The 121,896-nt window shown below is 42.2% G+C and overlaps 3 protein-coding genes across 5 annotated transcripts; 1 reads left to right on the top strand and 2 right to left on the bottom strand.

Moving 5' to 3' along the window:
- Positions 1 to 55,112: 55,112 nt before the first annotated feature.
- Positions 55,113 to 68,044, bottom strand: MTG2 (mitochondrial ribosome associated GTPase 2). Of its 2 annotated transcripts, none has more exons than XM_070744492.1 (7): positions 67,782 to 68,044; positions 66,661 to 66,845; positions 65,193 to 65,340; positions 62,381 to 62,496; positions 61,996 to 62,214; positions 57,614 to 57,752; positions 55,113 to 55,821 (listed from the first exon to the last, which is right to left on the bottom strand). In XM_070744492.1, the coding sequence occupies exons 2-7, from the start codon at positions 66,838 to 66,840 to the stop codon at positions 55,427 to 55,429; spliced, it is 1,197 nt and encodes a 398-aa protein (XP_070600593.1). In that variant the 5' UTR covers positions 66,841 to 66,845; positions 67,782 to 68,044; the 3' UTR covers positions 55,113 to 55,426. The 2 variants fall into 2 exon arrangements, with proteins under 2 accessions (XP_070600593.1, XP_070600594.1); XM_070744493.1 differs by having other exon boundaries at positions 66,656 to 66,845; positions 67,782 to 67,942.
- An 8,348-nt stretch (positions 68,045 to 76,392) lies between these two features.
- On the bottom strand, positions 76,393 to 108,960 carry SS18L1 (SS18L1 subunit of BAF chromatin remodeling complex). 2 transcript variants are annotated; one of them, XM_070748784.1, is made up of 12 exons: positions 108,872 to 108,960; positions 108,503 to 108,677; positions 101,930 to 102,006; positions 98,905 to 98,989; positions 93,910 to 94,054; positions 91,357 to 91,554; positions 87,744 to 87,908; positions 84,779 to 84,880; positions 82,799 to 82,891; positions 81,493 to 81,612; positions 78,324 to 78,451; positions 76,874 to 76,973 (listed from the first exon to the last, which is right to left on the bottom strand). In XM_070748784.1, exons 2-12 carry the CDS (start codon positions 108,569 to 108,571, stop codon positions 76,947 to 76,949), a joined length of 1,209 nt encoding a protein of 402 aa, XP_070604885.1. In that variant the 5' UTR covers positions 108,572 to 108,677; positions 108,872 to 108,960; the 3' UTR covers positions 76,874 to 76,946. The 2 variants fall into 2 exon arrangements, with proteins under 2 accessions (XP_070604886.1, XP_070604885.1); XM_070748785.1 differs by lacking the exon at positions 82,799 to 82,891 and having other exon boundaries at positions 76,393 to 76,973; positions 108,503 to 108,957.
- A 551-nt stretch (positions 108,961 to 109,511) lies between these two features.
- On the top strand, positions 109,512 to 121,695 carry PSMA7 (proteasome 20S subunit alpha 7). Its single transcript, XM_070744494.1, has 7 exons — positions 109,512 to 109,877; positions 114,270 to 114,396; positions 115,426 to 115,550; positions 116,619 to 116,741; positions 118,048 to 118,167; positions 118,435 to 118,497; positions 120,926 to 121,695. Exons 1-7 carry the CDS (start codon positions 109,782 to 109,784, stop codon positions 121,019 to 121,021), a joined length of 750 nt encoding a protein of 249 aa, XP_070600595.1. The 5' UTR covers positions 109,512 to 109,781; the 3' UTR covers positions 121,022 to 121,695.
- Positions 121,696 to 121,896: the final 201 nt, after the last annotated feature.

The following is a 121,896-nucleotide window of genomic DNA, read 5'->3' on the forward strand; positions in this document are numbered from 1 at the left end:
TTCTTGTCAAGTGAGTTCTCTTGTGTGTATTTAAGTTTTGCCTGGGGGATTTAAGTTTGTTTGGTGGATTTATTTGTTTGAGCAACTTTCAATTGTTTTATGAACTATTGGCCCATTGTTTTGTGGACTAATCTTGGCCTGCTTGTCGCTGGGCTTATTTGGGACAGTTCTGAGTCTTGGTGAAGGGAATTGCTGGGGAACATTAATGAACTCACCAAACTACTGTTATGTGGGCTAACAAAGCCACAGAACCTGAAAACAGCTCCAAGCATAACCCCTAATTGAGAATCTTTCCCTTTATGGTCTCCTACTGTGTTGCTTCCAAATAATGCATAGAAGTCCTATACATTATTCTGAGCCAGATTGGTCCTCTACAAGTTCCTATCTTCTTCACAGCAGGTGGGACATTGGGCAAGGTTCAGTCAATCATTGGCTGTGCTCTGTGCACAATGCACATATACAAACTGAAATCAGGTATTGGTCCCATTAGACCTGCAGCATGCAATCAGTTAGAAATACCTTCACCATGATCTCTGTCCTACTTTGCAGAGAGTTAACTGGGAGATTTTCCTATCGCTGCACCAGTTTGGTCCTTAGAGAAGAGTGAATTCCAGAAATCTACACCTCAACACTAGACAACACAGTATCAACAGTAGAGACCTTCAAATTTCTAGGTTCTATCATATCTCAAGACCTAAAATGGACACATAACATCAAAAAAGTCATCAAGAAAGCACAACAAAGAATGTTCTTTCTGCGCCAACTCAGGAAGCTCAAACTGCCCAAGGAGCTGCTGATACAGTTCTACAGAGGAATCATTGAGTCTGTCATCTGCACCTCTATAATTGCCTGGTTTGGTTCTGCAACCCAACAAGACCGACACAGATTTCAGAGGAGAATCAGAACTGCAGAAAAAACAATTGCTGCCAACCTGCCTTCCATTGAGAACCTGTATACTGCAGGAGTCAAAAAGAGGGTGGTGAAAATATTTACTGACTCCTCACATCCTAAAGATAAACTGTTTCAAATCCTACCCTCAAAACGTCGCTAGAGAGCACTGCACACCAAGACACAAGAACAGTTTTTCCCAAGCGCCATCACTCTGCTAAACAGATAATTTCCCCAATAGTCAAACTATTTACTAAGCCTGCACTACTACTACTACTACTACTACTACTACTACTATTATTATTATTATTTATTAGACTTGTATGCCGCCCCTCTCCGGCGACTCTACTATTACTACTAGTTTTTTCCTATTATTCCTATCATCCATCTCCTCCCACTTATAACTGTATGACTGTAACTTGTTGCTTGTATCCTTAAGAATTTCTAGTGTGCCTTTCGTCCCCTGTCCAATTGTCTCTCCTTATCTCATATATCACATATCTTTTCTCCCTTTCATATATCTTCTCCTCTATTCTTATATCTTTTCTTTATATATAATACTTCATGTCTATTCTCTTCAATATGTATTGTGTATTGGACAAAATAAATAAATAAATAAAATAAATAAATAAATAAATATTAATATTGTTTCCTCATTGCTTATTTGACCCCTATGACAATCATTAAGTGTTGTACCTCATGATTCTTGACAAATGTATCTTTTTATTTTATGTACACTGAGAGCATATGCACCAAAGACAAATTTCTTGTGTATGCAATCACATTTGATTAGATTAGATTAGATTTATTGGATTTATATGCCGCCCCTCTCCGCAAACTCGGGGCGGCTCACAACAAAGTAAAAACAATACATAATAACAAATCCAATACCCACCAATCCAATTACAATGTTAAGCTAAAAAATTCATAAAAAACAACCCCAGAATATTAAAAAAAACAAGCACACAATCAATCTAACACCAAAACAACATGGGCAAGGGGGAGATGTTTCAGTTCCCCCATGCCTGACGGCAGAGGTGGGTTTTAAGGAGTTTGCGAAAGGCAAGGAGGGTGGGGGCAATTCTAATCTCAGGGGGGAGCTGGTTCCAGAGGGTCGGAGCCGCCACAGAGAAGGCTCTTCCCCTGAGTCCCACCAGACAACATTGTTTAGTCGACGGGACCCAGAGAAGGCAAACCGGTCGCTGGGATTCGTGCGGCAGAAGGCGGTCCCGGAGATATTCTGGTCCGGTGCCATGAAGGGCTTTATAGGTCATAACCAACACTTTGAATTGTGACCGGAAACTGATCGGCAACCAATGCAGACTGCCAATAAAGAATTCTATCTATCTATTCTAGCTCAAGTAGAAAATAATAAGAAAGGAGAACGCCGACACATCTGATTTTTGGTCCTTCAATGTTCCACTTCAGCGTGACCAGAAAGCTATCAAGCTCCCTTTTGTTCTCAGCTGAGGGATAACTTCCCTCAAATCACGGTCAATGTGACTTCCTTATCTTTGGGTTCCCCCACATCGTTCTTCTTTCCGCATCCTTCTGCCCCTTTGATTCCTAGTTTGTTCTGTCTCCTAATCTGTGATTACTTGCATTGTTTCATTGTTCCGAGTTCATTATGAGGGACGTCATTAGCTCCACGTAGGAGGAGAAAGGCCCTTGGCAGAGCATACTTTTGTCGGAGCTAAATTAAGGAAAGCGTTTTTTCCCACAGGGGACGGTCTTTGAAATCGAGAAGAGGTGATTATCTCTTCAGCTGCCAAGATCCACATGTCTTCATTGCTTAAGAGATTTCTCCTTAGAAGCTAAATGAGGAAAGAAGTATTGTCAAACTGAATGCTTGTTATTCCTGGAAAGTCTCCTATTATTCTCTTTCCTTTCCAATAAATAAATAAATGGCTTAGCTCTCGACAGGTTTAGGTCTTATCTTGCAGTAGCCAGAAATCAGCTGAGGTATTATTTTCTTTCTATATAATAGCTTTGGTTAGCTTTTGTGTCAAGCTTTATGTAGTTTTGATTGAATTCATTCATCAGAGGTATAATGAAAAAGATATGGGTTTGGGCATAACAAGAGCTATGAACTCAGACAATTGTGATTATTCTGTTCTGACCTAGGCTTCCCAAGAGCATGAAGCAGACTCCTCATTCTGATAAAACCTCTTTTATTTAGGTTAAAGGGAATTCCTCTCCAGCAAAATCCCAGCAAACAGTCTTTCATGAAATTTCACAACTACAGTGGTACCTCTATCTACGAACGCCTCTACTTACAAACTCTTCTCAAGAACCATTTTCCGCTTACAAACCCGAGCCTCCAAAACTGTAACCAGAAAAGGCAGGGAGAAGCCTCTGTAGGGCCTCTCTAGGAATCTCCTGGGAGGAAACAGGGCCTCCACCCTCCCTGTGATTTCCGCAATCGCATGCCTTATTTGCTTTTACATTGATTCCTGTTCTGTCTGGATCACTCCAGAAGCCAACACCAACCCAAAAAGAGAAGCCAGACACACTGGTAAAAGGCAAAGGCAGTTTTATAAAATTCAAGAAAAACACAGGTAACAGAAAATGTCCTTACAAACAGGAAAATGCTGTATCTTCAGATATATCCACGAAGGCAAAAGTCCATGCAGCAATACAGAATTCTTGCTGCCAAGCCAAGGCTGTAGATAGCAGACCTCCCACGGGTCTTCCAAAGCTGCTGGGCCACAAGCCAGGAACAGAGACACCGAGAAACAAGACAGGATAACGCAACTCCAAACTGATAACACTCCACATGGCTTCAAGTGCTTCCCACCTTTTAAACCCTGCTAAGGAGGACCACACCCAAACCCAGCTGTTCCTAATTCAGTGCTGATAATACTTCTTTAATTGCTCCTTTCTTTGATCTGACCGTCTCTGTCGCATGTCAATGACGGCTTGAGCTTCATCACCTAACGACTCCAAACTACTGGCTGGGCAGAGGCTCCCCCCAGGGCTCTCATGCTGTTCTCCTTCATCCCATTCCTGACTTTCCTCTCCCCCGTCTGACTGTTCAGCCCCCTCTTCGCTGTCATCCTCCTCCGGGCATGGAGCCAGCAGAGACACAGCTGGTCCCTAAGCAGCCTCAGGCTGAACCACAACAGATTCCTATGGGAAAAATTGCTTCTTCTTACAAATTTTTCTACTTAAGAATCTGGTCACGGAACAAATTAAGTTTGTAAGTAGAGGTACCACTGTACCGACCTTTATTAGGCTTGGAGAGTTTTGCCAGGCCAATATCTTTCAAATGCCATGCTGTAGCGGCAAATTCCTTGGCAAGAAATCAGGAACAGAACTTCACCCTAATGAACTGAACTAATTGCCTCCTGCAAAACTCTCCTCCCCTTTTTATCCTCTTTATTCCCTATGGGAGGAGCCATTCACCATCCACCTGTTCCTTTACTTCCAAGTTGGCCCTTGTTCCTTGGATGTTTTATTTATTTTATTTATTTATTTTCTCCAATACACAATACACATTGAAGAGAATAGACAAGTAGTAATATATATATAAATAAAATGATAGAAGAAAAGGTATAAAAATAGAGGAGAAGATATATGAAAGGAAGAAAAGATAAAGGGGATAAAGGAGAGACAATAGGACAGGGGACGGAAGGCACACGTGCACTTATGCACGCCCCTTACTGACCTCTTAGGAACCTGGAGAGGTCAATCGTGGATAGTCTAAGGGAAAAATGTTGAGGGTTAGGGGTTGACACTACTGAATCAGGTAATGAGTTCCATGCTTCAACAACTCCAATCAATAAATAAATAAACTCAATTGCTGAAGTCATATTTTTTACAGTCAAGTTTGGAGCGGTTAATATTAAGTTTGAATCTGTTGCGTGCTCTTGTGTTGTTGCGATTGACGCTGAAGTGGTCATTGACAGGTAGGACGTTGCAGCATATGATCTTGTGGGCAATACTTAGAACATGTTTTAGGCGTCGTAGTTCTAAGCTTTCTAGACTCAGGATAGTGAGTCTAGTTTCGTAGGGTATTCTGTTTCGAGTGGAGGAGTGAAGGGCTCTTCTGGTGAAGTATCTTTGGACATGTTCCCTTTTCCTGGCAGCTCTGTGAATACGCACATTGGGAACAGGCTGCAGCTGTTCTTCTGCCCCACTGATATCCAACTCTAAAGGCAGCTGATAACTGTTGGACAGCCCCAGCCCCATCTCTGCCTCTGATGCAGAGCACTCATCAGAATCTTCCACAGACTCCAGGACTGGCCCATGTTCCTCCTCAACCTCCTCACTGTCTGAGTCTACCACCAATTCTGCTGGCTGCTGGTGGGCCATGACATAGTCAATGAATAGGGTCCAATCTGGGTCGGTCATGGTTGTCTGACTCAACGACCATTCAGCAACAAAAGACCTAGGACCAAAATTAACCCAGGAAACAGTTTAATGTTTCCAAATGTAAAATAATGCATTTGGGGAAAAGGAATCCTCAATCTGAGTATTGCATTGGCAGTTCTGTGTTAGCAAAATCTTCAGAAGAGAAGGATTTAGGGGTAGTGATTTCTGACAGTCTCAAAATGGGTGAGCAGTGTGGTCGGGCAGTAGGAAAAGCAAGTAGGATGCTTGGCTGCATAGCTAGAGGTATAGCAAGCAGGGAGAGGGAGATTGTGATCCCCTTATATAGAGTGCTGGTGAGATCCCATTTGGAATACTGTGTTCAGTTCTGGAGATCTCACCTACAAAAAGATATTGACAAAATTGAACGGGTCCAAAGACGGGCTACAAGAATGGTGGAAGGTCTTAAGCATAAAACGTATCAGGAAAGACTTCATGAACTCAATCTGTATAGTCTGGAGGACAGAAGGAAAAGGGGGGACATGATTGAAACATTTAAATATGTTAAAGGGTTAAATAAGGTTCAGGAGGGAAGTGTTTTATAGGAAAGTGAACACAAGAACAAGGGGACACAATCTGAAGTTAGTTGGGGGAAAGATCAAAAGCAACGTGAGAAAATATTATTTCACTGAAAGAGTAGTAGATCCTTGGAACAAACTTCCAGCAGACGTGGTTGGTAAATCCACAGTAACTGAATTTAAACATGCCTGGGATAAACATATATCCATTGTAAGATAAAATACAGGAAATAGTATAAGGGCAGACTAGATGGACCATGAGGTCTTTTTCTGCCGTCAGTCTTCTATGTTTCTATGTTTCTATGAAAATAAAATTCAGGGCAACCAGAAACACACCAAAACCATCAGCAGGAGCTTCAATAGGGAATTTAGCATAAAAGCTCAGTCACACTTCCAAGTTTGCTTGCAAACCCAGGAACGCTTGACCTGTGTCACTACTCTTGTTGCCTTCCTGAATTAAAGTATTGTGATTGGCTCTGAGCCAGCTCCTGCTCCGAGGACTGTGGGGGTTGGTGTGGGAGAAGCCTCACATTATCAGAGGCCGGTTTTAGTGGCAACAGCTTCAGATAGTGAAGCTTCTGTGTCAGAGGAAGCTTCTGGAAGTGAAGCAGGATCGGATGATGAGGTAATTAGCTAATTACCCCATTAGTGAACCATCATCATCATTACATTTGGAAGAGGAGCTATTCATAGATGCTCGCAGATTCAGGTTTATGACAAGGAAGGAACAACTGCGCAAGTATTATAGGAAATAAGGGAGAACACCTGTGGCTGGGGCAATTAGGCTAATGGGGCTGCTGATAAATTGCCAGCGTTGTTGCCTCTCGGCATGGGAGTTTATCGGTTTGGTGAGAGAGAGACTTGTGGTTTGTTTGAGGATTTACAAAGATGTTTGTGAACTGCTTCAGGATTTTTCAAGGACTTTATGGAACAATTCACAGTTAAGTACAGCATGAGGACTCTTGAAGGGGGGGTGGCTGTGACGTCTTCACAGCTGACTTTTATCTGATTTGCTTTTGTTTTATGTGTTTTCACAGAATTCAAGGCTTGTGGTTTGTGGGAGAGCACTTTGGCTGATTAAAAGTGTGTTTGGACAGTGTTTTCCTTTTGATAAACCAACTTTGTTTACTTTACAACCGTGTGTGTTTGAATTTCTACTTTGGACTTAATTGGGGTCTCGTAACGTGAAGCCCGGCATAATATAAAGGATCCCTTTTTCTGGCAGCTGCTTCCATGTCTATTTTTTCTCAGCATTGGCGACTGCTTCCCAGCTGGGAATGAACCGTGGAAATTTCTTCCAACAGTCCTTCCAGAAATAAACAGTAACAATTATATGGATTTGGAATATGGAGTCTGGCTAATCGTCTCAAGATTTGTGCAATTCAGCTTGCTATAGGAAATGGGTTTTTAATATCATAATAGATGTGTTTGACAAACCTTACAGATTCTTAGCAACAGCTTACATTGGCTAGGAGACATTAATGCTCGTTTAGAGAAATGCAAAAAGTAGCTAACGTTGTTTGCTGAAATGCCAGGCCTTTTATACTGTTTATGAATTCAGCATTTGAGAATTAACTGTGGATTAACTAAATATAATCATAATTGTTCCCAGCACATAATTAGCAGCCTAAAAAGTCAAATGGAAGCTGCGATCCCCCCAAGCATACAGCCAACTTTATTCCACAGATTAAAGAAACGAGGGAGAAACTCTGCATGTAAAATTAGGCCATGAAATTTAAATCAGACACCTTCCAGAAACATTTATTCAAGTTTTTGTACAGGCACTGTATGACATTCAGGGTGCAGTGTTTATGTAGCTTCTTCCATTTAAGAAGGTCAGCGACTTTCACAAGTTCACAATTCCATGAAAAACAAATTAAAAGAAACACAAGCAGAGAAGCAGCAACATGTACCAATAGTTTCTGACAAGTTTAAGCAAATAAGCAAACTAATAAATTAGGGGGGGGAAACCCAATTAAAATGATGGAAATCGCACAACGTATTAATTTTCTACTTTCAGCCTAATGGTGTAACCTGCTGCAGTCTGAAACTACTTTTAGTTTATTTATTTATTTGTTTATTTGTTTGTTTGTTTTGTCAAATGCACAATAATACACAACGAAGGTTATAGAGGTTATACTGGAGTAAAATATATTAGAGAAAGAATAGAAGTGAAAATTTAGGAATAGCATATATCAATTAGAGAATAGAAGGATATTATGAGAGTAGTATAAGAAGAATAGAATAGAAGAATAGTAGATACGATATATGAGATATAGGAATCTTAATTGTTCCATTGCTAAAGTCCTATTGTGGAAATAGCAATAACAATAGCATTTAGACTTATGTACTGCTTCACGGCGTTTTACAGTCCTCTTTAAGTAGTTTACGGAATCAGCATATTGCCCCCAACAATCTGGGACCTCATTTTTTTAAAATAATATTTTTATTGGTTTTGCACATTTGTATATAACATAAAACAAACATAAAACAATGCACAGTGCATGTGCCCATTACCTGACTGACAATACCCACCACCACCACCACCAATTAGGGGGTTCAAATATTTACTAGTTTATGTTCTTTTATTTCCTTAGCTCTAATTTGCATTTGTTTACTATTCAAAGAGTGATTGGAATTTATTTTTCACATTTTCGTCACAAATTCTACTCAACATATAATCTTTCACCTTATTCCATCGTACCATCAGCTTCTCCAATTTGTTTTCATCAAAATTGTTTAATCTTATTTCCATGATTTCAAAACGAATGTGATCCATCATGTACCAGTACCTCAATCAATCTGGGTCCTCATTTTACCCACCTCGGAAGGATGGAAGGCTGAGTCCACCTTGAGCCTGGTGAGATTCGATCTGCCAAACTGCTGGAAGCTGGTGACCACACCCCTCTTAGAAGAGTGAAATATTTTGGGAAATATTAAAAAGGTAGGATAAAATATTTCCCCTATGAGAAATAAAATTCTAAGGGAGATAGAAGCTCAGAGCCCCAGCTCCCTGCCCCTAGCAGATACTAAACTGAGGCCAGCTTTTAGAAATGCAGATTTGGTAATCCATTAATCCTTGCAGCAAGGTCTGAACAAAGAGGCAGAGGATGGTGAGCCTTCCCCTTGCCCCTCGGCTCAGCAACAACCTCCCAACCCCCAGGTAGACCTAGAATCCCAGCCGCCAAGGCCTTTCCGTCTTCGGAGAGGGGCGGCATACAAATCTAATAAATTATTATTATTTCCCGTCTGGCGGGACCCAGGGGAAGAGCCTTCTCTGTGGCGGCCCCGCCCCTCTGGAGATTCGAACGGCCCTCACCCTTCTTGCCTTTTGCAAGACTTTGAAAACCTATCTATGTCGCCAGGCATGGGGTAATGGATGTATCCTTTGGCTAGTAAGATTTATGTATGCTTGTGATTGAGTAGTATTGCCTGTTTTTTAATTATAGGTGTTTATAGCCATAGTTTTAATTATTGGATTTGTTGTACATTGTTTATTGTTGCTGTGAGCCGCCCCGAGTTTTCGGAGAGGGGCGGCATACAAATCTAATAAATTATTATTAATTATTATTATTTTTCCCCAAAACACCACGAGCCCCTGACCGCGCATGCGTACATGTCATGGTTTTTTCCTCCCGTCAGGACCGGCGCGGTCTTCTTAAAAACCCGCGATGCACCGAGTCCACGAAAGGTGAACCGCGAAGTGGCGAGGGAACACTGGAGACCACACTCACCCACATCCACTTGGCCCACCAAGGTCAACCAAACCACTGATGCGGCCCCCAATGAAATTGAGTTCGATATCCCAGGAATAGACCAACTGGCATGTAAACAAAGTCTGACATTGTGAGCTAAAGAGAGTGACTGGTCTAAAGTCACCCAGCTCAAGTCACCCATCCTCAATCTGAGTATTGTATTGGCAGTTCTGTGCTAGCAACAACTTCAAAAGAGAAGGATTTAGGGGTAGTGATTTCTGACAGTCTCAAAATGGGTGAACAGTGCAGTCAGGTGGAAAGGAAAGCGGGTAGAATGCTTGGCTGCATAGCTAGAGGTATAACAAGCAGGAAGAGGAAGATTGTGATCCCGCTGTATAGAGAGCTGGTGAGATCCCATTTGGAATACTGTGTTCAGTTCTGGAGACCTCACCTACAAAAAGATATTGACAAAATTGAACGGGTCCAAAGACGGGCTACAAGAATGGTGGAAGGTCTTAAGCATAAAACGTATCAGAAAAGACTTCATGAACTCAATCTGCATAATCTGGACTACAGAAGGGAAAGGGGGGGACATGATCGAAACATTTAAATATGTTAAAGGGTTAAATAAGGTTCGGGAGGGAAGTGTTTTTAATAGGAAAGTGAACACAAGAACAAGGGGGCACCATCTGAGGTTAGTTGGGGGAAAGATCAGAAGCAACATGAGAAAATATTATTTTACTGAAAGAGTAGTAGATCCTTGGAACAAACTTCCAGCAGACGTGGTTGGTAAATCCACAGTAACTGAATTTAAACATGCCTGGGATAAACATATATCCATCCTAAGATAAAATACAGAAAATAGTATAAGGGCAGACTAGATGGACCATGAGGTCTTTTTCTCCCGTCACTCTTCTATGTTTCAGTTGGCTTTCATATCAAAGGTGGAACTAGAAATCACAGTCTCCTGGCGATTGAACCAAAGTCTTTTAACTAGCTTTCATGCCTAAGGTTGGACTAGAATTCATAATCTCTTGATTGATTGGGCCAAAGTCTCCCAAGATGGCCTTTGTATTGAAGGCAGAACTAGAACTCAGTCTTGTGGTGAATGGCCCAAAGTCACCCAGACAGCTTTTCTGCCTAAGACAGAACTGGAACTGGGATGGGATCAGGGGTGAAGTTCAAAAATTTACCCTACTAATTCTGTTGGTGTGGCTTGGTGGGCACAGCAGGGAAAAGATACTGCAAAATCTCCATTCCTACCCCACTCTGGGGGCAGCCAGAGGTGGTATTTGCTGGTTCTCTAGCCCAGTGTTTCCCAACCTTGGCAACTTGACGATATCTGGACTTCAACTCCCAGAATTCCCCAGCCAGCATTTTCTGGCTGGGGAATTCTGGGAGTTGAAGTCCAAATATCTTCAAGTTGCCAAGGTTGGGAAACACTGCTCTAGCCTAAGGTAGAGAAATCTCTCAAATCTGTAAAATTTCCTCTACTGGTTCTCCCGAACCTGTCAGAACCTGCTGAATTTCACCGCTGGGTGGGATTGATCATGTGATGGTTTAGTGTGGGTTGTAGGTAAACTGCTGTGGAAGAGGGCATCCAGATCCTTCCCTAGGAGCAATACTTGCTTGTGAGCCATCTGTATCCAGTTCTAGGATGAATGCAACCATAGTTATTCATGGCTCAGTCTTATTCCACTCAAACCAATTTTACTATTCTCAGTTACAGTAACAGGTTCAGTGGGGTTGGGGCCTTAGACTATTTGAATGCATACATCACATTTGCTGTTTAGTCAGCTATAGAAAAATAAATCACCATCTGTTTGAGGAAAGCATTATACATTCCGGAGTGTGAGACCTAAAAACCTTCCAAGTACTTCTCAAGCATTGCAAACGAAATTGGAGCGATTATTTTATGTATCGTGATGCATTTAACGGTTCTGCAAAATATCCCGCCACAGGAAAGTATTTTAAATTCCAGTGACCTCCCCCAGAGGCATCTGCAATGTTGGATTTTAAACGGTATGTTTCAGGGTATTCATCTTGGTCATGTTTTTAGAATATTCCAAATACTTTTTGAAAGCAATCCAGGAGATAACGTTGAGATCACGGATCAAGGTCAGATAATCACTTCCATTGGTAAAGTAATTTTTGAAAAAAAACTGTTCAGAGTTTTAAAGGACTGCTATCATAATCTGGAATTAAAACATGCTATGACTGCACGTAGTAGAGAAATACAGAAACTGCATTGATCTAGGGATGGCCGAGAGTTTTGCAGCCCCAAATAATAATAATAATAATAATAATAATAATAATAATAATAATAATAACAACAACAACAACAACAACAACAATAATGAGTTTGGCCTGGATAAATGTGCCACAGTGGCACTGAAAAAGGGGGAAATCACTGACAGTGAGGGCATTGAAATGCCAAATGGTCAAACCATCAAGTGCCACCAGCCAGAAGCCTACAGATACTTGGGCATCTTGCAACTGGATAATATCAAGCATGGCTATGTGAAAACTGTGATCAGCAAAGACTACATCCAGAGGACCAGAAAAATTTTGAAGAGCGAACTGAATGGTGGCAACACTATCAAGGCTATAAATACGTGGGCCATACCTGTCATTAGATACACAGCTGGCATAGTGAACTGGACTCAAGCAGAGCTGGACAACCTGGACAGGAAAACCAGAAAATTAATGACGATCCATCATGAACTACACCCACGCAGTGACGTTGACAGGCTGTATTTACCAAGGAAAATAGGCGGCAGAGGACTTTTGCAAGTGAAGCAGACAGTGGAAGAAGAGAAGCATGCATTAGCTGACTATGTGAAGGAGAGCAAAGAGTCAGCGTTGATGGAGGTCAACAATAGGAAGCTTCTCAAAGTGAAGCAAACTAAGGACCAGTACAGAAAAACTGTAACTCAACATCGGATGGACAGTTGGTGGAACAAAGCATTGAATGGCCAGTTCTTGGAGAAGATTGAAGGCAAAGTGGATAAAGAAAAGACCTGGTCATAGCTTGGGAAGTGCCTGACTGGTGATGAAATACGAAATCCAGCATAGTGATCTCGTTTGCTGTGTTGTATTGACATAATAATAATAATAATAATAATAATAATAATAATAATAATAATAATAATAATTTATTAGATTTGTATGCCGTCCCTCTCCAAGAACTCAGGGCAGCTCACAACAATAATAAACAATGTACAAATCCAACATTTAGAAACACAATTTAAAAACCCTTATAATAAAATAATCACACAAACCAATCAAACCATACATAAACCAAGTAGTTAGGGGAGGTGTCAATTTCCCCATGCCTGGTGGCAAAGGTGAGTTTTCAACAACTTACGAAAGGCAAGGAAGGTGGGGGCAGTTCTGATCTCCGGGGGAAGTTGGTTCCAGAGGGCCGGGGCCGCCACAGAGAAGGCTCTTCCCCTGGGTCCTGCCAGACGACATTGCTTAGTCGACGGGACCTGGAGAAGGCCCACTATGTGGGACCTAATTGGCCGCTGGGATTTGTGCGGCAGAAGGCGGTCCTGGAGGTTGATACCAGTATTAGATTCCAGTGGTGAAAATGGAGCTGTGCGCAAAGCTACAGCTGACCGACGGGCGGGCATGAACCTCGGAGCGAGATTTGCTTCCTGCACATGTGCAGGAAGTGAAATCTTGCCCAAGGACATGCACAAGAGTGAGATTTCGGCAATTTGGGCTGGTTTTTTGTTTCTGCGTATGCGCAAAACATTACTAAATTAATTAATTTTATTAAATTCAAATTTAATAAATCTCTAGCTTTTTTGGGGGGGATGGAGACACTTGAAAATTGTAGAGATAAAGAGAAAAAACAGAACATTGTTTGTTGCAAAAAAGCTAAGCTTTTTTTATTTAATAAAAATGACATTTTGCTGGTCTATTTATTTAAAATGAGATAAATGATCAGCTTGCTTGGAGAAAGGACATTTAATAGCAGGACTAAACTTTCTGATTTATATTATTCAAGAAACAAATGGATATGAATGGTCCCACAACAGTATGATTTTATGAATAAGATAATCAAAACATATTTTGTCCGTAGTATCTCAGCTGTTTCCTCTATAACCATTGATTTGGCAATTATATTATCTCATGCAAATATCCTAGCCTTCTTACTTGCACAAAATCTGTCCATATTTAGGGAAAAGATTGACTCATCTGGATTTAATAAACAGCCATATGTTGGAAGCAACGTCCATCTGGGTTCAATTCCATATGGAGAAAAAGATACTGGATTTGTGGAAGTTGCTTGGAAAGAAGGTTTATTGATGAATAGAATCACCTGCCTTGAAGATCTTGGGTGAAGAAAAAGGGAAGAGATGCTGAGATTACCTGGGTTTTATGTCCTTTCTTGGCTTTTGAATTTGAGCTTGTATTCTGATTGCTTGTCAGACTCCTCTGAGCCATACACGGGTAACTTTATAGGTTGTGTTTTGAGTCCCAAGCTTGGTTGAGCCTTGCTGGGTGATGTAATCTTCCCAGGTGCTATGTGGTGAGTTCTGTTACTAGATGGGTAGAGGGCAGGGGTGGGTTCTAAGTTACATCACTGGCAGTTTGCTTCCTCCCACACCCCAGGTGCAGGGACAAAAAATCCCCCCCCCCAAAAAACCAAGCCAAAAACAAAACGGTGACCACATGCAGTGCCAGAAACTCAGCTTCTACGCAAATGCAGAAGGAAAAAAAACCAGAATTGTTTTTAAAAAAACTTTTTTAAAAATCCAAATATATATTTTTTAAAAAATGGTAGCACCTACGGACCTGCATTGTGACATCATTGTGACGTCACCAGCAGGTCACTACTAGTTCAGGCAAATTGGTCCGAACCCACTTCTGGTACAGGGCTAATCCTGCCTTTGCTGGATCTTGGGTGAGGGCATTTGCTTATGAATAGACCTAGCTATCTCCTTATCTCTTAAGTGCAAATATCTGCTTAGGCTATTGAGGAGGGTGGAGGCTATTAACAGTGACTCTGCTTCCTGCCTTAAAAAAGATATTTCTCCATTTTTCATCCAGGGAAATGTAATATTCTGCCTTTTTAATATTTCCTAAAATATCTCATTTTTCTAGGAGACTGGTGGGTGCTAACTTTCTACACATATACCTATCAACGGCTGATCATACAATAACTTTAGATTGTTGTGTCCTTCCAAAGAATAAATCAGCATTAGTATTGGTATTATCCTGAAAAAGCCTATTCCTCCGCCATCATCCATAGCTTAATCATTTATTTATTTATTTATTTGTTTGTTTGTTTGTTTATTTATTTATTTATTTTTAGTCCAATACATAATACACATTGAAGAGAATAGATATTGAAGTAGACCCAGAGACAGGGTTAGGTGAGAATGGTACCTTTATTCAGCTCAGGAAAGGTAAGTGACTTTCAGCGAGTACCGTCTGCTCTACCTGGAAGAAACCGCTCCTTTTATACATTTGCGGTTCCCGCCAAAGCAAGAGCAGCCACGTCTGAGCCAATCAGGAGCGACTTCCTGATTTAGCTCAGACAGCGCTTCAACAAAGGAACAAACTATTTACAGAGATACAAGGTAGCCATTACAGGATACAACACCCCTCCCTCCTTAGTTTGGATACATCCATCACGAAAGCCATGTGATGAAGTCCTCCAATCTGCTGGGTCTCCGCGAGGCTCGCTCCGACCTGCGCAGTTCAGTTGCGTCCTCGCTACCGACCGTGGAGGTCGGTTCGCTGTTGCTCCCCCGGCGTGGCTGGGGCCTGGTTTGGGCTCCGGCCTGTTGATTCGGCCTGGCAGGCACAACGCTGACTTCGGAGGAGGAAGATGGTTCGGCATCGCTGGAGGATTCTCCCTGACCCGATAAGTCCATTTGAATGTCTATTAAATCGGGTTGCGTGTTAAAGTCTGTTGAAATGGGAGAGTCTGTATCAGCGGTTTGCTCCAGGGAGTTTTCTATGCGTTTCCGAATGTGGTCAATGTGCCGCTTCCACATTCGACCATCCTCCAGTTTTACAATATATGTTTTAGGAGCAGTTTGTTTAACAATAATTCCCTTCATCCAGTTTACACCCCCATCAAAAAATTTTACAAACACATTTTGTCCCAAATACATTTGTCTTTCAGGGTTTACATACATGGGGTTATTTGTACAAAACCTTGGGTGTAACCTATCCAGTGGGGACCTTAATTTCCTTCCCATTAGTAACTCAGCAGGGCTTACGTGCGTGTGAGAGTTTGGGGTAATGTGCTGGGTTAACAAGAACTGGTCCAAATTCTGTTGCACATCTCCAGGGCCTGACCTGCGCAATGCTTCTTTAGCCACGCGAACATAGCGTTCTGCCAAACCATTAGCCCAGGGCGAGTAAGGCGAGATGAGTGCATGTCTGACTCCTAGATTATCTAAGAACAATTCAAACTGTCTGGCCGTTAATTGTGGCCCATTGTCAGACACTAGGATATCAGGGCAACCATGGGTAGCAAACAGCCTGCGCAGCACCTTGATGGTGGCACTTGTGGTTATGTTGTTCATTACTATGATTTCCACCCATTTGGAAAATGCATCAACTACTATTAAGAAGTATTGTGACCCCACTGGCCCTGCAAAATCAATATGGACCCTGGACCAAGGCCCCGCAGGTTGCTCCCACTCTGCTGGAGTTGTTTTGGGGGGGTTAGGCCGTGATTCTTGGCATGGGTCACATTTGGCTACCCAGTTTTCAATATCAGCATCCAAACCTGGCCACCATAAGTGCCCTCTAGCTAGGCCCTTCATCCTGACAATCCCAGGATGGCCCACATGTAACATTTTTAGTACCTTTACCCTTAGGCTTTTAGGAATGATCACTCTATCCCCCCACAACAGACAACCTTTTACATATGACAATTCTAGTCTTTTGGTTTTGAAGTCACACAATTCAGGTTTCACAGAGTCATTTTGCCATCCCTTAAGTACACAATTTACCACCTGTTTTAGGATTGGATCTTGCTGCGTGTGTGCAGCCACCTCCCTTGCAGTAGTTAGTTGGTTGTCTTCGAGCTCTATCATTAAGACATCAGCAGATGGGGCAGGGTCCTCCACTAACTCTGCCATGGGGCACCTACTGAGGCCATCTGCGTGGTTGATGGTTTTACCCCCTTTATGGATGAGCTCGTACTGGTATCCTGAGAGGAAAAGGGCCCATCTGATTAATCTTGGGGACATAAATGGAGGAGTAGGCTTGTTGGGGGCTAAAAGACCTAATAAGGGCTTGTGGTCGGTAACCAATTCAAAACTTCTCCCAAAAAGGTAATTATGAAACTTCTTCACCCCTGCCACTAAAGCTAGAGCCTCCTTATCTAGTTGGCTATAATTCCTTTCAGTATTGGTCACCGTTCTGGAAAAGAAAGCAATTGGGGCCTCTGTTTTGTTAGGCAAAACGTGAGCCAAGACTCCTCCCACGCCGTAAGGGGAAGCGTCGCACGTAAGCCTGATAGGTAGCGAAGTACTATACTGGACTACCACACTTTTAGAAGTTAATAATTGTTTTATTTGTACAAAGGCTTCGTGTTCAGTTCTCCCCCATGTCCAAGGGGTTTCTTTCTGGAGCAAGCGGTGTAGAGGCTCTGCTGCTGTTGCCTTCTGTTTTAAAAAAACGGAGTAAAAATTAAGAAGGCCTAAAAAAGCTTGCAATTCAGTCTTATTTTGTGGCTCTGGGGCTTCTCTAATGGCTCTCAGTTTCTCAGTCGTGGGGTGGATACCTTCCTTATCGATTTTATAACCTAGGAATTCTACACTGTTGGTTCCCCAGACGCATTTATCAGGCTTAATTCTTAACCCTTTGTCCTGAAGTCTCTGAAGTACTTCCCTTATTCTTTTGTTGAGCTGTTCTTGGTTTTCCCCTGCAATTAAGATGTCATCAAAATAGGGAATGGCCCCCTTTATCCCAGATAACAAACGTTCCATTATGCTTTGGAATATCCCTGGGGCTATGCTTACTCCAAACTGTAATCTGGTACATTTAAAGGCACCCTTGTGGGTCACAATTGTTTGCGCGTTTGCAGTCGGTTCATCGACAGGTAACTGTTGATAAGCTTGCGCGAGATCGATCTTTGCAAACCTTTTCCCTTCCCCCAGGGAGTGCAGGAGTTGTTGTACCACCGGAATGGGGTAAGGGTGATGTTGGAGGGCTTTATTTAGCGTAGATTTATAGTCAGCGCAAACCCTTAAAGAGCCATCTGGTTTTAGCGGCGTGACTATGGGTGTTTCCCATGGCCCCTGCTCCACAGGAACTAAACTGCCTTGGCTTATGAGCTTATCCAGCTGCAGGTCAAGTTTGGGGAGGAGCGGGAGGGGTACCCTGCGAGGTTTGAGCCGGACAGGCGGGACCTTGGGGTCAATAGAAAACGAGATAGGGGGCCCTTTATACGATCCCAAGGTGGGGCTGAACACTTCAGGGAACTCCTGTAAGAAGTCAGGCATGCTATCAGAGTTAACAGTACAAATACCAGAAATTTCAATTCCCAAAGGTTCCATCCAAGCCAAACCCAGGAGAGAGTGCTTAGCCCCTGTAACAACAATCATAGGCAGGGTACATTTAACATTCTTAAACACGATAGGTACATTCACTTTGCCCAGAACAGAGATTATCCCCCCTTGAAAATCTCTAATTACCAATGAGGTTTGCAAAAGCTCAGATTTAGATAGGCTAGGCATGTACAATTTAAGTTTTTCCCATGGCATAATGGTGTACAGTGGTCCCCCGATTATTGCGAGGGTTCCGTTCCAGGACCCCTCGCAATGATCGGTTTTTCACGAAGTAGCGCTGCGGAAGTAAAAACACCATCTGCGTATGTGCAGATGGTGCTTTTACTTTCGCAGCAGCAGCGAGGAGCCGAAGATTGGGGTTTCCCCGCCGCCCACGCAAACTCCTCGCTGCTGCCGCGCCCGCGCTTGTCCGCCGCCTGCCTGCCCGCGCGCCCGCCCTTCGCCTGCCCACGCCGTTTGCTCGCGCCGCTTCCCAACTGAGTCCCGAAGTCAAAGGCGAACTTCCGCGTTTGGCTTCGGGACTCAGTTGGGAAGCCGCGCGGCTGTTTTAAAACGTCGCCACCGGCATGTCCCGAAGCCAAACGAACCCGGGTGGCCGGGCGAGCAGCGAGCGAACGGCGGGTGGCCGGGCGAAGGGCGGGCGATCGGCGAACGGCGGGCGAGCAGCGAGCGAACGGCGGGTGGCCGGGCAAAGGGCGGGCGAGCGGCGAACGAGCAGCGAGCGAATGGCGGGTGACCGGGCGAAGGGCGGGCGAGCGGGTGCTGGGGGGGCTTCTCGCCCTCCTGCCAGCAAGAGGGGGAAGACCCAGGGAAGCCGCCCAGCAGCTGATCTGCCCGGCGCCATCTACGCATGCGTGGCCATAGAAAAAAGGGCGCGCATGTGCAGATGGTGTTTGTACTTCCGGGTTGAAAAATCGCCATATAGCCGTTTCGCAATGATCGGGATCGCAATACCCGGGGGATCACTGTATTTAGACCCCGTGTCAAGCTCCATAGAACATGGCTTGTTGTTTAGCAGTAGTGAAACTACAATCTTGCCCCCATTTTTTGTTGCCGTGTTATTCACGAAAAATTGAGTGTTACCTCTTGAGTAGTCGCGGTTAGCGGTTGAGTAGTTCTTTCGGCCCGAAAAACGGAAAGGTCGGTTTTCCCGCGGTTGAGGTGTTTGATTCTGGGGTCGTTGATGGCGCGGAGTGGAGAAGGTTTCCTCCGGTGCAGATGCTCTGCAGGCTTCGGCGATGTGGCCGCGTCGGTTGCAGCGGCGGCATATGGCGTCCCGGAAGGGGCAACGTTGGCGCTGATGGTTTCCTCGGCAGCCGGCGCAGGGGGCGGCGGGATGAGGAAATCTGTGTTGTCTCGGCTGGTCTTGCAGCAGGAAACAGCTGTCCTCGTTGCGAGCTGGTGGGCTGAGGTCGTCTGGGTCCTCGGCGCGGGAAAACGTGGAGTCTATCTTGGCGATGACTTCTCGCCTTTCGTGTTCCTTCAGCTCTTTAGCAGCGGCGTCGGCGACCTCTGCGGTTTGTGCTAGCTTAATCACTGTTTGTAGGGTCGGTTCGTCTTCGGTGAGGAGTTTGTTCCTGACCGAGGTGTTTCTCATGCTGAAGACTAAGGCATCGGTGAGGTGAGCTTCCGGGTTGTCAAACTTGCATTTCGCAAGCACCGTTCGAAGTCGCGTTGCAAATTGGTTGATTGATTCCGCTTCGCGCTGAGCCATTCTGGAGAACTGGTGCCGGAAAACCATGGCTGGTTTTGTTGGCTTGAAATGGCTCGCGAGCTTGGCTTGTAGGACGTCCCAAGCGACGGATCTTGCTGGCAGCGGTTCAGTGAGAGTCTGGGCGAGGGCGCGGATTTCTGGACCGCAGTAGTTTAGGAAGATGGCCCGTCTCCGATCGGCGTCGGCGTCCCGTATTCCTGCTGCCTCGAGGAAGATCTCGAAGTTGGCTAAGTAGTCGTCCCAGGAAGTCTTCTCGGGATCGAAGAACTCAGGAGCCCGGCCGATTTGGAGGTTGTTCATGTTGCACGCGTAGTTTCTTTCGTCCGTCGTCGCCAGTGAAGTAGACCCAGAGACAGGGTTAGGTGAGAACGGTACCTTTATTCAGCTCAGGAAAGGTAAGTGACTTTCAGCGAGTACCGTCTGCTCTACCTGGAAGAAACCGCTCCTTTTATACATTTGCGGTTCCCGCCAAAGCAAGAGCAGCCGCGTCTGAGCCAATCAGGAGCGACTTCCTGATTTAGCTCAGACAGCGCTTCAACAAAGGAACAAACTATTTACAGAGATACAAGGTAGCCATTACAGGATACAACAGATATGTAGTAATATAACTAAAGAAACGAATAGAAGAAAAGATATAAAAATATAGGTGAACAAATTTGAAAGGAAGAAAAGATAAATGAGATAAGGAGAGACAATTGGACAGGGGACGGAAGGCACACTGGTGCACTTATGCACGCCCCTTACTGACCTCTAAGGAACCTGGAAAGGTCAATCGTGGAGAGTCTAAGGGAGAAATGTTGGGGGTTAGGGGTTGACACTACTGAGTCATGTTTAAATAAAATAATTATAATGGAGAACCCCATTAGAAATCGCTCTTAATTGAGTTGAAGGACCAAAAAAAGGGTGGGGGGGAATATGTGTGTAAGAGTGTTAGAAAAAGAAGGTAGAACAAGTTTTGTTAACACAAACATATTGAAGATCAACTCCAGTTTCCCAGGACACCACAAACACAATTTCCTTCTGATGAAAAAGTTGCCCTCCTGTTCTCAATTTTTACACTTCACCAAGACATTGCAAGTACAAGTAATCATATTGGAGACAAAATATACCTTAGGCTAAAACAGAGTTAGAAAACTCTAAGCCAGTGCTGGCGAACCTGTGGTATGGGTGCCACCGGTGGCACACAGATCCATATCTGTGGCACGCGAACCATTGCCCTAGTTCATCTCCAATGTGCATGTGTGTGCTGGCCAGCTGATTTTTAGCTTACATAGAAACATAGAAACATAGAAGACTGACGGCAGAAAAAGACCTCATGGTCCATCTAGTCTGCCCTTATACTATTTCCTGTATTTTATCTTGCAATGGATATATGTTTATCCCAGGCATGTTTAAATTCAGTTACTGTGGATTTACCAACCACGTCTGCTGGAAGTTTGTTCCAAGGATCTACTACTCTTTCAGTAAAATAATATTTTCTCATGTTGCTTTTGATCTTTCCCCCAACTAACTTCAGATTGTGTCCCCTTGTTCTTGTGTTCACTTTCCCATTAAAAACACTTCCCTCCTGGACCTTATTTAACCCTTTAACATATTTAAATGTTTCGATCATGTCCCCCCTTTCCCTTCTGTCCTCCAGACTATACAGATTGAGTTCATTAAGTCTTTCCTGATACATTTTATGCTTAAGACCTTCCACCATTCTTGTAGCCCGTCTTTGGACCCGTTCAATTTTGTCAATATCTATTTGTAGGTGAGGTCTCCAGAACTGAACACAGTATTCCAAATGTGGTCTCACCAGCGCTCTATATAAGGGGATCACAATCTCCCTCTTTCTGCTTGTTATACCTCTAGCTATGCAGCCAAGCATCCTACTTGCTTTTCCTACCGCCCGACCACACTGCTCACCCATTTTGAGACTGTCAGAAATCACTACCCCTAAATCCTTCTCTTCTGAAGTTTTTGCTAATACAGAACTGCCAATGCAATACTCAGATTGAGGATTCCTTTTCTCCAAGTGCATTATTTTACATTTGGAAACATTAAACTGCAGTTTCCATTGCTTTGACCATTTATCTAGTAAAGCTAAATCCTTTACCATATTACAGACCCCTCCAGGAATATCAACCCTATTGCACACTTTAGAGTCATCGGCAAATAGGCAAACCTTCCCTACCAAACCTTCTCCTATGTCACTCACAAACATATTAAAAAGAATAGGACCCAGAACAGACCCTTGTGGCACACCGCTTGTAACCTGTCTCTGCTCAGAATACTCGCCATTAACAATAACTCTCTGATGTCTACGCTTCAGCCAGCTTGAAATCCACTGAACTATCCAGGGATTAAGAGCAGAGGCTCTGTAGGCCATTTTTTGCTTGCAGAGAGTCTCCGGAAGGATGGGAGAGGGCATTTTTACCCTCCCCTAGCTCCAAGCAAGCCTTTGGAGCCTGGGGAGGGTGAAACACGAGCCTACTGGGCCCACCAGAAGTTGGGAAACAGTCCTCTTCTGGCCTCCAGAGGGCCTCCTGGGGGGGGGGCAGGAGAAGCTGTTTTTGCCCTCCCCAGGCATTGAATTATGAGTGTGGGCAATCAGGCATGTGCAATCGTGCACGTCCACACTCTTTCGGCACCCGAGGAAAAAAAGTTTCACCATCACTACTCTAAGAACTAGTGAACATATAAAGATTTTTTTTTTGGAAGACATGTTATTGTTGCCAGCCTAAAATGCTGACCAAGAAGAGGGAACTTCCATATTTACAGAATATCTGGCTTTAAACATCAATTGATTGATTGATTGATTGATTGATTGATTGATTTGTTTGTTTGTTTGTTTATTATTTACTTACTTACTTACTTACTTACTTACTTACTTACTTACTTACTTACTTACTTACTTACTTACTTACTTATTGTTAGAGTTGAAAGGGACCATGAAGGCCATCAAGTTCAACCCCCTGCCCAAGCAGGAACCCGTACACCAGTCAAGTGGCAGTTCAATCTTTTCTTTAAAATGTCCAGGTGCCCTGAAGAATAAAGTGATCCCCTCCTCTCTGTGACATCCCCTCGTATACTTGTAGACTGCTATCATGTCCGCTCTGGCCCTCCTTTTCTCTAGGCTATCCATGCCCAGTTCCCTCAGTCTTTCTTCCTAAGTCTGGGTTTTCAATCCCTTAATCATCTTGGTTGCTCTTTTTTGCACCTTCTCCAGAGTTTCAATGTCTCTTTTGAACTGTGGTGACCAGAACTGTATACAGTACTCCAGGTGTGGTCGGACCAGGGCGTAGTAGAGTGGTATTAAGACTTCCCTGGTCTTGGAGTGTATTCCCCTGTTGATGCAGCTTAGGATTGTGTTGGCTTTTTTAGCTGCTGCTGCACATTGTTGGCTCATGTTTAGTTGATTGTACAGCAAGACTCCGAGGTCTCTTTCGCAGTCGCTACTGCTAAGAGGGGTTTCTCCCAGGTTGTATGTGTGTCCAGGGTTTTTTCTGCCTAGGTGAAGGACTTTGCTCTTGTCCTTAACCCATAAGCACTCTCTTAAGATTGAACTGCTTTGCTTCATTCAAATTTTTAATGGTTTTCAACTTGCCAGTGAATTGGAGGGAGGCAAAGGGGAAATGGAACGTGGAGAATGTAATGCAGAAATCACGAGAGCGTGGAAGCCATCAAGGTCACCGCTACAGGTGCTTGAGAAAGAGATGGCCTGTTCCCATAACAAAAGAACGTCTCATAATTGGATGATGTGATCAACTAGGCATGGGGAAAGGGAGAAAGGAGGGTTTAACTGAGCAAGGATTTCTGTGGGGAAATCAGAGCTGGTTTTGTTTCTCCAGTACCAACATGGTATATCCAATAAAGTTTTATTTTGGGGGATTTAGATTGTGACCAGCATGGCTAAACACAGCAGTGTATGGAACACTGTTAACTTCCTGGTGGAAACTGACCAATGAGAGATTCAACCTGGAAATAAGGAGGAACTTTCTGACACAGAGTGATCAACTAATGGGACAACTTGCTTGCAGAGGTTGAGAGCTCCAACATTTGAGACTTTCATAAGAAAATTGGACTGCCATTTGTCTGAAATGGTATAGAGACTCCTGCTTGAGCAGGGGGTTGGACTAGATGACCTACAAGGTGTTGTGATTCAGCCTGAGGCTCCTCAGGGACCGGCTGGAGCTCTGCCGGATCCATGCCCAGAGGAGGAGGACAGTGACCAGGAGGGGGAGGACCAGGCAGACGGGGGAGAGGAACGTCAGGAAGAGGAGGAGGGAGAGGAGCCTGAGACCCCCGGGGGGGCCTCTCCCCAGCTAGTAGCCTGGATTCATTGGATGAAGACGCACAGGCTATAATAGACATGAGGCAGAGACGTGCAGCTCAAAGAAGGGGCCAATTAGAAAGGTATTTCCATCCCTGAATTGGCAACAGCTGGGTTTGGGTGTGGTTCTCCTCAGCAGGGTTGAAAAGGCAGGCCCGCCCTTACAGTCTTGTGGAGAGTCATCAACTGGGAGTCCTGTGACCTTGCTTCGATTCTTGGCGTCTCTGATCTTGGCTTGTGGCCTAGAAGTCTGAAAGACTTGGGGGAGGCGTGGGTTTTATTATCTCCACTGTTGTTTTTGCCAGCAAGAATCCTGTTTTATTGCCTGGCCTTCGTGAAACCTCTGTGAAGCTTCATAGTGTTCCTGTCTGTAAGAACAGTTTTTGTTACCTGTGTTTGCTTTCCAGTATATAAACTGCCTTTGCTTTTTACCAGTGTGTCTGGATACTCTTTTTGGTTGGTGTTGGCGTCTGGGGGGACCCAGACAGAACACAAGGTCTTCTTCCAACTCTGTTATTCTGTATTCTGATACATACTGAATTCAAGTGTTTGGGGCTGCAAAATTTTTTACTACCACAATGTGCGTGGCTTATTTTCTGGGAGGGGCTTGCCAGCCATGTGACCAGGTAGGAGTGGCTTGGTGATCATGCGAGGGGGTGGCTTAAAGGTCATGTGACTCGCTTAAAGTTGGACAAATTGACATCACTCACGCCAAAGGTTTGGGTTAGGGTTAGGGTGCCTGGCCTCTCCTCGCCTCAAAGAGATACAGTTCCCCTATCTATTTACTATTATAGAACATCCATAATCTACTATTAAATTCCATGTATACATGCGATATATGTGTACATACATATTACACACAGGCACACAAAAATATACATTATCTACTATATAAAGTTTATGTGTATGTACACACACACACACAAACGCACAGGTCTTCTAAAATTATACACATTCAACCTCATTTATTGCAATAGGAAAAACATACCGAGAGCCCAGGTGGGAAAAGAAGAAAAGAAATCATTTTTTTCCTACCAGTTCTGCGTACCTGACCGTACCCATAGGAGCCCATCACTGCTCCTATCTAATGCATAGCCCTTCTACTTTGCATAACATTGTTTCAGCTCAAGAGGAGAAATTTCTGTCCAATAGCATCCTGGGTCACTGTAATAAATTCTCTTGATGCTTGTAATTCCTCTAAATGAGTGATGGAACCTTTAAAATGGCCCTCCTGAATGGGGATTCGGGATGAACTGTTTTGAAACAGCTGCGATTTGCGGTTAACATTTTGCAATTTTTTTCCTTTAAAAAAAAAAAAAGAATGGTCATACGGAAATATTGACCTTTAAACGTTTTCATTTAAATGAGGCTGCTTTTGACTGCTGGCAACTTTGCTGCCTTTTTCATTATATGCATTTGAGTACAGTACTGGACATAAAACAGAGCTATGTAGACAGAATAGAGTAGAGTAGAGTAGAGTAGAGTAGAGTAGAGTAGAGTAGAGTAGAGTAGAGTAGAGTAGAGTAGAATAGAATTTTATTGGCTAAGTGTGATTGGACACACAGGAATTTGTCTTGGTGCATATGCTCTCAGCGTACATAAAAGAAAAAGATACATTTGTCAAGAATCATTTGTCAAGGTTGTGTTTTGAGTCCCAAGCTTGTTTGAGCCTTGCTGGGTGATGTAATCTTCCCTGTGCTATGTGGTGAGTTCTGTTACTAGATGGGTAGAGGGCAGGGGGGCGTTCTAACTTACATCACTGGCAGTTTGCTTCCTCCCGCAGGTGCAGGGACAACCCCCCCCCAAAAAAACCAAGCCAAAAACAAAATGGTGACCACATGCAGTGCCAGAAACTGAGCTTCTGCGCAAGTGCAGAAGGAAAAAAACCCAGAAAAAATTTTTAAAAAACTTTTTTTAAAATCCAAATATATATATATATATATTTAAATGGTAGCACCTACGGACCTGCATCGTGACATCATTGTGACGTCACCAGCAGGTCACTACTAGTTTGGGCAAATTGGTCCGAACCCACTTCTGGTACAGGGCTATTCCTACCTTTGCTGGATCTTGGGTGAGGGCATTTGCTTATGAATAGATCTAGCTATCTCCTTATCTCTTAAGTGCAGATATCTGCTTAGGCTATTGAGGAGGGTGGAGGCTATTAAGAGTGACTCTGCTTCCTGCCTTAAAAAACATATTTCTCCTACATGTGGTACAACACTTAATGATTGTCATAGGGGTCAAATAAGCAATGAAGAAACAATCAATATTAATAAAAATCTTAGGATACAAGCAACAAGTTACAGTCATATAGTCCTAAGTGGGAGGGAAAGGATGATAGGAGCGATGAGAAAAACTAGTAGATTAGAAGTGCAGATTTAGTAGAAAGTCCCACAGTGTTGAGGGAATAATTTGTTTAGTAGAGTGATGGCGTTCGGGGAAAAACTGTTCTTGTGTCTAGTTGTCTTGGTGTGCAGTGCTCTGTAGTGACTTTTTGAGGGTAGGAGTTGAAACAGTTTATGTCCAGGAGGCAAGGGGTCAGTAAATAAAGATGCAGTTTCATTGAGGACTACACATTGAGTGCGGTTGGTCAGCCAGTTGCAAATCCATCTTGTAGTGATGCTGTCTAACCCACATTTTTCTACTTTATCTAGTAGTAGGTTATGGTCTACTTTATCAAATGCCTTAGTGAAGTTACTAAATTAAAACTTTACCAAATTAATTTCAAATGTAATAAATTCAAAGCTTTTGGGGGGGGATGGAAAAACTTGAAAATTGCAGAGATAAAGAGAAAAAACAGAACACTGTTACAAAAAAGCTAAGCCTTTTCTATTTCATAAAAATGACATTTTGCTGGTCTGTTTTTTTTAAAATGAGATAAATGATCAGCCTGCTTGGAGAAAGGACATTCAATAGTAGGACTGAACTTTCTGATTTATATTATTCAAGAAACAAATGGAAAGGAATGGTCCCCAAACAGTATGATTTTATGAATAAGATAATACCAAACATTGCCAAGAGCATCATCCACGTTTCTACGAAGTGGAGGGAAATCTACCTATGGGTTGCTAGGAATCGAAAGCAACTTGATGGCACATAATGAACCAATTCATCAATCTTGTCATTAAAATTTTTATAAATTCATCCATTATAAAAAAAAACCCGGCAGATTTCTTTATTTGTTAAGTTCTGCCTGGGGTAGGTGTTGCTAAGAATGGATGCTTTTCCTAATAGAATTCTCCTTCAATGCCTCGGAGCTCAAGCAATAACTTTGCTTTACATTAACCATGTACACAAAGCATTTGCATTCAGGAGGCATTGCCTTGGCACCAGCGAACCAAACAATCTTTGAAATATTAATTCCGAGGCAGGGATTCTCCTATCTCTCAGAAAGAATCATTTGCACACCCTGACGTCTCACAGTTGTATGCTTTTGCACTACACAAAGACTGAAATCTCAAACTGCAGGACATGCCAGATATATGAAGACTAAGGAAACAGTATGAAAGAATGTAAGGGCTAAATCTGGGCTAGCAATTTCCATAACCGGTATTCTCTGTGTTTCCTCCTTTATTTATTCATCCTGGTATGTGTGCATGTATGCATGAGTGGTGGGATTTTTTAAAAAATTACTACCGGTTCTGTGGGTGTGGCATGGCTTTGTGAGCATGGCAGGGGAAGGATACTGCAAAATCCCCATTCCCTCCCCACTCCAGAGAAAGGATACTGTAATAGTCTCCAGGTCCTGTCAACTAGTCAATGTTCCCTCCTCGCCTTCCGTAACAGTCTGAAGACTCATTTATGCCGTCAGGCCTGGGGCCATTAGAACTTGCCCCCTGGCCAATGAATGTGTTGAAACAATGTGGGGTGAATGGAATGATTGTTTTTAATGGGTCTTTGGAGGGGCGGTTTAGCTCTTTAAATTCATTAATTGAATTTAAAGTGTCGTGCACTATATATTTTATTTGTAGTGAGCCACCCCGAGTTCTCGGAGAGGGGCAGCATAGAAGTCCAATTAATAATAATAACAACAACAACAACAACAACTCAATGTCGTATGGACAGTTGGCGGAACAAAGCATTGCATGGCCAATTCTTGGAGAAGATTGAAGGCAAAGTGGATAAAGAAAAAACCTGGTCATGGCTTACAAGTGGAACACTCAAAAAGGAGACAGAAGGACTATTACTGGCGGCACAAGAACAGGCCATCAGAACAAATGCTGTCAAAGCCAGAATTGAAAAATCAACAGACGATCCAAAGTGCAGATTCTGTAAAGAAATAGATGAAACAATCGATCACATACTCAGCTGCTGCAAAAAGATCGCACAGACTGACTACAAGCATAGACATGATGCTGTGGCACAGATGATCCACTGGAACTTGTGCCGAAACTACCATTTACCAGTGGCAAAGAACTGGTGGGATCATAAGCCCGAAAAAGTGGTCGAAAATGAGCAAGCAAAACTACTGTGGGACTTCCGACTTCAGACTGACCGAATTCTGAAGCATAACACACCAGACATCCTGATTGTGGAGAAAAAGAAAGTATGGATCATCGACATCGCAATCCCAGGAGACAGCAGAATTGAGGAGAAGCAGCTAGAGAAATTAGTGAAATACGAAGATCTAAAAATCGAGCTGCAACGACTCTGGCATAAGCCAGTGAAAGTGGTCCCAGTGGTACTTGGCACGCTGGGCGCAGTGCGAAAGGATCTCAGTGGACATTTGAAAACCATCGGAATTGACAAAATCTCCATCTGTCAATTGCAAAAGGCCGCTTTACTGGGATCGGCAAACATAATTCGCCGCTACATCACGCAGTCCTAGGTGCTTGGGAAGCGCCCGACTGGTGATGAAATATGAAATCCAGCATTTTAATTAATTTTAATTTTAATTAATTGGATTATTTATGATTTGTTGCACTTGTTGTGAGCTGCCCCGAGTCTTCGGAGAGGGGCGGCGTACAAATCCAAATAATAAATAAATAATAAATAAATAAATAGTGATCTCGTTTGGTGTGTTGTATTGACATAATAATAATAATAATAATAATAATAATAATAATAATAATAATAATAATAATAATAATAATAATATCATCTAAATTCCCATTCCACTCTAGGGGAAGGATACTGCAAAATCCCCATTCCCTCCCAATCACCCTGGACTCTGGAGGCCGAGAATAGATGGGGGTGGGGCCAATCAGAGGTGGTATTTACCGGTTCTCCGAATTACTCGAAATTTCCACTACCAGTTCTCCAGAACTGGTCAGAAGCTGCTGAATACCACCTCTGGTATGCATGTATTCATGTATCCATTGGTTCATTCATATTTGTCATGCTGCTTCCATAAATAATAAATTAATATTTAAAAAATAAAGAGTGCCAAATCCCAAAACAATTGGAGCACCCCTTGAACACCATAGGCATTGGCAAATTCACTACCAGTCAATTGCAGAAAGCAGCTTTATTTAGAACAGCTTACATCCTGCAATAATGTCTGTAACACCATTAAATATCCACATCTGTCTATCCCGGGTCATCGGGAAGGACTCGCTAGGCGGCTAAACATGCCAAATCCAGTTTGAACATCTCTCTGTGTGTGATGAACCATAAATAAAAATTAATTAATTAAAATATAAATAAATAATAATGGCCAATGAACCAATCAAGGTGAGCTTCCATTCACGCAGGGCAAAGGTAGGTAATTCATGTCCTTCTGCTGGACTGCTTTTTGGAAAGACCTTCTAACCCATGGGTCCCAAACCTTTTAATCTCAGAGACCACTACATTCAGAATTGTAAATCTTGCTAATACGAATTCAGTGTGCCATTTGCAGAAGCCCTCTTTTCTCTCCCCATTCTTTCTCTCATCTCTCTCCCTGTCTCTGTCTCTCTCTCTAATATCTCTCTCTTTCTCTCCCCTTCTCTTTCTCTCTCCCCTTCTATCTTTCTCATCGCTCTCCCTCCTCTCATCTCTCCCCCTCTCTGTCTCTCTCATCTCTTTCTCTGTCTCTCTCTCTCTCATCTCTCTCTGATATCTTTCTCTCTTTCTCTCTCTCCCCTTCTCTTTTTTCTCTCCCCCACTCTCTCATCTCCCCCATCTATCTCTCTCTCTCATTTCTTTCTCTCTCTCTCTCTGATATCTCTCTTCCTCTCTCTCCTTCTCTTTCTCTCTTGTTTCTTTCTGTCATCTCTCTCTCCCCCCTCTCTCATCTCTTTCTCTCTCTCTGATATCTCTCTTTCTCTCTCTCCTTCTCTTTCTCTCTCTCTCCTTCTATCTTTCTTTCTGTCATCTCTCTCTCCCCCCTCTCTCTCATCTCTTTCTCTCTCTCTGATATCTCTTTCTCTCTCTCTTTCTCTTTCTTTCTCTCATTTCTTTCTCTCTCTCTGATATCTCTCTTTCGCTCTCTTTCTCTCTCTCTCCTTCTATCTTTCTTTCTGTCATCTCTCTCTCCCCCTCTCTCTCATCTCTTTCTCTCTCTCTGATATCTCTTTCTCTCTCTCCTTCTCTTTCTCTCTTTCTCTCATCTCTTTCTCTCTCTCTGATATCTCTCTTTCTCTCTCTCCTTCTCTCTCTCTCCTATCTTTCTTTCTGTCATCTCTCTCTCCCCCTCTCTCTCATCTCTTTCTCTCTGTCTGATATCTCTCTTTCTCTCTCTCCTTCTATCTTTCTTTCTGTCATCTCTCTCTCCCCCTCTCTCATCTCTTTCTCTCTCTGATATCTCTCCTTCTCTCTCTCTCCTTCTATCTTTCTTTCTGTCATCTCTCTCTCTCCCCTCTCTCTCATCTCTTTCTCTCTCTCTGATATCTCTTTCTCTCTCTCATTCTCTTTCTTTCTTTCTCTCATCTCTTTCTCTCTCCTTCTCTCTCTCCTTCTCTCTCTCTCTCTCCTTCTATCTTTCTTTCTGTCATCTCTCTCTCCCCCTCTCTCTCATCTCTTTCTTTCTCTCTGATATCTTTCTTTCTCTCTCTCCTTCTATCTTTCTTTCTGTCATCTCTCTCTCCCCCCTCTTTCTCATCTTCCCCCTCTCTCATCTCTTTCTCTATCCCCCTCTTTCTTTGCCTACGGAGAAGGGTGGCATAGAAATCCAAGCAAATAAACAAATAAATAATATTTGAATGAATGAATGAATGAACATATGCATGCGTATAGAGGCAGCCAAATAAATCTACTTTAGATACTCTCAGTGCTTATATTATTATTGAAAAATAAGTGTTAGCTGTTTCAGAGTCAACATTCTTTTTTTAAAAAACTGGCTTTTGAATTTTATTGGTACTGCATTTCAATTTTATAACTGTAGATATCTCAATAAGTTAACTTCGAAAGGAAGAAAGACCTCTTTTCCTTCTGGGCATAGTGTAGAAAGCGAATTTTCAATTGAGCTTCATAAGTAGCAACAGGAAATTGAATCAGAAACCTGATTCTGTTAAGGAGATTGCCCTGCACTCTTCAGTCCGAAGGTGAAAATAAATAATATTCACACTTCTATAAGTTGAGAAGGGATAAATATAGAATAACTAAAAGCAACCATAGCTGACGCAAAGAATTTTGAATTCCAGATTGTACAGGAGGGAAGAAGTGTGATGCTTTCATCCCAAGTAACAGAACTGATTAGAACTTAAACATTCCCATAATTTAAGTCCAGCCTCTACACCTGATTTCGAGGGACCAGTTCCTGCCTTCTTATCTGGCATGAGAAGAATTGGTCTAACATTGCTGGGAAATAGCTCAGCAGACAAGACAGGGCTCCCGTTTAGCCTTAAGGAGATCAATGTTTTATTTAGGGCAACTTTTATCCACTTTGGCTTCCCATATCAATATGACTCTACCTACCTACCCATCCATTATCTATGTATTTTATTTATTTGTTTATTTATTGGATTTGTATGCTGCCCCTCTCCGAGGGCTCAGGGCAGCTCATAACATGTGTAAACAACATAATAAATACAGTGTTCCCTCAATTTTTGCGGGTTCGAACTTCGTGAAAAGTCTGTACCACGGTTTTTCAAAAATATTAATTAAAAAATACTTTGGGTTTTTTCCCTATACCATGGTTTTTCCCACCCGATGACGTCATATGTCATCGCCAAATTTTCGTCTGCCTTTAATAAATATTTTTTTTAAATAAATAAACAGGGTGAGTAATAATCTGAATGGTTGCTAAGGGAATGGAAAATTGCAATTAGGGGTTTAAAGTGTTAAGGCTTGTGATACTGTTCATAGCCAAAAATAGTGTATTTACTTCCGCATCTCTACTTCGCGGAAATTCGACTTTCACGGGTGGTCTCAGAACGCATCCCCCGCGAAAAGCGAGGGAACACTGTAGATCTATAAATCCAATTAAGATGGCTAAAAAAGAATTTTAAAAAACTCTGATATAATTTAAAAAACATTCATCACCATTCACTCAACTGAACGTACTAAACACTTGTTGGTCATAAATAGGTCTTTAAACTTTTACGGAAGGCGAGGAGAGTGGGGGCAGTGCGAATCTCCGGGGGGAGCTGATTCCAGAGGGCCGGGGCCCCTACAGAGAAGGCTCTTCCCCTAGGCCTCACCAAATGACGTTGTCTAGTTGACGGGACCTGAGAAGGCCAACTCTATGGGACCTGACTGGGTGTGGGACCTACTCCAGTGTGAGGTGCATATATCTATTCTGCACATGGATATTTGCTCTATAACAAATACTGTATCACCTTTGCAGAATCCAATAAACTATCTTCGGGGGGATGGGAAAACTTATGGTAAGTCCAAGATTTCTGATGGTAGAAACCTTACTGGAAAAGCCAGAGAGTGAATGCCTCCATTATTTATTATTATTATTATTATTATTATTATTATTATTATTATTAATTTATTTGATTTGATTTGATCTGATTTGATTTGTATGCCGCCCCTCTCCATAGACTCGGTGCAGCTAACAACAATAATAAGACAATATAAACAAATCTAATATTTAAGTTAATTTAAAAAACCCTAATTTAAGAAACCAATCATACATACAGACATACCAGGGTGGCGCAGCAGGTAGAGTGCTGTACTGCAGGCCACTGAAGCTGACTTGTAGATCTGTAGGTCAGCGGTTCAAATCTCATCACCGGCTCAAGGTTGACTCAGCCTTCCATCCTTCCGAGGTGGGTAAAATGAGGACCCGGATTATGGGGGCAATAGCCTACCTCTATTTAAAAAAAATGCTATTGCTAACATGTTGTAAGCCGCCCTGAGTCTAAGGAGAAGAGCGGCATAAAAATTAAATAAATGAATGAATGAATGAATGAATGAATGAATGAATAAATAAATTTTATTTATTTATTTATTTAGATTTGTATGCCGCCCCTCTCCGCAGACTCGGGGCGGCTCACAGCAAGATACAGCAATCATGACAAATCCAAATAAATTTAAAATATTTAAAAAGGTTTAAAAAGAACCCCATTTACTAAACAAACACACACACAAACATACCATGCATAAATTGTACATGCCCGGGGGAGGTGTTTCAGTTCCCCCATGCCTGACGGCAAAGGTGTGTTTTAAGGAGTTTATGGAAGGCAGGGAGAGTAGGGGCAGTTCTAATCTCTGGGGGGAGTTGGTTCCAGAGAGTCGGGGCCGACACAGAGAAGGCTCTTCCCCTGGGCCCCGCCAACTGACATTGTTTAGTTGATGGGACCCGGAGAAGGCCCACTCTGTGGGACCTAATCGGTCGCTGGGATTCGTGCGGCAGAAGGCGGTCTCGGAGATATTCTGGTCCAGTGCCATAAAGGGCTTTAAAGGTCATAACCAACACTTTGAATTGTGACCGGAAATTGATCGGCAGCCAATGCAGACTGCGGAGTGATGGCGAAACATGGGCATACCTAGGTAAGCCAAGGGGGAAGGGAATATCTCAGTTCCCTCATGCCTGACGACAGAGGTGGGTTTTAAGGAGCTTACAAAAGGCCAGGAGGGTGGGAGCAACTCTGATATCTGGGGGGAGTTGGTTCCAGATGGTCGGGGCCGCCACAGAGAAGGCTCTTCCCCTGGGTCCCGCCAAACGACATTGTTTAGTCGACGGGACCCAGAAAAGGCCAACTCTGTGAGACCTAACTGGTCGCTGGGATTTGTGCGGCAGAAGACGGCACCAGAGATATTCTGGCCCGATGCCATGAAGGGCTTTATAGGTCATAACCAACTCTTTGAATTGTGACCGGAAACCAATGCAGACTGCGGAGTGTTGGTGTGACATGGGCATATTTAGAAAAGCCCATGATTGCTCTCGCAGCTGCATTCTGCACGATCTGAAGTTTCCGAACACTTTTCAAAGGTAGCCCCATGTAGAGAGCTGATATAATTTTTAAAAAATTCATCACCATTCACTCAACTGAACATACTAAACACTCGTTGGTCAGGGGGCTAAGATCTAATGGCAGCATAAATAGGTCTTTAGACTTCTACGGAAGGCGAGGAGGGTGGGGGCAGTGCGAATCTCCGGGGGGAGCTGATTCCAGATCAGCAGAGACCTTTGTACAAAAGAAGGAACATAAAATTATACACCAGTTGTGACTGATTATTGCTATCCTTCCACTCAGAGAGTAAAAAACAAAACAAAACACATCATTGACAAAATGGTGACAATGCATAACCCATTTTTTAGATATGCCATATACAAATGGCATATCTAAAGAAAGAATTGTCTCCTTTGCTAAGAGCAGATAGAATAGGGACTCAGCACGAAAGAACATATTGGGAGCAATTCAGGGGGAAAAATCTTCCTGTGTATTCTTTGTAAGAAAATGAAGGCATATTTAAGACGGCATAGCTTGTTGTCTTGATCCCAGATAGGTTCCTACAGAGATAAAACACCCCACAGTGAAGCCAAACCAAAAAGTTGTTTAGCATCCAAGGGAGTACACTGAATTGTGTTGATTACAGCTGGTAATCAACAGTGTTGGATATCTTACAAAGAACCAAGCAAGTTATATGATAAGTACTGAACTACATCCCAGCTAATGCTTTGGTTTACAAAGGATAGGAAAATTAAAATCACCCTTCTGTCAAGCTCTCCTGGTGACCACATAGACACATCCATTTATGTTGCTGACAACAGGATGCTAGTGGTTTTCTTGCTTATCAATTAACTGAAGCTGAATAAACTACATCATGGATCAGTGAAATGTATGAAGAGGAAATTAATGCTTGCATCTAGGTTGCCGTGACTTTTGAACGAGCTGTGTAAATTTTCTACACAGTAAAATATTAATTATGGGATAAGGATGTTCTCTTTAAGGGGAGGGGGGGAGGAAGGAGGGGGTAAGAAGAAGAGGAAGGGGAAAGAAGGAGGAGGAGAAGAAGGAAGAAGGGGAGGAAGAGGGAGAGGAAGGAGGAGGGGGAGGAAGTGGAAGAAGAAGGAGGCGGAGGAAGAGAAGAAGGAGGAGGAGGAGGAGAAAGAAAGAACAGAGAGAAGAGATAAAGAGAGGGAGAAATATTGGGAAAGGGAAAAAGGGAGAGACAGAGACATAGAGAAAGAGGAAGGTAGGAAGAGGAAGGAAGAATTGAGTGAGGTCCACAATGGACTGTTTAAGGGTAAGGCTATCTAAAAGGAAGATGAAGAGGAAGAAGGAGAAGGAGGAGGAGGAGGAGGAGGAGGAGAAGAAGAAGAAGAAGAAGAAGAAGAAGAAGAAAAGAAGAGGAAGAGGAAGAAAAAGAAGGAGGAGGAGGAGGAGGAGGAGAAGAAGAAGAAGAAGAGGAAGAAGAAGAAGAAGAAGAAGAAGAAGAAGAAGAAGAAGAAGAAGAAGAAGAAGAAGAAGAAGAAGTAGAGGAAGACAAGGGGGACAGGAAGGGGAAGGAAGGGTAATTGAGATAGTGAGAAGGACAAGAAGGAAGAGAAGGAAAAGGGGAAGAAGAAAAATAATAGAAAAAGGAAGAAGGAGGAGGAGGAAGTGGAAGAAGGAGGCAGAGGAGGAGGAGGCAGAGGAGGAGGAGGAGGAGGAGGAGGAGGAGAAGAAGAAGAAGAAGAAGAAAAGAAGAGGAAGAGGAAGAAAAAGAAGGAGGAGGAGGAGAAGAAGAAGAAGAGGAAGAAGAAGAAGAAGAAGAAGAAGAAGAAGAAGAAGAAGAAGAAGAAGAAGAAGAAGAAGAAGAAGAAGAAGAAGAGGAAGACAAGGGGGACAGGAAGGGGAAGGAAGGGTAATTGAGATAGTGAGAAGGACAAGAAGGAAGAGAAGGAAAAGGGGAAGAAGAAAAATAATAGAAAAAGGAAGAAGGAGGAGGAGGAAGTGGAAGAAGGAGGCAGAGGAGGAGGAGGCAGAGGAGGAGGAGGAGGGAAGAAGAAGAAGAAGAAGAAGAAGAAGAAGAAGAAGAAGAAGAAGAAGAAGAAGAAGAAGAAGAAGAAGAAGAAGAAGAAACACCATGGAGAGTTATCATGGGAAGATCTGGGTCTCATGGAGACAGCTCGGAGACTGGGCATGGTTTAGGTTCACTGTTCTACATACTGTATATATGTGTGTGTGTGTGAATATTACTTCTGTGCTTCTGGATTCTGAGTTTTAGTTCTGGCTTCTGCTGTATAGTATTGTTTATAAAGAAGTTTCTTATATAAATGAGTCCTGCAGAATTATTTACTTGTGTGCTGGTTTGATGGCTGCAAACTCTGACACACTTCCTCATACAATCCAATCATTTTGATTCTCTGCAATTGCCTTTGTTTTAATGTTCTGAACCTTTGTGGCTGAATATGCCGATGACAAACTGGAGACTAAATGGGCAGAATGACTTCACAGCCTTTTGTCTGTTACAGTGGTTAAAAATACCAGGATATGAAAAGATCCTGATTGGTGAAAATGTCTATAACAGTGATGGCGAACCTTTTTTTGTTCGCATGCCAAAAGGGGGGGGGAGCATGGGAGGGTTGTGTGTGTGTCCACACTCATGATTCCATGCACCCCCCCAACACATATGTGCCTGACCCCTCCTGTTCCTGTCACGTGATGTCACGTTTTTCTCTCTTCCCAGAGAGAGCGTTTCTAGGAGCCTGAGAAGAGCGAAAACGGCGTTCCCTAACCCCACCAGAGGCCCTAAATATTCTTCTGGTTGGACCGGAAGGCCCATTTTTTTAATTTCCACAACCTCCAGAATTTTTCTGTTTTTCTAGGGGCCTATGGAAGGTGAAAACAGCCTCCTCCCCTCAGAGGCCCACCGGAGGTCAGAAACGGCCCATTTCAAGTTGGGAAATAATAATAATAATAATAATAATAATAATAATAATAATAATAATAATAATAATACTCAGCTGCACAGACTGACTACAAGCATAGACATGATGCTGTGGCACAGATGATCCACTGGAACTTGTGCCGGAACTACCATTTACCAGTGGCAAAGAACTGGTGGGATCATAAGCCCGAAAAAGCAAAACTACTGTGGGACTTCCGACTTCAGACTGACTGAATTCGGAAGCATAACACACCAGACATCCTGATTGTACAGAAAAAGAAAGTATGGATCATCGACATCGCAATCCCAGGGGACAGCAGAATTGAGGAGAAGCAGCTAGAGTAATGAGTGAAATACGAAGATCTAAAAATCGAGCTGCAACGACTCTGGCATAAGCCAGTAAAAGTGGTCCCTGGCACCCTGGGCGCAGTGCCAAAGGATCTCAGCAGACATTTGAAAACCATCGGAATTGACAACACACACCCATGTGCCAAACCTGAGCTCACCTGCCCACCCATATGGCTCCACATACTTGTGGCATGGGTGCCATAGGTTCGCCATCACGGGTCTATAAGATAGAAAGCTGTCATCATCTCCCTGTTGCCGGAATATTGAGTTAGAGTGGCATACTAAAAGTAGTCCTTGACTTGCAACCAATCATTTAGGGACATTTCAAAGTTGCAATGACACTGAGAAAAGTGACTTATCACCGTTTTTCACACTTAAGCATCCTCTTGCAGCATCCTCATGGTCATGACATCAAATTCAGATGCTTGGCAACGGACTCATATCTATGATAGTGACCCTCTTTTGCGACCTTTTGACAAGCAAAGTCAATGGGGCAGCCAGATTCTCTTAACAACTGTGTTACTAACTTAACAGCTGCAGTGGTTAGCTTTTTTTGAAAAAAATATCTTTATTAGTTATTTACATTTAAAACAGACAAAGAACATAGACAAACATACAAACAAAAGACATTACATAATAAAGCATAGTGCTTTATACAATAATTTACATTGGTATCAGAACTTAACATAAAGGCCAGCTGTTTGGCTGGACCTTGTTATTTACAGCTCCTTTATTTACACCCATTTCATTTTCTGATTTCATTATAAATTAATCTTCTTAATTACCTTGTTTCTATCTCTCTAGACTTCTTTCATTGGGTTATATTTAACTGCGAATTAGTGATTTGATAAGAGTCGATGGTTACGTTTCGTAACAGTTTCTTTGTTTCTCTATTTTCCCCATTTTCTTTTTAATACCTATGCAATGTCAAAGTTTTAAGTATTTTTTTTTAAAAAAAGTTTATTGAGTTTTACAAATAAAAAAGGGAGGGGAAATGGGGTGAAAGGGTCCAAGGGATCAAAGGGATGTAAAACGGTAAAGAAATGGTTACATCGTAATACAAAAAGTTTTAAAGTATACAGAGAATTGACAATATCTTTGAGTACTTGTTTTGTAACCAATATTACATTTCATATTATAGGGAGACTATATAAAATACATAGTATGTATGTATGTATAATATACATAGTCCATAATAATGGGTAATTGAAACATCCTTATAAGTGATCCGAAAGGGGGAAGAAATTGGAAGTAAGAAAGGAAGGATAGGTAAGAAGGAGGCACGCGAGATGAGAGTGATCTGCAGATTCACAGACATTTTCAGGATATGCGACATATTAATAGAATAGAGTAGTAGCTGTATATGATAAAAGAATGTAAAACTTTGGTATAGAGTTGAAACAATCATAAATGATTGTGTTGAAAAGGTGTGGTTTAGTTCTTATTTCAAGTTAGTATAGAGAAAGAAGAAGAAAAATTAAGTAGCAAGGATTTTGTCTTCAGAGTCAAATTAATTATTGTCGGTATTTGGATTCCTTATATTAGTGTCTAATATTTTCATTTAGAGCGTTCGAAGATGCAGTGAATTTGCTGATTTTAAGTGATAGAAAATTGGTATTTTTTTGCTGCAGTCCATTGATACCATTTATCCCAAATCTTATAAAAATCAGGTTCTTTTTTATTTTGAATTTCCATAGTAATTTTGGTCATCTCGGCACATTCCATAATTTTAAAAATAACTGTTATAATCGAGGGAGTTGTTTCCTGCTTCCAGGCTTGAGCATATTAAATTCTGGCAGCCCCTAATATCTGTAAAGTGAGATATTTTTCTTGACGTGTAAGTTTTTGTCGGAATATCCCTAAAAGGAATAGCTCAGGTTTAAATGCTAGGTCTATCAATATGGTCAATTAGAATTTTGATATCTTTCCAGAATTTTTTAAGATAGGTACAGGTCCATCATAGATACAGGTCCAACAGATGCAAACTCAAATTTAGTGTCGTAGGGGAGGGGTCTCCTGCTTCCAATTTTGAACATATATAAGTCTAGCTGCCGTTGTTAAGTATATTATTAGATATCTACCTTCTTTGGTGGTTTTGTGTCTAATTATCCCCAAGAGGAAGAATTCTGGTCTTAGTGGGATTTTTTAATCTGTTATTTGTTCAAGGATGTCCTTAGCTTTCCTCCAAAATTTCTTAGCCACTGGGCACGTCCATCACATGTGGAAATATGTTCCTGGTTTCTCTTTGCACTTCCAGCACTTCGGTGATAATCTGGGGTACACTTTAGCTAATCGGGCCGGCGGTAGATGCCACCTTGTAAAACATTTTATACAAATTTTCCCTGTATGGTACAGAAAGCATTAATTTATAGTTGGACGTCCATAACTTTCCCCACTCATCTAGATTTATTATGTATCCAAAGTTTTGGGCCCATGCTACCATGCTGTCCTTAACGTCTTCGTCCACTAATTCCTGTTGCAAGAGATATTTATATATTTTACAGATGGTTAGCTTAACAACTGTTCTGTCGAGCTCTCTGGTAGAATCCTCCCAAAAATGCACAGATACAATTTCAGACACACACACGTTTGAAAATTCAAAACAATGTTCTTTATACCGAAAATGCAAATAAATGAAGCACTCTTTTTGTATAGCAAAGAGCACTTGTCTCCAAACAAATTGGTAATTTGTACAAGTCCCTTATCAGTTCTGTGATACTTAGCTTACAGCTGTGAGGCAATTCACAGTCCTTCTTCTTTCACAAAGTGAAACACACTTTGCTCTGGGTTAGTTTCAAAGCGGGGGGAAATCAGCACACAAAGATCAAAGTCAGTAAAGCAGTCACGAAACACAAGGATCAGATAATCCTCCACAATGGCCAAACCCACAGGCTGCTATTTATAGCAGCCTCACCCAACCACAGGTGGCCTCATTTTCTTTGATAATAATCTCTCAGTTGTTGTTGCCTATGCATCGCTCTCCGCATGCGTGGCTGTATCATTAACTCTTGTTCTGAATCCAAGGAGGAGCTAGATAATTGATCTGCTTCTGAGCTGTCTGCCACACTCTCCTCCTCCCTGTCACTCATGTCTTCTTGGTCAGAGGAGCCTTCATCAGCAGATTCCACCGGGGGCAAAACAGGCCTGCAGCATGTGGATGTCTCCCCCACATCCACAGTCCTTGGGGCAGGAGCTGGGCCAGAGCTAACCACAACAACAACAGTGGCGAGAACGGTCATAAAATGGGGCAAAACTCACTTAACAACTGTTTCACTCAGCAACAGAAATGTTGGGTTCAATTGTAGTTGTAAGTTGAGGACTACTTGTGGCAGGTTACGAGGATCAAATTCTGCATGTCTCATTCCTTGATATTCCTCACTCTTTCCATTCTAGCTTTTTTTACCATTCTTGCAAGTTCTAGAATTAAACAAAAGTGAGGACGGGTAAAATGTGTGGGTTGTTACTCTCAATTCTGCAGCTCAGCTGTGATCATAGGTCAGTGTACTTATGGCGAATGGTTTCTGATTTGTTTTTGCTATGATAAATGCCGAGAAGGACCTAAACAATACCTTTAAGTTGCCCGTTGTAGCCCCAAATAAGCAAAGCAAACATCACAGCAGCCACATTGCAAGGATTAACATTTTCTTCCCACTCAGTCCATTGTGTAGCAACTTGTCAACACACTTGTGTCAAAGAGCCAAATGACAAATTAAAATGCCCTTAGATGGCATGAGGATATGTGATATAATCTCTGGGCTAAACAAAAGAAAAGGAAGTGTTTTCAAGTGCTTTGTTTTATTATAACTGAAGCATTAAAAAAAAATAGAATAAGCAATGGTCTATTAGCAGCCCTCTATTAATCAGCTTAGCCTGCTAGAAACGCATTATTGAGTTGGAGCGAATTTGCTCAAGAGCTACAATAGGCAAACGAGTCACATGAAATCAACACTGGTGCGACAGGTGGCATGCAGAGACATATGGGAGGGCATGTGAGTCTTTTATTTATTTATTTATTTATTGCTGCCCCTCTCCGTGAACTCGGGGTGGCTAACAGTGGTAAAAACAACATGTGACAATCCAAGTTTCCATGTTTCAGTTCCAGCACTCATGTACGCGCTGGCCAGATGATTTTTTGCCTTGGGAAAGACCGTTTCACCTTTGGGATGGTTCAGGGAAGCATCCTTGAAGTCCCGGAAGCAAAAAAAAAAAAAATCCCTCAACTGACTGTTGTGATTCAGCCTGAGGCTCCTCAGGGAACGGCTGGAACTCTGCCGGATCCATGCTCAGAGGGGGAGGACGATGAACAGGAGGGGGAGGACCAGGCAGAAGAGGAAGAGGAGGAGGGAGAGCAGCCTGAGACCCCCGGGGGGGGGCTCTCCCCAGCGAGTAGCCTGGATTCATTAGATGAAGACGCCCAGGCTATCATAGATATGAGGCAGAGACGGGCAGCCCAAAGAAGGGGCCAATTAGCAAGGTATTTCCATCCCTGAATTGGTAACAGCTGGGTTTGGGTGTGGTTCTCCTCAGCAGGGTTGAAAAGGCAGGCCCGCCCTTACTGTATTGTGGAGAGTTATCAATTGGGAGTCCTGTGACCTTGCTTCAATTCTTGGCGTCTCTGATCCTGGCTTGTGGCTTCGAAGGCTGAAGACTTGGGGGAGGCGTGGGTTTTATTACCTCCAGTGTTGTTTTTGCCAGCAAGAATCCTGTTTTATTGCCTGGCCGTCGTGAAACCTCTGTGAAGCTTCATAACGTTCCTGTCTGTAAGAACAGTTTTTGTTACCTGTGTTTGCTTTCAAATATATAAACTGCCTTTGCTTTTTACCAGTGTGTCTGGATACTCTTTTTAGTTGGTGTTGGCGTCTGGGGGGACCCAGACAGAACAACTGACAAACCGGAAGTTGGGAAAAACACACTTCCATTTTGCCATTGTGCTGTTTTTTGCACACCGGAAGGTTCAGGGAAGCTTCCTGAAGCCCCGGAGTGCAAAAAACAGCACAACGGCAAAGCGGAAGTCCATTTTTCTGAACTTCCGGTTTGCCCATTTGGGCATTTTTCCCACCTACCAGCAGTGATGGGCTCCTACCAGTGCAGTCTAGAGTGCCACGGCAGTAGGAACCCACTGATGCAATTTTCAGCGATTTTTTCCCCAGCATCTCGTTGTGGAAGAAGCTTTTTATTCTTTGGATGAAGAATAAAGGTCAGCGTTAAGACAAGGGGCAGGAGGGCATGTTTCTTCCGACACAGAGAAGCTGGAAAAAAATAACAGAAAATTGCGTCATCACTGGGTTTGTACTGCTGGGGCATCTGGATGACACCGGTAGGAACACATTATTGCCTTCAGAAAGGCCTGTGCGCATGCGTGGCGGGCAGCGTGCGTGCACCCATGCTAGCACACCCACACATCCCTCCTTTCGGCATGCAAACCATAAAAGGTTTGCCATCGCTGCTCTATATGTTTCGCAATCACTTGCATTGTCTGTTTTGCAATATCAGAAAATCAGGGAAACAAACAACGGATTCAGTGAGTGTGGCAGTGAGTTTATTGGCAGTTCTGTGTTAGCAAAAGCTTCAGAAGAGAAGGATTTAGGGGTAGTGATTTCTGACAGTCTCAAAATGGGTGAACAGTGCGGTCAAGCAGTAGGGAAAGCAAGTAGAATGCTTGGCTGCATAGCTAGAGGTATAACAAGCAGGGAGAGGGAGATTGTGACCCTGCTGTATAGAGCGCTGGTGAGACCACATTTGGAATACTGTGTTCAGTTCTGGAGACCTCACCTACAAAAAGATATTGATAAAATTGAACGGGTCCAAAGACAAGCTACAACAACAACAACAATAATTAGATTTGCATGCTGCCCCTCTCCGAAGACTGATGATAGAAGGTCTAAAGCATAAAATTTATCAGGAAAGACTTCATGAACTCAATCTGTATAGTCTGGAGGACAGAAGGAAAAGGAGGGACATGATCGAAACATTTAAATATGTTAAAGGGTTAAATAAGGCTCAGGAGGGAAGTGTTTTTAATAGAAAAGTGAACACAGGAACAAGGGGGCACAATCTGAGGTTAATTGGGGGAAAGATCAGAAGCAACGTAAGAAAATATGATTTTACCGAAAGAGTAGTAGATGCTTGGAACAAACTTCCAGCAGACGTGGTTGGTAAATCCACTGCCTTGGGATAAGCATAGATCCATCCTAAGATGAAATACAGGAAATTGTATAAGGGCAGACTAGATGGACCATGAGGTCTTTTTCTGCTGTCAATCTTCTATGTTTCTATATGGAACAGCGGTGGGTTCCTCCGTTTCGTCCTGGTTCTTTGAACCAATAGTGCCGCCAGCGGAAGACTCCACCCACCCACTGAGGATGCTTCTGCAGGAAAATGGGTCTCGCAGAAGCATCATGCGCACGCAAGCGCATGCACATACCAATAGCAACAGGTTTTAGAACCTACTACTGGTGTGGAATCTTTAATAATGTATAACAACTAAGAGGGGAGCCTCAATCTAGGAAGCAGTATGAAAATAACAACTTGCATACAAATATTCCAAGTGTTTATGTCAAAAGAAAATCTGCGTAGATGTTTTATAAAATTCAATATGCGAAAGTATCATTGGCAATCAACCCAGGGGCCGGTTCATACAGAGCCTAACAAATGTCTCTGCATATTTGTCACACTCCAGTTGCTTACATGAACTATTTTCTCTGCCGTCGTTCAGAACTACCAATTAATATAAACAAACCAATGAATTGTTCTTTCCCAATCAAAGGAGAGAGGTTGCCATCATGAATAGAAGAAAACAGATGCTACTATGTGGTTTTAAAAAAATGCATAGTTCTTGACATATGATTGTAATGGAGCCTGCTTTTTATGGTTGTAAGTTGTAACATTGGTAAATGGGGAGGGACCTTGGAGGTCTTTAAGTCCAACCTTAAAGAACAAGGGGACACAATCTGAGGTTAGTTGGGGGAAAGATCAAAAGGAACGTGAGAAAATATTATTTTACTGAAAGAGTAGTAGATCCTTGGAACAAACTTCCAGCAGACATGGTTGGTAAATCCACAGTAACTGAATTTAAACATGCCTGGGATAAACATATATCCATTGTAAGATAAAATACAGGAAATAGTCTAAGGGCAGACTAGATGGACCATGAGGTCTTTTTCTGCCGTCAGTCTTCTATGTTTCTATGTTTCTAACCTTCTGCTTAAGCAGGAAATCTTACACTTCTTCTTTAAAACTTCTAGTGTTGGAACATTCACAACCTCTGGAGGCAAGCTGTTCCACTGATTAATTGTACCAACTCTCATGAAATGTCTCCTTAGTTCTAAGTCACTTCTCTCCTTGATTAGTTTCCACCCATTGCTTCCTATTCTACCCTTAGGTGCTTTGGAGAATAGGTTGACTCCCTCTTCTTTGTGGCAACCCCTCAGATATTAGAACACTGCTATTATGTCTCCCCTTGTCCTTCTTTTCAGTAAATTAGCCATGCCCAGTTCTTGCAACTGTTCTTCATGTTTTAGCCTCTAGTCCCCGAAATCATCTTTGTCGCTCTTCTCTGCACTTTTTCTAGAGTCTCTCCCTGAGTCAGTCAGAATCAAACTCCTGGCAGTTGGCAGAGTCATGCTGCAACACTGCATTCTAACCACCGCACTATCACAATTCTAAATGGCTGGAAGTGCAGCCTGTTGCTTGAATGCCCCCTAATTCAATCATGTGACTTCAGGAGAAGGGTGTCGAATGATCACTAAGTGACTAGTCATAAGTCGAGGATTACAGTGATCCCTCGATTATCGCGGGGGTTACGTTCCAAGATCTCCCGCGATAATCGATTTTCCGCGGTATAGTGGTGCGGAAGTAAAAACACCATCTGTGCATGGGCGCCCTTTTTCCATGGCCGCGCATGCGCAGATGGTGGAGGCGGGGAGCGACGAAAGTGCGGAAGCCGACAAAGATTGCTTTGAATGTCGGCTGCCCCCGCCCCCCCCAGCACCCGCTCACCCGCCCGCCCGCCTGCTTGCTCGCCGCTTGCCCGTTCGCTCGCTCGCCCAGCCGCTCGCTTCGCTCACCACTCGCCCGTTCGCTTGCCCGGCCACCCGCCGTTCGCTCGAGAGCAAGAGGGGGAGAGATAGAGAAAGAGAGAGAATGAAAGAAAGAGATGAGAGAGGGAGGAAGAGAGTGTGAGAGAGGAAGAAGCAAGATAGAGAAAGAGAGAGAGAAAGAAAGATGAGAAAGGAAGGAAGAGAGTGAGAGAGAGGAAGAAAGAGAGAGAGAGAAGAGTGGAAGGAAGAGAGAGAGAAATGATAGAAAAAAGGGGAGAAAAAAGAGAAATGAGAAAATGATTGAAGCAGAGAATGACAGGAGAGAAAGAGAAAGAGACAGAGAAGTGACTCTTGGTGATGACGTATGACGTCATCGGGTGGGGAAAACCGTGGTATAGCAAAAAAAACCGTGGAGTATTTTTTAATTAATATTTTTTGAAAAACCATGGTATAACGTTTCGCGAAGTTTGAAGCCGCGAAAATCGAGGGATCACTGTACTTGTACAAATTCTATTACCAAGCCTAGCTTCCAGGAATGAAAATTATTGTTGCATTAATCTGTAGGAAGTTAGCACCCACCCCTCTCCTAGGAAGATGAGATATTTTAGGAAATATTAAAAGGGCAGAACATTTCCCCTAAAAGGGAGGAAGAAATTCATCCCCCACACCTTTGTCAACGGGCCATTAAGGCCTGGACCAGTCTATTTTACAAAACAAAGATCTACCACCTTCAGGCAGAGTCATAGTAGGAATTGCCCGAACCCCTTTCATTACATCACCCAGCAAAGCTCAACCAAGCCTGGGACTCAAAAGACAACCTACATGGCATTGGGCTAGAATACATCCGGAACCGCCTTCTACTGCATGAATCCAAGCGGCCGATAAGGTCCCACAGAGTTGGCCTTCTCCGGGTCCCGTCGACCAATGTCGTTTGGCGGGCCCCAGAGGAAGAGCCTTCTCTGTGGCGGCCCCGGCCCTCTGGAATCAACTTGTCTTTCGCAAATTACTCATGACCCACCTTTGTCACCAGGCATGGGGGAGTTAGGATATTCCTTCCCCTAGGCCATTACAAGTTATATATGGTATGTTTGTGTGTATGTTTGGTTTTTATAATAAGGGTTTTTAGTTGTTTTATTAAATCGGATTGTTACATGTTGTTTTTTATCATTGCTGTGAGCCGCCCCAAGTCTGCGGAGAGGGGCGGCATACAAATCCAATAAATAAATAAAATAAAAATAAACCTAGAGTTACCCTTATATGGCTCTATGGAAGTCTGACAATCAATCAGAATACAAGCTCAAATTCAAAGCCCAGCAGAGCGTATAAAAATCGGGTGGCACAGTGGTTAGAGTGCAGCACTTCAGGCTATTTCAGCTAATTAAAGTAGTTAGCTAGCTGTAGTTCAGCAGTTCAAATCATACCACTGGCTCAGGAATGACTCAGCCTTCCATCCTTCTGAGGTGAGCAAAATGAGGACCCAGATTGTTGGGGGCAATATGCTGATTCTGTAAACCACTTAGAGAGGGCTGTAAAAACACAATAAAGTGGTATATACCGTAAGTCTAAATGCTATTGCTATGTGCTTTTTTGGCCAGGACCTCAAACTATATGGTCCTATCCATCATTAAAATCATCTTTCCAATCAGCCACCATATTTCCAAGGTCTTTCTCCCCACTTGGAACTGACCCCAAAAAGACTTTTCTTCCAACAGATCCTGAACCCTAGAGTAATAATTCTGATTCTGACATTACAAAAGCAGTAACTCATAATTTCCCCACAAGAGGGGAAAATCCATCTGGCATGTAAAACATTACTATTATCTGCTTGTAGTCACTTCAAACTCAGTAAAACATATTTTGGCAAAACCTTCAGAAGTTATCTTTTTACAATAACCCTTTATATATTGTATATATGAACGTGGTCAAAATTCAGACGCTTGCAAATGGCCTGTGTTTATAAGGGTTACAATCTTCTGACAAGCAAAGCGAAAGGGGAAGACAAATTCATTTAGCAGTTGTGTTTCTAACTGGAACAATTGCAGTGTTTCACTTAACAACTGTGACAACAAAGGTTGTAAAATGGGACAAAACTCAATTAACGACTGTGTTGCTTAGCAACAGACGTTTTGAGCTCTATTGTGATTTTATGTCAAGTACCTTTTTTCCATTTGTTATTATTGAAAGAGTGATTGGAGTTTATTTTTCACATTTTCGTCACAGATTCTACTCAGCGTATAGCCTTTCACCTTATTCCATCGTGCCATCAGCTTCTCCAATTTATTTTCATCAAAGTTGTTTAATCTTATTTTCATGATTTCAAAATGAATGTGATCCACCATGTACCAGTACCAGTTCTGTAGTGTCCATTTTATACTCTTTCCAACCCAATACCACGACCGCTTGAGCACTTTCCAGTGCTGCAGTTTTTATTTCTTTAAAATCTCTTAGTTCTCTTTGTTTAATTAATATCGCTATTTCTTTTGTAATTATCCAATTAATATTTAGCATTTTATTTATTTCGTTCTGCACTTCCTTCCAAAATTTCTGAACTTCAACACACTCCCAGAACATATGCATGAAAATTCCTTTCTTTTGGCAACCATGCCAACAATTACCTTTCCCTTTCCCCTGGAAGTGTGCAAGTTGTGCTGGTGTATAATACCATTTATGTAAAATTTTTCTTCTCATCTCTTTAACTCTTGTATTCTTAATCTTATATATATATTCTACTATTTCTTTCATTTCACTTTCGTCTATTTGAAATCATTTTGCCAGCATATAAACTAGTAAATATTTGAACTCTCCGCAATTGGTGGTGGTGGTGATGGTTATTGTCAGTCGGGCGATGGGCACGTTTTATGTTTGTTTTATGTAACCTTATGTGCAAAACCAATAAAATATATATATTTTTTAAAAGTACCTTTTTCCCCTCTTGTCTCTCAAAGGCCTTTTTTTAAACTCATTTGTTACATGGTGCATCAATGTGTATGGCACATTCCACTTGGACACTTGCAAATTGCTATGAGGGGATAATAGGTCTTAGCCAGGCAGTTTATATATTTTAAAAAGCTCTTTGTTTTGAAATTTAGTTACTGATTTTTGTGAAACTGGGACCTGGGAGTGAGGAAATTGTGAGCAGGTTTTAGGTGTGATTTGAAGAAAGATGAAAATGCTTTGGCTTTCCAGAATTCTCTCCCTTAAGCTCTTCCATGATTGGGAGTTAAAAGGAAGTAAGAAAATTAAGCAAGAATTTCCTGGAGGACATCAAGACCTTGGTTGCAGGGTCTGTCTTCTCCACCTCTAAAATGCAACACCTGTACCTGCCTTTGATGACTGCCCAGAAATTACAAGTGGCACAAAATGTGGTAATGAGATTTTTAAACTGCATAGAGTCTGGGGATATTATAAATAATGATCCTAAAACTTAATGCCAGTCATCTATTTAATTATGGGCTAATTTTGACCTCTTGGCTCCACATCTGCTTTCAGAATGTAGGCAGAATTGCCAGGTTTTTTATTTTTTTTCTGAAAAATATGCCTTGCCTTCATGTTTTTCTTCATGTGTATAAAGGTAGATTTGTGAAACATTAGATCTATTCAACTCTGAATAAGGAATAAAATCTCACCAGGAAAAAAATAATAGGCTAAAAATGATATACGCAAAGGACTAGATATATGCAACGAATAGACAAGAATATAATTGGTATATGATTTGTTAATCATTCTACAGCTTTGCTCTTCTAAGAAGAAATTTCCTAACAGTGAGGACAATTAACAGTGAGGACAATTAACTCCAAAAAATTGTGGGTGCTTCATCAATGGAGGCTTTTAAGAAGAGACTGTACAGCTACTTGTCTGGAATGGTACATGATTTAAAATAGGTGGTTGTCCAGTGACAAAGACCCCATAATGGCTATTCTACTGGTTAATCGTTCTGCCAAGAAATTTCTCCTTAGTTCTAAGCTGCTTCTCTTCTTGATTTTTCTCCCCATCTATTGCTTGTTTTGCCTTCTGGTGCATTGGCAAATAAATTGATCCTTCTTTGTGGTAGCCCCTCAGATACAGGAATATTGCTATAATGTCACCCCTAGCTCCTCTTCTCCTCTGGTGTAGGGGCATATCATGTCCTTTTACAGCAGCTCGTGTTAGGACAGCTTTTAGTTCACCTTTGGGCCCACCTGTCATTCAGTTCTCACCTGTGGCTCCTAGTATCTGTAGCACGCGCAGTGGTCACACCCCAAGCAACAGCCTTGACAGGCTGGCCAAACCAGGTTAAGAGCAGCCATTGGAGAGACAAGAAAATATTGGAAAAAAATAAATAATTGGTTGTGTCAAATAACAAATACAAAAATAGAATATACGCCAGAGTTTTGTCTACTGGGTATTATGAGGGGTACCTATTCTACAAATGTAAAATATTTAAGCTTGCATATTACAACAGCTGCAAGGATTGTATTTGCACAGAACTGGAAAAATCTGCAAATACCTGAAGACAATGAAATCATCAAGAAAATATACGACTGTGCAGAGATGGACAGATTGACAATGGAGCTTAATAATCGAAAAGAATCAGATTATTATGAAACCTGGACAAAATGGTACCAATGGACAAAAAAAAGAAACTTAAAAGAAGCATTGCAATAAAATATTAAGAAATTTAAAAGCAATTAAAAGACAATATTGATAGGAATGTATATAGATTCATCTGTAAATATGATCATGTACTTTTTTAAAAAAATGGAAAAACTTAATAAATATATATATTTTTTAAAAAGAGTAGCCATTGGGTCACTGACCTTCAGCGAGATAGGGACTTGTCTATCCCGAGCATGTGAAGATAGATTCTGCAGGACTGAGCGGATGAAATCTACTAGATTAGGACAATGGTCAGGAAGGCGGTCTCTGCGAGCGATGTGTACGCTAAGCGCATGGCAAGGCACGAATGACACCCTGATCAACCACTGCGCCCAGCCCATCTCTAATTGTCTTGACTCTTGTCCTGCTATTGGAGCAAGATGGGATCTGGGAAGAGAGACTGAGGCTGACTATGCGCACCTCTCCCTCACTTTAATCCAAGTCATGTGTAAGTCTTGACATCCCCCCAATTCCTGTTAAGTCCTGTGGCAGTGGGTGAGTTTTTAGGCCTTACAAGCCACCGGGGGACACATTGTGGACAGCCCACTTGTTAGATGTCCTCTTCGAACATGATGGACAAACATCATCAGTTCCTTTTGTCCCTAAACTAGTCATATCCAGCGTCTTACAGATAGTGCTTGACTTACGACCATTCATAGTTATGAATGGCCTCCCAAGAAGTACTTACAAGTTTCCAAAGTTCTAACAGCAACCAACTGGCAATAACACAACTGCATTTTGGGTGCTTATCCCAGTCATATGACCAGTGATGGGCTGCTGCTCCCACGGGGGACGGGGGGACGACGACAACACTGGGGATTGTAAGTTTATGCACTATTTATTGAATACTTAATAGTTTTTTATTGTCCTTCTTTCTCTAGTACCTTAGTATGATCCTTAATTACTTTTAAAATAGGAAATAATTATAGTATGTTTTCACTCATAAATGCTTTAATCATTTTAATCATTATCTAGAACTGAACTTTTGTAGCAATTAAATAAAATTGAGCTACTTGCCAATCTGTTATCATACTGAACCTTGAGGGTTCAGTACAAAATCTTTCAACGTTACTGTGCTTCTCAACAAATAATGCTGTCTATCATTTGTCCTTTTTGTGGTTATAATGTGACTTAATCAACTGAAAAAGAGTCCAAGCACCTCTTTGAAAACTTATCTTGGTTGGTAAGCCACTCCTACCTGGTCACATGGCCGGCAAGCCACTAATACCCAGTCACATGACCATCAAGCCACACCCACACAATAAGCCATGCTCAGTGTGTAGTAAGAACTTTTGCAGCCCTTCACTGCATATGACATTTTACAACACTTTTGACAAAAAACAGCATTTCTGGTTTTCAGCAAAACCAGTCCATAGCAAACAATTGGTTCCTTTAACAACTGCAGTAGTTGTTTTAGGACCACTGTATTCGCTGAACTACTGCCACAAAAAAGGTTATAAAATTGAGTTGGGCATATATTGGACAGCTTTATAACTGTCATGACTTATAACCATAATGCACATGCTCTACGTTAAGTTGAAAACTACCTGTAGTCTGTTCTACTTTGCTGAGTGACACAACCTTAGAAATACATCTGTTGGCCTATTAAAATAACAGTAATTTATAGATAATGTAATAGCTGGTTTGTCAATGTTGCTCACAGCAGGTGCAGGAAAAACTAGTAAGTATTGGAACCATGATATTGAATTATTGTATGGGAGCCAGCCATCTTCCTCCACCTGCTATTTTAATTAACAATGATTAATCAAACTTTCCACTCTGACATTTTCCATTAAGGAAAGCAGCAGAATCAATAAAAACACGTTCCTCACAAAATAAAGGAACAGTCCAGTGAATAGCAAAAAGCACCTTTTATTCTATCCATACTGCACAGTATTTTGTCGTCTTCCAACCGACAACTAAGCAATTTAACTGACAGTATGAAGCCTTTTTTGTTTTTCAAAAAGTATTACTAAAATGCAGTTGATCACACCTTCCATTTCTGTCCCCCAACTATTGACCCTGGAAGTGACTTTCCTTTGCTTTTCGCTGGATGAATATCTTTTTGTAGATATGCTCCTGTTCTGCCCCAGCTACAGACCAGAACAAACGTAAAACACAGTTTGTTCAAACCTATGTTTACTCAATTAACGACTAATAATAATCCTGCTTAGTAGCTGACATGCACAAACACAAGTTAAAGCAGTATTTTCTTGAAAAACCAGCTGTTAATTAAACGGCATTAACAGCTAGCATAAGTCCATAAAGTCATAAATTAAGTCCAAGCAATTAGTCCTGGAAATCTCAAGGGTTAGCAAAATCCCTAGAAGCAGTCCACAGGAAGGATACCAAAACAGATAAGCTGAGCAGATGTTTTTCAGAACATGAAGGCACATAAATGAACAAACATTTCCTGCAGAGTTTTTGCTATCATCATCATGATTTAAATAGGCCAGGGGAGCGGCCAATTAGCCCCAAGCTTTACTCCCGAGACCTCCTCCTGAGGAACCATTCCTGCCTTTTAGCAGCTCTGTGTGCCCGTGCATTAAGAAGAGGAGGAACCTCTTCTTCTTCATCACCGAGGCGAAGTGCTGGAGGTTCTGAAGGTCCTGGCTATACCTGTTTCTGGCACCGAGTGCTCACCAGCCTCTTCACTGTCCAACCTGGATGCCAGCTGTCCAGGCCACTGGAGCATCACATTGTCCTCTTCTTGGGCGGTATCTGCTATCAGCTGCACGGGCTGCTGGCGGGCCACAACAGCTCCATAGCCGTTGAGAAGAGTGGCAAAATCTCCTCAGACAAATCTGATCAAGGATGTATTAGTGTGAGTGCCTATTAGGTTGGGCTATCTGGGTGTTCTTTTTGTGACCAGATGCCTTCCTGCATGATAGACTCTTAAATGTTATTGTTGGGTGAATGTAGTTTGTCCAGAAACCATCTCTCTAATTACTCTAACCAAAACAGGAATCAATCCATGATTCTGATTTCTGTCTATATTTACAGCTACTGCTAGATATGGAAGCCAAGACTAGAGGAACCTTCCCCAATACCAAGTGCCATTTGTAGACCTATCCGTAGCAGAAAACCTTAGCATTGGTACCTATGTCCGTATCACCAGTTGCTTCACCTGCATTAGGCTAACTCACTGCTGATTGCCAGCAGTTTGATCCTGACTGGCTCAAGGTTGACTCAGCCTTCCATCCTTCCGAGCTGGGTAAAATGAGGCGGCAGATTGTTGGAGGCAATAGGCTGATTTTAGGCTGTAAAGCACTGTGAAGCAGTATAGAAGTGCTATTGCTATTGAATCCATGCATACATGAAAAATTCAATTGGTGCATTAATGCAGGTATCAACCTACTGGCAGGTAGGAACCACTGAAACTATATGCCATGTTACAGGCGCTATGTTGTTTGACAAGAGGCTTCTGAACATAATTCAAAGTGCTGGTCATCACTTGCTCATATTCATCTTGGAAGTCCTGAGGTGCTTCCGCTTCAAAACGATTAGCCTGTGACATCAACATTGAGACTCTTTTATATCCATTAATGTGCCCACCAATGTGGTACCTATTTATCCACTTGCGATTACTCAGTTTTAAATTGTACTTTGGCAGGAGCTGGAATGGATGACAGCTCACTCTTTTACACAGCATTTGGGTCTTGAAAACTGGCTCGTCAGTGTCCTAACATGATGCTCTTGATCATTAATTACAAACCCTCAAAGGCACTTTTTCAATAAGTAACTGGACTTTGTTTTTACTTGAAGACGTTTTGCTTCTTCGGTTCTGACTGAATGGTGGAAGATGGAAGGATTTATATTCCTTGCAGTCAAATGGCTGTTAGCCTGTTTTCTGACGCTTGTTGAGGCCACTTGGGGGGTTATTGGTGCCCTCAGTCACCTGAATAATGCAAATGAGTGTGGAGCTTTCTGGGAACTGCCGAAAGGACTATATGGTAAACAGGAGGGCTGCTCAATCTTAATATAATTGCCCTTTTTGACCTCTTTTTCAAACCAGTGGCCCTTCTATCCAGAATGTGGATTCTGCAGTCTTCAAAAGTTATTTTTATCTTTCAGATGCAGATGGACTGCTGAATCTTATCCTTATACAGTGGTACCTCGACATACGAGTTTAATTAGTTCCAGACCCGAGCTCGTAAGTCGATCAACTCGCATTTCGAAGGAATGCCTTTAGACTTTGTTTTTCGCGCCGAGATAACTAGAAGCAAGGATTCTTGCGCCACCTAGCGGAAGCTCAGCTCGTATCCCGAATTTGAGCTTGGGTGTCGAACAGAAATTTTGCTCGCGTCATGGCTCGTAACTTGGAATACTCGCATGTGGAGCAGCTCGTATCTAGAGGTACTACTTTATGTTTGTTCTATGTGCCATGCATTTGTGAAGTGGTTGTTCTGTTTCTCCAACGTACAGAACTGTATACATCTCACTGCATTGTACTGAATATATCAAATTGCTCAATTTGTGTCTGGGTGTCTTATCCTGGGGTGGAAAAGCTTCTGCCTTAGTGTATTTCTGAGTTTCAGGTGTGTATGCATATTGTGTTGATTGTCACCTGTACCAAGTTGGCACGCAGGTAGGTTCAGGAGAGCCTGACCCTAAGAGGAGTGATTCATCCAATGCAGACGTTGAGATATGGGACAACTCCCTTGGAGTTCCAATTCCGTATGTAGCCCCTTGAGAAAATTAAAGGCCCATCTTTGATTTACACTATACCTTGGGAAGGATCATTATGGGTTTTGAGAGCAATTCTAGCGGAACTTCTATGGTGCTATATTGGATGTTTATAAGAATTTGTAAACTGCTTGGAGTCCAGGTGGAATTGATAGTACAGAAATGCTACAAGAAATAAATATATTTTTATTAAATTATTGAATGCTTCTTTGATTAAATTATGCCATGCAGGTCTCAATAGAAAATTTCATTTTCTGTTGCATGGTGGACTCGTCTTTTGTTTAATTTATTGCTTGTGCAGATTGACCATTCTTTCTTATCTGCTTCTGCAGCACTCTGCTGGTTGGGCTCTGTGTATCTCCTTATAGCATTGAAGAATAAAATCCCATTTTATTCTGCTTTTAGAGACTGCCCCTCCTGTCCACACTCAAATTCCAAATACCCTTGCTATCTCAATGTAATAATGGAAGAGTTCTGTTACTACCATTTCATTGGCTTGCGAGCCTGTTCTTCTTCTGATTTCAGATAATCATCATAGAGTTCTCTCAGATGCACCAACAATTCCTCCAGATTTTCTCCTGTCAGAGCAGAGAGCGGGATGACTTTCTGCTTCACTTGCTCCTTAAGGAGAGGCAAGTTGTTTTTGGATTCCGGAAGGTCAAACTTATTTGCAACAATGACATGAGGCATCTTTGACAAGCCAACTTTATACTGATCCAGTTCATACTTCAAGGCTTCCAAATGAGCCCAGGGCTCAGCCAGAGAGAGATCCAACACAAAGAGGAGAAAACAGCAGCGTTCTATATGTCTCAGAAAGGCCAAGCCAAGTCCCCGATTCTGATGGGCTCCTTTTATTATTCCAGGGATATCTACAACTGCAAAATAAGACAATAACAAATCAATAACATTCTGGTTGTTGGAGAATGATACAGAGGAAAACTGAAGGAGGGGGGGAATCAGCATCTGGATAGCTGGAGCAGTTTTTCAGGGCATGAAAATTATTAAAAATTAAAAAAAATCCCAGAATCCTTATTCAAGAGGCAAAAATTCACAGAATTCTTGCTTGAGGCAAAAACTTCTTGTTGCTCGAAGCTCTGTTGGCCCCGCCACAGAAGTCCATCAAAGTCTTCCAGAACTCTAGGATTCCATGGAATATTGTTTGAAATCTTAGAGGACTGTGGGGCAGCTGCAGTGGTGGGATTTTTTTTTTACTACCAATTCTGTGGGTGTGGTTTAGTGGGCATGGCATGGCCTGGCGGGTGTGGCAGGGGAAGGTTACTGCAAAATCCCTGTTTCCTCCTGATCAGTTGACACTCGGGACACAGAGAATAGATGGGGTGGGACCAGTCAAAGGTGGTATTTACTGGTTCTATGAACTATTCAAAATTTCCACTATCGGTTCTCCAGAACTGGTCAGACCCTGCTGAATCCCATCTCTAGGCAGCTGGATACCCTAATGTTCAGGACCCCTTGATTAGTTTACAGTTGACATATAATGAGAGACACTTAAAAACAGACTTTCAATTTTTGCAAGATCCAATCTAGGTCGGTCACAGAGACCACAGGTGCTGCCAAGCTCTAGCCTCCTAAGTACAGTGGTACCTCGTGATATGAACCCCTCATGATACGAACATTTTGAGATACGAACCCGGGGTTCGGAAACTTTTTGCCTCTTCTTACGAACTTTTTTTGACTTACGAACCCACCGCAGATCGCAAAATGGTGCTCCGTTGGGCGCCGCCGCCTGGCTGTCACCTTTTGAAATACCCGGGGGGCTTCTCGGCATCCTCCCGAACCCGAACCTTTGCTGAACTTTTCGGGTTTGGGTTCAGGAGGCCGCCGAGAAGCGCCCAGCTGTTTCAGAAGGTTACAGCCGGGCGGAGCGCCATTTTGCGATTCCCCCCCCCCTTGCACGCATTAATCGCTTTTACATTGTTTCCTATGGGAAACATTGTTTCGACTTACGAAGTTTTCGCCTTACGAAACTCCTTCCGGAACCAATTAAGTTCGTAAGACGAGGTATTACTGTACTTGATAAGCTGCTGGCAGCACAAGTAAACAGCCAAATACTTAATAGCCAGCTATCAAAACCCCAATCAACATCTAAAAAGCCACACACAGCAGGCACCGATACCACACATAGGACAGCCCGAAGCACACACTCTGCTAGAGAAAAGTTTCCTGAGGATGGACTGCAGCACGAGTCCGAAAACTCGGAAGATTAAACCTCTGGTCCCAGTGACCAACCCAGATTGGATCCTGCAATATTATCCTTGGACACATATCTTTGCCTTCATCTGTGACTTTCAATTTTTTTTAACAGGTGCTTCATTCTTTTCTTTTACATTTTTTAAAATTCTTTTTTAATCTTCGGTCATGAAAAAAGGTGATCTGCAGTTAAGCTTTCTTCCCCACCCCCCCTTAGCACAAACCTTAGCTCTTACAAAGTGGTATTGCTGTCGCAAAAGGCTTTTCCTCCCCACTCCAGAACAGGGGTCTCCAACCTTGGCAACTTTAAGACTTCTGGAGTTCAAAGCTGGCTGAGGAGTTCTGAGAGTTGATGTCCACAAGTCTTAAAGTTGCCCAGGTTGAAGAACTCTGCTCCAGAAGGAAATAAAACCTTGAAGGTCTTTTTTTATTCTTAAAGAAGGAAATGTAAAGGTGTACCTGCAACCTGCTCGTAATCTTCGTAGTGAACAATGCCTACATGAGGATTCAGGGTTGTGAATGGGTAAGGAGCCACGGCAGGTTTTGCTCTGGAGATTGCCCGCAAGAGGGACGATTTCCCAGCATTGGGGAATCCAATCTAGGATAAACAACACATTTTGAAAGGTAGATAGTTTCTGCCTTCAACATTACTTTTAATTCTTTCATATTTCTTTCTTATTTTAACTAGATTTGATTCAATGATCTAGTTAACCTAGGTCAGGGATATCAAACTCACGACTGGATGCGTCATGCACTGGCCTCGGCCACCCCCCAGTTTAGCGAAAGGTAAAAATTGTGATACCTGACAGGCTTCCTTAGAAAGCATGAAGCAGAGTCTTAGTCCCAGAAAAACCTCTTTTATTTACATGACTGTGAATTCCTTTCATTCACAGCGCGTAAGTCTTTCAGGAGAATATCTCAGTTGGAACTCAGCCAGAGAACTTGTTTCATAATGCAGAGTCTATTAGAATCACAAACAGAACTTTCCACTCTTGAAACAACCAAATGAACTACAGTGATACCTCGTCTTACGAACCCCTCGTCATATGAACTTTTCGAGATACGAACCCGGGGTTTAAGATTTCTTTGCCTTGTCTTAAGAACCATTTCTGTCTTACGAACCCATTTCTGTCTTACTGCCGCAGGGATTCCCCTGCCTTGTGACTGCCACTGCTGGGATTTCCCATTCGTTTCCCACCCCCACCGGGATTCCTCACCTCCCGACTGCCAGCCGAAGCACCTGGGATTTTCCCTTGGCTTTCCAGTGGCTGGTTGAGATGCCCCCCTTCCTCCTCCTCCTGCCCGGCGGGAGGCGAAGTGCTGGGGGGGGGTTTTCAGGCCGGCCCTCCTGCCCCCCAAGCCGAAAACGCAAAGCGGCTGCGAAAGCGCTTTCTCCGAGCGCTTTGGGAACCCTCGCCCTGCTACTCTCGCAGCCCCTTCACTGGGAGCACTTTTGTCCAGGGCTGTCAGCGAAGGGGATGCAGGAGAGGTGGAGCGGCCGTTCCCAAAGTGCTCGGAGAAAGCGATCTCATAGCTGCTTCGCTGGGAGCGTTTTCTCCAAGCGCTTTGAGAACGCCCGCCTGCCTCTCCTGCAGCCCCTTCGCTGACAGACCGCTTTCTCCAAGCGCTTCCGGAACGCCCACCCCGCCTCTCCCGCAGCCCCTTTGCTGACAGCCCTGGATGAAAGCGCTCCCAGCAAAGGGGCTGCAGGACAGACGGGGAGACGTTCCGAAAACGCTCAGAAAAAACACTCTCACAGCCACTTCGCTGGGAGCACTTTCTCCAAGCGCTTTGGGAATGCCCGCTCAGCCCCTCTCGCAGCCGCTCCGCTGGGAGCGCTTTCGTCCAGGGCTGTCAGCGAAGGGGCTGCAGGAGAGGGGGGTCAGGCGTTCCCAAAGCGTTCGGAGAAAGTGCTCTTGCAGCCGCTTCGCTGGGAGCACTTTTGCCGAGTGCTTCCGGAACACCCACCTCACCTCTCCTGCAGCCCCTTTGCTGGGAGCGCTTTCATCCAGGGCTGTCAGCGAAGGGGCTACAGGAGAGGCGGGGCGGACGTTACGGAAGCACTCGGCGAAAACGCTCCCAGCAAAGCGGCTGCGAAAGTGCTTTCTCCAAGCAGTTTGGAAACGCCTGCCCCACCTCTCCTGCAGCCCCTTCGCAGCGTGGCAGCGATTTCCCTTTGAGAAGCAGCAGCAGCATCGGAAATGTCATGTCCAACCCCCCCATCGCCCCCGAACAAGGATCCGAATGGGCAGTAATGGGCAAAAGGGGTGAGTTTTGGGCTTGCACACATTATTCGCTTTTCCATTGATTCCTATGGGAAACATTGTTTCATCTTACAAACTTTTCACCTTACAAACCTCCTCCGGGAACCAATTAGGTTTGTAAGATGAGGTATTACTGTAATTGCTTCCTGCAAGAGCCCATGTCCTCTTCCATTCTTTCATTTCCTACGGGAGGGGTCAATCATCTCCAAAATGTGGCCTTACTCCCAGGTCACTAATTGTTCTTGTCTTCTGGGAGCTCTGCGCATGCCCACACTGGGAAAAGGCTCCAGCTATTCCTCTGTCTCGCTGATGTCTGACTCTGGAGGCAGCTGAGAACTGCCAGATGGTCTTGGCTCCCTCTGCCCCCAACACAGAGCATTCGTCCGAGCCTTTCCTAGACTGCAGAACTAACCCTCCCCAACCTCATTGTCTAAATCTGCTGCCAGCTCTGCTGGCCACTGGAGGGCCACAATACGTAACATGACGATGACAACATGACAACACAAGTTTGATACCCCTGACCTAGGTGGACTAGATTAAATTCACCCAAATAACATTTAAATAAACAAACATTTAGAAACTTCATTCCTTCAGCCATTTGCTTTACAGGCTGAAAAGCATAATACTATTCATTTAGTAAGTGTTCAAAATTACAATGGCACTGGAAAAAGTGACATGACCATTTTTTCCATATGCCCATGGTGACGTGATCAAAATTTGGGTGCTTGGCAACTGACATATATTGACGAAGGTTGCAGTGTCCTGGGGTCACGTGACATCGTTTGCAACTTTCCCAGTCAAATGGGGGAGGCCAGATTCACTTAACAACCACATGATTTACTTAACAACTGTTGTGATTCACTTCACGATTATGGTAAAAATGACATTAAAAATGTCATAAAATGGAGCTCAATGCACTTAACATCTGCCTTGCTTAACAACATAAATTTTAGTCTCAGTGGTGGTCATAAGTCGAGGACTAACAATGCCACCTGCCTTCCCACTCCCAAGTTACCTGGCTGTTGTGAGTCTGATCATCAATTATCTCTAAGCCAAGAATTTCAAAACAATACTCAACAAGCAGATGCTATGAATTATAGTGGGGGGAAAGGTATTTAGTCAGATACCAATTGTGCAAGTCCTCCCACTTAAAAAGATGAGAGGCCTGAAATTGACATCATAGGTAGGCCTCAACAATAAGAGACAGCATGAGAAAACACATCCAAAAAAATCACATTGTCTGATTTTTAATGAATTTATTTGCAAATTATGGCGGAATATAAGTATTTGCTCAATAATAAAAGTTCACCTCAATATTTTGTTATATATCCTTTGTTGGCAATGACAGAGGTCAAATGTTTTCTGTAAGTCTTCACAAGATTGGCACACAGTATTGCTGGTATGTTGGCCCTTTCCTCCATGCAGATCTCCAAAGGTTTTCTATAGGTTTGAGATCTGGACACTGGCTAGGCCACTCCAGGACCTCAAAATGCTTCTTAGGAAGCCATTCCTTCGTTGCCCTGGTGGAGTGCTTTGGATCATTGTCATGCTGAAAGACCCAGCCACGTTTCATCTTCAGTGTCCTTGCTGATGGAAGGAGGTTTGCACTCAAAATCTCACAATACATGGCCCCATTCATTCTTTCATGTACACGGATCAGTTGTCCTGGTCCCTTTGCAGAGAAACAGCACCAAAACATGATGTGGCCACCCTCATGCTTCACATTAGGTATGGTGGTCTTTGGATGCAACTCGGCATTCTTTCTCCTCCAAACATGATTTGTGTTTCTACCAAACAGTTCTACTTTGGCTTCATCTGACTATATGAGATTCTCCCAATACTCTTCTGGATCATCCAAATGCTCTCTAGCAAACTTTAGACGGGCCTGGACATGTACTGGCTTAAGCAGGGGGACACGTCTGGCACTGCAAGATCTGAGTCTCTGGCGGCATAGTGTGTTACTGATGGTAGCCTTTGTTACGTTGGTCCCAGCTCTCTGCAGGTCATTCACTAGGTTCCCCCGTGTCATTCTGGGGGTTTTGCTCACCGTTCTTGTGATCATTTTGACCCCAGGGAATGAGGTGTGACATGGAGCTTCAGATCAAGGGAGATTATCAGTGGTCTTGTATGTCTTCCATTTTCTAATTATTGCTCCCACAGTTGATTTCTTCACACCAAACTGCTTGCCTATTGCAGATTCAGTCTTCCCAGCCTGGTGCAGGGCTACAATTTTGTTTCTGGTGTCCTTTGACAGCTCTTTGGTCTTCACCATAGTGGAATTTGGAGTGTGACTGAGGTTGTGCACAGGTGTCTTTTACACTGATAACATGTTCAAACAGGTGCCATTACTACAGGTAATGAGGAGAACAGAGGGGCCTCTTAAAAAAGAAGTTACAGGTCTGTGAGAGCCAGAAATCTTGCTTGTTTGTAGGTGACCAAATACTTATTTTTCACCATAATTTGCAAATACGTTTATTAAACCTGCCTGTGTATCTCCCATGTTCCAATATTCCTGATTTAACACAAAGGTTTGTTTGTTCAGAGTTAACTATCCTACTGAAAAGCAAGCCCACTTACCATCCCTGCATGGCCCACAGTTTTGAGCTCCAAGTGAAGGGATCTTTCCTGGCCCAGTTCTCCTGAAGTCGCAGTTGTTGGTGCTCGGTTGTCATTAGCCAGAAAGAAATGGTTGCCTTTGCCCCCAGCTCCACCATAGACTGCAACGTATTCTTCCCCGGGATGGTTGAGATCAGCTACAACCTTAGTGCCTTCCTTAATCATGGTACCAATAGGTATCTACAAAACAAAGATAAATTTAAGTAAAATGGAGCTAAGAATTTACACTCCTTGCCTGTTTGCTCCTATCTGTGAGCAAACAGCTACTCAGCAGTCTTCCAAATGTGGGACATTACAGATTCAGCTTTTATAAACTCAACATTTTGTCCACCTAACAACTATTTACCTTAATATAAAGGGGCCTGCCAGCTGCTCCATAACAGTTTTTGCTTCCTCCCTTTTCCCCATTGAAGCCCATATAAAATGGGTGGATATCGGCCAAGGATTTGATTTGCCGATCCACTGTAAAAAAATAAAATAATATAATTCAACACGCTAAGAAATTATTTTTTTAAAAGAAAAAAACCTGTGTGGATTAATTATGAATAAGCAGACTGTTTCCTGGATAGCACATCACAAATGCCAAATCTTAAATTTTTATTTTATACCAAATGCTGATTATATCACCTGTTTCTTACCTTCTGGTATACCAGCTGTTTTTTTCCCCTAAATGAGAGAAGTGCTCATAAAAACTTTGGCAACGATAACTTTAAGATCACCAACTTCAAAATATTAAATTACTGTACTTAGGCAGACAAACAGCAATTCATATTTTATTGTATTCACTAGCAATTATCATTATTTTCAACAATAGTATAATTCAATTAATAAATTCATGATCCTATAGTTTCAGCAGTTAAATTCTCAACATTAATTCTTGTTTATGTGCGAATTAAACCAATTGTTTAATTCATATGTTAAGACATTGATGTGTTATTTTACCTCATTTATTTACTTTTTTATAAATATATAGCGGGCTTGTAGGCCATTTTGACCAGAACAGACTGTAAGTAGTTTTATTTGAATTACTTAAGTGTGTGTGTGTGTGTGTGTGTGTGTGTGTGTGTGTGTGTGTGTGTACACACCCCCTGTTTTCCCAAAATAAGATATCCACTGATAATAAACCTAATCTGTATTTTGAGAGCATGGCAATTAGGCCAAGCACTTATTCCAGGGTTCAAAGAAATATAAGACAGGGTTTTCTTTTCGGGAAACATGGTGTGTGTGCGTGTGTGTGTATGTAACATATTTTGTTGATAATGAAAAGGGAGACTACAAAAAATTAGACAAAAAAATTGTGTGTGTGTGTGTGAGAGAGAAAGAGAGAACACACTCGTCCAAATGACAAGATGAACTAATTTTAACAAATTAACAAATAAATATATACAACTATTTTAGGCACCAACATTTGCTGGACACTGCCTGGAGCATGAGACTGGCAGGAGGATGAGGAGCAGCGGCACGTTCGTGCAGGCAGGCTTTCCAGGCCCAAAATAGGGGGGTGGGGGGCTTGCACGAGTGGTGCATATGTGGGAAAGCGTATGAGCGCAGGGCCAGTCATGTGTGCATACACAGGTGGGGAAATCATGCACTCATGGACAGATGGGGTGCACAATCAATCAATCAATCAATCAATCAATCAAACAAACATTGCATTTTGAGTGCTGGTACACACACGATATTGCAGGTGCACACACACACAGTTTTGGCACACAACCAGAAAAAGGCTTGCCATCACTGTTTTATACCAAACAAACAAGGAAATTCAGGGAATTGAGTGTTGATTTTATTAGCTGAATTTAGCAAGAAAGTACAAAATGCAAGATAAATTATAAAGGAGGCCAATTTTTAAAAATCTAATAAATTATTATTATTTTCAAAATCTGAAAAAAGCTCTTAGATGCTTACAAACGGGAACAAGATAGATCAAAGCACTTATCTATTAAAGCACGTTTTGCACAATATAGTGCCTTTGGACAGTTCAATATTTTATTCCTATAAAGAGGTATCTGATTTAGAAAAGTATTTTTGATTCAATACATTCAAAATGTATAAAATTGATGCTGGCCTGCACTCGAGATGTGGATGGAGGATTTGTAGGAGGCTGTGGGCATAGAGACTACTGGTCCTTAGAGAGCTGAGGATCGGACACGATTGAATGGCTGATGACGATAATGCACTTGAGAATGAATGTTCTGAGTCCACCGACATGCATGCTGCTTAATGTTCCCCAATTTATTCCTCCTGTTAAATGTTATCCTGAACCTGGCTTCATGGTGGTTAGAGTACTCATTCACAAATATCAATTGCAAAAAAAATATTTCCCCTAATTAGTAAAACTGACAAGGCTATCAAAGGATCACATTCTAAGATTTTGGGAAGCAACCCACTTGATTGTTGCTATTTTCATTGCTGGTTTTCTTAGCAAAAAAAAAAAAAAAGGGGGGGGGAGCCTATCTATATAAGTAAATGTTGCCACCATAACAAATTCTTCTCTTTGGTCAATCAGAACAACAGGCATATTTTTCAATGACTCATCCAGCTTGGTCTCCAAAATTATTTTGATAATCAAAAGGAGTTTGGAAGGCAGTAAACTTTCAGTAATATATTTGTTCAGGCTAGGAAGAAAGATATTTACTCCGTCCAGTTATGTGTTTTCTTTTTTCTCTCTTCTTGGCTTTCTATTTTCAAAATTGTCCACCTCTTTTGCTTTAACGTAATCAAAACTAGTCATTTGAAATAAATACTTGGACAGACTGAATTATTGGGAATTTGAAATGTATTTCAGAATATTGTCAAGATATGGTATAACCATATGGATTGACAATGAAGGTATATGTGGTGTTATGTAAGTTTTTCAAGGTGGAGAAAAATTAAAAAAAAACTTTAAAAAAAAAGAAGAAGTAGCACTAGATCAGAGCTGTCAAACTACCAGCCTGTGGGCCAGATGAGGTACACTCTCTGCACTAGATCAAATGCATAGGAAGTATTTATCTCACACACACACACCCCGGGGACAAAAATATTGATAAATTCTGTCATTCAAACTCAAATAACTAAAGGACAAATTAGCAGAGAATTCAGTCATGCTGCTTCCCCTCCTCCTAAGAATGGCTTAAAACTGAAAAGGTCTGTACAAGGGATAGTAATCTCCTTACCTTTAAATATAACATGCCCCCCATCTCCTCCATCTCCACCACTGGGACCTCCAAATTCTTTCCTAGGTTCACTGAGAAAACAGGCAATACCATTTCCTCCTTTCCCTCCTATCACACGAACCTTTCGATGATCGACAAAATATCGTTTCTGTAATGGGGAGACATATTATTGAGAGGTGCTAATCACTTGTGAAATTTAAAGTTTCAAAAGCCTTCAAATCTGAACATGCTCATTTATGTTCAATTCTCGAGGAAACATGTAGGGCAACTTGTATTGAAGATTGATCTGATGAATAATGCGATTGATAAAAAATGTTTAAAATTGGGAGAAAAACCTACTGTGGTGGCCTGCAATCTAGAAATAGCTTGGCCTTTTTCCTGAATTCTACCAATCATTTAGTTAAGAATACAAACTGTTATCACCTTTAATTTTTCTGAATTCATGAGTACAGCTTGCTTTTTCTCCAACACAATGTCCCTACCAACATCCCCCACAAAGGATGTGTGCAGCTTCAATTGTGGTCATAAGTTGAGGACTATTTATATATCTTTTCTCAAGTTTGCATAGCATCACCAAGTGGTGAAATGGAAAATTGCTGCAGTATTCAGTACTATAATATTTAGACTCACAAAACATCTCTTTTGTATGCCTGCTGTTGCTAAAATTATAAAATCAACTATTTGAAATCTCTCATATAAACCAAAGTTCAATAAGAGAAAGAGGGGTTTATTCAGTAACAATTAACATAACCTTGGGACTCAGAAGAGAGGTCTACATTTATAGTCAGTCTAATAGCACGCTGCAGCTCACAAACGCATGCTTTTTAATAACGTGTTAGTTGGAAAAAGGGCTACTACAGACTAATACAGCTCTATGATATTCCAAAAGAAACAAACCAATGATATAATCTAGCTACAAGAAAGTCAGCCCTAATAAAATATAAAATAAAAGTTTGGTGCTGATTTTTTACAATTCATTTCTTTACATTTGAATTCAAAAGCTAGGATATCGTAGAACATCATCAAAAGATGTTAAACGAATGTCAGATGGATGAATTAAGGCCAGCCACCATTACCCTATTTGTTATCTCATAATATTGCAAAATTGATAGGGAAAACAGTGTACATTGTGTTCCAAAGGAAAAAAATAGGATGCAAATTCAACAAATATATACAATAACCATTTTCATTCAAAGGAAAATCCCAAATTCAGTAATTATGTATGTAGAGAATTGAAGCCTTAAGTCTATTTTTTCTATACAATTCTACACCTTAAACACAGAACATTTGCGTATAAGGGATATTGAAAACATGTGTCAGGATTCTCATCTAAATGCTTAAATCTTAATTTATTTTTATTTTTTCATGTATTTGTGCTTTATGTAAAAGAAATAAAAGTTTAAAAAGTAGTTAAGAAAAATTACACAGATTACATATTTGTAATTAATCCGAGTATTGTTTACTTTACCAGCTTCTTCTCAGATAGATTTCCTTTACACTTTTTTTGCGATTTTGAATACGGAGAGTTTGTTGTGCTAAGGCTCCTGTGCCAGTTTTTAATCTGCTTTTGTAGTAAGCAACTATGTATTTGGGAATAAACTGGCCTCCACTGACTTTCCAAACAAGCTATGACCATTGTTTGTAGCATATTGCCTAGAAGGAAAAGAAAAAAGTAAGAGGCTTGTAAGATGGTAACCAAGATAAATTGTGCACCCAATCACACTTGGCCCATTCCATTCCATCCTACCCCACCCCATCTCATTCCATCTCTCCTATTCTAAGATATGCCAAAAAATATTTTGTACCACATCTGGAACAAAAATGAACTACTTCTTAGAAAGATCAGTTGCTTCCATTTTTTATTTTCAATGGTTATAAAAAGCATTAGAAAAAGCTTTCAGAACAGCTTTCTCAAAAACATTGTTATTGTTCTGCAACTCTACACAGAAAGGTAAAATAGGCCTGTTATATGTAAAATACATATTTTTTAAAAAACTCCTTTCCTCCAGCTCCAACAACTGTTTAGTATGAACTGTACTAAGCATCCTTAAGTCTTGCAGAAGTAGCAAAAGACTCGCTCCAATATTGTTAACCTACATGGGGGGTGGGGGCATGAAATACAATCTGCAACTGAGAAATGAAGATAAATTCACAGATTTCAAGTTTGTCGGCTCAAAAGAAGCAGGGCTATCCCTCACTTTGTGGTGGTGGTGATTAAGTAAATCCATTTTCTTTTCTCTCATTAATCCGCGTGGAAGAGCTCCAAGTTCCTCGGATGGAGATTATTTCAGGCATGTTTACACACCTGCAAAGTAGACCGGTGTTTCTCAATCTCAACGACTTGAGAACTGAATGGACTTCCAACTTCCCAAGAATTGTAAGGCTGAGTTTCACACAGTTGGATGTAGGGCAAGCCTCCCAATCCCCTCAAAGAGGGAATAAAAGGGAGGCAGACGAACACGTCTGACGGCTTCTCACCTCCACACGTGCTACCTCGTCTCCCATCCCGAGATTTCCCCATGGCACTCAAAATGAAAACTGGGAGCCTGCCTGCCTGCCCGCTCCTCCCGCGGCTCTCCTTTGGCTTACTGGAGTTTCTCTGCTTTTATAGCGCCTCGGTTTCGTCCCCGCTCCCCTCCTCCATAGAACAACGGACGCGGGTAAACACTAAGTTGTCGACGTAGGGAAACTTTCCCGCTTCAATCACACGCGGCCCTTTCCTGAGGAGAATTCTTGTCCCACAGTTCGGTGTCGCGCGCCATGACGTCAAAAGTTACGCGTCCAAGAAGGGGAGGCCATTAAAGAGAATCTGAGCGGCCGCCTTCAGCAGGGGGTGGAGCGGAGGTTTCTGCGCAGGCGCAGATCTAAAGCACAGGTAGAAGTGGGGAAGGGGGAAAGCTGTGGAGTGGGTATGATACGCGTGCGTAGACGCGGATTGTTGCTAGAGTGGTTTTCAACGGTCACGCCGCGTCACGCCGCTCCCTTTACCCCGTCTTCTCTTCACCCCGCCCCCCGCTTCTCTGGGGATTGGAATGAAAGAAGCAGGCGCGGCGTTGTGAGTGGATAAGAAAAGCACCCGGGGTGGGACTTAGCAGAAGCGGGGAGGAGCTTTGTAAAGGCGGAAGTCAGGTAGAAAAGGAAGCTACGCAGACATTGACAGAACTTGATAGCATTTTCTATGAATTCTGCCAGGGTTTCTGAGCCTTGGCAACGGTAAGATATGTGGACTTCAACTCCCAGAATACCCTAGGAAATATTGAATTCTGGGAGTTGAAGTCCACATAGTTTAAAGATGCCAGGGTTTCTTTCTTACTGACCCCATGTATACTGTATAAGCAATGTTATATCTGTGTACATCACCAATAAGATGAAAACAAAATGGCGATGCATGCACAGTGCTAGAAATTCGGCTTCTGCGCATGCACAGAAGAAAAATAAATAAAAAAAATAATTTTAAAAAAACCTACGATGGTGGCTCCTATAGCCCACCACTGACTGATCCGGTTCGGTGGCATCATCACGACATCAGCAGTGTGTCTGCTGGTATCTGAAAAAGCTCAATTACTCCCACACTGCACTGGACTAAGTTAATAGACCTTGAAAAGAACAATAGTATACAATAATTAGCAGGATACTAGTATGGAAAAGATGGTCAGTTTCTCAAGGCTTGGTAATTATCAATAATTAGTATGGCCAGTGGTGGGCTACTAGCCGGAATGCTAAATTGTGCTTGCTGTGTGGAGGTAGCAAAATTGCGCACGGAGTTGCAGGTGCGCCCATGTTTCGCCATGCGCAGAAGAAAAAAAATCACCGAAACACAGGCGCACCTGTGGCTCCGTGCAAGATTTTGCTACTTCCACAGGCGCAGAAGCAAAATCGCGCTGGACCCGCAAGCACTTATGAGCCGCCGTGGCAAGCCCAATTTAGTGTTCCGGCTAGTAGCCCACCACTGAGTATGGCTTACTAAGCCATACTAATTATCAGTCTGCTTTCATTTCTCCTAATGGAACTGGAATCCATTTGGAGAACTGGAACTTTGGAATCAACTCCCTCCAGAGATTCGCACCACCCCCACCGTGCAGGCCTTTCATAAGGTTTTAAAAACTCTCCTTTGCGGGCAGGCCTGGGGCCGTTGAGCACTGGAATCCTGCTCCAGCCGATGAGTGTATGATTGTGATTGTTACTGTTATTCTATCCCAAATTTCAGTACCTAAGAACCTATGATTACAACAGTTGTGAGCCACCCTGAGTCTGCAGAGAGGGGCAGCATACAAATCTAATAAATTATTATTATTATTATTAAGTTAAGTTTTTTAAGATTAAGTTCAAGTTCAAGTTAGTTTAAGTTTAGGTTTAAGTTGAGTTAGAGTTAGAGTTGTAAAGTAAAGTAAAATAAAATAAAAATAGATGCAACGACCAGGTGGTTTATAGGAAAAGGACCTATATCCAGGGGTAAAGTACCACCGATTCAGGCATACCGGTAGCAGCGGCCGCCAGTGGTTCAGAGAATCGGTAGTGGCGGTGTTACAAGGCTCTGTCCACCTGCCCGGACGTTGCCCTTTTCTTGTTTTTAACCCTCTGCACATGTGTAAAGCTTTTTGCACATGCGCAGAGGGTGAAAAAGTGTGCATGTCGGTGGCATACACGAAGCAAAGCAGGCGCTTCCGAACCGGTAGGGAAGGCAAGTAGATTTCACTACTGCCTACATCTAAATTTAAATTGAGGACAATCATGCACCCAGCCCAGTAATTAATTAAGACCCAATTAACCCATTATAGTAATGGCTTAGGATTCCCTCACTCAACTCTGCTTAGATCAGTTTTCTCAACCTTGCCAACTTTAAAAATGTGTGGATTTAAACTCCCAGAATTCTTCTGCGGCATTCTGGGAGTTGAAGTCTTAAAAGTTGCCAAAGCTGAAAATCACTTAGTTGCTACTCTTGCAAAATTGTTTATGTTCTCCACGTCTTTCTTTTGGATGTGCCTTAAGACTTTTTTTTCTGCTGGCACAATTTTTGGTTGATTTTGGTCATTCTTCATTGAGTCCTTTGCAAAGTTTTTATACCAAAAGGCAACATGTGAAAACATCACTTAAATAACCCAGATAAACGCCCTTCAGATTCTGTGTTTTTCAAATTTGCAACTTTTCAGATTTGCAGACTTCATCTCTTGGGAGTTGAAGTCTACACATCTTAAAGTTGCCAAGGCTTTTATTTTTTTTAAATGCTTTAGGCCAAGTGCAACCCCAGGTTCCATGCAGGAATCTTATAAAAGCATCCAAAATAGCTGTCTAACCTCCATTTCAAAGAACCTTATCTTTCCCTAAATATATGACTAGTAATTCTGTCACCCTACAGAGATGTTGAAAATTGCGGTAATACAATTTTTTCTGCTCCAGATGGCATTTCTGAAAGTTATTCTGCTTAAAATAGAAATGGTTGAAGCCTGACCTTGATAATTACAATTTTACATCTTGAAAAGTGACATTGATGCTTTTTTTTCTCATGCAATGATCTTTACTTGAAATATTTCCGCTTATAAATAGAACGTAGTTTATGTATCATTTTCATTAAATCTGCAATTAAAAAAACAAAACCAAGACAGACTTCAAATATGATTACACCAGTCCTTTTAAAAGTCTTTCTGTCATACGAAAAAGTGCCACGGCTTGGCTTCACAATCCAGTCTTTTAAACCTAAAGTGTATTTTTAACATTCTGTATTACAAAACAGAAAATATGGTACAAGTAATGAAACTGTTAAAATGCTGGCATTGCCTCGTTTTTCACATCAATACATAAAAATCACCACACGTTATCTTGTTATTAACAGTTAGAAATATTAACACTAAATATCAAGTATAAATCAGGAAATAATGTACAAACTATTTCCAAAGCGCGTTTTTCAAATACAATTTATATACAACATTCAAGAAATTCTTAATGTAAGACATTTCCAACAGATGCCATGTTGCTGTTTGTAGGTGTTTTAAATGCTGCTGTGGCTTTTTCCAAAGTGGTTTTCAGCAATGCTAGAAAAAAAAACCAACATCCATAGAAGAAACAAATATTAAAGCTGGTTTAAAAACAAACAATGTAGGTTGTTTCTTTTTGGATATCCACAATTCCAACATAAAAGCAGTTATTTTCCTTCTAATCCTCTGGTGGTGTTTAAGAAACATTGTGCACAGCAGTGTTTCTCAAATTGCACTTCAAGATGTATGGATTTCAACTCCCATAATTCCCCAACCAACAGGGCTGACTGAGGAATTATGGGAGTTGAAGTCCATACATCTCCCCTCAAGTGATATCAAATGATAATTTGGAGTTTCAACTTAAAGCAGGATTGCACAAGAAATAAATAAAAATGAGGTCCAGATAGCTGTGAGGGAAGAAGAAATATTTATTCCTAAAAGCAGTGGTTCTCAACCTTTCTAATGCCGCAACCCCTTAATACAGTTCCTCGTGTTGTGGTGACCCCCAACCATAAGTCTAGCGCCAATTCCCCCAACAGAGCTTTAAGCTGATTGGCAGGAAGGTTAGAGGCACACTCCCACTGTAAACATCTGATTGGTCAGATTGTAAAAATATGTTCCAAGATGCCAGAATAGAAGCTTTAGTTCCTAACACCATGGGAAATTTGTCTTTTTCCATGGCCTTAGGCGACCTCTGTGAAATGGTCATTTGACCCCAAAGGGGTCCCGACCCCCAAGTTGAGAACCACTGCTTAAAAGCAAAGAGTTTGTCTTTAAGGGAAGCTGAAGAGAAATGGGGTAGAGTTTTACAGGGGAGCTTGTCTCCGAGTCTTCGGAGTGGGACAGCATACAAGTCTAATAAATTATTATTATTATTATTATTGTCCTAGGTGTGGACGTATGTGTGCTGATTCTAGGATGACCCTTAAAGAGCATCGGTGTGTACATATGCCATTGTCAGGCCAAAGCCCTTATTTTTATTGAAACTTCTGGACTGCCACATATAACTGCTTCAGAATGTTTCTTCCTGGGGGAACTTGGAGGGCGGGGGCGGCTGCATGCCATGACACATTCCTTTTAGGTTCTCAAGGTCAGCCTTTGTTCAGCATCTGGCCGGAAGCTGCTGTATGGTTCATGTGATGGGCTTGTGGGAGGAGATGCAAGGATATGAACTCTAACCCAGGTGGAGATACCCTCGCAACTTTAGATTCGGGTTTCTCCAGTTGTGCTAACATGACCCTGTTAATAATTTGGAACTTTGAAGAAGGTGAAGCCTTGGACTCTAATTTATTTCTTGGATGCTATTTGGAATGCTGTCAGTCATCTATGATATTTATTTTTGTGGAAATGCAGGGATGCCTAATTTAATTAACACCCTCTTTGTGTTTACAGTCCTTAACCTTTGATATGCGGATTAGGTCTGGGTAACTATTTCGTGGGGTTGATTTTTCCCCTCTCCTATTTGCTATTTTTAGTTAGTTTCAGCTTGACCGCCACTTATCTAGTGGAGACACTGATTCTCAGTTTGTTGTGGGTTCTGTTACTATTTTAAGGGAGGGTGGAAACAGTGTAAAGAATAAAATATATTTTGATCCAAACTTCTCAAACACTACTCAAATCTTGGCTGATCTCGAATAAAACAAAGCAGACTTGGGCTTGGATAATATGTGGATGGGAGACAATCAGGAAATCCCAAGATGACCCCCTAGATTAGAAAGTCGGTGAAACCATCCTGAAAAAAGACAATGAAGAATATCCCATATAGTTGCCAAGGAAACATCATGGGATTTAGCTTTGTTTTGACTAAACAATGGTGCAATTTTCACTCCCTCCCCCAGCACAAAGAGCCAAAATGTCAGAAGAAGCTGCAGATTATATAACCCAGATTTATCATATGAAAGAGATGAGGGGATAGGGGAAGATGATAGGGGAAAGAAACTTTTAAATTAGAAGTGCATTAATAGATAAACACATAAAGATAAATAAATAATAAATAACAAATTAAAGGAATGTATATGGACTAAAATTTGAAAAAAATGTAAGATTGTGTAAAAGAACTCAGGGTTGCTGGAATACCATCCCAGAAAAATGGATAAAGGACAGCAAAGGAAAGAGAGGAATTATAGGGAAAAAGAAAAAGAGAGGAGGAGGAAAGAGAAGAGAGTGAGGAAAGAAGGTAGGGGAAGTAGGGAAGAGGAGAAGGAGAGAGGGAGGTGAAGTAGGTTAGAAAGGGGAAGAGAAGAAAGAAGGAAGGACTGTATGAGATGGGAAGGGAGGATAAAGCAATAAAATAAATATTGAATATATCTGTACAGATTTTGTAAAAAGAACGAAACGAGAAATGAGATGATGAATATGTGAAAATGTATAGTAATAAAAATGAAAAACTTGAAAAAAATAAAAATAAAATAAAAGTAAAAAAACAAAGAAATAACTGCAGGTTAGTACATTCATAGTACACTTTTTTCAACAACTTTTCTCAATGCCTTTTCTCAAGCTCAATGTACATTTCTCTATGGAGATTCTCAGTTACCCAGGTTAAAAGTGCTTGGGAATGAAAGGAATGTAAATCCTTCCATTCTCCACCATTCAGTCAGAACTGAGGAAGCTCCTCAGATGAGAAGTGAAACATCTTCAAGCAAAACAAGAAAAGGCCATTTGTCTTTTGAAAGAAAGCATATTTCGGGGCAATATGCTGCTCAAAAAAAATAAAGGGAACACTTAAACCGCGCAATATAACTCCAAGAAAATCAAACTTCTGTGAAATCAAACTGTCCACTTAGGAAGCAACACTGATGGACAACCAACTTCACGTGCTGTTGTATGTTTCACATACAAAGTATTCAATGAGAATATTTCATTCATTCAGGTCTAAGAGGTGTTCTTTGAGTGTTCCCTTTATTTTTTTGAGCAGTATACATTTCTTGTAAGATCTGCCAATGTTTCTGCAGATCAATGTTGACTTGCCATTGATTTGTTAGGAGCTATAAGGCCATTATACATCCCACCTCCGGGTCTATTCCAATGTCAATTTAAGAATGGGCTTTTAGATGTCTTTTTAAGTATTGGACTTTTTTACATTGTTCATTATTGTTGTGAGCGGCTCCGAGTCTTCGGAGAGGGGCGGCATACAAATCTAATAAAGTATTATTATTATTATTATTATTATTATTATTATTATTATTATTATTATTATTATCCAGCAATCAAATGATCAAATAATCAGGTAGTCCTTGACTTACAAGTTCATTTAGCAACCATCCAAAATTACAACAGCACTGAAAAAAACAGTCAGGACTGTTTGTCGCACTTAATGACGATTGCAGCATTCCCCATGGTCACACGGTCAAAATTTGGATGCTTGGAAACTGATTCATATTTAGGATGGTTGCAGTATCCTTTGGGTCACGCGACCTTCCGTCAAGCAAACTCAGTGGGGAAGCCAGATTCACTGAACAACCACGTCACTAACTGCAGCGGTTCACTTAAAACAACTTTGGCAAAAAAAGTTCGTAAATCATTACAAAATTCTCCGCACCAATTCCCATAAATTGGTGCAAAATCCTCACTTTTCAACAGATACTTTGGGCTCCACTGTGGTTGTAAGTCAAGAGCTACCTATTAATTTATCCAGAATGGTATACAGCAGTGATGGCAATCCTTTTTTTCCCTCAAGTGCCGAAAGAGTGTGCACATGCGCTATCGTGCACAAGCAAGTGCCCACACCCATAATTCAGTTTCTGGGGAGGTTGAAAACAGCTTCCCTTGGCCCTTGGGGGGGGGGGGGCTTTTGGAGGTTGGAAACGGTCTGTTTCCCAACTTCTCCTGGGCCCAGTAGGCTTGCATTTCCCCCTCCCCAGGTTCCAAAGGTTTCCCTGGAGTTAGAGGAGGGTAAAAACGCCCTCCCCATCCCCCCGGAGGTTCTCTAGAAGCCAAAAATGTCCTCCCAGAACCAAAAATCAGCTAGCAAACACATGCACATTGGAGCTGAGCTAGGGCTCGTGTGCCAGCAGATATGGCTCTGCGTGCCACCTGTGCCATAGGTTCGGCATCACTGGTATACAAATCTTCAGATCGTGCAGAATGCAGCTGCGAGAGCAATCATGGGCTTTCCTAAATATGCCCATGTTACTCCAACACTCCGCAGTCTGCATTGGTTGCCGATCAGTTTCTGGTCACAATTCAAAGTGTTGGTTATGATCTATGAAGCCCTTCATGGCATCGGACCAGGATATCTGTGACACCGCCTTCTGCCGCACGAATCCCAGCAGCCAGTTAGGTCCCACAGAGTTAGCCTTCTCCGGCTCCCGTCGACTAAACAGTGTCGGCTGGCGGGATCCAGGGGAAGAGCCTTCTCTGTGGCAGCCCCGACCCTCTGGAACCAGCTCCCCCCAGAGATTAGGACTGCCCCCACCCTCTTTGCCTTTTGTGAACTTCTTAAAACCCACCTCTGCTGTCAGGCATGGGGGAATTGAGACATCTCCCCCTTGCCTATGTATGATATGTTTGTGTGTATGTTTTTTATATACTGGGCTTTTTAGGCTTGTTATTTTAGATTTTAATATTAGATTTGTTACTATATATTGTTGTTATGATTGCTGTGAGCCACCCCGACTCTGCGGAGAGAGGTGGCATATATATAAATAAATAAATAAATAAATAAATAAATAAATAAATAAATAAATAAATAAATAAATAAATAAATAAATAAATAAATAAATAAATAAACAAACAAACAAACAAACAAACAAACAAACAAACAAACAAATAATACAGTCTCCTACTTGGGCAGGTAGCTGGATTAGAAGACCTCCAGGTCCCTCCCAACCCTATTATTTTCTGTTCTAACAAATTGAGGATGAGTTGGTCCTAGGCAAAATTATGGTCGCACAAAGAGAATGTGGAGCAAATGAAAATGTATATCCCTGCATCCCAATAGCAATTAGTACTTAAGACTTACACACTGCTTCACCGTGCTTTACCACCTTCTCTAAGTGGTTTACAGAGTCAGCCTGTTTTCCCCAACAATCTGGATCCTCATTTTACCCACTTCAGAAGGATGGAAGGCTGAGTCAACCTTGAGCCTGGTGAGATTCGATCTGTTGGCAGCCGGCAATCGGTAGAAGTAGCCTGCAGTACCCAATTCTAACCACTGCGCCACCGCGGCTCGGTAGCTTTGGTCTTGATCGTAGCTCAATTAAATACTATCCAGAATACCTCGAGCCCAATTAGAATCGAATGAAGACCAATGCATGTCTAAGGAAGGAAGGAAACGCTTCCTGTTTGGGATATTCCAATGCCAAACCAGTTGTGTGAACAGAAAACAAGAGATATATTCAGTTATGTGCTTGTCACGAAACCCGCAAGCCGCTTGGTAGTCAATCAGATCCGAAGGATGCTAGGTTGTCGATGAACTTGTGGCGGGGGAAAAACCGCTTCGTTTCTCAAACGGGTTTCACACGACAAAAGAGGAATTGGGAAGAAGTGGCGGAAGAACCTCTCCAAAGGATTGTTAACAGCAGCACCAAAATGTACCACACCGTTCAAACGTCGCCTGGTTGCCAGTACTGCAATGCACCGTGTTCATATCCAGCATGAAATGAATACTATTTCACATACAAACGCTTCTTTGTGCTACAGCGGTATCCCACATCTTACAATCCATCAATCATCAATCGTTTAAAAGGAAGAAGGGGGGGGGGGGAAAGACTTGCCCATACATCCAAGTTCCAAAAAAATGGATATAAATATTGAAACAAATTTGACACGGACGCTTGTCGTTTTATTGCTGATAGTTTCCATACTGCCCCTGTAAAACAACGGAAGAGTGAACAAGAGAGAGAGAAATGAATGTAAATAATTCGTTTCTGCCCACAGTGTAAAGTACACCCTCCTTATTATAGAGTTTATTTATTTATTTCATTTTATTAGAAACATAGAAGACTGACGGCAGAAAAAGACCTCATGGTCCATCTAGTCTGCCCTTATACTATTTCCTATATTTTATCTTAGGATGGATATATGTTTATCCCAGGCATGTTTAAATTCAGTTACTGTGGATTGAACAACCACGTCTGCTGGAAGTTTGTTCCAAGCATCTACTACTCTTTCAGTCAAATAATATTTTCTCACGTTGCTTCTGATCTTTCCCCCAACTAACCTCAGATTGTGACCCCTTGGTTCTTCTGTTCACTTTCCTATTAAAAACACTTCCCTCCTGAACCTTATTTAGCCCTTTAACATATTTAAATGTTTCGATCATGTCCCCCTTTCCCTTCTGTCCTCCAGACTATACACATTGAGTTCATTAAGTCTTTCCTGATAGGTTTTATGCTTAAGACCTTCCACCATTCTTGTAGCCCGTCTTTGGATCTGTTCAATTTTGTCAATATCTTTTTGTAGGTGAGGTCTCCAGAACTGAACACAGTATTCCAAATGTGGTCTCACCAGCGCTCTATATAGTGGGATCACAATCTCCCTCTTCCTGCTTGTTATACTTCTAGCTATGCAGTATTATTATTAATTATTTTTACTATTTATTTATTTATTTATTCAACTTCTATTCCGCCCAATCCTGAAGCTTACAACAATAATAAAAACACAATATAAATAGATACAACACAATAAAAAAAGAAGTCGAACAATATCTAAAACGAAAACATTATCTGAAACAAAAACCCCATAAAAAGTTGTTTAAAAAGGCAGCCACAGTCATACACATGCACACCATTCATAGAGTTGGCCATCAAGGAAGTAAATTTGTTGCCCCCCAGGCCTGCCGAAAAAAGCCAGGTCTTCATAGCCTTACGAAAGCCAGCAGGGTGGGAGCAGCACGGACATCAGGCGGTAGTTGGTTCCATAGAGCCGGGGCTGCTACAGAGAAGGCTCTCCCCCGTGGTCCCATCAACCTGCATTGCTTAGTCAACGGGGCCTAACCGGTCGCTGGGGTGCATAAGGCAGAAGACGGTCCCGTAGGTAATCTGGTCTTATACCCCGCTGCATTTTATAGCCCGAAAAATACAGTAGTTGAAGCAAATTGGTCTTATTTCCCAACTATTTCTGTAAAGCTCTCATACCTGGAACTTCTCAATACTCTACGATTCTCATTCTGTCCAGCCTAACGTTTCTCAACGTCCGTTCAATCCCTTTCCCAGTTTACCTGTTCATAGGCATAAGACCTCTGTTGCTGCGCAGATGGCCCGGTTTGGGTTGCTCTGTAGCTTCCATATTGTTGCCCCTGTCCTTGTTGGTAGCTAGAATACTGGGAAGAGGTTCCTTGGGCAGGTCCTGGAAAACACACACACACACACACACACAAACAGAAGACTTGAGAAGAGTTCAAAAGACAGGTATCAAATCCCAACTTGCATGTTCTTGGGTTTCCTGGTTTGGCGTGAACGGTTTTCTTTTCGTATTTATTTATTTATTTATTTTATTTATTTTATTTATTTATTTGATTTTATGCCGTCCTTCTCCTTACACTCAAGGCGGCTTACAACATGTTAGCAATAGAACTTTTTAACAGAGCCAGGCATATTGCCCCCACAATCCGGGTCCTCATTTTACCCACCTCGGAAGGATGGAAGGCTGAGTCAACCTTGAGCCGGTGATGAGATTTGAACCGCTGACCTTCAAGCTCTACAGTCAGGTTCAGTGGCCTGCAGTACAGCACTCTACCTGCTGCGCCACCCTGGCTTTAGCAGGTCAGGAGGTTTAGCAGAAACAACGGCCTGCAATTTTTCTTCCTCCTTTGAAACAGGTCGAGTGTATGGTCAGACAGTGGAGAGTTGACGAAGAGCACCCCGTTTTAGTTGAAGCTGTTGAGTGGCTCGCCCAGCTGCTGCCACAACCACGGGAGGAGAAGGCAGAAGGGCAGGTGGGCAGGAGAGGAGGGAGAGCTGGCGGAGGGGTAATAGCAGTGGGTGGACCGAGGGTGAGTGATGTCAAGTTGGCCACCTTTAAGCCAGTCACATGACCTTTAAGCCACCCCCCGGTCACATGATCATCAAGCCACTCCCACCTGGTCACATGGCCGGCAAGCCACACCCACAAAATAAGCCATGCCCACAGTGTGGTAGTAAAACTTTTTGCAGTCCTTCACTGCTACACACCAAACCGCCAAGAAACAAAACCCCATTTGAATCTGATTACAGTGGTCCCTTGACTTTCACGGGTCCAACATTCGCGGAAAGGCTATACCACGGGTTTTTAAAAAATATTAATTTAAAAAAATACTCCGCCCTAACTCGCCCGAAGGGGGAGGAGCTGAGGGCATTGTTGGGTTAGGGGGCCGTGCGCTAATCACGGGGATGGCTTGCGGTGGGCCCGTCACAACCCTCCGGTAGCCTCCGTCCGCAGCTCAGTGTCACCTCAAGAACCAAGGGGTGTGGCTGCCTCTTTTTCTACTGCCGCCGCTTACCGCCACCCGCCGCTGCCTCTTCTTCCCCCACCCACCTAAGCCGTCTTCCTTAGTGGTAGCGTCCAACCTCCCAGCTGACCGACCTGGAATCCCGGCTTCAAGTCCTGGCCTGGATCCCTCTGGCCTTGAGCTTCCCCTTCCCCTGCCCTGACCCTGAGCACCAGTACTGCCGCCGCTGCCATAGGAGACGCTGGCAGCGAGTGCAGCAAAGCCCCCAGCTTGCTACCCCATTGCCCCTGCGGGTTCTGGAGGTAAGTAAAACCAGGAATGGCGGAGGGAGGGGGAGGAAGGAAGGAAGGAAGGGAGCATCTCTGCTTCGCGAAAATTTGACTTTTGTGGGTGGTCTTGGAATGTATCCCGCGCAAAAGTCAAGGGAACACTCTATTACTATTGCTATTAGTCTTCTCTTATCACCCATCACCTCCCACTTATGACTGTAACTTGTTGCTTGTATCCTTACGATTTACTGAATATTAATACTGATTGTTTCCAGATATTTACTGATCCCTCAGATCCTGGACACAAACTGTTTCAACTCCTACCTTCAAAACGTCGCTACAGAGCACTGCACACCAAGACAACTAGACACAAGAACAGTTTTTTTCCCCGAACACCATCACTCTACTAAACAAATAATTCACTCAACACTGTCAGACTTTCCACTAAATCTGCACTTGTATTCTACTAGTTTTTCTCATCATTCCTATCACCCATTTCCTCCCATGTTGACTATATGACTATAACTTGTTGCTTATATCCTAAGATTTTTATTAATATTGCTTCTTCATTGCTTATTTGACCCCTATGACAATCATTAAGTGTCGTACCATATGATTCTTGACAAATGTATATTTTATTTTATGTATGCTGAGAGCATATGCACCAAGACAAATTCCTTGTGTGTCCAATCACACTTGGCCAATAAAATTCTATTCTATTCTATTGCTTATTTGTACCTTATGACAATCATTAAGTGTTGCACCTCATTGTTCTTGACAAATATATATTTTCTTTTATGTACACCTTGTGTACACATTGTGTACCTTATGTACACTGAGAGCATATGCACCAAAGACAAATTCCTTGTGAGTCTAATCACACTTGATCAATAAAGAATTATATTCTACTCTACTCTATTCTTCCTCAGCACAATCTGGTGTGAAGAAACAAGAGTTCTGGGGATAGACCTTTTTAAGAATTTCTCCCAGTCTTCCTGAGAAACTGGTCAGAATTGACATCCTGGGCATAGAAAGTTTAGAACAAAGACGCCTTAAACAAGATCTAAGTATTGCCCACAAGATCATATGCTGCAACGTCCTGCCTGTCGGCGACTACTTCAGTTTCAACCACAACAACACAAGAGCAGACAACAGATTTAAACTTAATATTGACCGCTCCAAACTTGACTGTAAAAAATATGACTTCAGTAACCGAGTTGTCGAAACGTGGAACTCATTACCGGACTCCATAGTGTCATCCCCAAACCCACAACAATTTACCCTATGGTTGACCTATCCAGATTCCCAAGAGGTCAGTAAGGGGCGAGTACAAGTGCATTAGAGTGCCTTCCGTCCCCTGTCCTATTGCTCTCCTATACCTCCTATACCTTTCTTCTATTCCTATATCTCTTCTTCTATTCTTTCATTTATATGTTCTATTACTATACCTTCTTTTCTATTATTTCTTAGATATATTTTACTATCTCCTCTATAACCTTCATCATGTATTGTACTATGTGTATATAGATATATACCCACTAAAACGCTCATTGTGTATTGGACTAACTAACTAACTAACTAACTAACTAACTAACTAACTAACTAACTAAATAAATAAATAAATAAATAAATAAATAAATAAATAAATAACATTTCCTGGCCACAAAATGCACAATTGGGGATGTCCTCACCATATCCTTGCTGTTGTCCTGGATAACTTTGTTGATTTGAGTATTGCTGTTGGGAATATGTTTGCTGCTGAGTAGCTCCTTGCTGGTATCCGGCTTGTTGCTGGCTGTATTGGGAATTCCCTAAGGACAACAGAACACCATAATGGGTTGGCAGGAGGATAATATACACAAGGAAGGTCAGCATATATATATTCTGTTTCTCTACTGTAACACGGGAACACAGCAACCATCCACACGCAATCTGAGTATATAGCACACAAGCCAACCAAAGCCCTTAAAAACATCCTAAGCAAACCAAAAGACCCAGAATTAAAAACAGGCATCATCTACAACATGCAAAAGAGGGCCGTGAAAATATTTACGGACCCCTCGCATCCTGGACATAATTTCATCAATGACTTGGACAAGGGGACAGATGGGGAACTCATCAGATTTGCAGATGACACCACCAAACTGGTAGGAATATCTAACTTTCCAGAAGATAGGCTCAAGATACAGAAGGATCTTGACAGACTTGAACATTGGGCACCATCTAACAAAATAAAATTCAATGGTGAAAAAAGTAAGATTCTACATTTAGGCAAGGAAAACATAATGCACAGGTACAATATATGTGGCACATTGCTCAACAGTACTAACTGTGAGAGGGATCTTGGAGTCATAGTGGACAACCATTTAAATATGAGCCAGAAGTGTGCAGCTACTGCCAAAAAAGCCAACACAGTTCTAGGCTGCATTAACGGAAGGATAGAATCAAGATCACATGAAGTGTGAATACCACTTTATAAGGCCTTGGTAAGGCTACACTTGGAATACTGCAACCAGTTTTAGTTGCCACAATGCAAAAAGGATGTTGAGACTCTAGAAAGAGTGCAGAGAAGAGCAACAAAAATGATTAGGAGACTGGGGACTAAAATATATGAAGAATGGTTGCAGGAACTAGGTATGGCTAGTTTAATGAAAAGAAGGACCGAGGAGACATGATAGTAGTGTTCCAATATCTCAGGGGATGCCACAAAGAAGAAGGAGTCAACCTATTCTCCAAAGCACCTGAGGATAGAACAAAAAGCAATGGGTGGACACTAAGCAAGGAGAGAAGTAACTTAGAACTAAGGAGAAATTTCCTGACAGTTAGAACAATTAATCAGTGGAACAGCTTGCCTCCAGAAGTTGTGAATGCTCCAACACTGGAAGTTTTTAAGCCTACCCCTACAACATGCAGAAACCATACTTCATTACGGCAATTTAAAGTCGTAATTGCATTTTGGAAAATTGATTTGATTTGCAAGATCGCTGATCCCCCTACCTCCTTCGTAGTAGTGCTGCGTGGAATCCTCAAATGACCGATCATAGCTTTGCTCAGAATAAGATGACTGCTGATACGCATAATCACCATGGCCTATTTTCAGATAACAAAAAAAAAAAAAATCCAGTTATGTTGGAAACAGAATTTGAAGAAAAATATTTCTGTGCATTACAAGGAAGCGGCATACAACATAGGGTAAAAGGGACCCTTTATTAGTCTCTTGATTTATTTTGCATCAAACCATTTACTATTTGCCTGAAAGCATTTTAAGGTTTGGAGTTTGTTGCTACAAGTCTTAGAGAATCTTTGCACTTGTTTACAAATTGCAATTTTTCCACAGAAAAAGGAGAAGTGAATACATTTCTCCTGTTTTACAGGATCACATTACTGAAGGATCATTGGATAAAACTATCCTTGATTCAGGGGTGAAATACAGCAGGTGACAGGTTCTGGAGAGGTTGCATTTTGCCGGTTCTTTGAACTACTCAAAATTTCCACTCCTGGTTCTCCAGAACCTATCAGAACCTGCTGAATTTGACCCCTGGTCTGCAGCAAGCTAGAATTTTGTGGAAACTGTAATGTCAGAGTGTAAATTCCCTCCTTTGCATAACAGAATAACAGAATTGGAAGGGACCTTTTGAGGTCTTATAGTCCAACCCCCTGCTCAGGTAGGAAACCATGTGCCATTCTAGACAAATGGCTGTCCGATCTCTTGTTAAAAACTCGCAGTGTTGGAGCACTCACAACTTCTGGAGGCAAGCTGTTCCACTGGTTAATTGTTCTAACTCTCAGGAAATGTCTCCTTCGTTCTAAGTTGCTTCTCTCCTTAATACGTTTCCATGCTTGCATGTGAGGTCAAGGTTTAAATAAAAAGGAACAAAACTGGTATCCTGAAATGCAACATATAGCCTGTTGCCTGCCCCCACACATTCCTATGAATTCCAGTACCTAAAATCCCCCCAGCTAGCAGAGAGAGTGGATAATTTCAACAATTACAGAAGTTACAAAGGGAATTAAAATCAGTGTATATTCCAGTTATAGTTTGAACATAGCAGAAAAGAATCATTTTCATTCAGTGGATATTTTAATCGGTTCCAGCAAAATTTTAAAACTTGGTCTGATGGGTAATCATTTGCTAGCTACAAGTCCATCTATTCTCCTGAAATTGCTGAGTAAAGCTGCAATAATTTTAACCTGTTCACAATGATGGTGTCCTCTAAATGAGCCGATGCAGGTAATTTAAATTACAGCATGGAGATGGTGGGCCAGATTATTCTATCCCTCATGCTAGTCTCCTCTAAATTGTCTGAAGTGGTGAAGGGTTTCCTGCCTAAGCAGGTGGTTGGATTAGAAGATCTCCAAGGTCCCTTCCAACTCTGTTCTGTTTTCTGTTCTGTTCTGTTCTATTCTATTCTTCTATTCTATTCTTCTATTCTATTCTATTCTATTCTAAATACTAATTTTAATTCTATTTCTATTCTATTCTATTATTCTATTCTATTATTATTCTATTCTATTATAATTCTAATGTGTTCTGTTCTATTCTATTATTCTATTCTATTATAACTCTATTCTATTCTATTCTAATTCTAATGTGTTCTGTTCTATTCTATTCTAAATTCTAATTTTAATTCTAATTCTATTCTATTCTTCTATTCTATTATAACTCTATTCTATTCTAATTCTAATGTGTTCTGTTCTATTCTATTCTAAATTCTAATTTTAATTCTATTCTGTTCTTCTATTCTATTATAATTCTATTCTGTTCTAATTCTAATGTGTTCTGTTCTATTCTATTCTAAATTCTAATTTTAATTCTAATTCTATTTTATTATAATTCTATTCTATTCTATTCTTATTCTAATTCATTCCATTTCTATTCCTATTCCTATTTCATTTTCAGCCCACAACCTCTAGTTTATCATTTTATTTTATGTTTTAAGCCTCTTGCAATTCAGTGACCCTGTTCAGCACCATTACCGTCAGGATAATATTGCTGGTTCATGGGTTCTGAGGATCCTTGCCCATGACTGTATTGCTCACTGTAATATTCCTCCTGACCCATGTACTGCTGAGAAGACCCTGAAAGACACAGAAAATATTAACAGCCTCTGCGGCATTGAAAACTCCTACATTGGGATTACAGTTGAAAAGATGTTATTATAACAAACTCAAACTCAACCCAGACAAGACGGAGTGGCTGTGGGTTTTGCCTCCCAAGGACAATTCTATCTGTCCGTCCATTACCCTGGGGGGGGGAATTATTGACCCCCTCAGAGAGGGTCCACAACTTGGCCGTCCTCCTCGATCCACAGCTCACATTAGAGAAACACCTTTCAGCTGTGGCGAGGGGGGCGTTTGCCCAGGTTCGCCTGGTGCGCCAGTTGCGGCCCTATTTGGACCGGGAGTCATTGCTCACAGTCACTCATGCCCTCATCACCTCGAGGCTCGACTACTGTAATGCTCTCTACATGGGGCTACCTTTGAAAAGTGTTCGGAAACTTCAGATCGTGCAGAATGCAGCTGCGAGAGCAATTATGGGCGACTCTAAGTATGCCCATATCACTCCAACACTCCGCAGTCTGCATTGGTTGCCGATCAGTTTCCGGTCACAATTCAAAGTGTTGGTTATGACCTACAAAGCCCTTCATGGCACCGGACCAGAATATCTTCGGGACCGCCTCCTGCCGCACGAATCCCAGCGACCAGTTAGGTCCCACAGAGTCGGCCTTCTCCGGGTCCCGTCAACCAAACAATGCCGTCTGGCGGGACCCAGGGGAAGAGCCTTCTCTGTGGGGGCCCCGACCCTCTGGAACCAGCTCCCCCCTGAGATTAGGATTGCCCCCACCCTCCCTGCCTTTCGTAAACTCCTTAAGACCCACCTCTGCCGTCAGGCATGGGGGAACTAAACATCTCCCCCTGCCCATGTTGTTTTGCCATTGATTGATTGACTGTGTGGGATTGTTTTATGAATTTATTAATTTTAAACTGTAATTAGATTGGTGGGCATTGGATTTGTTATTATGTACTGTTTTTATTATTGTTGTGAGCCGCCCCGAGTTTGCGGAGAGGGGCGGCATATAAATCCAATAAATCTAATCTAATCTAATCTAATCTAATCTAATCGTAGTCTATTTTAGAGGCAACTGAAGAAGAGTAATTACTGTATTTTTCATAGTATAAGATGCACCTTTTTCCTCCCTAAAAGAGGCTGATCATTTAGGTGCGTCTTATACTCTGAATGTAGTCCCACCCCCCACCCCCAGCCCTAACTGGCTGCTAATGATCTTCCCAGTTCTTATATTACAGGTTCTTTCATTGTTTCTCTCTGCAAGGAATGTTTTCAAGTCTTTGCAGGTTTTTTCATTGCTTCTAATTTGCTCCAACCAGGGGCTAACAATGTTCCCAGCTCTTACTGGCTTGCAAGCTCTTTCATTGTTACTCTCTGCAAAGAATGTTTTCCAAGCCCTAAGTCTTTGCAGGTTTTTTTCCATCGTTCTACTGGCTCTGAATGTTTCTTTCCAGGTGCTAATGATATTTCCAGCTCTTACTGGCTTGCAAGCTCTTTCATTGTTACTCTGTCCGAACAATTTTTTTTAAGTCCTAACCTAGGAATAAAATAATGCACTGAAGGTGACCAGACTAAGGACGCTAGTCAGATGAATACATGGCAAGCAGATTCCTTTTCCTATTTTCTTCCCCAAAAACTAAGGTGCAGCTTATACTCCAGTGCTTCTTATACTCTGAAAAATACAGTAACGCAGATCATGGAACTTGGTGAGAAATTAGGAATAAAGTGTTGAAAAGGGGGTTAATGTTTTTAAAAATATTAAATTTATTTACTTATTTATTTTTTTATTTATTGGATTTGTATGCCGCCCCTCTCCGTGGACTCGGGGCGGCTAACAACAGTGACAAAAACAGAATGTAAAAATCCAATACTAAAATATTTAAAAACCCTTGTTATAAAACCAATCATACATACAAACATACCATGCATAAATTGTAGAAGCCTAGGGGAAAGATTATCTTAGTTCCCCCATGCCAGACCCACATAAATATCTGTCATCTTTAGATGAGATTAAGTTTACAAAGTATTATTTTTCAAATTTATTGGACATTCAGAAGGGTGCATTGTTTTCTTCCTTCCCTTCAACAATGTCTCATTCTCAACAAATGCCCGGACAAAGTCCCTGCAATTTTGTTGGAAAGATTTTTCAGAAGTGGTTTGGCAACAAGAATGATCAAGGGAATGGAGCCCCTCCCTTACGAAACCAGGTTGCAATAGCCTTGGTCTCTTCAGCCTTGAAAGATGGCGTTTAAGGGATGACTTGATCGAAGTGTATAAAATCATGCATGGGATAGAAAAGGTGGATAGAGAAAAATTATTTATCTATCACACAATACTAGGACAAGGGGGCTAAAGCTCATAGGTAAGAAAGTAAGGAAAAATAAAGGGAACTATTTCTTCATCCAGAGGGCCGTTGGTTGATGGAATTCCCTTCCAGAAGAGGCCGTGACAGCTGTCAGCCTGGATAGCTTCAAGGGAGGATGAGACAGATTCATGGATGTCAAGTGTATTGGTGGTTATTGAAACAGATGTCCATGTGCCGCCTCTATGTTGGTCGAGGCAGGCAGGACTCCCTTGAGTACCATTTGTTGGGGGTCAAGGGAAAGGGAGGGTCTTGTCTTCTCTTTCTGCTCAAGATCCCCATGGACAATTGGTGGGCCACTGTGTGACACAGAATGCTGGACTTGATGGGCTTTGGTCCGATTCAGCCTGGCTCTTCTTATGTTCTTATGTTTGCTACTGCAGTGGCCCCCAACCTTTTGGACTGGGGAGAAAGGTTTTTCCATGAACTAGAGGTGGGCATGGTTTGGCATGCTGCCTACATCCTGCAGATGAACCTTTTATCCATCTGAAACCCCCCCTTTTTACACTCACCTTGCTGTGAAGCTCGATAAGAGCCCATTGGCCGCTGCCCCATGAGGCTGTTCCCTTGATTGCTCTGGCTCATCATGGCAATGGAAGACTGCCCTTGGTAATGTTGGCTTCCTGCTTGCGGCGAGTTGTAATGTGATGTTGCTGCTTGCTGGTGGATCATGGAAACTGCGACACAAAAGAAAAATGCAAGCTGGGTTCCCACGACATGCTTAACTGGGCTGCTGAATTAACTCAGTTTCTGCCTTTGCACAAAGTCCTACACCATTAACCCTACTAATTAACTAAGACTGTTTTGGGTTGACCAAACATGCTAAACTCCAGAAAAAGGCAACAATAGAATTAACAAGTAGGATGCTTGGCTGCATAGGTAGAGGTATAACAAGCAGGAAGAGGGAGGTTATGATCCCGCTATATAGAGTGCTGGTGTTCAGTTCTGGAGACCTCACCTACAAAAAGATATTGACAAAATTGAACGGGTCCAAAGACGGGCTACAAGAATGGTGGAAGGTCTTAAGCATAAAATATATCAGGAAAGACTTAATGAACTCAATCTGTATAGTCTGGAGGACAGAAGGAAAAGGGGGGACATGATCGAAACATTTAAATACGTTAAAGGGTTAAATAAGGTTCAGGAGGGAAGTGTTTTTAATAGGAAAGTGAACACAAGAACAAGGGGACACAATCTGAAGTTAGTTGGGGGAAAGATCAAAGGCAACATGAGAAAATATTATTTTACTGAAAGAGTAGTAGATCCTTGGAACAAACTTTCAGCAGATGTGGTAGATAAATCCACAGTAACTGACTTTAAACATGCCTGGGATAAACATATATCCACCCTAAGATAAAATACAGAAAATAGTATAAGGGCAAACTAGATGGACCATGAGGTCTTTTTCTGTCGTCAGATTTCTATGTTTCTATATTTCTAACATTAACACCCTAGAGCAGTGATGGTGAGCCGCCCCGAGTCTTCGTAGAGGAGCGGCATACAAATCTAATTAATTAATTGATTGATTAATTGATTAATTAATATAGCACAGGTGCCACAGGTGGCATGCGGAGCCGTATCTGCTGGCACATGAGTCGTTGCCCTAGTTCAGCTCCAGCATGCATGAGTGGACTGATCAGCTGGTTTTTGGCTCATGTGGAAGCTGTGGGAGGATGTTTTTGGCCTCTGGAGGGGTGGGAGAGGCCGTTTTCACCCTCCCCAGGCTCTAGGGAAGACTCTGGAGCCTAGGGAGGGCAAAAAATGGACCCGCCAGATCCACATAAAGTTGGGAAATGGGGGAGTGGGGGGGATCATGTGGACATGCATGGAGGGTGGGGCGGAATTGAATTATGGGCGTGGGCACTTGAGTGCGTGCAATGGCGTGGGTGCACACGTGCTTTCAGCACCTATGGAAAAAAAGGTTTGCCATCCCTGCCCTAAAGCTCTCTCACAGTTACTACAGCTGAGCCAGGTAGTCAAATAGATTCACAGAGTTGGAAGGGACCTCCAGGGTCATCACCTTCAACCATCTTCATTAGAAAGAGCACTGCTCGGTGCAGGATTCGTTAAACCACGATGGCGAGCCTTTTTTCCCTCGGGCGCCGAAAGAGCGTGCATGCGCGAGTGCCCATCCCCATAATTCAATGCCTGGGGAGGGCGAAAGCAGCTTCCCCTGCTCCCTCCCCCAGTGGTCCTCTAGAGCAGGGGTCCCCAACCTTCTTTGAGCCGCGGCACATTATTCATGTTTTCAAAATTCTGGGGAACACTGAAGGGGGGGGCGGGGGGGCTAAAGAAAAGTTTGGACAAAAAAATATCTCTTCCTCCATTTCACTCTATTTCTCCCTCCCTCTTTCTCTCTCTTCCTTCCTTCCCTTCTTTCTCTCCATCCCTCTTTCTTTCTTTCTTCCTCTCTTTTTTGCTCTCTTTCTCTCTCCCTCCTTCCCTCCCTCTATGTCTTTCCCTCTCCCTCCTTCCCCCCTTTCTCTCTCTCTCTTGCTTTCTTTCCCTCTCTTTCCCTTGCTTTTTTCTCTCATTCTCTCTCCCCTCCTTTTTCTCTCTCTCTCTTTCTCTCTCGTTCACCACGCCAGCAACAGAGAGAAAAAGAAAGAGCGAGAGAGAGCCAGAGAGAGAGTGGAGTGCGCAGCAGCCATCAGCCTCCTCGCCCTCCCAGACGTCCCCAGCACCCGGCCTCGCGCCGCCTCCCGTTAGCCCGGCCGAAAGCCACACAGTCCCGGACTCCCGGATCGCTCGCTTCTCCGGCCAGCGCGGCGCTTTCCTGGGCAGATGGCTTTGCTGACCGGAGAAGCGAGCGATCCGGGAGTCCGGGACTGTGTGGCTTTGCGCCATGAAGAGAAAACGGCAGCAGGGAAAAGTCGGCCGTTTTCTCTTCATGGCGCAAAGCCACACAGTCCCGGACTCCCGGATTGCTCGCCCCAAGGCAGGAGGCGACGGCGGAGGAGAGTGGGCGGATCAGGCGGGCAATGGGGCAGGGCGGAGAAGCCAGGGGCGCGTTTGGCCGGAGGCACCGTGGGGAGGCAGGGGCAGGGAGGTGCGGCAGTAGGTGCCTCCGGCCAAACGCGCCCCTGGCTTCTCCGCCCTGCCCCATTGCCCGCCCGATCCACCCACTCTCCTCCGCCGCCTCTCGCCGCGGCACACCTGATGGTGTCTCGCGGCACACTAGTGTGCCGCGGCACACCGGTTGGGAAACGCTGCTCTAGAGCAGGGGTCCCCAAACTTTTTACACAGGGGGCCAGTTCACTGTCCCTCAGACTGTTGGAGGGCCGGACTATAAAAAAACCCCCTGCGGGTGGGCGGGCGGGCGCGGGCACGGCTCTTTCTTTCACCCACCACCGTCGCCTCCAGCCAAGCCGGCAGCAGTCTCCGCGAGTTCCTCGAGCGGGATCTGCCACTGCCCTGCCAGGCAGCCATAGAAAGTACAATAAGGAAAGGGAGCTGCGAATGGGTGGGTGTCGAGCCTCTCGGTTGTGGTCTCTCCGGCCCCATCCCCCTGCCAGCCCACAAGGGGTGCGTACGCACGTGCAACATTCAGAATAAGAAAAACCTTCGCCACTCAAAAAAAGAAAAACTTTAACCGGCCTTGCACTTTCGTCGCTCCCCGCCCCCAACTCCAATGCCCGGCTCCATGTAAAATCTCGTGTGCTGCCGCGGGCCGGATAAATTGCCTCAGTGGGCCGCATCCTGCCCCTGGGCCGTAGTTTGGGGACCACTGCTCTAGAGGCTGAAAGTGGCTTCTTTCCCAACTTCTGGTGGGACCAATTGGCTCGTGTTTCGCCCTTCCCAGGCTCCAAAGCAGGGATCCCCAAATGTGACAACTTTAAGACTTGGAGACTTCAATTCCCAGAATTCTCCAAGTCTTAAAGTTGTCAAGTTTGAAGACCTCTGCTCCAAAGTCTTCCCTGGAGCCTGGGGAAAGTAAATATGCCCTCCCCCATCCCTCTGGAGGCTCTCTGGAAGTCGAAATGCCCCCCCAGAGTCTTTGTGTGAGCCAAAAATCTGTTGGCCGGCACACACATGCATATTGGAACTGAGCTAGGGCAATGACTTGCGTGCCAGCAGATATGGCTCCGCATGGCAGCTGTGGCACAAAGGTAAAGCCAACCGTACCTGGGTTAGATTGCATGCTGAGATTTGCTCGCGAGACGTAGTTGCCGATCGACCCCTGGCCTTGCATGGCAACGGTCTGAGATGCAGGCACCGCGTGGCTATAACTGGGCCCAGTTCCATGGCTACTGAGCGTCATGCTCAGGGAAGTTGCGGGCATAGTACTCTGGCCCGACTGCTGCATAGACACGTGGTTGGGACCTTGGTAGAAAGCAAGCAGAAAGGGGGGAAAAGATGTTCCAGTTTGCAAAATGGGTCATTCTTTGTCAAGTGGACCAGGTGAAATTGAAGCCTTATCACAAAAACAACATGCGTGATAGGAAAAAGTGCTTTTTCTAATGAAATAAAAATGAAGACGATTAAAGGTGAGAAAACAGAGGGCGATAGGAAAAAACTCACTCTTTCTAATGAAGATGATTGAAGGTGATGAAACAGAGCTCTCTGCTTTCTCACCTTCAATCATCTTCATTTTTATTTCATTGGAAAGAATATGTTTTTTTTCTATCATATATGTTATTTTTGTGATGGTTTCTTTTCAAATAAGGCTGCAAAAATCAGTCAAGTGGACAACTGGTCCCCTTGACAAAGAACGACCCAAACATATTTTTGATCAATTGCAGTGTCTGCAAAGAAGGGGCATCAAATCAAAACAAAAGCAAAAAACAAATCTTGTTACTTTCTCTGGGTTTACCCCAATTCTTTGTAACATAATCCTTGTTGAGGGGAGGGCCCTAACCACTGGGCTCCCTTTTAAAATTTATTTAAAGGCGCTTCTCTTAGACAGATCTTTGATTACTCATGTCAATTCATTCTTAATATTTTAGTTGCATGCTTTCCGTCGTTTTATGATAAACGACAAGTAACTAGAGTAGACATGTATGCAAAATGCACGTTCTTTCTTCATTTTATTGTTTCTTGCTTTGCCATGTTAGATGCCCAGAATTATTTGGAAATTCAAGAAGCCTCTAAATTAGATAGATAGATACCATAGATAGATAGATAGATAGATAGATAGATAGATAGATAGATAGATAGATAGATAGATAGATAGATAAGATAGGTAAGATAGATAGATAGACAGACAGACAGACATAATAAAGATGGATGGGAGAGAGAGACAGATAGATATACAGATGGATAGATGATGATAGACAGAGAGACAGACATGTAGACAGGTATAATAAAGACAGATGAGGGAGAGAGACAAAGAGACAGATAGATATAGATATAATAGAGATAGATGAAAGACAGATATAGATAGATAGACAGACAGACAGACAGACAGACATAATAAAGATGGATGGGAGAGAGAGACAGACAGATATAGATGGATAGATGATGATAGACAGAGAGACAGACAGACATGTAGACAGATATAATAAAGACAGATGAGGGAGAGAGACAAAGAAACAGATATAGATACAATAGAGATAGATGAAAGGCAGATATAGATAGACAGACAGACAGACAAACAGGAGATAATAATGATAATAGGTAGATAGATAGACAACAGACAGACAGACAGACAGACAGACAGACATGTAGACAGATATAATAAAGACAGATGAGGGAGAGAGACAAAGAGACAGATATAGATATAATAGATAGATGAAAGCCAGATATAGATAGACAGACAGACAGACAGACAGACAGACAGATAGGAGATAATAATGGTGATAATAGGTAGATAGATAGACAACAGACAGACAGACAGACAGACAGACATGTAGACAGATATAATAAAGACAGATGAGGGAGAGAGACAAAGAGACAGATATAGATATAATAGATAGATGAAAGCCAGATATAGATAGATAGATAGATAGACAGACAGACAGACAGATAGGAGATAATAATGATGATAATAGGTAGATAGATAGACGACAGACAGACAGAGACAGATGATAAAGAGAGACAAACATGTAGACAGAAATTAAAGACAATGGGAGAGAGTGAGAGATGATAGATAGATAGATAGATAGATAGATAGATAGATAGATAGATAGATAGATAGAAAAGAGAGAAAGAGAGAGAGAGCGCCGGTAGATATCTGGGCAAGGAGGCAGATACAGAAATAACAAAACAGCGACAATAACATCCTATGGCTGTGATCCCTGAAAGGTAATACAATAACACGTTGTTACATTTTCCTGATTTCTTTAGGAATGATTTGCCACTCCTTTTCTTGCATGCACAAACATTTTCTGGAATATTCTTGCAATGCAAATGAAAGGAGAAATGGCTCAGCACTGATTTGAGACCGGATCAACATTTTCAAGCTTAGCTTCCCCCATTCTGGGCATCCTGCAACCATGGGGAAATTGGTGGTTGCAGAATCCTAGCTGCTGCTCCATGACCTGAAAACACAGAAACTTTTTTTCCCCATGGCTCTAGAAATGCATTAGACCAGCATTGCTCAACTGTGGCCACTTTAAGAAACCTGGACTTCAACTCCCAGAATACCCCAGCGAGCTCTAAACGCTCAACCTTGATTAGTTTTAAAACCCTGCTCCAAGCATCCGGGATGCAGTTGCCAGGCAACCATGGACCACTTACCATTGCTAATCTGACTCTGCATGAGAGACGATGTTGGAAGCCCCGTGCTGATTGCATCACTGAGGTTGCTCTGTGAATGGAGAGACTGATTGGAGGCACTCTGACTCATTCCAGCTGGGCCGAGGTTCATGTTTTGTGTTGGTGGCTGTGAGTTAGGAACAAAAGACATCTTTATTATTTTTTTATTTTATTTTATTTTATTTTATTTTATTTTATTTTATTTTATTTTATTTTATTTTATTTTATTTTATTTTATTTTATTTTATTTATTTTATTTATTTTTATTTTATTTTATTTTATTTTATTTTATTTTATTTTATTTTATTTTATTTTATTTTATTTTATTTTATTTTATTTTATTTTATTTTATTTTATTTTATTTTATTTTATTTTATTTTATTTTATTTTATTTTATTTTATTTTATTTTATTTTATTTTATTTTATTTTATTTTATTTTATTTTATTTTATTTTATTTTATTTTATTTTATTTTATTTTATTTTATTTTATTTTATTTTATTTTATTTTATTGATTGGATTTGTATGCCGCCCCTCTCCGCAGACTCGGGGCGGCTAACAACAACAACAAAACAGTATATAACAAATCCAATACTAAAAACAGTGAAAAACCCATTATTATAAAAACCAAACATACATACAGACATACCATGCATAAAATTGTAAAGGCCTAGGGGGAAAGAGTATCTCAGTTCCCCCATGCCTGGCGTCAGAGATGGGTTTTAAGCAACTTTCGAAAGGCAAGGAGGGTGGGGGCAATTTTTATCTCTGGGGGGAGTTGGTTCCAGAGGGCCGGGGCCGCCACAGAGAAGGCTCTTCCCCTGGGGCCCGCCAAGCGACATTGTTTGGTTGACGGGACCCAGAAAAGACCCACTCTGTGGGACCTGACTGGTTGCTGGGATTCGTGCATTTTGGATTACCCATTTAAGAGAGACCGATGTGCTGCTCTTTGTTACATTCCGTTGTTACATTCTGTAGTTGCATTCTGTTGTGTTGAGTTTTGTTGCATTGAGTTTGTTCTACTGCCTTATCTTGCCTTATCTTGTAACGTTGGTGTGTATATGCTGGTTAGTATTAATATCTGAGCTGTGTGCAATATACTTTGTAGAGAGCTGTGTGCAATATATTGTGTAGAATATGCTATACTGATGTAAAGGAATTTGTCGTATTGATAAGACAATAAGCTGTGTGCTAATACTAAATGGTATATTATATCGGCTGTGTGCGAAGGAGATAATATATGTAATACTACAGTGTTCCCTCGATTTTCGCAGGTTCAAACTGCGCAAAAAGTCTATACCACGATTTTTCAAAAATATTAATTAAAAAATACTTTGAGGTTTTTCCCCTATACCATGGTTTTTCCCACCCGATGACGTCATATGTCATCGCCAAACTTTCATCCGCCTTTAATATTTTTTAAAAATAAACTTTAATAAATAAACATGGTGAGTAATAATCTAAATGGTTGCTAGGTGAATGGGAAATTGTAATTTAGGGGTTTAAAGTGTTAAGGGAAGGCTTGTAATACTGTTCATAGCCAAAAATTGTGTATTTACCTCCGCATCTCTACTTTGCGGAAATTCAACTTCCGCGGGCGGTCTCGGAACGCATCCCCCCGCGAAAATTGAGGGAACACTGTATATGTACCTGCTGTGTGTGAAGGAGATAATATATGTAATACTATATGTACCTGCTTTGTTTGAAGAAGATGGACTGTATTATAATTACTGTGTACGTTTATGGAGATATCGTATATCTTGTAAAGAATTATTATTATTATTATTATTATTATTATTATTATTATTATTATTATTATTATTATTATTATTATTAATTAGATTTGTATGACGCCCCTCTCCGTAGATTCGGGGCGGCTCACAGCAATAATAAAAACAATGTACAATAACAAATCTAATATTTAAAAATATCTAAAAAACCCTTATTTAAAAACAAGACATACACACAAACATACCGTACATAAATTATATAGGCCTGGGTAAGATGTCTCAATTCCCCCGTGCCTGATGGCAGAGGTGAGTTTTAAGAAGTTTACGAAAGGTAAGGAGGGTGGGGGCAATCCTAATCTCCAGGGGGAGCTGGTTCCAGAGGGTCGGGGCCGCCACGAGAAGGCTCTTCCCCTGGGTCCCGCCAGACGACATTGTTTAGTGGACGGGACCCGGAGAAGGCCAACTCTGTGGGACCTAACTGGTCGCTGGGATTTGTGCGGCAGAAGACGGTCCCGGAGATATTCTGGTCCGATGCCATGAAGGGCTTTATAGGTCATAACCAACACTTTGAATTGTGACCGGAAACTGATCGGCAACCAGTGCAGACTGCGGAGTGTTGGAGTAACATGGGCGTATTTGGGAAAGCCCATGATTGCTCTCGCAGCTGCATTCTGCACGATCTGAAGTTTCCGAACACTCTTCAAAGGTAGCCCCATGTAGAGAGCGTTACAGTAGTCGAACCTCGAGGTGATGAGGGCATGAGTGACTGTGAGCAGTGAGTCCCGGTCCAAATAGGGCCGGCAGCTGGTGCACCAGGCGAAGCTGGGCAAACGCCCCCCTCGCCACAGCTGAAAGATGGTTCTCTAATGTAAGCTGGGGATCGAGGAGGACACCCAAGTTGCGGACCCTCTCTGAGGGGGTCAGTAATTCCCCCTCCCAGGGTAATGGACGGACAGATGGAATTGTCCTTGGGAGGCAAAACCCACAGCCACTCTGTCTTATCAGGGTTGAGTTTAAGTCTGTTGACACCCATCCAGACCCCAACAGCCTCCAGGCACCAGCACATCACTTCCTCTGCTTCGTTGACTGGACATGGGCTGGAGATGTACATCTGGGTATCATCAGTATAAATAATGACCGAGGTGCACTCATGACAACTTGCATAGATGCATTCTGGACTATTTGCAGTCTCTGAACACTCTTTGAGGGTAGCCCCATGTAGAGTGTGTTGCAATAATCAAGACGGGAAGTGATGAGGGCCTAAGCGAATGGACGTAGAGCTTCCGGGTCCAGATAGGGTCGCAACTGGTACACCAGACTGGCACACCAGATATAACTCTTAGGTGCCACTAGATGGCACTGTCTAATAGATGGAAGCCAGAGGACTTCGGATTTTGACAGTTCTGGTAAGGCAAGTAGATATGGAGACAGATGGCTCTGCAAATAACCTGGTTCTGGGCTATGCAGGGCTTTACAGGTGATTAGCAGCACTTTGAACTGCACTTTCCTTGTAGGCCCGGTGGCTCACAGATGAAGTGTGAATTCTTGGAGCTCTCTGGCCTTGGTTGTTGTCTTGCAAACGTTTCATTACCTAACAAGGTAACATCATCAGTGTGTCATTGGTGTGCTGATGATATTAGCTAGTTTCGCCCCGAGTCAACGGAGAGGGGCGGCATACAAATCCAATAAATTATTATTAATATTAAATTATTATTAAGTAATGAAACATCTGCAAGAAAACAACCACAGTCAGAGAGCACTCAGAACCTCTCATTTCAATCCACAAATATTCTCCTGCAGAAAAAACAATTGCTGCCAACCTGCCTTCCATTGAGGACCTGTATACTGCAGGAGTCAAAAAGAGGGCGGTGAAAATATTTACTGAACCCTCACATCCTGGACATAACCTGTTTCAAATTCAACTCCTACCCTCAAAACATCACTACAGAGCGCTGCACACCAAGACAACTAGGCACAAGAACAGTTTTTCCCGAATGCCATCACTCTACTAAACAAATAATTCCCTCAACACTGTCAAACTATTTGCTAAGTCTGCACTATTACTACTAGTTTTTTCTCATCATTCCTATTCCTCCCACTTATAACAGTATGACTGTAACTTGTTGCTTGTATCCTTAAGATTTTTATTAATATTTTCTGATTGCTCATTTGACAATCATTAAGTGTTGTACCTCATGATTCTTGACAAATGTATTTTTTTTTAATGTACACTGAGAGCATCTGCACCAAAGACAAATTCCTTGTGTGTCCAATCACACTTGGCCAATAAAGAATTTTATCCTATTCTTTATCAGATCAATTGTGTGTTGTCAGTTACTCCAATGTTGTTCTGCCAGGCTCTCTGATAGGAGCCTCCCGAAAATTCAAGAACACAAATTTCAGACACACACACGTTTGAAAATTCAAAACAATGTTCTTTATCACAAAAGTCAAAATAAACTAAGCACTCTTTTTGTATTGCAAAGAGCACTCTTCCCAAAACAACCGGGTAATCTGTACAATGTCCCTTAAGCAGTCATTAAGTACTTAGCCAGCAGCTGTGGAGAAACTTCACACCCCTTCTTCTTCCAAGGAAGGGAGACACACACACACACACACACACACTGCTCTGCTTTGGTTTCAAAGGCATGAAAAAGCAGCAAAGTCCAGCACACAAGATTCCTGACGAAACTGCAACAGATATTCTTCCACAATGGCCAAACCCACATGCTGCTATTTATAGCAGCAGCCCTAATTCCTGGAGCCCCACCCAAACACAGGTGGCCTCCCTTATTTCCTGTAATATGTTCTTACTTGGTCTCTTCTACGCACAATTCTGCACTTGCGTGGGTCCAACATGTCATTATCTGAAGCAATAGAGGATAAGGAAGATTGACTGCCTTGGCTGTGTGCCAAGCCCCCCTCTGCCGAGTCACTCCCACCTTCTTCTTCATCCGAGGAAACTAAACTCTGAACTGATTCTGTCGGCAATAACGCAGGCCTGTGACATGTTGAAGTTTCCCCTGCATCCACCTCCACATTCCCTGGGGCAGGAGCTGGGCCAGAGCCAACCACAACAAATGTACAGGTACAAATCACACCCAACATCTCTTAATACACAACACAAAAAAACTAATTCTACTTCAACCCACACATCAGGTGTGTTTCTGATTGTTTCCCCAGGTTCTTTTGAATTGGCTCATTCAGCAATAAACTTGGTTTGATTTACGTACATGCAGATACTTACAGCAGGCAGCAAGGATTGCATATTCTGATTAGAGTCTGCTATGGTGGCCAAGTAAACCAGATTTCTGTGTAAGATTTGTTGGTATCTATTAGATAAAAGAAAACAGCATATATCTGAGCAAAAAAAAAAATTGGAAACATTTCTCCTTTTTGTTCTGCCGGCGTGTTTCAACCGCCCGTAATTACAGGGTAATTAGTCCAGGAAGACACAACACCATAAAAGGAAAACCCAAAAGTTTTCATAAACAGAAAAACAGAAACAGCTCCCTTTTTAAATGTCAAAGGGATTTTCTGGTACACACAAGGCACAGGTTAAATGCAATCCAATTGCTCACCCAATAACTGGGAAATTGAGTCCAATTCTAAAGTCCAGGGAGTCCACACACAATGAATCAGATAAACTGCCATGAGGCTAAAACATCAGGTTGCACTTTTATCTGTAGCACTAATTACAGCAGCCCCACCCAACCACAGGTGGCCTCATTTTCTCTTGTAATAATCCTTCAGTTGTTGTCTCCTATGCATCACTCTACGCATGCGTGGATGTGTCATTAATTCTTGTTCAGAATCCAAGGATGATACAGATGATTGATCTCCTCCTGGGCTGTCTGCCAAACTCCCCTCTTCCCTGTCACTCACGCTTCCTTGGTCAGAGGAGGCTTCGTCGGCAGATTTCATCGGGAGCAAAACAGGCCTGCGGCATGTGGATGTTTCCCCCACATCCACCTGCACATTCCTTGGGGCAGGAGTTGGGCCAGAGCTAACAACAGTTTTAAACCTGCATTTTAATTTGGTCTTTTTTCTTTAACATCCCAAACAATTTTGTCACCATCAAATCCAAAAAAAACCCAAACCCTCACCTGCTTAACTAATAAGCAGCAATACTTAGCATTTATTCTGAAACTGCTAAAATGTCACCCCAAGAATCAAAAGTGTTAGATGCATTGCATTTTTGATCCTTGTAACTAACTCCTTTATTTTGGCATTGAAATTGTTGCCTGACACTCTCATTTTTCTCATGCATTACATGACATGAAAGTTAAAAAGTCCATTACTAAGGGTTCCTTATTCTCTGAACTTGGTTGTTGTCTTGCAGACGTTTCATTACCCATCAGGTAATGTTACTAGGTAACATCATCAATGTATCATTGGTGCATTGATGAGGTTACTTAGTTTGGGTGAATGAAACATCTGCAAGGAAACCACCATGTCAACCCTGAGCTACTAATATTCTTCTCCATCACAGAGTTATGGTAATAAAGACAGAAGGGTTGCTTTGCAGAGACAGAATCAGATACAGCAGTGCTTCCCAACCTTGGCAACTTGAAAATATTTGGACTTCAACTCCCAGAATTCCCTAGCCAGCGAATGCCAGCCAACTTCGCTGGCTGGGGAATTCTGGGAGTTGGAGTCCAGATATCTTCAAGTAGCCAAGGTTGGGAAACACTGCTTTAGAGAACACGAGTCTCCAGACTTGGCCAAATTAAGACTTGTGGACTTCAACTCCTAGAATTCCTCAGCCAGCAGGCTAGCTCAGGAATTCTTCAGAATTCCCACAGCTTTCCGAGGAATTCTGGGGGTTGAAGTCCAATTTGTCAAGTTTGGAGGCCTCTTCATTAGAGGCCGGGGAGTCTATGGAGGAGAGTAAAAGAAATCAGGATAACTGCCATAGTATGAGGATCTCCCAGAAATTAATGCACCACATTTTTTTTCTCAGCCTACAGTAATGGTACGAATGCGAAACTTAAGATATACATTACAGTAATACCTCGTCTTACGAACCTAATTGGTTCCGGAAGGAGGTTCGTAAGGCAAAAAGTTCGTAACACGAAACAATGTTTCCCATAGGAAACAATGTAAAAGCAATTAATGCGTGCAAGGGGGGGGGGAATCGCAAAATGGTGCTCCACTGGGCGCTGCCGCCCAGCTGTCACCTTTTAAAACAGCCATGGAGCTTCTCGGCGTTCTCCCGAACCCGAACTTTTGCCGAACTTTTCGGGTTTGGGAGGCCGCCGAGAAGCGCTGCCGCCCACCTGTCACCTTCTGAAACAGCCAGGGGCTTCTTGGCGTTCTCCCGGAAGTTTGGCAAAAGTTCGGGTTCAGGTTCGGGTTCCCGAGGCTGTTTCAGAAGGTTACAGCCACTGGCAGCGCCCGGCAGAGCACCGTTTTTGTGATCGGTGGCGGCGTTTTCGGCCGATCTGGAGGCTGAAACGGAGGTGGGGAATCCCAATAGGGAATTCCATGGGCGGAGCTTTGACGTCACAAAGACGTCCTTTCTGGAGGCCACGTTTTGGGTTTATATCTCGAAATGTTCGTATCACGGGGGATTCGTATCACGAGGTACCACTGTATTTGAATTGTCAGGATTGTGTGTGTAAATTTTGCGTTTCTTCAGACAGATAGCTTAGCTGCAGCAGTGTTTTGAAATGGCGTCTGTTAGTGATGTACATTACAAGCAGCGTGTCATCATTGAATTTCTCACTGTGGAGAAAGAAACTGTGTACAGTTTATGGAGAATCTAAAGTCGACAGAAGTACGGTTAGTCGCTGGGTACAGAGGGTCAGGCCATTAGAGGTGATTCGCACAGTGCAGAAATGTCTTCATGACCAGAACATGGAGTGGTACCGACAGGGCATACACGCCCTTGTGTCTCGCTGGAGGAAGGCCATAGAATGGGACGTAGATTACGTGGAAAAATAGGGAGTGTAGAAGAAACATCATTTTTTCTTGTGTGTAAGTTTCATTGTGTTCAATAAATAATTTTTGAAGAAAACAAATGTGGTGCATTATTTTCTGGGCGACCCTTGTATATACAAGAAACAGGGCAGGAAATGTGATTGCAGCCATCTTGACTTTTTTGACCTTTTGACTACCATATCAAGAACAATATGAAGATTGTGGCTGAAGACAAAGAGACTGTAGATGTTTTCCATGTTGGCAATAATGAATTTCATCGGCTGACAGTTGACCAGGAAACGACAAACCCATCATATTATTTTACCATCAGCCTATAAATCCATACTCACTGAGTACATTCTGCTGTTTTGCCCTTGCTCTGGTAATCCATGATGCACTGTATCAGATGGTGATTTTCATCCAACATCTGGATTTAAAAGAAACAAAAGAGACCCAGCCATTACTAATTGAAGCTGAGAAACCGCATTTGATCCTGCTAAAACTTTTGACACTCCTTGGATATCTTTATGCATTAAGTACTATTATTATTATTATTATTATTATTATTATTATTATTATTATTTATTGGATTTGTATGCCGCCCCTCTCCGCAGACTCGGGGCGGCTAACAACAGTGGTAAAACAACATGAACAATCCAATTAATAAAAACAACTAAAAACCCTTATTATAAAAAACCAAACATACACACAAACATACCATGCATAACTTGTAATAGCCTAGGGGGAAAAGATAACTTAACTCCCCCATGCCTGGTGACAAAGGTGGGTCTTAAGTAATTTGCGAAAGACAAGGAGGGTGGGGTCCGTTCTAATCTCTGGGGGGAGTTGGTTCCAGAGGGCCGGGGCTGCCACAGAGAAGGCTCTTCCCCTGGGGCCCGCCAAACAACATTGTTTCGTCGACGGGACCCGGAGAAGGCCAACTCTGTGGGGCCTTATCGGCCGCTGGGATTCGTGCGGTAGAAGGCGGTTCCGGATGTATTCTGGCCCAATGCCATGCCCAATACTATGAAATCTATTCTAAACAAACAATTAGCAAAAGCAGTGGAACAATATATGATTTAATGGAAATGAAATGTTTCACCATCATATTAAAGGACATCCTTTAATATAGCTCATCTGTCTGGAACCCACACCGCATTTAGGGCATAAACACTCTTGAAAACATCCAGAGATACTTTACTAGAAGAGCCCTCCACTCCTCCACTCACAACAGAATACCCTACGCAACTAGATTTACAATCCTAGGTTTAGAAAGCTTAGAACAACGTTCCCTTAAAGACAACCTAAGCATAGCCCATAAAATCATCTGCTACAACGTCCTTCCTTTCAATGACTACTTCAACACACGAGCACACAACAGATACAAACTTAAAGTAAACTGTTCTAAACTCAACTGCAGGAAATACGACTTTAGTAACCGAGTAGTTGATGCATGGAACTCACTACCAGACTCTGTAGTATCATCCCCCAACCCCCAAAACTTTACCCTTAGACTATCCACTGTTGACCTCTCCCGATTCCTGGTGCAAAAGTGCACCAGCGTGCCTTCCGTCCTCTGTCCTAATGTTTCTCTTTTACTAGTACTGTATCATATATATAAATATTGCTGTATCTTTGTATACCATCAATATGTACTTGACAAAACAAAACAATAAAATAAAAATAAATAAACAATGGACAAATGGCTGCAAACATTGAGGAAGTTATCGTAGAAGAATTGACTGCTTGCATAAAATTGATAAAATTGACTAAAAATTGATAAAGGAAAAGAAAAAAACACAATTAATTTTCTTTCTATTTGAAAACCTCTTCTGGACTTTGTGCTTCAGATGGAAAAAATACATTGGATTTTGGGTTTTACTGATTAGATTTGTTGTTATAGAAATGGCTAGTTTATACTGTTACATAAAAGTAAAAAGTTGAGATTTGATGTTATTGTTTTATTCTTCTGCACCAAAGAGCACTGGAAGTCAATGCATTATATTTTCTTTTTCCCCTTCTTTTCTCCACTTCTCCTTTCCCTTTCTCCTCCCTCATTTTTCCTACTATTTGCTTTTGTAATAAAACCTGTAAATTTTGAATTTTGTTGTTGTTGTTGTTGTTGTTGTTGTTGAAAAGAGCTAGAAAGAGGAACTGGATCAAAATCAACAACTGGCTTAATTGCATTCTCATTGTTATTGGCCAATGAAGTCTCCTAAGATGATAATCTTTCCCAGTTCCTGCAGGCTGAAGACTTTTCAACAGAAGTTGTTCACATTAAACCCAGGAGTTCATTTTAAAATGTATGCTTCAAATGTATAGACAAGTCATGTTTATACATCTTCTCCACTTTCCATATGGCTCCTGTAATTTGTTTGCAAAATGCACAGCTTGGTGTCTGCAGGGTAGATGCCAAAGAGATCTTACAATCAAAATCCCACTTTTTTATTTGCATAGTAACGTATATGAATAGAAGAGAAGACCAGAATTGGAAGGGACCTTGGAGGTCTTCTAGTCCAACCCCCTGCTTAGGCAGGAGCCCTGTTACACCGCTTCCGACAGATGGTTATCCATAGAAACATAGAAGATTGATGGAAGAAAAAGACCTCATGGTCCATCTAGTCTGCCCTTATACTATTTCCTGTATTTTATCTTAGGATGGATATATGTTTATCCCAGGCATGTTTGAATTCAGTTACTGTGGATTTACCAACCACGTCTGCTGGAAGTTTGTTCCAAGCATCTACTACTCTTTCAGTGAAATATTTTCTCATGTTGCTTTTGATCTTTCCCCCAAATAACTTCAGATTGTGTCCTCTTGTTCTTGTGTTCACTTTCCTATTAAAAACACTTCCCTCCTGGACCTTATTTAACCCTTTAACATATTTAAATGTTTCGATCATGTCCCCCCTTTTCCTTCTGTTCTCCAGATTATACAGATTGAGTTTATTAAGTCTTTCCTGATATGTTTTATGCTTAAGACCATCCACCATTCTTGTAGCCCGTCTTTGGACCCGTTCAATTTTGTCAATATCTTTTTGTAGGTGAGGTCTCCAGAACTGAACACTGTATTCCAAATGTGGTCTCACCAGCACTCCATATAGCGGGATCATAATCTCCCTCTTCCTGCTTGTTATACCTCTAGCTATGCAGCCAAGCATCCTACTTGCTTTTCCTACCGCCTGACTGCACTGTTCACCCATTTTGAGACTGTCAGAAATCATTACCCCTAAATCCTTTTCTTCTTAAATTTTTCCTAACACAGAATTGCCAATACAATACTCAGATTGAGGGTTCCTTTTCCCCAAGTGTATTATTTTACATTTGGAACTGCAGTTTCCATTGCTTTGACCATTTATCTAGTAAAGCTAAATAATTTACCATATTACAGACCCCTCCAGGAATATCAACCCTATTGCACACTTTAGAGTCATCGGCAAATAGGCAAACCTTCCCTACCAAACCTTCCCCTATGTCACTCACAAACATACTAAAAAGAATAGGACCCAGAACAAACCCTTGTGGCTCACCGCTTGTAACCTGTCTCTGCTCAGAAGAGAAGCAAGTCATTTCCGGCCTTCAGAGGGCCCCCCGGGGGCGATGGAAGCTGTTTTTGCCCTCCCCAGGCATTGAATTATGGGTGTGAGAACGCACGCATGTGCAATAGTGCGCATCCACACTCTTTCGGCACCCGAGGAAAAAAAGGTTCGCCATCACTGTGCTAAGCTATAGTGTTTAGTTTGTTAAGTTAAACAAGCTAAGGTTCTACGTAATATGTGAACGCAGTCTCAAAGCAAAATACATATAAAACACGCTCACCCATAAATTTTAAAAGAGATAAATACAAATAAAATACAGTGGGGAAAAATGCTGGACAAAAAGCAACAGTGATTCTTGTAAAAATTCAAGGCCATTCTCCTAGCCTAGCTTAATGAATGGCTGTATTCACAACCATTGAACTGAATAACAAGCGAAAGATTTAGATTTCAGTATTTTAGGTTAGCCTGTTAAGCTCCAGCTGTGGTGGTGGTGGAGGCCCCATTGAATAAGAAAAAAATGTGCTAGCGCCGTAAATCACAGCTGAGTTCACCAAACAGACTCGAGTGTGTGCAAACATGACTTTTTATGTAGTAATTGGGCAATCTGCCACTTTGATGTCATCCTTAAGAGCCACACTTCCTTTTCTTTAGCAGTCAATAGAATAGAATAGAATAGAATAGAATTTTTATTGGCCAAGTGTGATTGGACACACAAGGAATTTGTCTTGGTGCATATGCTCTCAACGTACATAAAATAAAATACACATTTGTCAAGAATCATGTGGTACAACACTTAATGATTATCATAGGGGTCAAATAAGCAATGAAGAAGCAATATTAATAAAAATCTTAGGATATACGCAACAAGTTACAGTCATACAGTCAACATGGGAGGAAATGGGTGATAGGAATGATGAGAAAAACTAGTAGAATAGAATTGTCCCAAAGATAGATTTTTTTTCTTGAAGACATTTTTCTTCTCACCCAAGAAGCTTCTTCAGTTCTGTTAGAATTGAGGAAGCTTGTTAGATGAGAAGCGAAACATCTTCAAGGAAAAATAAAATTCCTATGGGTACGGTCAGGTACGCAGTACTGGTAGCAATTTCCCCCCCTTTTTTTCCCTTCTGGGCTCTGGGTACGTTTTTCCTATCACAATAAATGAGGTTGAATGTCTATAATTTTAGAAGAGCTGTGCGTGCGCGTGTGTGTGTACATACACATACAGTTTATATAGTAGATAATGTAAATTTTGTGTGCCTGTGTGTAATAGGTATGTACACATATGGCATAGATACATAGAATTAAATAGTATATTTTGGATGCTCAGTAATAGTAAATAGAGAGGGAAATTGTATCTCTTTGAGTTGAGGATAGGCCAGGCCTCCTAACTCAAAACCTTGACGTGAGTGACGTCACATTGGCCACCTTTAAGCCAGTCACATGACCTTTAAACCACCCCAAGTCACATGATTGTCAAGCCCCTCCCACCTGGTCACATGGCTGGCAAGCCACGCCCACAAAATAAGCCACGCCCACAATGTGGTAGTAAAAAATTTTGTAGCCCTTCACTGAACAAACCCCAATTACCATTTGGGGGGGGGGAAAGCACCTTTGGGGTTTTTTTGAGCAAACTATGACCTAGTTGACTAATTAAGGAGAGATTCAACCTGGAAACAAGGAGGAACTTTCTGACAGTGAGAGCAATCCACCCATAGAATGAAAGTTGCCTTTGGAAGTTGTGGGAGCTTCATCACTTGAGACTTTCAAGAAGAGATTGGAATACCATTTGTCAGAAACGGTGCTAGTGCTGTTTGAACAGGGGGCTGGACTAGATGACCTACAAGGTCCCTTCCAATTCTGTTAATCTGTTAATCTTTAGAGCTGGATAACATCTGGAGAGATCTCGCTGCGCTGTCTCAAACTCACCCAGGGAAAACACCTGCATCGTTCTTTCCTTTAACTCCGATCAGGAGGGGATTCAATTCCCACCCCGAGGACACCCTACCCAGTCCATTCTATGTCCCTCCCAGTCTTTAGGGATTTTCCCCAGAATGAATGAATGAAAAGAAAAGACGGGAGGGAGGAAGGGAGGGAGGAAGGAAGGAAGGAAGGACACACATATATAAATATATATCCGTCCTAAGATAAAATACAGGAAATAGTATAAGGGGAGACTAGATGGACCATGAGGTCTTTCTCTGCCATCAATATTCTATGTTTCTATGAAGGAAGGAAGGAAGGAAGGAAGGAAGGAAGGAAGGAAGGAAGGAAGGAAGGAAGAAGGAAGGAAAGGGAAGGAGGGAAGGAAGAGGAGGGGAGAGAAGGGAAAGGGAAGGAAGGAAGAAACAACGAAAGAAAGAAGAAAAGAAAGAAAGAAAGAAAGAAAGAAAGCCTTACAGAAAAGACAAGACGATTCCCCAAAAGGGCAATAGGAGAGGGAATACCGTCAACCCCTCGGAGGAGAGCTGCCACCGCTGCCACGCGTCCACCCGCAAACAATAATAAAGCCCCTTCCCCTCCAATCCCCATTCCGACAACCGGGCGCGCACCGTCGCTCTTCGCGTGAAATCCACACACACGGCACACACACCCAATAACCCCCCCCCCCCTCAGCGAGGCCCGAGCGCTGTCAAAAGAGACGCCCCGTGCTTGAGCTCCCCCGGATCTGCAATGCGATCCCGACAGCGAAACCTCGCAAACCCGGCCAAAGGGGGGAATCAAGCCGGGTTGCGAAAAAATGGGTGGGTGGGTTTCCAGAGATTTTGCACCAGAGCTTGGGAGCCCTTCGGCTTTGTTCTCTCACTGTCTTTGCCCCCGTCCTTGCAGCTTATATAGCATCTTGCCGTTGGGAGCCGAGGAGGAGGAAGAAGCAGCGACGCTGAGCGGGGAACCTGGATGCACGCCCATCCCTCCTTCCATCCCTTCATCCTTCCCATCCTCCATCCCTCCATCCCTCCATCGTTCAATCTTTCCATCCCTTCATCCCTTCACCCTTCCATCCCTTCATCTCTCCATCGTTCAATATTTCCATCCCTTCATCCTTCCATCCCTTCATCTCTTCATCCTTCCATCCCTTCATCCCTCCATGCCTTTATCCCTCCATCCTTCCATGCCTTCATCCCTCAACCCTCCATCCTTCAACCCTCCATCCCTTCATCCTTCCATCCCTCCGTCCTTCAACCCTCCATCCTTCCATCCTTCCATCCTTCAACCCTCCATCCTTCAACCCTCCATCCTTCCATCCCTTCATCCTTCCGTCCCTCCATCCCTGGGACACCCAAAGGCCGGTGGTCCTTACTAAAGCCCCCTCCTCTCTCCCTCCCTCCCTCCCTCCCTCCCCCCGCCCGGGTTTTGTGATTTTTAAACGGCTTTCTTCTTGGTTACCTTCTGGATCGTTTGCTGGGTGACCTCTCCTTTGCCTCGCGGGCGTGCAGAAGCAAAGGCGACCGACATGGTGGGGTGGCGGTGGCGGCGGCGTCCACCTCTTGCCTCTGCCGACCAGACGGGTCAGGCATGCAGGGGTTCGCCGGGCTGCCTTAATCTTGTTATGATCTGGCCGCTATTGCACAAAAAAATGATAATAATACTAAAGGGGGAAGAAGAAAAAGCGGGGGGCAGCCTCCGCCGCAGTGCACGAGGAGGGGAGCCCGAGGAAATGGTACAATCTGCGCCTCGGCACCAGCCTGTGGCATTGCACCAAGAGCCTGCCGAGCCCCCCCCCCCCTTTTATTTATTTTATTCTTTCCCTTTTACCTGGACGCTTCTGTCACGCCAAGGCAAAAGGCAGCGGCTGGAGGGAGAGCGGGAGCCACCTGAGCGGCTTTGCCTCCACCCTCTCCTCCCCTCACGCCCCCCTCCTCCTTTTCTCCGAATTCCACCTCCCCCTCCTCCCCTTCGCCCTGCACATGGTGCATCCCTGTTGTCGGCTTTCCTGTCGCGAGCGAATCGCATCCCTTCCCCTGATTTTTGCCAATAAGAGCATCTCGCTGCGCCAAGTGCGTAAGTAGCGGGGGAGGCAAAAGAAGGGCAGCGCTACGCCAAGTGCGCGGGAGAGGCGGGTGGAAAGCCAGAGAAGACACGCGCGTACGTCATCTGCGTAGCGTCAGCCGGCTTGCCTTCCACCCGTTACTTCTCGCCTTAAGCCAGGGGTAGGCAAAGGGGGCTCTTTTATGAAATGTGGACTTCAACTCCCAGAATTCCTGAGCTAGCATGATTGGCTCAGGAATTCTGGGAGTTGGAGTCCACAAGTCATAGAAGAGCCCACTTTGCCTACCCCGGGCCTAAACTGTTAAGAGTACCAGGAACCCCGAGACGACCGCGCCTTATGTATTGGGCTGACAGGCTTTGGCTTTTACGCCTCAGCCTGGCTAAGCCAATCCCGTTCAACCGTTGCGTTCGGCCACGGGGATAGGCGGAGCCGCTTACGGCGGTGAATACGTGTTTGACGCAAGAGCCCCTGCCTTTCCTCCTTCTCCTCCCTGTTTGCGGGGATAAAAAGCGGAGGAGCGCTGCGTGAATAGCGTGCTGCGCGCGGCGTCGCTCATGCGCACTGAGGGAAGGTGACGGTGCTGTTTTGAGGGGAGGGAGTTCTCGCGCGGCTCCTGCTTCCTTTCATTCTCGGGCTCCGGTCGGTGCTTTTTTTTTTGTCGTCCCGCCGCTTGTCATGAGTTACGACCGGGCCATCACCGTTTTCTCCCCGGACGGGCATCTGTTTCAGGTGGAATATGCCCAGGAGGCCGTGAAGAAAGGCTCCACCGCGGTAAGGAAAAGGCGCGCCTGAGGGAATCGGTGGTGGTGGTGGTAAAGGCCTCGGCCGCGCGGAGCAGAGACTCCAATTCCCATCATTCCCAGCCGCCAAGACTCCCACCACCCCCTCAGTGGCAGAATATTCTCCGGCTCCAGTCACGGGCCCCGGTCTCGTCCGAACGCTGGCCTGAACTTTCCCCATCGGTTTGCTGAGGAGAGGCGCTAATTTAGAAGGCCCGACTCTGACGAGAACGAGGGAGTTGGAAGGGACCTTGGAGGCCTTCTAGTCCACCCCCCCTGCTCTAAACTGGAGACGGATCCGGCCTATAAACTACTCCGGACAGATGCTTCATAAGCCCAATTCTAGAGGATCCTTGGAATGGGCAGAACATTTTTATTTCCCTGGAATAATAATAATGATAATAATAATAATGCCTGATTATGAATGAATGTTAGTTAAACGTTTTTATTACGTGGGGTTTTAGATTAGGTTTTGTATTGTTTTTAGGTTTATATTGGGTTTCTTAGATTTTGTATTGATTTTATTATGTAAGCTGCCTTGAGTCTGCAGGAGAAGGGCAGTCTAGAAATCCAAATAAGTAAGTAAATGCATTGCATTGGCATCCTTCAGTCTTTAAAGACCATGGTATCATGCTCTAGATTCCCCAGAGTAAGTAAGTAAGTAAATAAATAAATATTTCTTATTCAATAAACATGAAGCTCAGTCAACTGAACTTTTAAAAATGTTTAGTTGACCGAGTTTCATGTTTTATTATTATTAATAATAATAGTAGTAGAAGTAATAATAATAATAATATATTTTTTATTCATCAAACATGAAGCTCAGACCCCTGAACTTTTTTAATAGAATAGAATTTATTGGCCAAGTGTGATTGGACACAAGGAATTTGTCTTGGTGCATATGCTCTTAGCGTACATAAAAGAAAAAGATACATTTGTCAAGAATCATGTGGTACAACACTTAATGATTGTCATAGGGGTCAAATTAGCAATGAAAAAACAATATTAATAAAAATCTTAGGATACAAGCAACAAGTTACAGTCATACAGTCCTAAGTGGGAGGAAAAGGATGATAGGAATGATGAGAAAAACTAGTAGAAATAGAAGTGCAGATTTAGTAAAAAGTCTGACAGTATTGAGGTAATTATTTGTTTAGTAGAGTGATGGCATTCGGCAAATGTTCAGTTGACAGAGTTCTTTGTTTAATGAATAAAAGAAATAATAACAATAAATAATAATTGGATGGTTTCTAAATAAAATGCCAAAAGCTTTTGGTGAAATGATACCTGCTTCAAGCCCCTTCTTGAACTGTAAAAAATGAGAGGGGCTTCTTTCCAATAAAGGCCACTTTGGGGGCTGGGCCAGGTGGGCCTCCTTTTCAGGCACTTTGGGATTGGGTTTCCCAGAATCCTCAGCAAAGGAGAGCCTCCACTTTTGGCTGTACTGTATACATCTGGCTGATTTTGATAGTGTTAAACCCATAAGATATACCAGCATATGTGGATCCAGGGGTATATGTATAGCACAGGTACACAGTATACAATGCCATAATATGAGTTTTGGTTTGTAAGCTTTGTTGTGCAGATCTAATGAAGTGTCTGAATTTTTGTTTAATGTTGTAGGAAGTTTGGGGTGACTTCACAAGCTGTGACATAGAACTTTGTAGGTTGGTGTGATGTTAGCAGGAGTCAGAGAAAAGGGGTGGGGGAGGGAGAGAAGCACTATTGTTTCTTTGGGTTCATTCTCTGAGGATATTGTTTTATATTGGAAGGGGTTAGATAAAGTTAAGCTTGTTGTCACCTTTTCCATACTGCAGAGAACTTTGGATTGTTCTCCAAAGCTAAATAATTTGAAGGGAAACAGAAAGCGAAACGAAGACTCTTGGTGAAGCTTATCTTTGGCAAGAATTTTTCATTTTCCCAGTACTGTACTTTAAAAAAGAAATGTTGTTTGCTCATGTTTTAAGCAGAGTGGATTAGATTTAAATCAACTCAATTTAGATCGTTATTTAAATCAACTATAAAAAGCTTTGATTTAAAATTAAATCGATTTAAATCATAATTTTGAAAGAGCAACTGTCTGTCCCGCTGTGGCTCCTCCAGTGAGTCAGTATTACAGAATATACAGCCTCATGCTACATAACTGAGCTCCATTTCATGCTGAATAAACTAAATTATTAATGTAAAATAGAAAACTATCTTTAGATAGATTTTTACTCCAACAGCGTTTTATTAAAATAAATTTGATAAAAATATAATCTGATTTAAATTTTTAAAAATCTAATTTATTTTTTTAAAAAATCATCAATTTTTAGCCACCCTGGTTTTAAGCTTTAATGTATAACATTTAATTTTTATTTAGTTATAAGCATTTATGAAATGGAAGGGGGTAGGTTTCTAATGAAATAATGAAAGTAATATGAAGTCCAGAAATGAGCACAACATAGTTCATTTGTGGTGGGACAAGCCTAGACAATCCATAGAAAGGATTGATAGGGAAAAAAATCTTGACTGAAGAAGATCAGAAAAGAGATTATAGTTACAAAATTAAGGAACAGAAATTTCAGATTGAGAAGACAGGCTTGTTCAAGGAGATAAAGATATTAGAGACATCCTATTAATCACTGAATTGAATGTGAATAATGTACAACAGTTCTAGCTGTATATAAAAAGGTAAATGGCTGAATGAAATAAAGTATTTGTGTCTAGAGTGAGCAGTTGAATTTCTGAATGTGTGCAAACAGGTATAGCAAAGGTATATATGCAATCCTACATTGCCTTATTATAACCTGTGATTTTAGAATTAAAATAATTACTAATTTTTAGCCAAGTTGACTCAAAGTAATATGATAGGCCTGGATCTACTTATTGGAAGATGGAATTTTGAATGAAAGGCATTTTAGATTAAATCAGTATATTTTTTCTTGCATAGTTGTTTTTTTTACTTGGGAAGTTGTACTGGACTCAGTTTTAAAATTAAAGAGAACTTCAGAATGCTCAATGTTGTTCTCAGTGTCTCTTTCTCTCTCTCTCTCTGAAAATATTGGTATTTATCAAGCTCAAGTAATAAAACTGCTAGGGGAATATCACTTAAGTTTTGGGATAGAAAACAAGTTAAATTGAAATCCAGGAAAAAGGAGATGCTGCTGATTAGTAAGAAAATAAATTAGGATTGACATTCGGCATCTCTGGGTGAGACCCCAGAGGTCAAACAACCCTGATACAGCGAGTTTGACACCCCTGGAATAAGACAAGCCCTGACCTCAGATCTCACTGTATTTGCTTGAGAGATCTGAACATGGAGTATGCCTGTCATTGAAGGTAGTATACTAGCTGTAACTCTTCTTGAATCAATCTGATTGTGCTTGGTTAGATTATTCTCTGCTGCAACAGGTCTGATGAGTGATTGTCCTTGAAAGGTGTCTAAAATTTGCAATTGGTGAAAAATGGAGCAAATAAGCTGCTAAACCAATGAATGATACCGGAGTCATGGAATGATTATAGAGAAAGTTATTATTTATTATTTATTGGATTTGTATGCCGCCCCTCTCTGCAGACTCTTGCTTATTGCTTCTAGTACAGGCATAATTTAAAGATTTAGGATAAATCTTTGAATTCCTAAACAGGTTAGTATCTAATTATTAAAGGTCTCTTATGGTGTAATCTCTCTTGTGAGGTTAGAATGAAAGGAGAGGCATCTTTGAAAATATTTCCATTATCAGTGAGAGATTTCTTGCCTATAGTAGACAACACTTTTGACATTGTTCCCAGACATTAGAACATAAGAGGTGCCTAGGGACCCTATTTTTTCATCTAAAGAACCTCTTAAAGGCATCTGCCTTTTGAATAGAGGTATCTTCATCTTACTTTTTTTGCTGTTTTTGTATTGTCTTGAATATTCACTAGAGTAGAAAAGTATTTATATAACAAATAAAGTTGGTATAGGTGGCTGCTACAATTCTTTTTGATTGATTGTGCTGGCTGGGATTGATCAGGATTGACTCCATAACAGGGCGGGCACCATCAGAGGGGGCACACATAAGGCTGCTTATTGCTTATAGTAATGATTTTGTTTTAATATATTTGTGTTACCGGTTAAAACCACTGAGAAACATTGTCATACATGTTAAGGTATGTTTAATACTTTGCAAATGTTCATATGAAATAATATGAAGCAACAAAGTTATTGAGATTCAAATTTGGTTTAGGATAATTAAAGTTCTAAGTTCCGTCTAAGTAGGCACCTCCGCTGGTAGAATACAGAATTATCCTAGTCTGAAATTATAAAAAGGCATTTGTTTTGCTATTGATTTTTAGGGGGGGAAAACCTAATATATGGGGAAGGTGCTTGATATGGTGCTTACTCCTTCACTTCATATTACAGGTTGGAGTGCGAGGAAAAGATATTGTAGTTCTTGGTGTGGAGAAAAAATCTGTTGCCAAACTGCAAGATGAGAGAACTGTCCGAAAGATCTGTGCCCTTGATGACAATGTCTGCATGGCTTTTGCAGGTACTCTAAGGATGGATTTTCTTAATACTGTACAGCCTTTTCCCAATTTCACTTTTTTTAGTTGTGTGTGAGACTATAAATCTGAGAATTCTTAGCCAGTGCATTCCTTGCTACAAAGACTAGAAATTACCCTTCCGGTGGAACTTTTAAAAATGATTATTTGCAAAGAATCTCAAGAAGTTTAAAATGTTGGGTCTAGGAAAAAAATCTGGGGATTCCTTCTCTTTTCTAAGTGTTCTAAAAAAATCCTAATGAAGGACTGTTTTCTTTATCTTTCAGATCAATTCCTACCCTTCAGGTCAAATCTGTCTTTTAAAGAAATATTTTAAAATTAATTGTTATAATTAGTTTTTAAAATCCAAATCTTTATAAGTAAATGGTATTCTACGTTGAACGTATGGTTCAGAAATGTCATTTTTCTATTAATGGAAATTTGGAAATTATTTTGACTTGAATATGACAGTGTCATTCTGTCAGATATTTCAGTAGCAGTGTTTAATTCCCTATTTTACTCTGCCCACCACTCCTCCCACCTGGTGGGGGTGGATTTAATAGGATTAAAACTGCTGTCAGAACATTCTGTGCTCTAGAAGACTGGGAGATTATTGAAATTAAGTTTTCCTGATCTTACCAATCAGGTTAACCACCCCCAAAAGGCAGAATTATACAGCTGTGATTCATCTTTTTATTTAACAATCAGATTTAGGGGTACATCACTCTTTGTTTTATTTCTTTTTCTAAACCAATCTTTTTCTTAACAATCTGAGCAGAGAAATGGCAGTCACAAAATGTCAGATTAATCTTTCCTCTGTCCTTTCTCATTCAAAATCATCACAGAGAATCTCATAAGATACCATAATAAAAGTGCTTGGAATACAGGTAAGATATATCCACATCAAAAGAATATTTTTTCCTGGAACATAGGATGAACATGGGCATAAAATAAATATTTGTTACTTAAGTAGAAATATTTTTAATCTGCCTATTTTGCTAAAGGTAAATTTTAATATTTTGAACTATTGTTTACAGGTCTTACCGCAGATGCCCGGATAGTTATAAATAGAGCTCGAGTTGAATGTCAAAGCCATAGACTGACAGTGGAAGATCCAGTCACGGTGGAATATATTACACGCTATATCGCTAGCCTGAAGCAGGTATGTACATTTTTTTTTAAAGGCCATATTCATGGCTTGGTTTTGTTGCAAACTGGGCAAAAATGGAATATAATATAGCTGCTTTTATTGGCCAAAAATAAAGTCTATGTTTTGTCCCCAAAGGTAATGAAAGAAAGCAGGAAATAATGTTTCCTATTCCAGTTATTAAATACTATGATTTTTTTGGCAGCTTTACATACAGGCAGTCCTCTACTTATAATAGTTCATATAGTGACCATTCAAAATTACAACATCACTGAAAAAAGTGACATGACCATTTTTGCCTTTATAACTGTTGTAGTGTGCCCATGGTCATGTGATCAAAATTCAGACACCTGGCAACTGAAACATATTTACTGTATGACCTTTGCAATGGGCTGGGATCAGGTGATTCCTTTTACAATCTTCTGACAAGCAAAGTCAATGGGGAAGCAGAAACACTGCACCACCGTGGCTCACCGTGGCACTTAACAAATGTCTCACTTAGCAACCTAAATTTTGGTCTCAATTATATTTGTAAATCAAGGACTATCTGTACTCGCTTCTGACTTTGCAAACTTTGTAATGTTCTTTTAACTAAAGGGTATGATGAGGATATCTGTCAGTTTCTAAATATGCATTTGAAAAAATTCCAGATTCCAGGCTATTATAAAAGATTAATGAGTAAATTGATGTTTAAAATATTAATTCAACATTTTTTTGATTACAAGTAAATTTTGTTTTCCAAAAATTAGAGTACTGTTTTGCAATGTTCAAAAAGCATGGATTTGAAAATGATAATCTTGAGTTTGAAATGTCCATTCTGTACTTGCTTGAAGTATTTCAGTGCTGTTTGATCCTTCAGAAGTTTTACTTCTTTAATATGGAGTTATGGTTTAAATTCGGTCTGTTTTGAACTCTGAATTGCTGACTGAAACAGACTTTTGCGCTTAAAATATTTTGAGCTCTTCTTCAAAACGTAATCTGATTTCTTAGTTGTCAAGTTCTTGATAATGAATTTTTACATCGCTTGGCATACAGTTACCGTAGTTCTATTTTCCTAACACCTTGTTTCCCCTTTTTCCTCAGCGATACACCCAGAGTAATGGCCGCAGACCTTTTGGCATTTCTGCCCTTATTGTAGGGTTTGACTTTGATGGAACTCCAAGGCTATACCAGACTGACCCTTCTGGCACATACCATGCTTGGAAGGTGAGTTGACCCATTAGATTTTGTGAATACAGTGAACCCTCGAGTTTCGCGTCCTCGAGCATCGCGAAAGGGCTATTTCGCGAGTTTTCAACCCGGAAGTAAACTCCACCATCTGCGCATGCGTGCCTTTTTTTCTATGGCCACGCATGCGTAGATGGTGGAGTTCCCCAGCTGGGAAGCTGGGCGGCTTCCCTGGGTCTTCCCCCTCTTGCCCCGGTAAGACCCCAGCGGCAGCGCGAGCAACGGCGTGGGCGGGCGGGCGGCACGCTTGGGGAAACCCCAGCTCCGCTCCCCAGCTGGGAAGCGGCCCCAGCAACACGCGCGCGCTTGGGGAAACCCCAGCTCCGCTCCCCAGCTGGGAAGCGGCCCCAGCAACAGCGTGGGCGGGCGGGCGGTACGCGCGCGCTTGGGGACACCCCAGCTCCGCTCCCCAGCTGGGAAGCGGCCCCAGCAACGCGCGCGCGCTTGGGGAAACCCCAGCTCCGCTCCCCAGCTGGGAAGCGGCCCCAGCAACAGCGTGGGCGGGCGGGCGGTGCGCGCGCGCTTGGGGACACCCCAGCTCCGCTCCCCAGCTGGGAAGCGGCCCCAGCAACAGCATGGGCGGGCGGGCGGCACGCGCGCGGGGAAACCCCAGGCGCGAGCAACGGGGTGGGCGGGCGAAGGGCGGGCGGCGGTGGAAGTAAAAACACCATCTGCGCATGCGCAGATGGTGTTTTTACTTCCGCACCGCTACTTCGCGAAAAATCGATCATCGCTTGGGGTCCTGGAACGGAACCCTCGCGATGATCAAGGGACCACTGTATTTTATTTTGTGAAGAACATTTGTTTGTTTGTTTGTTTGACTTTTTAAAAAAATATTTTTTTAATAAAAAAAATTATTGTACAAAGATTAAGAAGTAGACACATAGTATTGTACATATTATATCATTTTACAGTATAATTATTGTTTGTCAAAATGTTGTACTTACATTCTAAGATATAATTTACAGAGCTGCCAGTACTTCCCCCTCCCTCCCAATTGAACTGTTAACCACACAGTTCTTTTTATAATTTCATTATACAGCCTATGGAATCAGCGGTTACTAAATATTTGTTCCACAATTCAATTGATTGATTTGATCTTAATTTTATAAATTGGTTTGATTCTGAGAACATCCGATTTATTTACTACTATTATTTCTTCTTGTTTGTTTGACTTTTATGCTGCCCCTCTCCGAGGACCCGGGGTGGCTCACAAATATATAAATATTTCATTGACATTTTTCATCATTTTGCCAAGCTTTGCCAAGTATATTTCTTATCCTAGGCTAATGCAATTGGCAGAGGAGCAAAATCCGTGCGGGAATTTCTGGAGAAAAACTATACTGATGAAGCCATTGAAACTGATGATCTGACAATTAAACTTGTCATCAAAGCCCTTCTTGAAGTAAGTGTCAACATTTGCATTGTTGCTAGCTTGATAAATAACAAGCTAAATAGTGCTCTAACAATTTAATATAATTTTCATTCAGTAAAATTAAGAGCCAGAGTTCTTTGCCTGGTTCTAAGATTGATTTAAAAGCGACACATTTTGTCTGGATGCTCTCTCAGATTTGTCATGCAGTTCAAATAGAATGTCATCTTCTTTCATTGCAAAAAGTCCTCAATTGTAACACACTTGTAAGAAAATTGTTCTGAATTTTCACAATTTAAGGTTGTACAATCTGGTGGAAAAAATATTGAGCTGGCTGTTATGAGGAGAAACCAACCTCTCAAGGTAAGCTGACTTAAGTAATACCATTCATTCATTCATTTGTGGTGGGGGTGTTTGTTTTGAAGTTGGGTTGCTATATCATGGTCTTTCGTTGCTTGCAAAAGAGCACTGCGCTTGAAATGTGATGACTTCCCAGTAAATAGATATTGGCATCTGTACATGACATTGTACTTCTGAAGCCTAATTAAAGGAATAATTCATTACAAACAGTCATGTTTCACTCATTCCATTTTATTCCTACATTCATATATACACAAAAGCAGAGGTTTTTCAAACTGGATAACTTAAAGCAGTGTTTTTCAACCGGTGTGCCGCGGCACACTAGTGTGCCGCGAGACACCGGCAGGTGTGCCGCCAGGCGACTCCTGCAAGTGGGAGCTCCAGGACTGAGGCTTCCACTTGTGGCTGTCCCCCGCCCGCCTGATCCGTCTTTCTCTTCAGCTTTCTTGGGGCGCGGCTCCTCCCACAGCGGTGGCTACAGCGGCGCTGGCAATCCGGCCGCTAGCCGCTCCGAGCGCTGTGGGAATGCCCACCCCTCTCACAGTCCGGTCCCGGACTGACAGTAAAGGGGCTGCTTCCCATCCTCCTTCTTAGAAGGTTTCCTTCTGAGCAAGCTGGCAGGAGGATGGGAAGCAGCCCCTTTACATTAGCGGTGGCTGCAGCGGCACTGGCGATCCGGCCGCTAGCCGCTCCGAGCGCTGTGGGAACGCCCACCCCTCTCACAGTCCGGTCCCGGACTGACAGTAAAGGGGCTGCTTCCCATCCTCCTGCCAGCTTGCTCAGAAGGAAACCTTCTGAATAGGAGGATGGGAAGCAGCCCCTTTACTGTCAGCCCGGGACTGGACTGTGAGACGGGTGGGCATTCCCACAGCGCTCGGAGCGGCTAGCGGCCGGATCGCCAGCGCCGCTGTAGCCACCGCTGTGGGAGGAGCCTCAGAAAGAAAATAAGAGAGAACAAGAGAGAGAGAGAACAAGAGAGAGGGAGAGAAAGAAAATAAGAGAGAATGAGAGCAACAGAGAGAGAGAGAGAAAGGACAAGAGAGAAAGCATGAAAGAGAGAAAGAACAAGAGAGAGAGAAAGAAAATAAGAGAGAACGAGTGAGAGAGAGAGAAGGAAAGCAAGAGAAAAAGAGATAGCAAGAGAGAGAGAAAGCAAGAGAGACAGGAGAGGGAGAAATGAGAACAAAAAGGGGAGAAAAAAGAGAAATGAGAAAATGATTGAGGCAGAGAATGAGAGGAGAAACAAAAGAGAGAGAGAGAGGTGATTCTTGAAGCATATGGTAAAAAGCACCCAAATAATAAGAAACCCCCCCCAGCCCACACCTGTTTTTGAAAAGAATAAAAGAGAAAAAATCCCCAGCCCTCAACTGGTTTTGGAAATGGTTCGAGTGTGTATACACACCCACACACACACACACACACACACACACACACACACACATATAAGGGGGGGAGAGAGAGACAGGGATGGAAAAAGAGGAGAAGTGAAAGGGAGAAGGAATGAGGGAAAAAGGGAGGAAGAGAGAGAAATGAGAAACATGAGAGAGAAAAGGGGGTAAGACAGGAGAAGTACCCAGAAATGAGACAGTGGTATAAATTTGAGGAGGGATGATTGATGATTGACTGTATTTATAAGGGGATGTTACATGGGATTGTATATATGAGGGGGTTATTTATGTGTGTGTGTGTGTGTGTGTGTATGTAGGTATGTATGTATTTATTTATTTATTAGATTTGTGTCATTTTGGTTGGTGGTGTGCCCCAGGATTTTGTAAATGTAAAAAATGTGCCGCGGCTCAAAAAAGGTTGAAAATCACTGACTTAAAGGATGTGTGGATTTCAACTGCCAGAATTCCTCAGCCAAATTCCCAGAATTCTAGGAACTCATGTCCCCACTGCTAAAAATTCCAGAGTTAGAAAAATACTGTGCTATAGAATAGTGGTCCCTAGCCTTTTGGATGCAAGGGATTGGTTCCACGGAGGGCAGTTTTTCCACGGCTTTTCAAGGGCGTGGTTTCATGTGCCGTCTAGCTCCTGTGCATGCTCAAATGGGGCTTTGTTCGCTTGTGTAACCCAGTTCCTGGTGGACCTTGAACTAATAATGGTCCACAGTCCAGGGGTTGGGACCCCTGCTATAAATGCAATTTGAAATTTTGTCTCAAATGAAAAAAAGTTATTACGCACTGATTTTATATTTACTTAACAGCCGTGTCCTTGAAAAGATAGGAGTGAATAAAATAGGTAATGGATTTATGTCTTTCCCTTACCTGACTCGCTTAACTGCACTGTTAATCTCTGCGTATTACCATTGGATCAATGAGAATCCTTTCAGAGAATGAGAGAATTTGTCAGGGAACAGGCCACACTGAAACCTCTGGCTACATAATATTTGAAACTGATCAATTGATTGTATTTTCATCACTTCCTTTAGATACTGAGCCCTGATGAAATTGAAAAATATGTTGCTGAAATTGAAAAAGAGAAAGAAGAGAGTGAGAAGAAGAAACAGAAAAAAACTACAACATGATGAATGAATTTCTTTAGTTTTGGTTTTTAAATCAATCATGAGTCTGTATAGATATGTAAGCATTCTATTTCCTTGTTCTCTGCCCCTTTTAAGAGGTCTACAATAAACCACCTGTTTTTTTAAGCTTGTTACTAGAAGAGGCTCCATTCTTATATGTGTATGTATGTATGTATATATATATATAAGTCAGACTGCAATAATACCAGAGTTTTTTTAAACAGAAATAGAAAATGTTTTCATAACTTGTTCAGGAATCCACAATTTGAGATAGAAGCTACCTTTTATTATTAATCTATTACTGTTTATCACCACTGCTGCATTGCTAATGTTTATGTCCCAGTTCGTTAAAATTCATCAGGGTAATGATTGACAAATTCTAAAATTGCTGAAACCTCACACCAACATAACGTGGAAATGATTCATACTTAGGTTTTGCACTTAAAATACGAAAAGATAAAATGTAAACTTCTGATCTCTGTTGGATATTGGACAGTAGATCTATGTGTGAATTGATTTCTAACTGCATGGCAGTAAATTTCAATAAAATCATTTTGGCAGGTAGTCATAGATATTCTCATACGGGATGGGACCGTGGTTGTAATGTCACCCTGAAATTATGAAAATATTACTGTAGTCTTGCTTTTTGAAAAAATATATTGATGTTGAGCCCTTTTCCTACTAATCTGGCTTTGTTCCTTTGTCAGTTCCAGGCAATCACCAAAGTCATGGGAGTTACAATCCAAAGTTAGCAAACATACGTATCAAATGGTATATTTCGTAGGAGGAGGATGCAGTAAGGTGAAAATGTTTTGCATATAGAACAATTAGAAATTAGGGACTATTAAGTTAAATCATTGGAAAAGGGTTTTTTTCTG

The sequence above is a fragment of the Erythrolamprus reginae genome, chromosome 3 (assembly GCF_031021105.1).
Source record: "Erythrolamprus reginae isolate rEryReg1 chromosome 3, rEryReg1.hap1, whole genome shotgun sequence".
Lineage (NCBI taxonomy): Eukaryota > Metazoa > Chordata > Lepidosauria > Squamata > Dipsadidae > Erythrolamprus > Erythrolamprus reginae.

Coding starts and splice junctions, on each gene's coding strand:
- PSMA7 (XM_070744494.1), top strand. CDS start 109,782: ATGAGTTACGACCGGGCCATCACCGTTTTCTCCCCGGACGGGCATCTG. Junction 109,878..114,269: donor TGAAGAAAGGCTCCACCGCG/GTAAGGAAAAGG, acceptor TTCATATTACAG/GTTGGAGTGCGAGGAAAAGA. Junction 116,742..118,047: donor GCACATACCATGCTTGGAAG/GTGAGTTGACCC, acceptor TTCTTATCCTAG/GCTAATGCAATTGGCAGAGG.
- SS18L1 (XM_070748784.1), bottom strand. CDS start 108,571: ATGTCGGTCGCCTTTGCTTCTGCACGCCCGCGAGGCAAAGGAGAGGTC. Junction 102,007..108,502: donor CCCAGCAAACGATCCAGAAG/GTAACCAAGAAG, acceptor TTTTAAATCCAG/ATGTTGGATGAAAATCACCA. Junction 78,452..81,492: donor AGGACAACAGCAAGGATATG/GTGAGGACATCC, acceptor TGTGTTTTCCAG/GACCTGCCCAAGGAACCTCT.
- MTG2 (XM_070744492.1), bottom strand. CDS start 66,840: ATGCTACAAACAATGGTCATAGCTTGTTTGGAAAGTCAGTGGAGGCCA. Junction 62,497..65,192: donor GGGGCATGTTATATTTAAAG/GTAAGGAGATTA, acceptor ATTTTTTTACAG/TGGATCGGCAAATCAAATCC. Junction 62,215..62,380: donor GCAGGCCCCTTTATATTAAG/GTAAATAGTTGT, acceptor TTTGTTTTGTAG/ATACCTATTGGTACCATGAT.